This window comes from Brassica napus, chromosome C8 (genome assembly GCF_020379485.1).
Source record: "Brassica napus cultivar Da-Ae chromosome C8, Da-Ae, whole genome shotgun sequence".
NCBI lineage: Eukaryota > Viridiplantae > Streptophyta > Magnoliopsida > Brassicales > Brassicaceae > Brassica > Brassica napus.
Genome location: NC_063451.1, coordinates 48,956,809 through 49,092,413, shown reverse-complemented (window position 1 = coordinate 49,092,413; position 135,605 = coordinate 48,956,809). Strand labels below are relative to the sequence as shown.

General features: G+C 33.1%; 23 protein-coding genes, 2 long non-coding RNA genes and 3 pseudogenes across 35 annotated transcripts in view; 16 read left to right on the top strand and 12 right to left on the bottom strand.

Moving 5' to 3' along the window:
- The window catches only part of LOC106414118 (histone-lysine N-methyltransferase MEDEA), a 7,193-nt gene extending 1,991 nt beyond the window's left edge, over positions 1–5,202 (bottom strand). The window contains exons 1-15 of the mRNA XM_013854826.3: positions 3,561–5,202; positions 3,118–3,371; positions 2,856–3,014; positions 2,406–2,493; positions 2,204–2,326; positions 2,079–2,126; positions 1,913–1,984; positions 1,760–1,841; positions 1,581–1,662; positions 1,219–1,345; positions 918–1,126; positions 654–785; positions 480–567; positions 343–390; positions 28–156 (exon numbers count right to left, since the gene is read on the bottom strand). Of these exons, the coding sequence (XP_013710280.2) occupies positions 28–156; positions 343–390; positions 480–567; positions 654–785; positions 918–1,126; positions 1,219–1,345; positions 1,581–1,662; positions 1,760–1,841; positions 1,913–1,984; positions 2,079–2,126; positions 2,204–2,326; positions 2,406–2,493; positions 2,856–3,014; positions 3,118–3,371; positions 3,561–3,668 (1,749 nt within the window). The 5' untranslated portion in view covers positions 3,669–5,202. The remainder of the gene's footprint in view (positions 1–27; positions 157–342; positions 391–479; positions 568–653; positions 786–917; positions 1,127–1,218; positions 1,346–1,580; positions 1,663–1,759; positions 1,842–1,912; positions 1,985–2,078; positions 2,127–2,203; positions 2,327–2,405; positions 2,494–2,855; positions 3,015–3,117; positions 3,372–3,560) is intronic.
- An 8,318-nt stretch (positions 5,203–13,520) lies between these two features.
- Positions 13,521–14,866, bottom strand: LOC111204192 (annotated as a pseudogene).
- Positions 14,867–16,293: 1,427 nt separating this feature from the next.
- LOC106377339 lies at positions 16,294–17,887 on the top strand. Its single transcript, XM_013817558.3, has 8 exons — positions 16,294–16,586; positions 16,714–16,819; positions 16,897–16,992; positions 17,088–17,140; positions 17,216–17,264; positions 17,380–17,427; positions 17,509–17,587; positions 17,660–17,887. Exons 1-7 carry the CDS (start codon positions 16,366–16,368, stop codon positions 17,581–17,583), a joined length of 648 nt encoding a protein of 215 aa, XP_013673012.2. The 5' UTR covers positions 16,294–16,365; the 3' UTR covers positions 17,584–17,587; positions 17,660–17,887.
- Positions 17,673–19,324, top strand: LOC106377338. Of its 2 annotated transcripts, XM_048765858.1 has the most exons (7): positions 17,676–18,172; positions 18,257–18,356; positions 18,436–18,531; positions 18,627–18,679; positions 18,773–18,821; positions 18,910–18,957; positions 19,075–19,324. In XM_048765858.1, the coding sequence occupies exons 1-7, from the start codon at positions 17,889–17,891 to the stop codon at positions 19,147–19,149; spliced, it is 705 nt and encodes a 234-aa protein (XP_048621815.1). In that variant the 5' UTR covers positions 17,676–17,888; the 3' UTR covers positions 19,150–19,324. The 2 variants fall into 2 exon arrangements, with proteins under 2 accessions (XP_048621816.1, XP_048621815.1); XM_048765859.1 differs by lacking the exon at positions 18,910–18,957 and having other exon boundaries at positions 17,673–18,172.
- A 6,346-nt stretch (positions 19,325–25,670) lies between these two features.
- LOC106352669 (polygalacturonase At1g48100-like) lies at positions 25,671–28,592 on the top strand. Its single transcript, XM_013792299.3, has 6 exons — positions 25,671–26,336; positions 26,433–26,600; positions 26,830–26,877; positions 26,963–27,170; positions 27,640–27,724; positions 27,835–28,592. The coding sequence occupies exons 1-6, from the start codon at positions 25,875–25,877 to the stop codon at positions 28,343–28,345; spliced, it is 1,482 nt and encodes a 493-aa protein (XP_013647753.2). The 5' UTR covers positions 25,671–25,874; the 3' UTR covers positions 28,346–28,592.
- Positions 28,593–35,118: 6,526 nt separating this feature from the next.
- Positions 35,119–35,657, top strand: LOC106375026 (protein NIM1-INTERACTING 1). Its single transcript, XM_013814926.3, has one exon. It carries the CDS (start codon positions 35,119–35,121, stop codon positions 35,560–35,562), a length of 444 nt encoding a protein of 147 aa, XP_013670380.2. The 3' UTR covers positions 35,563–35,657.
- A 209-nt stretch (positions 35,658–35,866) lies between these two features.
- LOC106377344 (ADP-ribosylation factor 1) lies at positions 35,867–37,433 on the top strand. Its single transcript, XM_048765856.1, has 6 exons — positions 35,867–36,292; positions 36,404–36,580; positions 36,673–36,749; positions 36,831–36,950; positions 37,024–37,163; positions 37,249–37,433. Exons 2-6 carry the CDS (start codon positions 36,430–36,432, stop codon positions 37,331–37,333), a joined length of 573 nt encoding a protein of 190 aa, XP_048621813.1. The 5' UTR covers positions 35,867–36,292; positions 36,404–36,429; the 3' UTR covers positions 37,334–37,433.
- Positions 37,329–39,197, bottom strand: LOC106377343 (cytochrome c oxidase assembly protein COX11, mitochondrial). The gene is made up of 8 exons (XM_013817561.3): positions 39,077–39,197; positions 38,853–38,977; positions 38,440–38,749; positions 38,286–38,338; positions 38,113–38,185; positions 37,916–38,020; positions 37,750–37,830; positions 37,329–37,670 (listed from the first exon to the last, which is right to left on the bottom strand). The coding sequence occupies exons 2-8, from the start codon at positions 38,933–38,935 to the stop codon at positions 37,515–37,517; spliced, it is 861 nt and encodes a 286-aa protein (XP_013673015.1). The 5' UTR covers positions 38,936–38,977; positions 39,077–39,197; the 3' UTR covers positions 37,329–37,514.
- Positions 39,198–39,379: 182 nt separating this feature from the next.
- On the top strand, positions 39,380–41,239 carry LOC106374059 (leucine-rich repeat extensin-like protein 6). The gene has a single exon (XM_048765857.1). It carries the CDS (start codon positions 39,516–39,518, stop codon positions 39,948–39,950), a length of 435 nt encoding a protein of 144 aa, XP_048621814.1. The 5' UTR covers positions 39,380–39,515; the 3' UTR covers positions 39,951–41,239.
- A 2,027-nt stretch (positions 41,240–43,266) lies between these two features.
- Positions 43,267–45,736, bottom strand: BNAC08G49660D. 2 transcript variants are annotated; one of them, XM_013814929.3, is made up of 4 exons: positions 44,655–45,736; positions 43,805–44,335; positions 43,592–43,712; positions 43,267–43,491 (listed from the first exon to the last, which is right to left on the bottom strand). In XM_013814929.3, the coding sequence occupies exons 2-4, from the start codon at positions 44,262–44,264 to the stop codon at positions 43,428–43,430; spliced, it is 645 nt and encodes a 214-aa protein (XP_013670383.1). In that variant the 5' UTR covers positions 44,265–44,335; positions 44,655–45,736; the 3' UTR covers positions 43,267–43,427. The 2 variants fall into 2 exon arrangements, with proteins under 2 accessions (XP_013670383.1, XP_013670381.1); XM_013814927.3 differs by having other exon boundaries at positions 43,267–43,497; positions 44,655–45,725.
- Positions 45,737–52,420: 6,684 nt separating this feature from the next.
- LOC106375028 lies at positions 52,421–54,475 on the top strand (annotated as a pseudogene).
- Positions 54,476–54,660: 185 nt separating this feature from the next.
- LOC111204191 lies at positions 54,661–57,646 on the top strand (annotated as a pseudogene).
- Positions 57,647–57,955: 309 nt separating this feature from the next.
- On the top strand, positions 57,956–59,095 carry LOC106375029 (F-box/kelch-repeat protein SKIP6-like). Its single transcript, XM_013814930.3, has one exon. It carries the CDS (start codon positions 57,956–57,958, stop codon positions 59,093–59,095), a length of 1,140 nt encoding a protein of 379 aa, XP_013670384.2.
- A 37-nt stretch (positions 59,096–59,132) lies between these two features.
- LOC125591497 lies at positions 59,133–61,219 on the bottom strand. 2 transcript variants are annotated; one of them, XM_048765855.1, is made up of 3 exons: positions 60,950–61,219; positions 60,705–60,889; positions 59,133–60,636 (listed from the first exon to the last, which is right to left on the bottom strand). In XM_048765855.1, the coding sequence occupies exons 1-3, from the start codon at positions 60,978–60,980 to the stop codon at positions 60,373–60,375; spliced, it is 480 nt and encodes a 159-aa protein (XP_048621812.1). In that variant the 5' UTR covers positions 60,981–61,219; the 3' UTR covers positions 59,133–60,372. The 2 variants fall into 2 exon arrangements, with proteins under 2 accessions (XP_048621812.1, XP_048621811.1); XM_048765854.1 differs by having other exon boundaries at positions 60,705–61,088.
- Positions 61,218–63,175, top strand: LOC106377345 (translocase of chloroplast 33, chloroplastic-like). Of its 2 annotated transcripts, XM_013817565.3 has the most exons (8): positions 61,218–61,321; positions 61,428–61,525; positions 61,597–61,704; positions 61,786–61,910; positions 62,121–62,385; positions 62,458–62,526; positions 62,606–62,767; positions 62,867–63,175. In XM_013817565.3, exons 2-8 carry the CDS (start codon positions 61,430–61,432, stop codon positions 62,933–62,935), a joined length of 894 nt encoding a protein of 297 aa, XP_013673019.2. In that variant the 5' UTR covers positions 61,218–61,321; positions 61,428–61,429; the 3' UTR covers positions 62,936–63,175.
- Positions 63,176–65,128: 1,953 nt separating this feature from the next.
- Positions 65,129–67,990, top strand: LOC106375030 (uncharacterized calcium-binding protein At1g02270). The gene is made up of 10 exons (XM_048765853.1): positions 65,129–65,283; positions 65,360–65,449; positions 65,547–65,651; positions 65,737–65,842; positions 66,510–66,730; positions 66,798–66,874; positions 66,954–67,038; positions 67,128–67,259; positions 67,348–67,569; positions 67,644–67,990. Exons 1-10 carry the CDS (start codon positions 65,281–65,283, stop codon positions 67,869–67,871), a joined length of 1,269 nt encoding a protein of 422 aa, XP_048621810.1. The 5' UTR covers positions 65,129–65,280; the 3' UTR covers positions 67,872–67,990.
- Positions 67,991–68,420: 430 nt separating this feature from the next.
- On the top strand, positions 68,421–70,482 carry LOC106374062 (silicon efflux transporter LSI2-like). Of its 2 annotated transcripts, XM_013814164.3 has the most exons (3): positions 68,421–68,568; positions 68,700–69,983; positions 70,070–70,482. In XM_013814164.3, the coding sequence occupies exons 2-3, from the start codon at positions 68,735–68,737 to the stop codon at positions 70,324–70,326; spliced, it is 1,506 nt and encodes a 501-aa protein (XP_013669618.2). In that variant the 5' UTR covers positions 68,421–68,568; positions 68,700–68,734; the 3' UTR covers positions 70,327–70,482. The 2 variants fall into 2 exon arrangements, with proteins under 2 accessions (XP_013669618.2, XP_048621809.1); XM_048765852.1 differs by having other exon boundaries at positions 68,474–69,983.
- A 305-nt stretch (positions 70,483–70,787) lies between these two features.
- Positions 70,788–73,584, top strand: LOC106377346 (NAC domain-containing protein 4). Its single transcript, XM_013817566.3, has 4 exons — positions 70,788–72,430; positions 72,533–72,792; positions 72,946–73,077; positions 73,167–73,584. The coding sequence occupies exons 1-4, from the start codon at positions 72,265–72,267 to the stop codon at positions 73,371–73,373; spliced, it is 765 nt and encodes a 254-aa protein (XP_013673020.1). The 5' UTR covers positions 70,788–72,264; the 3' UTR covers positions 73,374–73,584.
- Positions 73,585–77,821: 4,237 nt separating this feature from the next.
- Positions 77,822–81,705, top strand: LOC106374063 (NAC domain-containing protein 4). The gene is made up of 3 exons (XM_048765851.1): positions 77,822–80,340; positions 80,440–80,699; positions 80,796–81,705. Exons 1-3 carry the CDS (start codon positions 80,184–80,186, stop codon positions 80,967–80,969), a joined length of 591 nt encoding a protein of 196 aa, XP_048621808.1. The 5' UTR covers positions 77,822–80,183; the 3' UTR covers positions 80,970–81,705.
- Positions 81,706–82,030: 325 nt separating this feature from the next.
- LOC106377347 (soluble inorganic pyrophosphatase 1-like) lies at positions 82,031–83,852 on the bottom strand. The gene is made up of 9 exons (XM_013817567.3): positions 83,698–83,852; positions 83,321–83,426; positions 83,219–83,247; positions 83,056–83,121; positions 82,851–82,958; positions 82,692–82,757; positions 82,494–82,614; positions 82,340–82,421; positions 82,031–82,246 (listed from the first exon to the last, which is right to left on the bottom strand). Exons 2-9 carry the CDS (start codon positions 83,424–83,426, stop codon positions 82,204–82,206), a joined length of 621 nt encoding a protein of 206 aa, XP_013673021.2. The 5' UTR covers positions 83,698–83,852; the 3' UTR covers positions 82,031–82,203.
- A 5,592-nt stretch (positions 83,853–89,444) lies between these two features.
- Positions 89,445–92,344, bottom strand: LOC106375031 (WAT1-related protein At1g01070). The gene is made up of 6 exons (XM_013814932.3): positions 92,052–92,344; positions 91,657–91,719; positions 91,347–91,463; positions 90,403–90,805; positions 89,827–89,978; positions 89,445–89,733 (listed from the first exon to the last, which is right to left on the bottom strand). Exons 1-6 carry the CDS (start codon positions 92,252–92,254, stop codon positions 89,586–89,588), a joined length of 1,086 nt encoding a protein of 361 aa, XP_013670386.2. The 5' UTR covers positions 92,255–92,344; the 3' UTR covers positions 89,445–89,585.
- Positions 92,345–97,516: 5,172 nt separating this feature from the next.
- On the bottom strand, positions 97,517–101,484 carry LOC106377349 (WAT1-related protein At1g11460). Its single transcript, XM_048765850.1, has 6 exons — positions 101,174–101,484; positions 101,024–101,086; positions 100,531–100,647; positions 98,907–99,309; positions 97,897–98,048; positions 97,517–97,793 (listed from the first exon to the last, which is right to left on the bottom strand). The coding sequence occupies exons 1-6, from the start codon at positions 101,467–101,469 to the stop codon at positions 97,628–97,630; spliced, it is 1,197 nt and encodes a 398-aa protein (XP_048621807.1). The 5' UTR covers positions 101,470–101,484; the 3' UTR covers positions 97,517–97,627.
- Positions 101,485–102,906: 1,422 nt separating this feature from the next.
- LOC106401961 lies at positions 102,907–104,905 on the top strand. Of its 5 annotated transcripts, XR_007327580.1 has the most exons (7): positions 102,910–103,279; positions 103,378–103,446; positions 103,584–103,818; positions 103,926–104,002; positions 104,083–104,388; positions 104,476–104,532; positions 104,628–104,905. It is a non-coding gene; the product is annotated as an uncharacterized LOC106401961 (long non-coding RNA). The 5 variants fall into 5 exon arrangements; XR_007327582.1 differs by having other exon boundaries at positions 102,907–103,279; positions 103,655–103,818; positions 104,476–104,905; XR_007327581.1 differs by having other exon boundaries at positions 102,912–103,279; positions 104,083–104,317; positions 104,476–104,905.
- Positions 104,906–112,434: 7,529 nt separating this feature from the next.
- On the bottom strand, positions 112,435–114,194 carry LOC106377350 (pyruvate dehydrogenase E1 component subunit alpha-3, chloroplastic). Its single transcript, XM_048765847.1, has 3 exons — positions 113,834–114,194; positions 112,900–113,677; positions 112,435–112,818 (listed from the first exon to the last, which is right to left on the bottom strand). Exons 1-3 carry the CDS (start codon positions 114,044–114,046, stop codon positions 112,541–112,543), a joined length of 1,269 nt encoding a protein of 422 aa, XP_048621804.1. The 5' UTR covers positions 114,047–114,194; the 3' UTR covers positions 112,435–112,540.
- A 437-nt stretch (positions 114,195–114,631) lies between these two features.
- Positions 114,632–115,885, bottom strand: LOC106377351 (60S acidic ribosomal protein P1-3). Of its 2 annotated transcripts, none has more exons than XM_013817573.3 (4): positions 115,699–115,885; positions 115,375–115,459; positions 114,903–115,118; positions 114,632–114,818 (listed from the first exon to the last, which is right to left on the bottom strand). In XM_013817573.3, the coding sequence occupies exons 2-4, from the start codon at positions 115,444–115,446 to the stop codon at positions 114,765–114,767; spliced, it is 342 nt and encodes a 113-aa protein (XP_013673027.2). In that variant the 5' UTR covers positions 115,447–115,459; positions 115,699–115,885; the 3' UTR covers positions 114,632–114,764. The 2 variants fall into 2 exon arrangements, with proteins under 2 accessions (XP_013673027.2, XP_048621805.1); XM_048765848.1 differs by having other exon boundaries at positions 115,544–115,701.
- A 743-nt stretch (positions 115,886–116,628) lies between these two features.
- LOC106377352 (3-ketoacyl-CoA synthase 1-like) lies at positions 116,629–118,533 on the bottom strand. Its single transcript, XM_048765846.1, has one exon. The coding sequence runs from the start codon at positions 118,336–118,338 to the stop codon at positions 116,752–116,754; it is 1,587 nt and encodes a 528-aa protein (XP_048621803.1). The 5' UTR covers positions 118,339–118,533; the 3' UTR covers positions 116,629–116,751.
- Positions 118,534–122,075: 3,542 nt separating this feature from the next.
- Positions 122,076–128,880, top strand: LOC106375032. Its single transcript, XR_002656598.2, has 2 exons — positions 122,076–127,837; positions 127,958–128,880. It is a non-coding gene; the product is annotated as an uncharacterized LOC106375032 (long non-coding RNA).
- An 884-nt stretch (positions 128,881–129,764) lies between these two features.
- LOC106377353 (CBL-interacting serine/threonine-protein kinase 9) lies at positions 129,765–133,302 on the bottom strand. Its single transcript, XM_013817576.3, has 14 exons — positions 132,768–133,302; positions 132,296–132,358; positions 132,124–132,195; positions 131,724–131,831; positions 131,560–131,640; positions 131,397–131,450; positions 131,086–131,211; positions 130,916–131,005; positions 130,702–130,827; positions 130,523–130,624; positions 130,314–130,430; positions 130,174–130,230; positions 130,003–130,077; positions 129,765–129,918 (listed from the first exon to the last, which is right to left on the bottom strand). The coding sequence occupies exons 1-14, from the start codon at positions 132,954–132,956 to the stop codon at positions 129,841–129,843; spliced, it is 1,338 nt and encodes a 445-aa protein (XP_013673030.1). The 5' UTR covers positions 132,957–133,302; the 3' UTR covers positions 129,765–129,840.
- Between the last annotated feature and the right edge of the window lie 2,303 nt (positions 133,303–135,605).

Genomic DNA, 135,605 nt, shown 5'->3' with positions numbered 1-135,605 from the left:
GAAGAGAAGGCAGGAGATCAAAATTACCTTATCATTCAAGTTAAAGAGGTAGGAATAACCAAGCTTGTGATCTGCTCTCTCACGTTCCTCTGCTTCATCGACGGAGACCAATTCTCCAGTATATTCTCCGAGAAACTCATTTTGTTTAAGAGAGTGCTGATAGATCAACTCAGTTTATATCATTAATGGTCTAAAGTTTGAAAAAAAAATTAAAACAAAAGAGAAAGGAGAACATGTTCACATATATAGGGGGATGGTTCTAACCAAGCTGGTTTGAATCTAAACACAACTCTAGTATTCTCCAAGATACATATGTTATATGATATTATTATGTTTTCTTACCCGTGTAAATGCACCCCATCCATGAACATTAGACATTCCAAGGAGAATCTAGTTAATAATAGAAAGAAAAATAGATGATTTAATTATTTGGTATATTCGAAATAAAAATTCGATGCTGATTTGACGTCGATGGCAACCTTTTTATGTTTCTTAAGGAGGAATTGCATGTTCTTGCATTCGCTTGTCTTGGATGTCTCACCAAGAGAGCCATGGCCATCTCCACAACTATATTTAAAACAAAGTTTTCTTAGATTTTTTTATTTTATTTTGAAATTTAATCACCGATTTTTATATTAAAATGAAAATGTTACCTAAGCGAACAACTCCGACATTGATCTGGATTGCATTCGCGAAAATTGGAAAAGCAAGGACATTTTCGGTTTATACATTGACCCTTTGTACAGTTACATCCTCCAAAGCGATTGTTGCATGTCTTTGGACACCTGAATCAAAAATATAAACTTTGTTTTTTGGTGCTGACCTCCATTGCGAATATGAAAGAACTTGATGAGTTTACGATATTAAGACTTCAAGAATGTTTTCGATTGCGAATGTGAAGAGTTAATGGTACATACCCGCAATATATCTCACAGCAATTTCCATTACGGAAACAAGGGCATTGATCTCCACATACCGGCTCGCAAGTGCATGGTGTGTACTGCTTATATGACTTCTCTATTTCGTTCATTGTATTTTTTATAGCAGCCGGATAACAAATATGCTTTTGATGTTTGACTTTTTTCCGGACCAACCTAGGTTTTTTTCGCGATGTCTCTTTATTAACCTGCAATAAATTAAAATCATATCTATATGAAACTCAAAAAGTTAAAAAAAAAAAAACATAAATGTCACGACGATTGAATATTTTAATTTTACCTGATTGTCTGTTTCTGAAGTTTCTTCATGTTCTAGTAACATTTTACATTGATCTTGCTCATGCATGTAATTGTAAACCTCTAAACACGTCTTAAGTCCGGGAAGTACGTTTCTTGTAATAAGACAACTGCGGCCAGTGCATGGACAAGGAACCCAATCACGTTGTAAGTATATATATTGCGAAAGTAACACCAGTAAGATACTTCAATTAGCTAGTTACGTGATAAACCGGATGTATGTGTGACCAAATGTTTTAGTTTTGATAAAGATTATTTCAATGATAATCGCGATAGCATTTAGGGAGAATTCTCAATTAGATTATTCGTATATTAATAGCATTTCTTTGTTTAACAATTTTATACCTGTTTCTACCAAAGAGTTTAGCTCCTTTGAGGTAAAGATCCATCTCTACAGACGTCCACTCATTGTATGCTTGAGACATCTCTGTAATTTCATTTATTTCTTGATTAGTATCAGTTAATACACAGTGTCCAGTTGATCAAAAAAAAATATACACAGTATCCAGTTTCTGTGTTTGTACCTGAGACCACATTCTTCCCTTTCTTGTTTGATACATAGTTATCATTATCCACCATATGATCAGCTTCTGTGACACCCTTTAGCTAAACCAGTAATAAACAAAATTAAGAAATGAACAAATATTGTGTGGGAGAGAGAGAGAGTGAGAAAGTACCTTAAGGTAGCAATGGTTACTGCACTGTTTTCTAACATCCTCCTTCTCAAACAAATTAGATTGGTTTTCTTTCTGACAAGCCAAAGTCATCTAATTAAGTTGATCTCTTAAGCTTCTGAGGCTTAAGCAATAAAAATAATAATTAGATAAATTAACTAAAGCTTACAGTATAAATCTCAGGCTGATATTCTTCATGCACACGACAATCGAATCTCTGTAAAATAACAATATTATGCTTTTTTTTTGAGGGGGGGGAAGGGGTGACAAAAAATAAAAGTTTCAAGAATTCACCAAGCAACGACGGCAAAAACGCCTTTCAGTAGTCTCCGGAGAAGAAGTAAATATGCGTACATCAGAAACTTCACCAGTATCTCCTTCATTGATCTTAAGCTTCTTGAGATCATTGTATCTCTCCTACAAACAAGAAAATAATATATTCATCGATCATTAAGCACAAACAAAATTATTGATGAAGGTTCGATTTCACTATTACCAAGATATCTGAAACATCTAATTCAAAGAACTTGGAGAGAGCACTTTGCACCACCAGGTCATCTAAATTATGTTTTTGCCCAACCTCCCTACAAAATTATAGTTAACGAACTATTGTTAAAGAATAGTAGAGGCCTCAATTCATATGTTCATATATACAAAATTTATAATCGGAAGTTGTATCAAGGGGAGGACACAGGTGTGTATGGGTACGGGGTCCTGTGCCCCTACTCTTTTTTTTCGTAAATAATTTAAGTCTATTTTGTTAAATATTTTTAGTTTAGAGAAGATTATGAAAAGGTGCCCCAATCTTATTTTCTTTTTGATATCGGGTGCCCCCGACTACAAATGTGTCTAGATCCGCCACTTATAATATGAATTCCTTTCTTGCATGCACATATAAATGATCGCTTAGTAATCAGTAACATATGCAAATTAAGCACAAACTAACCATATAAACCAATCTGCATCTTTGGAGAATTCCAGTTTTTCTTTCTCGGTTTCTTCTTCATCTTCTTCGTCGTCGCTGCTCAATTCCTCTGCCTGGCCATTGACATAAATTATTTGTTTCTTACCGATCACAGAATCACTTTCAGCCATTAGCTTATTACTGCAATGTTAACAAAAAATATAAATATATATATATATATTTACGTGTGGTATATATTGTATATGATTGATTACTGAAACTAACATGAAGTACAAAAACATACCTATCCGTGAAGACCCAGGTAATGGCTCGAGGTAGCTGTTTAACAATTGGAAGCTTGATAACTTGTTTCTTGGGAATTGGAGATGTAAATTCTTCCGGAGGATTATATTTGAAAACATGAAGAGGTTTTTTTATTCTCAAAGAAAGCATATTGTTGTCCCCTCCATCATTATTTACTCCAGCACCCCGGGTTGAGGCAAGAGAATGATGATATGCAACATGAGTAACCACATTTGGTCTATCCGCAAATGATTTCTGTCAATTCAATAATTCACTTTTTGGGGTAGAAATTTTTGTCAGATTATCATCTATTGGCAATACCTAGCGTATAACCATAACCTTTATAAGCCTTTGTTTAGTTCTCTCATCGGCTCATCGCTCATCGCTCTTCAACATAATTAAGATACCTAGAAAAAATCGTAGAAGCAACGAAAGTGTTATTACCTGAATGTGCAGAAACCTTTCTCTTTCAATTTGTTCCTTGATTTGATTCAGTTCCGGAGGCAAATTCTCACCTTCATGACTTTCCTGAACAAAACCGCGAAAAAGCATTAACACAAAGACCAAGTAAAATCCACAACATTCTTTTGGTGCTGGCTTCTCAGAAATTTAGTGAATCATGAGACGAACAACATGAAATCTATCAGAAAAAAAAATTAACATAAAATCTTATTTAGATGGACTTATCAAATGATCTTCGATTCCTCGTCAAAAAAGTTAGATAATGAAAAGAAAGAACATGTAACTAGTAAATTTACCCTCTCCATTAGTATCCCCTCGCCTCTTGTTTTCAATTGTTTTTGTTATATGTTGTTGGAAGGTATCACATCTCATTTAAATAGTAAGAACTAAGAAGAGTCAAAAAGAAAAAATTAACAGGAATATTATATGGATATATGAAAGTCAATGAATAAAAAGGAAGGAAATATTAAAATATTAAGAAATTTTTATTTAGACATATAATACTTAATATATGTATGGTTGTTGAATTGACTCTCAAATTAATGGGGTCTTATCATTTCAAGTTTAAAAACATTGTACGTGATATTGTGATAGGATCAAACGCTTGACAGCGTAAATTATTATTAGCCTGTCAAACATTATATTTTACTGAGTATTGGTTTCGCCTTTTGTATCATTTAGAGTCCATATCTCTTGAACCAATAAAAAAAGAAAAGAAATTGTGAATATATCGTTGTTTATGTAAATATTGTTTTCATGCATGAATCTACGTACTGATTCATTATGTATTTGTATTTTATGAAAATGCATGCACGAAACGCAATTTTTCTCACTCCATTACGTTTCCCGATTAAACAACTTATATATACAACAATATTGCAGGCTATTGATCCGTAGTTAGTAGTTACCCATTAATCAGCAACGAGGTATATTCTCGTTAATATCATAACACTCACTAATTTCAATATGTTTTCAAATGAATGTAAAATTTATAATAAACTGTTTATTTCAAGTGTTTAAAGAACTAAGGAATAAAGAATCACCCTTCCACTTTTCTATTACATCATTGTACTATATTAACCGGAATATAAGAATTAATGTCCTCAAAAATTTAATGTTGGTATAGACATGATTCTGCTTCTTACCGTTTTGCCCTTGATAATATACCCGATAATATCCGGATCCGACAAACACCAAACCAAACCCGATCTAATATTTATAATACCCAAATGATACCAATTTTCCTATATCCAAAATATCTGAAATCCGAATCTGATTCGGTATCCGAATGTCCATGCCTAGAGTTAACTAAGGGTTCAAGAAAAAAAAAGATTTAACCAAATCATTACAAAAATCGTATATGCTGGCTTCAAGAAAGTAATTCTCTGTAACCATTATTTTCAGTCTGGTCCTAATTCAGGGCCTGACTGGTGTAACCGCAATGATTGCGGTTGCGGTTGCGATTGCAGAAATTTGCGGATACGGGTGGTTTCGGTTTTAAGTGATTTTAAGATATTTGTACGATTGGTACTGCAGTTAGAAATTGGTGCGTTTGCGTGATATTTATGACTGGTTAACCACTAAATACAACAGCGTTAAATAATAAATTAATAATATTTACATTTATATAATTATAAAAATATTAACATCATAATATTATAATAAATATTTAAAAACTATAGAAAAATATTTTTGTTTTAAAAATTTATAATATAAATTAAAATATAATAGATATATTTTAGTATTTCTATTATTTCAATTTAAAATTTTTATTTTTATTTTTGTATTTATATTGTTTTTAGAAAAAAAAGATTATTCTTCTGCAGCCGCCCGCAACGGCAAACGCTAGCTGAAACCAGCTTTTGAATTTAAGAGGTTTAGAGCAGTTTGAAGCGGTTTGAGTGATTGTTGCAAAACGCCAGCAACCGCTACCAACTGCAAAAGCTGCGTTTGCAGGTGAGAGTGAGAAATCCAGTCATCCCTTTGGTAATTAGCTTTACGGATTACTTTTGGTGTTTTCCCCATGAATTACGTTGAAATAAATATTTGATAGAATCCTTTAAGGCCTGATAAAAAAACATTTTTTAGGGTAATGCTACCATGTTTTAGGATTGCTAATGTCAGCAATTTTGCTAGAAAAAACAAAAGTTAAATCCAAGGGTTGAAAGTACTTTCTTATAATCCAATGGATGGTCAAAAAGAAAAATCTAAAACCCTGTCTATGGTTTCAGACTTCCAGGTAGGGTTTGCGTCAGCATTTTTTTTTATTATATGACAAAAAGTGAAGAAATCCCAACCGGTTAAAGTAAATAGAGTTCAATACAACGGACGGCCTAGATCGATCATATAAAAAATTCATTTGGTTTTGTCACATGTTCTTTATACAATCAATTTCACAAAATAAATATGACATGGCTACTAAGATTGATGACATGGCTTCCGGAAAAATATGACATGGATAATTTCACTTAATATTGATTTATATTTTTGGCAAATTTATTAAAATATGGTAATAATTCATATATTACATTTAATATTGATATTTCTTTTTTGGTAATTTTTTTTAAATATGGTAATAGCTCATACATCATCTATAAATAAATATATTCATATATAACATTTCAAATTTTGAAATATTATTATTTTGGTATAATTATACAATTTGTATTACTAAAGGTTTCAAAAAATTTTACAATTTTTAAAAAATTTAAATATATAATCGTAATATCATTAGTTTCGTATATATCCACAAATTTTATAAATATTGTTTAGGCTAATTTTTTGATAATTATACAATTTTATAACCCTAGCGTTTAATGTTTAGGTATGAATATATGTATATATACATATGCATATGAGTAATAAATATGTATATGCGTAAGTATATATGTATGTATATGCGTAAGTATATAGGGTTTAGGTTTTAACCCTAGGGTTTAGGATCTAGGTTTTAACCCTAGGGTTTAGGGTTTAGATTTAAGGGTTTAAGGTTTAATATATGTATACGTATATATGTATATATATGCGTAAGTATATAGGGTTTAGGGTATAACCCTAGGGTTAGGGTTTAGGGTTTAACCCTAGAGTTACGGTTTAGGGTTTAAACCTGGGGTTTAGGGTTATATAAATATTGGGTTAGGGTTTAAACTATGAATTATATAAATATATGCATATGAGTAATAAATATGTATGAATATGCATAAGTATATTGGGTTTAGGGTTTAGGGTTTAACCCTAGGGTTTAGAGTTTAGGTAAATTGGGTTTAACTCTAGGGTTAGGGTTTAGGGTTTAACCCCAGGGTCAGGGTTTAGGGTTTAACCCTAGGGTCAGGGTTTAGGGTTTAACCCTAGGGTTAGGGTTTAGAGTTTAACCCTAGGGTTAGGGTTTAGAGTTTAACGAGTGTAAATATCTTCCCCAAGCCGTTCCGGGATGATGTGTAAGGTAAACCAAGTGATGGCTATGGGGACAAGGAAAGAAACAAAATGTTCCTGCATGAAAATATTGAAGTTTGATGCAAACCCACAAATTTGGTATTTCAAAGTTATTGGTTCGTGTTCAAACGGGTATATGCTAACAACCTAATATGCACTCGTGGTGATCTATATGCATATGTCATGTTATGTTTGGTACAATGCCACTCGACAAAAAATTTAGTCTAAATAAGTATTGAAGATTATACTTGCATCTGTCTGATTCAAACAATTGTTAGAAAACAGTACTATGTATCTTTTAATGGTGGTCAGCTTTTAAATTTATTATAATTGTTTTTAATTGAGTAGTATCATATTTCTTATAATTTTCTAAGGAAACGCATACGTAGACAATTTGTATATATTGTTTTTTTTATAAAATCATGCTTTATATATGGTAATGTGTAATAAAAAGTGAGTATACTGTATATGCATCTTAATAAAGTAAACCGCATATCTTGCTTAGCTAAGACTATCTCTAACTCACCTTTATTTTCTATCTTTATAATTTCTTCTAAAACAAATAATCTACTTTATTTTCATCTTTATAATTTATTCTAAAACAAATAATCTATATTATAGAGATAGATTTGTTCCAATGTATACTTTCTCTATAATAAAATTCTTCTGTTTACAGAAGATAATATAGAGATGTGCTATTTTTACCTCTAAATGTAGAGATGTGTTATTTTTACCTCTAGAGGTTAAAGTAACATTCTTCTATACTTTCTTTTAGAATAGATAAACTCTATTACGTTAATATCTATTACGTTAATATCTATACCATAATTACTATAATTTTCAAAGATGCCATTTTTCTGATGAGACTCCTCCTTACAAGTTGGGAACTGTATGACTTTCCGCCAGCAAATTGCTCTGACCTTTCCTTTGAATCTATCTCTTTTATGTACAGTTTCCAACACTGCAGCTCAGATATGCTAATATATTATTTAGAATAGATTGTTAATTTACCAAAACCATAATATAGCAACTAGTTTATATATATTAAGGTCAACTCCGGATTTTAATGGGTTTGATTCAATAAATACGTACAGTCATAACTTGAAGTAGTATTGTAGTAATTTACTTTTCTATTAGTAATTTATGTGGGTTGTAGGTGGAGGATGGGATCTAGCTCACATTGCTCCTCTTGTAACTGTTGAGACACGATTAGAGCTTGCGGCCGTAGTGGTGGATACGGTTAATGATAGTGAGGATCGGTTAGCTTGGAGCCAGACTAAAGATGGACAGTTCACTGTGAAGTCTGCTTATGCTCTGATCACGCGAGATGATACTCCAAGACCAAATATGGAGTACCTCTTTCGACGCATGTGGCATGTCCTGGCTCCTGAGAGAGTGAGAATGTTTCTCTGGTTAGTTGGAAACCAAGCGATCATGACAAATGCTGAACGCTACAGACGGCATTTAAGTGGAATTGATGTGTGTCAAGTGTGCAAAGGAGGAATTGAGACGATCCTACATGTTCTTAGAGACTGTCCTGCGATGAGAGGAATATGGGATCGGTTTGTTCCAGCTGCGAAGAGGCAAACTTTCTTCTCTATGCCGTTATTTGAATGGCTCTACAAAAACTTGAGTGACAATGGAACAGGGAGCGAGATTCCGTGGCCTACGACTTTTGCGTTGGCGGTGTGGTGGGGTTGGAAGTGGAGATGTGGAAATATCTTTGGTAAGAATAGCCTCTGGAGAGATAGAGTTGGATTCTTAAGAAATTTGGCTAAGGAAGTAATGTCAGCAAATGAGGCTGCGAAAGGCAACTCGAATGTTGATCATAGAACTGAAATAATGGTGGGATGGGCACCCCCTCGGAGTGGGTGGATGAAGCTTAATACAGATGGGTCGTCTCATGGAAATCCAGGGGCTGCAACTGCGGGTGGGGTGTTGCGGAATAGTGAAGGGGAGTGGTGTGGTGGTTTTGTTCTAAATATAGGGAGATGTGGAGCTCTGTTGGCAGAACTTTGGGGAGTTTATTATGGGCTTGTAGCTGCTTGGGAGAAAGGGATTAGGAGGTTGGAGTTAGAAGTTGATTCTCAGGTGGTGGTAGAGTTTCTTAAGACAGGAATTGGAGACACTCACTCTCTGTCTTTCCTGGTACGAATGTGCCATGGCTTACTGAAAAAGGACTGGTTGGTCCATATTGTTCACGTGTATAGGGAAGCAAACCGCTTAGCTGATGGTTTAGCTAACCTAGCATTTTCTCTTCCGTTTGGCTTTCATAGATTAGATGAGACACCGATAGAGGTGGTTGTTTTATTGCAGGAGGATGTTGTTGGACCCCATCGGCCACGACTAACTCACTTGTAATCTGAAGTTTGTTTTTGAATAAAGTTTGGGAATTTCTCCCAGTTTCCTACCAAAAAAAAAAATAAACATTAACTAAGTAGTAACTTTACACGTATTACAGAGGTATCAGCGTGGAAATATCGACGTGTGTGGATGAATGCATGAGGAGGAATCATATAAACAAGTTATGATTATATAATCAATGCATTAAACAAATTTTAAAAGAAAAGTAACTGAGAAAAAACTTTTTTTTTTAGAGAGAAAAAACTTTGTAAACCCACAATGTTCATTTCTGACAAATAAAAACATTACAACGTTCGCTTTTATGATAATTAGTTGTTTTGGATATATAGTTTTCTCTAGACATGTAATAAGAATTTTTTTTTATAACATATAATATAGCTAAGAGCATTTCACTATAGTGTTACGTCTTTCGTCTCTAATCCCCTAAACTATATTTGCGAAATGATTTATACACTTGTCGTCACTACAATCATTCTCGCTGAAAAAAATGACATGACATTTAAAATAGATGACATGGTTTTAGAAAATAGTGACATGCCATCATATTAATTGTGAGATGTAAAATTTTCTTATAAACATTTAAACTTTTTTGCAGGGATTTTAAATATGGTAATAAAAATAACTCATATATCATCATTAATATCAATTTTCCATATAAATATTTATTTATGGTAAACTATTAAATATATTAATAATTCATATATCACAATTAAAATAATAATATATATATGTATATATGTATCTCACATTAATAAAAATAAACTAAATAAAGTAACACTAATCCAAAAAAAAATTGATAGTTAAATATTTAAACATTATTTAAATTTATCCGTTCATCTTCATCATTTAAATTAACAAAAAGATTTTTCAGTTTAACTAAAAACAAACAAAGTCTCAAATTTATTAGAATTTATATTTATATGTATATATTTAAAATTAGATGGGAAGATATATATATATATATATATATATATATATATATTTAAAATAAATAATCATTAAACACAATAATATAATTAAAACTATTTTTATAAAATCTAATTTAAATAATTATACCAAATAAAAAAAATAAGATTACAAAAATACGTTTATGATTTTTTATAACTATTGAAGTTAAAATATAAATTAATAATATTGAAATATAAATCAAATTTTTTTTTTGAAATAAAAAATGTTATGTTAAAAATTACTATTTTTGCGCATGGCGCATGAAAACTCCTAGTCGTATATTAACTAGCTAAATATATTCGTTGGATTCATTTTTTCTGGCACAAGTTGGACTTATAAAGCCAATAACAAATGGGCTCAAACAAAAATTCAACGAGTTGTAGCGAGTGTACAATTGAATCAACTTAAATGTTATAACATAAACCTTTTCTCTTAAATAAAATATTAATATTAAGTTTGATTAAGACATTAAACTGACACCAAAAAGACCAACTACCAAGTTTGATTAAAAGAAAACAACTTAAATAATCTTAAACTAGTGTTTGCCCGTGCTTGCGAACGGATGTTATTTTATTTTCTTAAAATCAAATCAAGATCCATTATGGTTTTTAGTTGTGTTAGCATATTGTTCTTAGATATTTAATCAAACAAATTGATATTGATTATTTTTTAAAACTGGCCAACCAATTAGACCAATTCAATCGTAACTCCTTTACTTAGCTGAATCCGCGTTGTTACTAAAACGGATTTGTGTTGACCCAATAAAATTACCAAAACTGCTAGAACTGTTACAATAGATGTCCTGATTTTGTTGAAAACCCCGATTTACAAATTCAATTATATTTGAACGATTGTTCTTCTAGTGGTTGTACGTCAAATATTGTTTCTTTACTTTCAATGCATATTTGATTTAGCTGAGTTTATTATAAGAATATATATAATTATAGATAAAACGGCGAAGAAAAACTTGTTATGTATAAAAATAAAATGTTAGAAAAATTACATGATGTAAGATAAAAATGAGAAGAAGAGAAAACATGAATCGGTAGATAGATGGTCCTTACGGAAAGAAAATATAAAATTAATATTATTTTATTTTTAATATTCTAATACTATAAATTGTAGAAATGGTAAATAGATCTATAAATGTATATATACATATATCAAGTTATTATTATAAAAACCTAGTTTTTTGACGAAAAATTAAAACCTAGTCGAACTTGAAATATTGACGTTTTAATAAAATTATTATTAGAATATTCCAATGAAATTGATATTAATGAAACAAATCTTACTTAATTTAATATAAAATAATGTTTTAGGAAAATTATTATTTGGATATTTCTATGAAAATGATACTAATGAAACAATGCTTATTTAGTTTAATAGAAAATAACAAATTTATTTGGAAGATAATTACATAGAAATAACAAACATCGTACTAGTATCAGCCAAAAATTGCTGAGTATCTTACACAAACTAAACAATTTAAAATTGTTTAACACATATTAAATAAATTTGGATAAAAGTTGCATTAAACTTTAAAATAAAAAATAAAAATAAAAATTGCAGAATATACTAACATATATATATTATAGTAACACTATATTCACATGGATAGTTAATAGTTAATACTTAATAGTCAATTTAGGAAATGTATTAATAAAATTTAAAAAATTGCACGTTTGATAAAGATTTAGGAAATTCATTAGTTAATAGTCAATTTAGGAAATTAATTAATAAAATAAGAAAAGACAAAGAATAATTAAATGTAAGTTTATTAATTATTCCAGTGGCATGAGGTTGTAATTATTGAGGAAAACTCAGAAGTATTTCAAATTTGTACTATTGTTTTAATAGTTTAGATAAAACTCAGCAACAATCGCAACACTTTGCGATACCAAGAGCAACCAAAAGCAGGACCATAAAAATTGAAACACTCACATGAGCTTCGTATCCTACGTAGAAGAAAGCCTCGCCGCAAGCTGCTCCTCCAAGAATGATCCCAATTACTTGAAACGTAGTCTTAATCTATGTGGACTTGAACAGCTTCGATCCCAAGATGCACGCAATGTAGCAGAACACGGTGGGTAGGAAAAAGGCCGGTAGCTGCAACTGGAACGATGAAAGGGTAGGAGGAAACACTCCGTTATCACCCATTTGATAAAGTCATTTCCCTTTCATCTCTCAATACATCAAGTAATCTTGGCTTGCTAGCAATCTTCAGGAAATCAATAAATAAATAAATAAATCCATCATTTAGTTTAGATTGATGATCTTGTGTTAGTAATTGGTTATTTTTTGTTGTTGCAGCATGTTCCTAATCAGAAAATAAATTAATACGTAAAATATATATTACAGCGACTGGACTTTAAATTAAGTTTTCCTAATTCTTTCTCTTAAATATAAAATAAATTTAATGACATGAAAATAACTTAAAAATAAAGCAAAAACAAAGGAAAAAATAGAAGAAAATAAAAATAAAAATAAAAATAAATAATAAATATATATATATATATATATATATATATATATATATATATATATATATAACTCAGTAGAGAAGCTAGTTATAAATCCTTGTGTTAAAAATGACAAAATCAGGATTAAGATTTGGAGTTGTTAACTTTCAGTTTGAAAATATAAAAGTCAAATAAAAATATTTGAGTTGGATTCTAATAAAACAGCTACCTTGTTTTTCATGTATGCATCAGCTGATCCCAAGCAAAGCTATTTTTCACGTATGCATCAGCTACTGATCTTCGTCGCCGGCGTTGGTGAGTGCTTGGACGCCGGAAAAATCCACTAAGAAGGTGACAAAGCTAGTGAAAATTAGCTGAAAGACGCTAGGAACATGACAAGGGTGTCTTCTTTGTCCTCGAAAATCAAGTTCAAACCTTATCTTTTGCTGTAGGAACCTCCATATCTCTCACAAATTTGTATTGCAATATTTACTGAGTATAACATATATATAGAAGGTGATTAGTGGCGAACGGTTGTAGGGCTGATTAATGTCCTCGGATAACTCACGAGTATAACACGTATTTATGTTTAAGCACACCGTTTAACAATTCTACAACAAACTTTTCATTTTTGAAAAAAAAATATTGTAGGACCAAATATCTAAAATTAACAAGAAAATTGGTTCAGTTTGAATATTTGAGTGGAGAATTAGTAGGCACTTAATAGATTTTGATGTTTGAGTTTTTTTTTTTTTTTTTGCTTTTTTTTTTTGGTTCAAACCAACTTTCATAAACTAAGCTTAGACTCCATCAAAAGAGTAATCGTTCAACAAATAATATAACAGAGCTAGACTAGCTAAAGAAACTGCTGCATCACATGCAAAGCAGGTAACATAAACATAGATATAAGCAAACATAACACACAAGCAACTTAAGAGTGAACCCCTAGTGCTAATCGGTGAGATGACGCCACGGGAATCAGAAGCCACACTCGGTGAGCTGCTACCCGAACATGCTGCCGCAACAAATGCATAGAAAGCAGCAAGAAGCTTGGCTACAAAGGTGATCATGCACCTTTTTGATGAGCCTTGGAATTGTGAGGAGATCCTCAACCATAAAAGGGTGTGGAGTTGCAAGAACCACCACGGACAGACAAACAAGTCTGAAAGTAAAGAGCCAAGGTTGGCTTTTTTGAATCAATCTCCTATCTTTCTGAGTAGTAGTATACCTGAAACGTCAGAGAACACTACCAACATACAAAAATATTGTATTGAGGGCAAAGAGAGATTCTGAACAACAACCTCATACTGAGGTAAAAGAACCTCATACTGAGGTAAGGTAAGGCAAACCAAGTGCCTAAACTCTTCATACTGAGTTAAACAATGACTAACAGGAAGCTTAAAATCCTCATACTGAGGTAATTGTTGTGACTGGTTCTTTAAACTGAGGGCAAGCAATCCGAATCTAAGGTAGGTTCCATCCCAATTAGAATCATTTAAACGGATCGCAAAAATCATACCTTTCGAAAATAAGCTCAAGAACATGGAGAAATCGTTTCCCCAGACAAAATCATAGATCCAAGATCTGCAACCGGCAGTAGGGAGAAGCAGATGCCTAACAAGATTCACTCTAAGAGGTACGAGCAACAAACAGACTGAGCAAGCTGTTATCGTACAATTAAACAGATGAGACCTTGCAACTGTTAGTGTGAAACAGAGACAAGGGAGAGACGACAGATCTGATTCACCGAACATGTCGGGAGGGTCAGGAGGATCAGGAGGGTCGGGGCAGGGATCCCACCAAGCAGGTCTAGAGGAAGAGCAGACGGCGGCGGTTCAGGAGGTGGAGGAAGGAGCAACAATGACTCTGAGACTGGAGAAGTCACCGTTAACCCCATGGAAGAAAGAAAGAGGAGGGAGAAAGAAGAGTTTCTCACCGGAAGGCGAGAGGCCAGACCGGCGGCGGCAAATGAATGTTCAAAACCCTAATCGCCTTGGAGTCTCATGGAGAGAGAACCGACAAAGGATACATTTTTTTTTTTGCTATTTTCAAATATTTACACTTGATTAGTTTGAATGTTTTTAGATATTTTTTTATGTTAAATCTAAATATAACTAATATATTAAGTTATATAATTATAATTCAAATACTTTTGGATACCTGAAATATTTGGTTTGGATCGGGTTCGGTTCTGGTTCTTTAGGTATAAAAATTTTGGATACATTCGGATATTTGACAAGTTTCAGTTCATGGTTGATATCACCTTTTAGAATCCGGTTCGGTTCGATTTTTCGGACCCGCATATTTTCCCCAGCCTTATCTTCGCCATACCAATCACGACACAGATGTAATACATCCACCAGTTCACAAAATCAGAACCTCCAAACGAAGAAGAAGGTTACGTTTAAACTCTCCAACCACCACCAAATTTTCTAACTTTTCTCTTACCTTCCACCACCATATTAGACCAAAAGTCACCACCACGACCGCTCTCTCAAACCATCTCTCCTTCTCGACGTAAAACGCCTTTGAAATTAGGGGAGGGTAGGATAAAAAACAAAGTGGAAGCTGTGTTTTGCGATTCTCGCTGTAGTCTTTTGCGTCATATTGGTGACACTGTTTCTTTACTACTGCGAGAAGTTGGATTTAGTGGATTCAGTATACTTATCTGTAATCTCTGTTGCGACTATTGGATATGGAGGCAAAGCGCTTGAGACGCTTGTTGGGAGGGTTTTTGCTGTGGGTTGGATTCTTGTATCAAGTGTTGCAGTGTCGAGTTTCTCTTACTACTTTGCAGAGATGAGAATATGTGGTTCAGTTATGCAGTTGCATGCGAACATGAGGTATAATGCATTTCAGTTATAAAATCATAAAATATTTTAGCTTTTAAATTATGTGTTTTAGAAAGATATACAAGAAGATATACAAGCAATAATGTCATTCTTTGTTGATTTAAATATGTATACAAATCCTTGTATTTTTGTTGCATGGAATCAAATTGATTTAAATATTATACTAAGTTTGATTAAGACCAACTACATGATTACTATACACTACTAAGTTTGAATAACTTTTCTCCCAACATACATGTGACGTACATGAAGATAAGATGAAGAAAACTACTACGAGGTGTAGTTGTAATGCTGAAAGTGTAAGAACACTTTGTTCTTCTGTAGAAAACATTTCATATGAACAAATAGAAAACACTACGTGATTATCCACTTGATATAGTCATTTGACTCGTAGGTGAATTTCAACTCTATCTTCCACAACAAATGAGCCCAAAAATAAATAACAAAAAAATATTTGCATTAGCATTTATAAGCACACTAATAATCTTACAACTATGAAGAAAATGCTAGATAAATACGAATATCATAAGGTTGGGTATATGCAATTGGCTTCTTCTGATATTCGTTGTGATGAACATATCAAATCTTATCAAAGTTAGAATCAGACGTGATAGAGTACTAAGATTCTCTCATCTCTGAATTCATAATAGATTGTGTGGTTGTGAAGGTGTTACTTTTTCCAGTACTTTAGAAACATAGAAAAAAAAGGCAAAACAGAGAAACGTTTCAATGTCTGTAACAGTAACTCACATGAACACGATCAATCATGTGTCAAAAACTTGTAAAATTCCCAAACTCCAGTTACCTATTTGCTTCAATCGCAGATTAGCTTTCTCTTCTCCTCGTAAACTCTATCCGTATCCTCAGTTGCATCCCAAAACCCTAAATGGCTCGTCAAGATTCAATACTCGCAAACGTACCTCTGTTTCCATGGAGTGGCAAGACTGCATGTAACTCTCTCTCTCTCTCTCTCTCTTTTCTCTGCTTCAGTTCCACGTTCCTCCTGATCATTTCGATCCTTTAACGGATCATCTCCATAAAACTCACAATAGTGCTTTGTTTGCTTTGGAGATTTAGAGTGAAGATGAAAGTAGATGTTCCAGCGTCAGTAGCGTATAACTTCTATTTGTACTTGGATCCTGAATCTTTCCCTAAATTGATGCCTTTCATTTCATCTGTAGAGGTACTTTTTATGTCCCATCAACTCGCAGTTTCAACTTTCAGAGCTTTAATGCTTTAGAGATTTTACTTTGTGGTTAGGTGTTAAAGGACAAGCCTGATATATCACGTTGGTCACTTAACTACTCTGCTTTTGGCCAAGACATCAAGTATTCTTGGCTTGCTCGCAATCTTCAGGCAAATCAATAAATAATAAATCCATCACTCAGTTTATATTGATGATGCTTTTGGGTTTCTTGTAAGTAATTGTTTTTGTTTTTTTGTTGTTGCAGCCTGTTCCTAATCAGAAAATCCATTGGAGATCTGTTGAAGGTCTTCCTAATAAGTAATATCAAGTTTCTTCTCTTCTCTCTTTATACATGAGACTCTGAGACTAACATTTTGAATTTAACCAATGCAGAGGCAGCGTTAGGTTCTTCCCTAAAGGTCCTTCATCTTGCATTGTACAAGTAAACCACACTCCATTTCGGCTTTTACAACATCTCTAGATATCTACTTCTTGAATAGTTATCTCATGCGTATCCTTTGTTTTTTTTTTTTTTTGCATGTTGGTCATCTTCTTAGCTGACCGTATCATATGAAGTCTCTGCGCTTTTAACCCCTGTTGCATCTGTGAGTAACCGACTGTTTTCACCTTCAAATCTCTATGTGAGCAGACTGTTTTTCTTATTCATCTTTTTGCCTCAATGTCAGGGGCTCCGGCCTTATTTTGAAAGCTTGCTTAGAGGTGGACTTGAAAGATTTGCAACCTTGGCTAAAACCACTTAAGAAGGTCAGCTTTATATTTTAAAATATTATTAAAATTTTTTTATACTAATTAACAATCTTTCTTCTCTCATAACAGAATATCCAAGAAAACAAACAAAACAAGAAACTTAGTCACACAAACAGAGTTTTTCTTTTCTTTTTAATTTTAGCTTATTTGTCTAAACACGCCAACACACTTTGCGTGGAGTGTAATAACATTTAAACTAAGAGACAGCGAGATTGGTCTTGAAAAGTCTCTTCATAAAATGTATGAGTACCCATTTGATTAAGGTTCCAAATCTCTTTCTCTCTTAAGATCAACAAAGATGTCATCAATAGCTTCTGGTACAGTTCCAACCACCAAATCCGTTGCATGTTTCAGAAAGTCTGCAAGTTCTTCATCTTTGCTTCATCGATCTTCTTCTTCTCGGTTCATGCCAACTTCCTTATCACCTATTTATGCAAAACTCATAAACTCTAACAATAGTTCCTCAGTTTCTTCATCATCTTCCTCCTCACCTCCTGAACCCTTAAGACCCGTTATGCGCAGCAGAGAAGCTGATCGACTTGAAGAAGAAAGACTCCGCCAAGTACACTGGCAAGACGTCGCGTAAGTTTATTAAGGGAGCAAAAACTTGATACTTAGTGTCTAGAGAGATTCGGTTGTAAAAATTATTTGGTCTGGATGAAACAGGGTAAAGATGGTAGTGGACGCACCAGCTTCCGTGGCTTACAAGTTATACGCAGATCGTGACTTATTCCCTAAGTGGATGCCATTTTTGTCATCAGTTGAGGTAAACCTTACTCTGAAACGGAGTCTATAAGCTTTAATTCTTGCTCACCTGACTTAAATATTTTATTTGCGTCTCTTAGGCAGTGGAGGGTAGTCCTGATTTATCCCGGTATTTGGTAAAATTCAATTCTTTTGGACAAAATGTTGAATATCATTTTCTCGCCAAAAATTTGCAGGTATTAAATTAATATCCACCAATCCGATTATATTCTTTTTGTTCATTAGAAATTCGAACTAAATATTATTTATTCTTGCAATCTTCTCTCTACAGCCAATTCCAGACAGAAAGCTGCACTGGAGATCTATAGAAGGCTTTGCAAATAGGTGAACTCAAATTTGGTTTATACAAAAATAACCATCTTTTCAATTTTTCTTATTGATTTTGAAAAAAATGTATGTTCTGTATTTATAAAACAGAGGCAGTGTTCGATTTTTCCCTAGAGGCCCTTCCTTGTGCTTAGTAGAGGTTAGTAGTATCTCGTCACCATTTTTCTCACTTTCAATACATATGTGATCAATTTTAGTTTCATTTATTCATTACTTTTCTTTGTCAGATTAATTTTTCATTCGAAGTTCCACATGCTTTAGCTCCAGTTGCATTTGTAAGGCTATTTCTCCATATAGTGGATGATTATAGTTTTTTCGTAAATAATTTACGTGTGTATTTCTTGTTAACATTTTGTCTCATTATCTTTTTTTTTATGTTTCAAAAATTACAGTTAATGAAACCGTTTATGGAGAAGCTTATTCGTGGAGGATTGGAACGTTTTGCTGCCTTCGTGAAGACCTCTTAAGGCAGAAATGAAGAATACTTCATTTGCCTTCGTCCAAATAAATTATTCTTCATGCAGTTATTTTTTCTTGTTTCGTAAGATGTCCAAACATGGAATGTTGTTACTTGTTAATTTACTGATGAAAAGTAAATATTCTAAAGTAATTAAGACATGTTTCTTTCAAGATTATACGCTTGCTGTGTGACAAAGCTATTTATTATTTAAAGCAATTATTCGCTGCATTATAATTGACTACTAGATTAAGATCCGCGCCTTACGCGGGATAAACATTATATATATAAATTATTTTATGTATTATATGTTCTTACATATTATGAAATAATAAATATATATTGAATAATTAAAAGTGAGCAACTATTACATATATAATTAAATTGGTGCGAACGTATAAATCAATTTTATTAATCCAAACAATTTTTAAAAAAAAATTTGATAGGATATGTAATTAAATTTAAATGATATTAACATACATAGTATATTTTTAATATTAATGTCTATTAAATGATGATTTCTACTCATATATTTTTTTGATCATGTGTATCTTTAACAGCAAAAACATTAAATTATTGATAACAAAATTTTCATTGTACGGTTAATAATTTTAGTAATTTATAATTTAAAAAAATTAATCAATGTTAGTTCAAAAATTTTATTAAAAAAATTTATTCAAAGTAAATTTTTAAATTAAAATGTTTATTTATTCAATATGGTTTATAGTTTAATTTAGAATGATATATATACATATATATATTTAAATCTTAATGATTAATTAAATTATACTTTTATTTATATAATTTTGTAATCATTTGTATTTTGTCATAACAAAAATTTTAAACCATGGATCGCAAAATTTGAATGTGAGACTTTTAACAGTTTTAGTAATTTATAGTCGTTTTTTAAAATTTAAAATATGACATATACAGAAAAATCTATATTTTTATAATATGGTTATTGTGAACTTTTTAAATTATTTAAATAGTTTAAAATTAAACAAATTTGATAGAAGATACATTTTTTTTATCAGATCTTTATTATTCAAAATCATTAATTGTCATATATACTTTAGCCACATTAGGCAATTCCGTAATCTTTATTTAAGGAAATAATAAATGACATTAATAATAAATTTATGGTTAGTTTAATAAAAAGCTTATTATATAATTAGATGGACTAACATATTTCTCTAATAATTCTAAGAATCATCCTAGTGATGACACGTGTATACAAAAAGAAGTTGTAATGTTTCACAAATAATATATAGGGGATTTGGTTTCGTAATTTTAGAAAATAATAATGGTGATGTTCAATAGATGTAATAAGTCTTTTTTAAAACACAGTTTGTTCTCAAGTAATATGTTTTTCTTTTTAGAACAAGTAATATGTTTTTTTTTGAACTGAACAAGTAATATGTTTCTTAGTTTTTTTTTTTAGTGTTAGTTGCGGTAAATAAGATAGCCATGTGTATGCATTGTTATCAACTTTTTATCATGTTCCCATATCATTCCCAATAGAATGCCGCTCAAATTTAACCACACCTTTGTTATCTTTTTGCTAAAGACCGTCCTAAACAACAACAACAAAAAACTGAATAGTTCTTGATAGAAGAAGAAGAGTCTCAACTCTCGGAGCATCTGAGAAGTGGAAGAAACAGTACTTGGGTGGGGTAAACTCATGCGGACAAGTCTCCTTTAATTAGGCCTGGGAAGAGAAATTCTTGGGTTCACCCCCTAGGTGAACCTCTAGATTCACCAACCAATAGTATTTGAGTATTTGATATTTGATATCTTTTAAAAAAAGGAAACAAAATTGAATTTCCAAATAATATTATATTTTTGAAATAAAATAATAAAAATACATAAAAATAGTTACAAAAAATAAATAAATAAATATTGATAAACTTTTAGCAAAATACTAAATCCTATACCCTAAATCATAAACTCCAAACTCTAAATTATAAACCTTAAATCTTGGATAAACCGTAACCATTAGAAAATTTTAAATCCTAAATCATACATTAAAAACTAAATCTTAATAACACTAAACCCTAAACCCTAATCACTAAACCCTAAACCCTTGGATAAACCCTGAACCCTTGGATAAATCATAAACTCTAAATCAAAAATATTTAAAATTAAACCCTAGAGTTTATGATTTATCCAAGGGTTCAGAGTTTACCCAAGGGTTTAGGGTTTACCCAAGAGTTTATGGTTTACCCAAGGGTTTAGGGTTTAGTGATTAGGATTTAGGGTTTAGTGTTAGTAAAATTTAGTTTTTAATGTATGATTTAGGGTTTAAGATTTTCCAACGGTTTAGAGTTTATCCAAAGTTTAAGGTTTAACGTTTAGGGTTTAGGGTTTAGGATTTACGGTATAGGGTTTAGTATTTTGCTGAAAATTTAACAATATTAATTTATTTATTTTTGTAACTATTTTTATGTATTTTTATTATTTTATTTTAAAAATATAATCTAATTTGGATATTCAATTTTATTTCCTTTTTTAAAAGATATCAAATATCAAATACTCAAATACTATTGGTTGGTGAATCTAGAGGTTCACCCTAGGGGGTGAACCCAAGAATTTCTCGCCTGGGAATATGAGTTTTTACCCGCAAGGTCCGGCCCGTTTGACCCGCCGTGGAGCGGATGCAGGTCGAACAATTTAGAAAAATCTATTCGTGGGTGCGGGTGCGGGTTATGAGCATTTTATGCGGGGCGGGTGCGGATAGGTAGATTTTGAAACGCGGGTACCCGTCAACCCGCATTTTTAAATTTTTTTTTTAAAATATATATATTTTTTTTGTAAAAATGTACTTTTTTTGTAAAAATACATATTTTTAAAGAAAATATGGGAATTTTAAAAAATAATAATAAAAATATTTTAAAATATTTAAAATTTTAATTATAAATATATTATTTATATTATATTTTACAAAAATTTAATTAAATAAATATTTTTTAAAATAAAAATATAATCCGCGGGTTCCGTGGGTTACCCGCAAAATTAAGCGGGGCGAGTGCGGATACAAATTTATTTGTTCGCGGGTTGTGCGGGTCTGATTTTTTGACAAAAAAAAAATTTTGTAACCCAGGGGTTGGCGGGTCAGCGGGGCGGGTTTGACCCGCAACCCAACCCGACCTTTAATCATTTCGAATTTAGCCGACATCTCTACTCTTGTGTATACATATTTTCCCGTTCGTTTATACCGTTGGAATGTTTCATATGGATATATTATTCGTTTAACTAAGTTTTTTTTTGACAAATTATTTGTTTAACTAAGTTGGTAGTTCTTTGTGTATCTTTTGTTGGATGCAAGACTCATTGCATTTTTTAACAAAAAACCTACGTGTATTAATGTATTATTAGTTCTCTTTCTAGAAACATATTGCTAGCTATAAAGATGAAAATTAGTGGATAAATATTAAAAGATGGAGCAAAGTATGGACTATGGAGACGTGCACTGGAAATGAAGCAAAGTGTACATCTACCAAATCCTCTAGATTGAGGGCAGAAGTTTGAAGAGCCAGTCTCCTATTCACAATCACACTATATACACACATGTGTATATATTGTATCTTTATATTATTCTATTTTACACACGCACAATGTTATACATATACATATTTGTGTATCTTTGTAATGAAGAAGCAGGCAACATCTTTCATACTCTTAAAGTAGACGTGGACATGTTAATGTCTCATTGCCTATAGGTATTTTTAAGCACCTAACAGCCTCTTGCCTTATATTGACCAACTTGTTCATATCAGTCTCCATCCTTTATCTTCCATTTTCAGCATGCTATTTCACAAATGTGACAAAAAGAAAAGAAAAGAAAATGCAATATTCCGAAAATATATATTAACATATGTATATGCTTATTTTGCTAAAAATCAATTTCAATATTAACAGGGTTAGAAATTTTAAAATATATAATATTTTGTTGAAAGTAAATGTATTTTATAAAATTTTGGATCACCTCTAGTCTAAGTAAAAATAAAAGGTATTAGCCTATCATGTTTGATTTATTGTTATTATAAAAATACTCATAATTATATATAACTATAAGTAAATTAACTAAACATAATCTTACATTTTCTTATTTAATATTAGAGAAACTTTAAATTACATATACAGATAACATATATTTTTGTATTTTAATTTTATTATTTTTAAAAAAAAAAATTAAAATACAAAAATATATATGACTGATAATTGGAAAATTGTTCTGTCTTCTAACTTCTCTTTTTGTATACACTACCTATTTTTTTGTTATTTATATTCGAGATATATATATACACACACAATTAAATTATTATATATTATACAGTGTATATACACATGCAGTTTGATTATTATATAACATACACACATTCACACAATTTAATTATGATGCTTAACCTTATGTTTATAAAGTACCCGTCCTTAACCTACACAATTGTTTTTGCAAGTTCATTAGCTTTAGTATGTCGTATTATAGCCGCCATTTTTGCGTGGAGGATGATGAGGTCACAAGATGCATGTATAATTATAATTTAAAAAAAAAACAAACTTATAATTTATAAAAAAATAATTTTTTTTATAAAATTTGTTTTATAAGAAGTTATAGCACATAAAATATTTATAAAATATATAAACTAGAGCACATAGTTATTAACACTGAATGCAATGGATTAAAAATGCATAAATATTAGTGTTACTATAATCCATTGCATTCAGTGTTACTATAATTATGTGCTAAAAAGCATAAATATTAGAATTTTGTTCCTAAGAAAAGTGGAAGAAGATGAGATGAGACCAAACATAATTGAGTTCCACCGAAAAGTGTAAAGAGGGGCGGTGAAATTCTCAAATATGATCAAACAATTGTGTTTCTGAGTATGCAATCAATGATGGTTGGTCGGTCATACAAATATATATTTATATTCTTGGTAATTCAGTAAATTATTCACATATTAAAAAGAATCATTTGTACCTCACCTTTTCTATAATATTAAATACATGAAAAAGAATTGGGCCACTGAAGAAGCCGAAAGAGGTTAGATATAACCCACTCGCGGCCATTCTCTTCTTGTTTTCTCTTTAATAAAAAACTGAAACTATGTATATAACTATATTTTATCATAACAAATGTATTTAACCTTTTCTCAATTATCTTCAGTGGAGAATAATTCTTTTTACATGTTATATGTTTCGTCGTGTATTGAATAAACTGTCCCAAACTATAATTTATATACATATCCTCCAGAAAAGTTTTTCAAAGTGGGTATAAACTAAAATAAAGAGGATGAGAGATATTGTAAGACCTCCTAGGGTGAAGAAAAAACCATTTAAGAAATGGCATTTTAAGACAAACATTTTAAGACAAACTTTAGGTGTGCATAAGAACTTTATTACTGGGAGCTTTTCATCCAGTTTTTTTCTTTTTGAGAAATTTCAAATTTTGCATAATAAGACACTCCAAAAATTATAATCAAATCTATATATTAAAACCAAAAATTGGATTCAGTCCAATTTGACAGCTGGTTTGATTCAGAACCGCAAGCTTACATGCCCACATTCACCTTGGCTGCAACTAAAATGTTATTTTGTGGAATAAAATTATTTAAAATACATTCCATAAAATTTCATAAAATATTTACCAATTACAATAAAATATTTTTAAAAACAATTCTACACGTTCCATTTTGGAAATAAAACAGAAAAGAAATATTTTGTAAAACCTATTTTCTTACTCAGGATTTTAAATCCTCGTGAATAAATAGAATGTATATAATTTACTAATATCATTTTTACATTTAATCCATCATTCCATTTTTCTATTTCACAAATAATCATCCTTATTATTCGGTATTCCTTATTGGAAAAACATGTTACAGCTATTGCCTTAAACTGTACCATAAGTATACGTAAGAATATATTATTTAAAAATTATTAAGATTAATTTTTTTTGGTCTAAATGTTAAAATATACAAATATTAAGATTTAATTGATTTCTAATATCTAATGTAGTCAATCATTTTCATATTATGAAGATATGTATTATGTAATTTTGATTTTAGAAACTAGTATTAATGTAGATACTCCCATGCATGCCGCATCCATAATAATATTCGTTCCCGAATACGTGGCCATAAATTTTCCCAAGGATTAAACTCAATTCAAAATTACACCAAACGATTAGTCTCATACTAGAGATAAACACCAGCAACCAAAAAGAATATTAGGAAAAAAAAAAGAAATGGAAACCAAACAAAAAGCCGCGGTAAACTTTACCTACACTACACTTGTTTTTTTTTTTTTGATCAAAACACTACACTTGTAACCGGGTCTCGTGGTCTGGTGGTAAAGGAACCTCGGCTGAGGTGCCCGCCGTCACGAGTTCGAGATCCGGCCACGGAATGACTTAGGCCCTCTGGTGGGTACAGACGCAAGCTGGTTCCGGGTTCAGGGGGATTAGTCGGTTGGTCACGACCACCGGATCACCTCCTCCTGATTAAAAAAAAAAAAAAAAACACTACACTTGTTTAAATTAAAATAACATTAGGTTTCCACTTCCTATAGCCCACGACGTTGCAGTATATATATAAAGGAACCAGGCTTGTCTGCTTTTGATGCATTAACATTTCCAAGAAGCATTCTAAACTTAGTGAGTGCGACTCTCTTCTTACACACTTTTTGTCCAACATTCACCTCAAAATCACCAAAAATAAAAACATTTTCAATCCAATGAAAATGTTAATTTCTTCTTATACTCGCAACCAAATCCTTTGTTTCATCGCACTAATTATCACACTAACCTCTTTAACTGAATCTCGATACCATCACCACAAAGAGAAACACAAACACAATAGCCATAACCATCACTCTTCAAAACCAGAACCACCTTCTTCCTCAATCTCTCAGCCTCCTACTCCTCCTCCGGGCCCTGATGACTCGCCGTCACCGTCACTACCACCGTCACCTTCCGACGACCCTGAAGAAGACAACAATGGAGTCTACGACGTGAGAAAGTTCGGTGCGGTCGGAGATGGTGCCGCAGACGACACGGAAGCATTCAAAACGGCGTGGGACTCATCATGTAGCAACGGGAACGACACCGTTTCTGTTTTGCTTGTTCCTTACGGCTACACATTTATGATCCAGTCTACTATTTTTACCGGTCCTTGCCATTCTTACCAATTATTCCAAGTATTATTTCTCTTCCTAAAAAATCTAAACGTTTTGATATACTATAGACAATTATATCAAATGGGATTGGTTTTAATAACATTTTTATTGATATAGGTGGACGGGACCATTGTAACACCAGATGGACCTGAATCGTGGCCGAGCAATATAAGTAAAAGACAATGGCTTGTTTTCTATAGAGTCAACGGAATGGCTTTGAAAGGCGCCGGAGTTATAGATGGCCGGGGACAGAAATGGTGGGATCTTCCCTGCAAACCTCACCGGGTAATTGACTAAAATAATTAGGACATCTTAAAACCATGTGGTCTTAAATATTGTACTATTCATTCATACTGTTTTAGGAAATTTTTCCAAGCATTTACACCAATTTACAGTTTATTTTAATTTTATTTATAAATGAATGTAAAACTCTACAATCATGGAAAGCTGACTCTATAAGTGAAATGGCATATATACAATATTTATAACTAATTATTTTGTTATTTTTCTACAGACTGTCAACAAATCTGCAATTGTTGCTGGCCCTTGCGACAGCCCCATTGTAAGTTCAACATAAAAATTTACGTACTAATTTACGACCCGATTTTTTAAATTGCTCTGGTAACTAATGAATTAAATGCATGCAGGCTTTGAGGTTCTTTATGAGTTCGAATCTAACGGTGGAAGGTCTACAAATAAAAAACAGCCCGCAGTTTCATTTCAGATTCGACGGTTGTCAAGGAGTTCACGTCGAGTCCCTTCACATCACTGCTCCGCCGTTAAGTCCCAACACTGACGGCATCCACATCGAAAACTCTAACTCCGTTACCATCTACAACTCGGTCATCTCCAACGGTAAAAAGACTTACATGTTATATATAGAGTGATTTACGCTTGGCAGTTTTAGACAATTTATTACACTTTATAAATGTAACTTTGTCAAAAAGAAAACTTTAGTTAGAAAAACAAACCGATAACCGGTTTATAAATGAAACTTTAAAAATACTAAAAAAACAAGCAAACCAAAAAGGTTCGAAAATGCGGTAGCGATCGAATAAATAAAATTTATTGTATTTGACATCGGCCAATAAAATATTTGGTTGATTAACGGATCAAATTGGCTGTGCAATATGTTTATGCGTCCTTTAGATCAAACTTTATCAAAAAAGAAAAAAACATATATAATATTTGGACAAATCCTTTCAAACTAAATATAAATTTACATAATACAACAAAATAAGTTAAGAAGAATAAATAGATTTCAACAAAAGTAAAGCGAAATGATTCTTGTCTGAACAATTAAAGTCATGCTTCCAATTTGCAGGAGATGATTGCGTGTCTATTGGTTCGGGATCCTACGATGTTGATATACGGAATCTTACCTGTGGACCCGGTGGCCATGGAATTAGGTTTGTTATCTCTCTTTAATTTGATTAATCTGATTAAAACACTTGTTATGGCATAATAGATCCCAACCAATAACTATTTACTAAAACGTCATTATATACTAAATTTTTAGTATTGGAAGTTTGGGCAATCACAACTCACATGCATGCGTCTCAAACATAACCGTCAGAGACTCGGTCATAAAGTACTCCAACAATGGAGTTCGGATCAAAACATGGCAAGGTGGGTTCGGTTCGGTCTCAGGCGTGACGTTCAACAACATCCACGTGGAGTCAGTCCGTAACCCAATAATCATTGACCAATACTATTGCATGACCAAAGACTGTGCCAATAAAACATCTGCCGTTTTCGTATCTGATATTACATACCAAGGCATCAAAGGAACTTATGATATTCGAAGTCCTCCAATGCATTTTGGATGCAGCGATGCAGTTCCATGCACGAATCTAACTCTTTCGGGTATCGAGTTGCTTCCAGCAAAAGGCGAAATCGTTGTGGATCCATTTTGTTGGAATGCTTATGGAATTGTGGAAGAGCTTTCGATTCCTCCGGTTTGGTGTCTCATGTCCGATCCTCCCACGGCGTTGCAAGGTGCTCTTGTTAACAAGTGTGGTTCACCGTGATTTGCATAATCGGATCAATAATTGATCAGTTAGGCTATATTCTAAACTCTTACGTGATTTTAGAGGGAAATGTATATAAGTGTGAGGAGAATCATTTTCTTGATTCTTCGTTGAGGAGTGGCACATTTTATTTGCCTCTCCAAGTATTTTTAAATCGTGTTTAATTTTCATTTGATGATTTTTGTAATGTGTGTTTAACTATTGATGGCGTGATATGATTTATATAAAAATAAGATTGTGTTTTATCTACGATGTTATACATCCCTATACGGACAGTTCTTTTTTTCCGTGAGTGAGTATATATATAATTTTTTGGTGTGCAATTTAATTATGTGAGACAATTTTCAAAAAAAAAAATTTAATTATGTGAGAGGATATATAAAGTAGTGGATTTAACTGAGTAGAAAGTCGAAAGAATATTCCAACTTTTTGATGTTGTCTTGGTCTCTTCTCTTGGTAGGTCGAACTAATAATATCGTATATATTTCTCAAAAAGTAATACTGAAAATGCACTATGTTCATCGATCTCTCGACGTGTAGCTTTCGTAGTCAAGAATGTGTATCTAGTTAATCGTTAATCAATTAATCACATAATGAATGATAAAGGAAAATCAAACGGTTTAAAATTTTGTTTTTGATCGATGACGCATATATTTATTAATCATTATTATTTGACATACATTGTTAAATTTGACGAATTCCGCATTTTGCAAACTAAAATAGAATAATCTCATATACAAAACGATAGCTATCTAGTTTCAGTGGGCAAAACCTTTTTTTAAAACACTTTAAACCCGAACAGTCTTTATTTATGTGTTTTGGTCCACGCGACTTCCAGAACTTTAATATCTCCCTTCTAGCCAAGACCAGCTGGAGACTCTTGCAGAACCCGAACGGTCTTTCGGGGAGAGTTCTGTTTGGGAAGTACTGTCCTGATACCAACATCCTCCTAGCTTCGAGCTCTAACGCTATGTCTCATGGATGGAGAAGCATTCTTTTGGGAAGGGACCTTCTCTTGAAGAATTTGGGATGGATCGTTGGGGACGGAAGCTCGATCAATATCTGGAACGACCCTTGGCTGAGCCTGAATGTACAAATGAGACCAATGGGACCATCAGGAGAAGAGCACATGCTCCTCACGGTTGCAGATCTTTTGATCCCTGAGACACGAGAATGGGACATACAGAGAATCAACCTGATCTTACCAGACTACAAAGACTTGATCACGAACCTCAAACCAAGCCGCACCGGGGCTCCGGACAAACTTATTTGGCTGGGAACAAAATCCGGCGATTACACCACTAAGTCAGGGTACTATACTACGGTTAATGGAGAGGAGTTGTTTGCTAGAAACCAGGGTGGTGCGAACTTCAAATGGAGCACTAATGTATGGAACTTGCCATGTGCACCAAAAGTGAAACTGTTCTCATGGAAACTACTCAAAGGAGCACTGCCGGTTGGCGAACAACTACTAGAGAGACACATTGTTGTTGACCCCCTTTGTAAGAGGTGCGGCTGCTCAGAATCTATTACTCATCTCTTCTTCCAGTGTAGGTTTGCACAGCAAGTCTGGCAACTAGCCCCTTTCACGTCCGAACTGGATTTCAGAGGAATGATAGATATAACGTCGGGCTCTCTGTTTCCTTGGATCCTATGGATGCTGTTGAAAGCTCGAAACAACTTTGTCTTTGATGGCCACTCTGCCTCCCCAGAAACTACATTGTCCTCTGCCATTGCACTAGCACGTGAATGGTCAAGGGAAGTGAAGAAGGAACCAGCGCGTCACCTCCACAAGCCCACACAAGGCAAGGCTCCTCCAGCGGGCGCAGTGGTTGTTCGATCTGATGCGGCATGGTCCAGCGCAAACAATTCAGCCGGCTTGGGATGGGTTATCCTCTCTAGCTCTGGTAACCAATCCTTCAAAGCAAAGACAAGGTGTGTGGGATCTCCGCTCTTAGCTGAGAGTCTTGCTCTCCGCGAAGCAATCATCACCTGTCAAAATCTGCAAATCAAGACGGTTCTCTTTGAATCTGATGCCTCTCAACTTGTTAAATCTATCACCGACGGCCACTGCCCTACCGAGCTCTATGGGGTGGTCTCAGATATCTTGTTTTATGCTTCTGCATTTGAGTTTGTCAATTTTTCTTGGATTCCCCGAGAAAGAAATGTAATAGCTGATAGGTTGGCAAAGGATGCCCTGCTTGTATCCGAAACATTGTTTGTTGGGGATGCTTTTACTGCCCCCAACTAACCACCTAATCAATTAAATTCGTGTTCAAAAAAAAAATTAAACACTTTAAACCAGTGGGCAGTGAGCAAAACCTTTATTTATGTGTTTTGGTCCACCAAAGGGGAAGCTCGCGCGCTTTCCCGCCTACTTCCCACGACCTCTCTCCTTTGTCTGCTAGTCTGTTTGCTTGTACATCCTCTGACTGTTTTGTTGTAACCTAGCTTATCATGTTTCACTGGCACACCGGAGTTGTAAGTTCCGTTTATCCCCTTTTCGGGTTGAAGATAATGAATATTTTTAATTTTTTAAAAAAAAATTAAAGTAGAGAACATAGGTTTGCTTCAAATAACAAGAAGGTACAGAACGAATTATCAAGACAAAGTGTGAAACAAAATTCCAGGAATATTTGTAGGTTAATAGTACAACGTGCCATTTTCCCCTTTTAACCAGAAATTTTCCTTTTTTAACCAGAAAACATTTTTTCTTTTTCTTTTCCAACAAAATTTCCTTTGACGATTAATAATTCTGTGTCGAGATCCTTTTTACTTTTGGACTTCTAAAGGTTTTTGTTTGTTTGTTAAGACTTCTAAAGTTGATAACTTATGATCAACTTGTTTAAAGTTTAACTGGTTCACCTCCGCACGCGCAGCCACTTGATCACATATATCTTCATTTATACACAAATATAAACGTATGCATGCAACATTGCGATATCAGATTATTTTTAATTTGATCTGAATTTTACGAGACAGCTTAAATTTGAATACGAGCAACATTGCGATATGTAAATCAACGCATACATCATAATTTTGTTTGAAGTAGAAATTAATGTTAACGTGTGTTTTAACTTATGTATGTATGTTTTTTGGTATAAATGTTACGATTGTATGTTCTTTGCTACTTTTGCATAAAGAGGTAAATTCTAATTATGGAATCAATCACGCGTATGTGTGTATATGCAATTATACAACAGAAGAAATATAGTACTTTCTTTTTGAGGTTAAAGAAAACTGAAAAAGCTTACAATGCCACCCGAAGATTCTAGGTTCCGACTCTCGTTTCTGAAAATATGAATATATTATCGTACGTTAAAAGATTAATAGTTTTATAACAAATTGAGAAGTTTGGTGGGTCGCAATTGGAATGTTAGACACACCCCACCTCCGATTCTCCCCTTTTTCGGTGTGACCACGTAATCACAGTTTAACGTATATTAACATTAAATATAACTATATGTTTGGTAAAGTAATCGGTAAATCTATGTGTAATACTATTTTTTTTTTTGATAACCCCAGTATCCTGGCTCCACCGAAGTGGTCTAGACTAGAGACCGAAGTGAGCATGGACGCTGCCAGGGCGTCACCATGTGGCTCACCGTGTAACGGTCTTCGGTCTCGGATGCTGCAGCCCACATGTAAATTCTGCAGTGGCCAAGGCTCGAACCGGACGTGTAATACTATTTTACTTGATACCCGGTAACTTGAAAGCGTACGTAAAGAAAAAAGTGATTGCCCAAAAAAAATGGTAAAAAGAAACTGAGGTATATTTTAACTGAAAATGTTTGGACTAAATTAATCATGTTAATGTTAGACTAATCCTTAGTTAGTATGCTAATGATCTAGTCGCAAATTGAACCTTAGCATTTTAATGTAATAGAAACATAATCGTCAAATAAACAAACAAATAGATTATGTATATTTCTCTACCTAGCCATGGTTTTTTTTGTAAAATGTGATAATCATATGTTTTAATATTATATTTAATAATCAAAATTTATTTAATCTAGCCCAGATATATATTTTTAATTAATCTCATATGCTATACATACATAAATATATATATATATATATATATATATATATATATATATATATATATATATATATATCGACGCATTTCTTTGCATCGATATTTTACAAAATGAGATTAACCTTAAGAGTTGGTTATATGAATCATCAGAAGTTTACAAAAATGACCAATCATGGAGGAATAAGTTAATAGAAACGAGTGGAGATATCATAATTTTTTTTTTTTGTAAACTGGCTTTCTGAGGTTAACTCATAATTCATAAATGATAGTTTAAGATTCTTCTTCTCGCTTTTCTGCATTATCTCCTCTACCTTATCACTATGCCCATCACATTCATATCCTCTCCATAGGCCATTCCCAATTCTAATAAGACGAGGCGTATCAAAAATGTCTTCTTAAATTGTCAATGAATCCTCCTAAATTTATTTGTTTCCCCCCACTTTCTAGTCTACTAGTCTAGACTCTTATCTTTGAACGATTAAAAACAAGAGTTTGTAGTATTTGTTTGTCACTGCTGCAGAGAGTGTATTATCACATATTGACATGCCAATAAAAAATGATGTCAAAACTTTTTTTATCATAGTTTTTATTTGTTTCTTTATGTTGTAACTGAATGAATTACTCATTGATCGATCTGAGGCGTTAGCTAACAAACTATTTTTGTTTATTACATCAACATTCTGTATTATTATTATTATTATTATTATTATTATTATTATTATTATTATTATTATTATTATTATTATTATTATTATTATTATTATTAACAATAGAATGATTATAAAACCACGTATTGCATGGTTGCATTTTTTAGTTTCTACTATTGTCGGACCATAATAATTACTTTTTGTTTGCTCAAAAAAAAATTACTTTTTTTTTTGTTGTCAAACAACCATAATAATTACTAACCTCAATAAATCCAATGTTAATGGTTATGCCTCTAATAGTAATACATATGTTGTGTTGTGTATTTTTTATGAATATGAAAGAGAATATTTACGAACTAAAGATTCAAAAAGAAAAAGAAAGAATAAAGGCTTTAACAAAAAAAAGAATAATAGTTGCCTTCGACCCTAACAGTAACAGCCTTATGAATAACAGTCACTCTTACAATGTCGCAGTGAATAAAAAGTGATTATTATTCTCAATTTATTATGCATGTGTCTGGATTCGAATCAGGAAAATGGGGGTTGAAAAGACAAATCTAGAGGGAGAGATTAGCTTTGATAGAATATTAGACTATTAGTATAACATTAAGTGTTTAGAAGAAAAATAAGAGAATATGGCGCAAATATGAAGCTTTTAAGAAGTTTAATTTAAATACGTCCTAGTACTAATAGATTACGTTTTCTCCTTTTCCCATAAGATGTAGAGATTTATGAGTGAGCCTTTGTGGATCGTCGTGTGCCAAAAGTTTATACATATTAATATCTAATACATGTTTTATGAGTGAGCCTTTGTGGATCGTCGTGTGCCAAATATTAATATCTAGTGATTTTTTTCTAAATCCAATGTTATGATAGTCATGAGTTTACTACAGGCAATGTTTTGCAAAGGAATGTTGTTTCTCCCAATAAAGAGAAATTGTTTAACAAATCCCAACCTACAACAATCAAATTTTGAGATGTTTTCATACCTTTAGGCCCATTAGACTACTGATCCATGTTCTATGACAGCAATCTTAACGAACCCATTGGGCCATGGATTTCTCGAATCTCGCCTTTGATAAATGTGCGATTACGGAAGACGAGAACAAACTTGCTACTTTAGTCTTTTTCATACGTCTACCGAACATCGAATCATTTTAATTATGCGTTAGTTGTTGTCTTTGTTTCTTTCTTCGTGTCGGGACAGTTCCGTGTTAGTAAATTCAATTAAACATTTTTTTGTGGAAAACCAGAGATATAGTTAGGTTCATTATTAAAGAACAAAACAAGAAGATTTATTTTTATTTATATGGATTAATAACTTGTTTATATATGCAACTAGCCGACAACTTATAATTTGATTCGAAAAATCTTTATACAATCTCATCATTTCGAACAGATGTTAGTATGACGAGTATTTTTATGAGTTTTTTAATTATACAATACTACTCACTCATTCAAAAAAAGTTTCCAGGAAAATTGATCTAACGGTTCAGAAAAGAGAACAATGTAGGATCGATCCACTGGATCTTTCTTTCTGTCGCGACCTACCATGAGTAAAGTAAACGCAAGTTTCAAGTCAAGGTGTTGATGATGAATACCAATTATAATGTGTCAAGAATACGTCACCACGATGACGTAATCTCATAACTGCTTCATGTCGTTTTATCCACAAAGATCATCATCTGACGCAATCGAAACGTTGGTATCTCCGCATTCTTTTACCTTTGTACCCCTCTTTGTCGATTTTTTCTTCCAAAAACGTTTTCAAAGTGTTTGAATTGTTTTTCTTTTGGGAAATTAAACATACAAATATCAAAGTCTTTTTTTTTTGACTAAAAGTACCAAACTCCATAGTTTATTACATACAAATTAATTTTTGGAGTATTTCTGGTTTAAAATATAGTATTGTTAAAGAATAAAGCTAGAATAAAAGTTAAGAAAGACTAAAAGGAGCTGAGGACAGGTTGTTTTTGTCATTTTGCTAAGAAGTTTCGTGACGTCTAATTCTTCCTTTAAACAGACAAATATAGGAATATTAACCCATCTCACTCACTCAAGTTTCCAAACTCATTTTCACTTGGTAAATGTATCCCAAACAACTTAATCTACACGATTGCCCCTCTAGTGCCCTGAAGACCATGAAGAACGAGAAGGACCAAAATGTGGAGATCAAGGAGGTCAACATGATCGACAAGAGAGAAAGAGAAGAGGAAGAGGAAGAAGAGAGGAAGATTGATACGTTCTTTAAGCTTATCAAAACGTATCAAGAAGCACGAAAACGAAGACGTGAAGAGTTCACTGGGAACTCTGGCGAGGCGAGGAAGAAATGGAACGGGGGAGAGAGATCCTGCGTTGTGGTCCCGGCGTTTCTTCCGGAAGATTTCTCTGAGTGTCGTATGGATTTGAAGCCAGTGATGGTTGTTGCTGATCGCAAGGAAGATGATATCAAGTTGAAAGAAGAGGAAGATGAAGAAGCAAAGAAGGAGGGACAAGAAGAGACGGGTTTAGATCTTAATCTTGCATTGTAGTATATTAATCTATTTTTTCTGTTCTTTTCTTTTAATTTCTCACTTTCACTTAGGATTTGGGACTTGACTTATAAATATTTCAGTTTAACTCGAAAGTGTGTCGGATCAAACTAAGCTGGAACATTGGTCTCAATAAATCGCTAGACGGTATTTACTTTATAAGGAATTAGTGATTATGTGGCCGTCTAAACCGATTTAACAACACGCTTTACCAAATTATTGATATAGTTCCATGTTCAAACAAAGCTCAAGGCAGAAATCACCCCATAGATATACCCAAATAGATCAAAATCATCTGATACCATGAGAGGGTGAAAACGTTTTACCTGGTAGTGTGCGGTAAGATCCATGTATCGACGAATGGGAGATGTGAACTGAACGTAACCAGGAATTCCGAGCACTCCATGTCGAACGGGACATCTGAAATTCATTTCTGCAGCACGCATTACTTTGACAATGGATGCAGAACGAACAGGTCCTTCTGGAAGATGCGCAAATGCAGACACGTCAATGTTTGACTGTGGCTGTCCTCTATATGCGCAAATGCAGACACATTCTTTGTCTATTGGCAACTTTATTGATAAACAAAGGAGAAAGTCTTGAAACTGATTGCACCAAGTCAACTGGTTGACTTTAGTTGTGATCTCTCAGATCCTGAAACGGACCACACACAACTCCTAAATCTTAATGCCTAAGCTTTGAACTAGTTGACTTTGAAACTCACAACAAGGTTGGTTCTCTCTCTCACAATCTCAAAGCTATTTTTTCTCTAAAGCCCAATCCTCAGATTCATCTCCTTTTGTTGTTGTTTTCCGGGTCTCTAAAGTCAACTTAGTTGCAGAATTTGATCGTTGCTGATTCAAGAAGATGGGGACAACACTGGGGAAGCCCTTTGTCGGTTTATTCCAAGAAACCGAACCGAGAATAGTGTTATTCGGCCTCCCCGGTACCGGAAAATCATCGATACTCCACAAACTCAAAACAGGTGAAGTGCTTTCCACAAACATGCCCACCGTTGGTAAGTAAAAGCAAAGCACATCATACTTTTTCTTATTCACATCATTGTTTTCATATAAACTATTCAAACAAAGAAGGGATCAATGCTTCTAGGATTAGACATGGAAAGCTTTAAATACAAGAACTCGAGCTTCTATTTCGTTGAAATGGGCGGGCAATATCGGTATAGGGTATGTTAAGTCGTTTTCTTTTCACACCAGCTTAAAAACAAAAACATTTAATATCCATACCTCATGATGGCTTTGGTGCAGATGATACCGTTATGGACACATTACTTTCAACAAGTATCAGGGTTTGTGTACGTGGTCGATACCAAAGACAGAGAGCGAATGGAAGAGACAAAGAGTTTCCTTCACATGGTGATGGATGAGGTAACAAACCATGTCTCTTTTAAACATCTAGCAAGTTGTGTATAATGCCAAACATTTGATTCCCTAGATTCAGATACAGGGGAATGTACCGGACAATGTTGCTGTTCTTGTTTATGCAAACAAGCATGAGGTTCCCGGTGCTATGACTGCATATGAGATCAGTAACGAACTTGATCTCGCTTCTCTTCGTCAAAAAAACTGGCAAAGAAACTGGTAAAATGAGATATAAACTACCTTGTCAAGCCTATAATCCAGCAATTAAGATTGATTTTTTCTGATAATTTGTGCTGCTTGTTAGGCATGTTCAGAGCTCATGTGCACTAAGTGGTGACGGTTTACATGAAGGACTCGACTGGCTCCTGAAAAATGCTGAGAGAATGTAACAAAGTTCTGATATTATTTAACGAATCTTCTGTTTCAAGTTATTAAGCTCTTCGCGCTTATAATATTTCCATGTTTCTTAGACATAACTGAAGCACAAAACTAACAGCATAACAAAGATGCCTTCATAAAATTCTACAAAGATTTGAGAGTTTCTCTTTAGAAAAAATAGACAGACACTTTTTACTTGGTTTCTTGAACTGGAACAGAGCTTTTATTGTCGACCGAATCTGAAGTATTTTCCTCGGACACTTTGAAGAAAGTGTAAGACAATATCAGATTGTTGATTCCGTCCATTCTTGGATCAGTCTCAAACTCCGGATCAATATAGAAGAAGACCTGCAAACCAAAGTTAAACGAATGGGACTTAATTAAGGAGTACTAAACTGAAACAAGAAGGAAAGGGTAAGCCACCAACCGGCATGTCGATCTGTTCTCCGGGAAGAAGTCGCTGCTCCTCAAAGCAAAAACATTGTATCTTGTTGAAATAAACTCCCGCCTGGAAAAACCAACAAGAGTTGGAGAATCAATGGAAAGATGTCATAAGAGAAGTTAGATAGTCATTCACCGAGGCTAATACATACCTTCATGGGAGTGACATTGTATGTGGAGACTCCGGTTATTGGAGCTGAGCTTTTGTTTTCAGCAGTGTAAAAGGCCAGCGCGCTTTCTCCTGGCTTTACTCTCACCTTTAACAACATACCAAAACCAAAAGACATATATCAGTAAAAAGCCACACACACATTAACACTCTTCTTGACTTGTGAAGTCTAAAACAAACCTCTCTTTGAGTTGGAGTGAACTTCCACTGCATCCCATCTGCAACATCAGCATTGAACTGCACCACAATCTCCCTGTTTCCGAGACAAAACATGATAAAGAGTATAGTAAGCTACTAATTTCGTCATCAACAAAATTATTATAAAAATAATAAGATGAGAGAGGTAATAACACCTTTCGGTGACGGTGCCAGATTCTGAATGCCTAGCAATCTTCTCCTCAACAGTCTGTACTAGCATAAGTCCCAAAGATTAGGAAAGAGACTACGAATAACTAGGTGATAAGTGAAGGGAATAAACATAAAACAAATGGTGTTATATGTACGTACCTCTTTGCGTTGAACAGTACCTCCATAACCAGTAGCTTGGCAGAACGTTCTATACAATGGCACAGCGGCGTAAGTTAGCCCCACCATGCCAAAGACAACACCAGTTAGGTAGTAGAGCATTTTCTTTGATTTGGTTTCTGTTATCGACTGAGTAGAATACTGTCGATGAGCACCACCGAGCAACATCGATTTAGCAGCAGCGGAATGAGAATTCAAAGGGAAAAACGAAGATGAGCTTCCCCAAAGCGCTCTCTTGCTTCGGAGATTATACTGATTGCCATAACGAGACCAAGGAACAAGAGGCACGGTCCTACAATAAGAAGATTAATTCTTAATTCAAAATCAGAATCTTACATTGAGGAATATTAACGAACAGTTAATCTGCAATCTCAGGAGGGGAGGATCCATTTTACCTCGTTGAATGCAACGATGTTCGATGAAGATTCTCTAAATATGACGAAATTCGAGTCCCTCTACATGCCTTCGACCACGACATGGCCGAAGATTAATGATCTCAATCGATCGATGCAGTGAGACACTACACGAATAACGATGTAAGATTAGATTAAAGAGTGTAACGCATCAAAATAAGAAGAATGCTCTAAGGAGAAAAGAGAGAGGATCATCGAAGGCTTACCGGTAAACGAACGGCGTTTCTGGTGTAGATATCAAAGACGTCACTTGAAACGACAACCAAAGAGACAGAACAATAACTAAAAACTCAACAAGTCAAAACAACTTGTTTTGTCTGGGTAAGTGGTAAGATTAGTCGGCTCTTTAGAATTTTTTGCTGTTCACCTGTAATTCTAAGCCCATTGTATGAAATTGCCCAATTAGGCCCAAATGAAAATATTACGGAATTAATTGTAACCCCATGCAGTGAACTGTCATTGAATTACAAATATTTTCAAGATCTTCAACGTCATTAGGACAATATATTCATTTATTAGTTAGACCCGTATTAAGAATGTTCATATTATGTTATGGTATTAATACACACGTAGAGTCAATAAATACATTCCATAATTTGATCATTTTTATTTTCACACGTCCAAGTCCAAAAACTCTCTTACGACATGCCGGAGATATTGCGTTTGATGGATCTCACGGCCTCATTCCTCATGGCCGTTGTGTTTCTTGCATCTCCGGTTATGATTGATGCCGCACGTTCTCCAGTTGAAAAGCTCAGCGAGGATCCCATTAAGTGCACACTTTGTATCCAAAATCCACCGCCTCCACCGTCTCCTCCTCCTCCTTCTTGTCCCTCGCCGCCTCCACCATCTCCGCCACCTCCTTCTTCACCACCGCCTCCAAAAATGTCCTACTGCCCACCGCCACCAAAGCAGGAGGTCTACTTTTCGCCGCCGCCACCTCCCCCTTCTTACGTATACGCGTCTCCACCGGGAGACTTGTACCCCGTTGACCATGACTTCGGAGGAGCGGCTGCTGGAGAGATGTTCACCACCGTTATGCTGATTGCGCTTCTAGTTATCGGTTTCATGGTTCTTTGAAAATCAAGGATTGTGGAATGTCTCAATTTTATTGTTTTCATGTAATTTTAATTTTGGAACTTTAGTCAATTTTTTAAAATGAATATTTGTTTCGGTTTAGCGTAAGGGTAATGTTATAGCTAGCTGCTTATAATCAACTCTTTAGTTACTCTCATGATAATTGATGGTTGAATTGATTTAAATTTACAGTTAGGATCCAATCATGTTCCCATCGTTGTTATTTGCATACAAGTGTTAATAGTATAATGAATTGTAGTTAAGTATTGTGACAATTAAATTTTACTGCCACACAAACGACTTATATAGTGTCTCCATAACTGGAAACATCATTGGAGTGCATATGGTGCCTGTGCAGGATCTCAACTAATATTTTCATGATACAGTATAACAAACTAATAGAAAGTGAGTTTGGATTCCGCAAGTTTTAGTTATAAGCTTATGTAGACGGCGTCGCAGATTATAAAGTTGAATAGTGTAATCCCACTGCCTCTATTCACCATCATCTGAGATATTGTTCTATATTTTGCGTTTCTTGTTATGGGGTCCAAGTAAATATTTTACACCTGAATTAACATAATATCTCAATATTTGCCTAGTTAGATACAATATAACAAGCTAGCACACTTGGACTTGCCTAGTACATTGGACCACACAAGATTCAAGAAACTTGGATTGGTGATTTTGATTATGAAATTTGATAAATAACAAAGTCATTATGTTATCTTGTTCGTATGTTTAACATTGGACCACACCTGAATTAACATTATGTTTAATCTGTTTTCGACAGTGCAGTTTTTATCTTGTTCGTATGTTCTAAATCGTCGACTACATCACTTCTCTCTTTGTCAATGGTAACATAATAACATTACCGCAAGTCCGAGGGAGTTCTAATGCAATTCTTGAAGAATTGATGAGATTCAGGAAGACTTTCAAGAATTGTCTTTGCAGTTGGGTTGTATCTCTCATCTTGTTCAAAGACCTCTAGCTCCTTAAGCTCCTTAGTGATAAAAAAAAAAAGCAAAAACCAATCCAAGAAAGTATATGTCATTGGGAATAACTTGTGGGTCATTGGTAACATAAAAAAAAGAAAGGATAATACTGCACAAAACTTGTGAAAATTGTTATAAACTTAATCATGTCAAATCAATGCTACATTTTTTTCTACTGAAAATTTGGTCACTTCGCAGATTAATCCTATTACATTTGTCATCCGCAGAACATCACAAACCAAACGTGTAAACAAGATTAAAATAATCAAATTGTTTTACAAGAGATCAATCAATAGTGATTGCTATTGAGCAGATGTGATGCTGCATCATGTTCAAACACATCTAGACCCTTGGTGATGGAAAAACCAACGACCAATCCAAGTAAATATATGTCGTTGGTTAAACCGACAAAAATGAAAAAAATATAAAAATTATTATCAAATTTTTATTATTCATAATCATTAATTGTTATATATATATTATTCATATTAAGTACCATAATTTCTATTTAAGAAAAAATACATGATTCTTATATTTTGTATTAATATAATAGTTTTTGGCAATTGAATTTTAGACCTGTAAATTATTGAATTGACTATTATGCTGACACGTAAACCAAATTTACATCATAATTAAGTGACACATCATCAAATTCTCTTTTGTAATTATTACAAAATATATGATATATAGAGGATTTTTTTTTCAACTAAGTTTTTAGAGAAATTGATTTTGTAAAATCTATGGAAACTATTATTTACTATAGTAAATAGTAGCAATAAGAAAATTAACGCTTTCAAGGATCTATGGAAACTACTACTCCCACTGTTTTGATATGTAAGTGGATGAGGCAGTATCAAGAGTGGAAGGGAAAGGATCCTGGAGAAAGAATATGGGTTCGAAGGTCTTCAAGGAAAAGGAAAATTAACATTTATTGATTTGCAACTGTATTAAAACAAGGAAAAAAACGTCAAAAAGAAAACCTAATGGTTATATTTTTAAATCTGTCTACGAAACACCGGTGGATTGGATCAACAAACTTCCAACTGATGAACACTGGAAGTTCGTAAGGTGGGCACTTGATCGACTTCTCACTGATTGGGCAGCACATGCCAAAGGTGAAGAACAACCTATTACCAAATATCAGGTAATTTTGTGTGATTCGTGTATTCAGTTAGTGAGTTAACTACCTTTGTTTGTCCTTACTCCCATTATCTTGGTAACCATTTACCCAATATCAGGTAATTTTTGTGTGATTGGTGTATTCAGTTACCTTTGTTGGTCCTTACTCCATTATCTTGGTAACCATTAGGTGGTGACATTGGTTGAATAGCCATGGTGTTGCGTGGTAAACCTGATTCTTTTACTTGCCTTTTGCCGATGCTGAGGGGGAGACCTAAGTATCAAGGCGAGGACAAGCTTCCGCTTATCGTTTGGATGATGGCTCAGGTTACTGTGATATTTTATTTTATTTTTGTGTACCCAAAGAGTGTCTTTTCTTAAAGCTTTTCAACTGACAGGCCTTCCAAGATGATTTACCTACTGGCTTGTATTCATGGGCGCGTAACTTGTTACCGCTAGTAGGTAATAACAAGTGCTACAGCCCTGAGTTAGTGGATCTCATCTTGCAATTTGTTGAGAAGTGAGTCCGGTTTTAGTTTTCCCCCTCCCTCTTCTTCTGCTGTATGTAACAACAATCTGATATCTTGTTTTTTCTTTTAGTCAGGAGGATTTTGTCGAATCCAGAGGCTAGGACCATACTTGTACTTGTAAATGGAGCTGTTAAGGATGGAGAGCGGCTGATTCCACCTTGTTCATTTGAGATCTTGGTGCGGCATACATTCCCTGCTAGAGTAGAGGAGGCATGTATAACAATCGAAAGTTTCAGAATGTTACATCATACTAACTACAAACGAGAACGCATGTCCTCCGTGATTTTGTAGGGGAAAATATGTTGTTTCAACATGACTGAATTCAAATTTTCATTTTGGAGATATGTATAACAATCGAAAGTTTCAGAATGTTACATCATATAGTGTTGGTTCCACTAGCATCAATGCATCATATACGACGACAAAAACATAATTAACTTTTTAACATATAGTTATTACGGGTGTGAGATATAATGTGGATATTGGACCATAAACGTTGTAGAATCCAATTGGCATGAAAGTCATTCTCATTGTTTTGGGCGTTTTGTAGTATGAACACTAACATAAAATATGTTTTTCATCAATTTTCCTTTGATAATACCCCAACCACGTAATTTTCACGTAGCCGACAATCACTAATATATCCCACACAATTCAAAAACAGGCCCGGGCTAGTCATGGTTCAATTTCAGATCATCATTTATTATAAAACGCGGTCGTTTACACCTCGAGTCACCAAAACAACAGAAAATATACAAAGAGACAAGACAGAGAACAAAACTTGAACCAAAAAGAGTTAACAGATTGAGTTGATATCAAAGACCAAAACACATATCAACTCATCTGGTAACATCTCTTGAGTCTTCTCCTTCTTCGGCACCCGAAATTCGCTTCCTCGTGTATCTGAAACTACACAGATTAATCGAGAAACGTTAGAAAATGTGTTCACATTTGTCCTTGATTTAGAAAGGAAAAAAAAGGCTTTCTTCAAGCTCATTCTCACCTGTATGAGGTGGTAGGGCTAGGATCATTGTATAACTGAGCTGAAACCAATTGGTTGTCAGGTGAAACAATTGGTGCAGGCGAGATGTCTGAACTCAGATTCGAATTGCCAGCAAAGAAGCCTGCAACGTGGGGAGAAAAAAAAACAGACTAGCCTTGAGGAAACACATTTCGGAACCAAACAAGATTCATTACGAGTTAAAAAGATGGGTACCTTGAGAGACAAGAATACCGAGGAACAGAACCGTTACTATCATCGAGAAGATACTAATGTATGAAAACGATGATGATGATGATGATGACTTGGCTGCTTTGATTCTTCTTAGAGATTTTTTCATCCTTTCAATCCTTTCACGCTTTCTCATAGCGAGCTCTGCTATTTCCCTCATCACCTTGTGGTCACTCGCAGTCAAAGAAGGGCGTTTTGGAGGTCTAGGTGGCTTTGAAGCCTTTCTTGGTTTCTTGAACTTTACAACATCGCGTTTTCTCTCAGAGACATCTAAACTCTGACTGTTTGTTTCTGTCGGGTTCTCCTCGTCTCCCATTAATGGATAGTTTACGTCATCATCAATCGTTTCGGACGCATTGTCTGAAGTGGATTCTTGCGTAACATGAGCTAGACCAGCTTCAATGTCTACTTCAAAATCTTGTTCCCCCGAAACCAATCGGTCCATTCTACTGTCTTTTAAAAAAAAGCTACTTAAACTCCCACAAAAGCAAAGCTGATTCAGCCCTTTACTTCCCCCTGAGGAACAAGTCATAAAGATAGATTATTAGCAACTTAATCAGTCTCAAAACAAAAACAGAGCAATGCTAATTCTGGATTAGCTAAAACTCTAACTTAGACCATTCTCCAAGTAAAAGCCTGAAGCTAATCAAAGAATACATACTTAAGAGAGTAAACTCTACGATACGCCAAAATGTAAAAAACCACAGAAACTAATAACAAAGTAACAAAAATCAAATCTTTCGTTGAGAATGTGAAAACCGTTAATTACCTGGGACGAGGAAGACCAAAAAATAAACTTTGAATCAAAATACAGGGGAAAAAACAGAGTACCCACCTTGAATTATGGTTCTTAGAGGATGAATGAATAGATTGCGTATCCCAAATTAAATTTCCCAAAGATATCAGTTTGCCTTTGTTGTTTATATAAACAGAAAAAAACTAAAGAATGTTTTTTTTTTTTAGTTTTGGATTGTTTATGTCGCCGAACGAATTGAAAAGTGACTGTTATGACCAGGTACAGAACGTGCCAGCTTGTACGCGGTTTTTTTCTTTCATTTCTTTTGTTTCTTTTTAGTGATTTGCTCTAATTGTCTCTTGTTTTTTTCACCAGTCACGTTTTGATATTGTCTGATTCTCAATTATGTATTAGTGATCTGGTTTGTATAATAATAGATTTCAGACGGATATGCAGTTTTAAAAGAAACTTAAAAATTACTAAAATTGTAAATACACAAACTGTAACCTTTCCTTCTAATGAACTTTTTCAAGTTATCTCTTGTGGATAATTAACAGGTTTATTTGTTTGAATTGTTTAGGAGATAAATCTAAAAATATATATTTTCCTGACTTTGTTGGATGCACTAACTATAACATGGATCATGGTTCATGGGGTTGATGTTCAAGAATTAACAAATTTATTATTTTCTTTTTGGCAGTAGTCGGTTATTGGATTTGGATAAACAACAATTTATTGGTTGACATTCGAAAATTTGTTAAACTAAAAAAAAAATAAGTCAAAAGCTGAATTTTTGAGCCAAGTTCTCTGCCTTGAAATAATAAAACTTGAGCTCATAAACGAGAAACATGTCTAATACACAATGTTCATTCAGCGATTATTAACAAAATGCAGGTTAGCATAAGGCCTTTTGAGATCTTCTCTTATGTTAACCCACAACTTTGTCAAAAGCTCAACTTAGTAGAACCAATAAGCTTAAGTTCATTTAACAGACATAATACTAAACCAAATTAATGCAGATTATATGAAGGACAAACCGTTTCAAGCAAGGCTTGGACCTCCTCGCTTACTTCGACGGCATTAGTGAATAATGATGGTAGTAGTAGGGGTTTAAGGACAAACTTTAAGCTTGTTTAAACGGCAAGTAGTATTGAAGACATAAGACATCAGCTTACATGTCATTTAGGATCCGTATGGGTTTCATGAGAGATATTGGGCTGTTAAATGTAGCAACTGGGCATATATGGATTATGAAAAGCAGAGGCCCTTTGAATAAACGAGTAACTATTGACCCAAGTTATTGACTTTGAATAAGCAAAAGTCAACGTATGTGCATGCATTGACCCCAGGCATGTGAGGGATTTGATTCAAATCTTTTTTTTCTATGGGTTGTCTTTGTATTTAATGTGGTCTGGTTTTGGTATTCCCATGGTATTTATTCTACTTTTCTTGATGCTAAGCTAAAAGCCTAAAACTAAAATTATCTGAAACCTCCTAACAGACATCCACTATTTGTATTTATTATATTCATGTTTTTATTTATATGTATATGATATTTTGTTACTACATAAAAATTATATGTAACTTTTTGGTATTCAAGAAATTCGTTTTCTTTGTCAGCATTCAAGAAATTCTTGATGTAATTTAATGTACTATTTTGCTAGGTGGAACAGCTAGTTTATGTGGGCGAGAAATAAATGGGAGCTAAAAGTCAAAGCCCAGAAACCACTTGCTACACAAAGTTTTTAAGAACCTACCGGATTCTCTCGTCCGTTAGATTTCAAACACACAAAACCACGGTCGTTAGATTTATTACAGGAGGCTCCCACTGTTTCTCTCTCTATATATAACAGACCAGAATCACTTGGGAAAATTTAAAAACATACCAAAAAAATCCCAAAACACGCAGATAAGCTTCGTCAAAGTTCATCAACATCATCAATGGCGTCAATTGTGCTTCTGCTCACACAAATCCTCCACCCTACAAACCCCGAGTTCCCTTCTTCCTCCATGCTTCTCACAACATCATCATCATCATCATCATCTTCTCCCCATTACACGCAACATGAAGCTCTAAGACCAACATCACTCGACACGATCAAGATCTCACCACTTCATGAAGATCCTCAAGATTCAAGAGTTATGATCGATTTGTTCTAGATTCAACCATCTCTCATGCTTTTGTGTTGTATTTTTGCTGCTATTTTGGCCACAATTTATTGTAATATATATATAAATTAAAAACGGAGGTTTCTTAAAGTCAAAACTGCAATCTACAGCTTCACTTCCTATCAAAGTGTTGCTATGTTATATTACTTGTAAGCGTACCTCGAAAATGAAAATAGTTAACAGTTTCATAAGCACCTTTTACACAACCGACCAAATGCTAATTTCCACCCAAGAATATGCCTTCATGACCAGAGAAAAGCTTTCGCTGCTTCGTCTACCAAATCAAATGACTATCAGGAATGGCTTGAGGCCATACCTTCACTTCAAGTACAACTGAATCCATCGAGCCTGGATCTATATTCTATAAGCATCTTCCTTAAGTCTCGTCTATCCATTGCTTCCACTAATTCACCTTCTGACAGGAAAAGAGACCAAAATATCTGTACGATTTACGCATAAGATAGAACCTTTGTTTCCAACCAGAGGTTCTAAATGCTAGAAACCTTTGCTTAGATTTTCACTAAGTGGGCCCATATAGTCGCTATTTGGGTTGGTTCATCATGGTTGCATCTTACATTATGTAGCCCAAAATAAACGCTCAAGCGCTTTTCATGATGCCTCTTTTTGGGTCTTTGAGGTACAAATTTCGGGGAAAATAACACATTTTTAAACTTTTCTTAATTACGTAATTTGTTTACTGATGAGCTAGTCTCATTTTTAATAAAATTTTAGGTCAAAAAATCACTTACCGTATAAGAACCTAACGTTTAGGTCGAAAAATCTCGGATCTATTTGATTACAATGAAACTATGTCACCTCGGTTTTATATCATGATTTAGTAATTTAAAAATTAATTATGGTTATGAAAAGTTTACGTTCATGTGTCAATCCTATCTATTTTCAATATTTTTCTTTTTTTTCATTTTGGTTATTGTTCGATATAAATATTGATTTTGAAGTTTATTCTCATTTCGTTTGTTTGTTTTGACCTGAGATTTAAAAAATGCTTATGATTTAAAATAATTAAAGAGATACATACTTAGGTTAAGATCTACACCTTTTGCAGAATAAATATTATATATTTATTATTTTTTTATGTTTTTCTGCATATTATGAAATAATAAAATAATAAGTATATATATTAAATAACTAAGAAGTCAGTTACTATTATGTAATAAATTGGAGTGTGCATATAAATCAAACTATAATTCTTGTTTATTCGCAATCATTTTATGGTAAATAAATAAAAATAATCAATATTATCTATTGTATATGATATATAATTAAATTTAAATGATATCAACATATATATATAGTACACTTTTAATATGGATATTTATTAAATGAAGTTTCTACTCATATGATTTTATGATTATTTGCATATTTATGTAACAAAAATTTACACCAACGACTTTTTTAATGTGGAATAATTTCAATAATTTATAATCATTTAAAAAACAATGAAGGTTTCAAAATTAAAATATTAACTTTTCAATATATGTTCAATGCAAATATCAAAATATAAGTAACATTTTCATACGATGTATAGTTTAATTTAAACGATATGATATATATATATATATATAAACATAAAAACCTATTTAAATAAGATTATTTATTCATATGGTCTTATAATCATTGTATCTTAATATAGAAAAAATTTAAACCTTGATCATAAAAGTTTATCTGAGACTTTTAATAATTTTAGTAATTTATACTCGTTTTGAAAAATTCAAAATACAATATATACAAAAAAAATCTAGATTTTTATTATATGATTAATCTAATTATGTAATTTATTTTAATAATAAATAAATAAATAAAATGATAAAAAGTATAGAGATTGTTATCAAAAATTTATTATTTGAAATCATTAATTGCTATATATATATTTTAATCACATTAGGTAATTCCGTAGGTTTTATTTAAGGAAAACATGCGAAACAATAAATATTTGATATATGCGACCAACTATAGCCTGCGAAATATTATTTTGCTAGAGAGTATAATTTTTTAGACTATAGTTTATCTAAGGTGCTCTAGAATTCTTTGAAATAAGATTTAGAAGACATACCAAGTACCACATAGGATAGGGTTTTTTTTTAATTTTTACAAAATTTAGGTTATAACTTTTTAAAAAATCCTCAATTAATATATAGAGGATTATACAAAGCCATTTTTATATAATATACTCATATACATACTGCTTACAATTACATATTTAACAAAAAAAATACGATGAGAATTAGTTACACTTACACGATGTATGTCTTCATGTTCATATGTACTTAAACCATGATCAATGGGTCTCTTAGGGAAGGTATCTTAGTGTAATTAGAAATTAAAAAATAGTTTTTAACTAAGAAACACTAAAAAATGTATCATAAATAAGAGATATAAAATACGTCTATTAAAAAAAAAGTCAAATCATGGTCTAAAAATTCCCTTAGAGTCTATCCTATTAATCATGCTCTTGTATAATGATTTCATCTGGTTTTTGTGTTAAAAGGACTTAGATTTTTAGCTATGGTATTGTGTTTTTAAAAAAGAAAAGGATGGTGTGCTGGTGTTGAAATATCGATCATTAGGTCGATTACATACAAAACTAAAAGAATTTCATGTTTCGGTCCCAAGATAAATGACGGGAGAAAATATATTTTAGAATATTGATAAGGATAATGCAAACCTTTTCCAATTTTCAATTATTTGAACTGTGTACTGTAGATTAGAACTTATACTCCGAAAGGTCGTTGTCTTTTTTAGGAGATGGAAGCGATGGAGTGGCTGAGGTTTTGCTTCGTCGTTCGCTAAGACACCAACAAAACTGAAAGCACCGAGTGTCAGACATACAAGCATGTCCATCACGAGGTTTCACGTGAACGACACGCATTTTCTTCCTCTCCTTTAGGGTTTTCAGGCCCATTTGATTCAAAGCGAGGTACATAAATACTTATCTAACATTCTTTAAACATAACAATAGTATTTTGCTTCAATAATTCATTCACTCACTTACCCCCATACAAAAAAAATCTTGTTGGTTTGATATAGAGTAGTTTTATTATGATTTCTGTTGGAGAAAATATTTTCTAAGTACTGGACTTTTTATCGTTTTTCAGCAACAAATTTCACTAAAAACTTATCCCATAGAGAGCGATGGTTTTGAAGTACATATTTTACTAGGCATCAATAATAACCTGGACCATCGCACCTGCTCGGTGTATGGGTGATGGTGACGTGACAATAAAATTCCAATAAATGTGTCGTGGGGTTACTGAAGACAAGAAACACACTATTCGTTATAGTAGTATATAGATCTAGGGCCACAACCCACGTGGGTTTCTGGATAAAACCCTAAAACTATTGTTTATTTTTGCTTTTCCTCTATCATAGTTATGAAATCTATTCAGTGCCGTGAGAATAGTTTTAGGGGCCTAAAACAAATTTTAAAAATAAATTTATATACAATTATAATGGAAATATTTTTTTAATACGATATATCATTTTCGGCAAATACACAAATTTAACACTTACAAAAATAAATTTATTACGTAAATATGTTATATTATGTCATATAAAAAAATACATAGATTCAGAAAGTGAATTAATCGATTCTCGTGGAAAATTTTTTTTAGAAAATAAGTTTAAGCAACTAAACTAGAAATTATTTTAAATTTTGAGACCCTAAAAAAAGTAATATTATTCGGGGACCTAAGGCGAATGTCTTTTTCAATAACTGTAAGCACGCCTCTGAATCTATTATTAGCTGAAATAATCGAACATTAGTGTTTGGGAGAATAAGCGTCCTAGTATCATAACTTTGCAATGTCCGATGATATTGAATTATTTTTATTTTATTTTTTTTGGGACACCAGCATCGTTAATGGGGGTTCTTATGGTAGGGTTCTTATGGTAGAGTTTTTACCGGAATATAAGAATCCGTCTCTTAACTTTTAACTAAAAAAACTAAGAATCGGTTCTTAAATATTTTGTTTAAGAGCCGGTTCTTATTTTTTTAGTTAAAAGTTAAGAAACGGGTTTTTATAACAAAAAATTTCTTATTATATTGAAATATCATAAACACTTATACCACAAATACATACATAGAATAATATAGATCCATCAGTTAATTAATTTATACAAGTATTTTAGTTAATTATTCTCTCGTCATCTTTTATGACGAATAGTTTTGGTTCGAACTTTTTCCAGGGACCGTTTAGCACCTAAATAATCAGCGAATTTTCATTTGATAAAATGACTTATGATTTACTCCTTATGTTTCATAATAATTGTCACTTTAGATTTTTTATTTTGTTTCAAAATAAGTGTTATTCTACAATTCTAATGTAAATTTATATATTAAATATACTTTTTACTCTTTTGAATAACCAATAGATTTTTATTTAAATCATTATTATTTAATTAATCATATATTAAATAAGAATATATTAATCTATTATACAATTTTTTTTAATTTATGAAAAATATCAAAGTGACACTTATAATGAAACATAAAAAGTATTACGTCTATCCTTGCGCGGAAACAACAAAAAAATCGATTATGTGATACTTGTGGTTGTAGTTGGTCCACTGTTTTACATATCCAGAGACCATCAATTATTTTCGCTATACTTTTTTTTTTGAACTCATTTTATTTTTCGCTATACTTTGAGCCGATTGAATATCTGATATTTGATTTTTTTTTTTTAACGCAAAGATAAAGTATAACGACGACAAGCAACGAGAAGTATAAAATGGTCCTGCACGTTTGTGCATTACAGTTCTAGGTGTGTCTTATATTCATCAATGCATGCATATATACATCGAGATTGAGTTGTGTGCATGTAGACCTTTAGATTTTTTTTTAAAAATAATTTAGTTAATCAACACTAGTTGCACACAAAATAAAAGAAGTTAATCAACACTTTAATATCAACTATATCTTGATCCGCGCGATTGCGCGAATGCATATTTTACAGTATATACAAACTTTAAAAAATGAAAAGTTAACGGTTCTAGTTTGACTACTTTTGTTAATATGTTTAAACTATGTATTTTTTTACTGTATTGTGTAACAGGAATTCCATAGAATGGTACTGTTAAAAAATATTATTGTTAAGAAATATTTCAGTTTTGGTTTCTATGATTTGGTTTGATACGGAATAAAACGCTTTGTATGTATGTCAAAGAGCATTATTTGATTATCATTGGTGGACCAACACAAAAACGGGTCAAAGATATAAGAGAATTAAAAGTCCATTTAGTGTAAACTAAAAGTTTTAAGCATGAAATAATAAATTTATCTTATTAAGCTATCCATGTTTCCAAATAGTATTAGTTTTTTTTTTACTACTATCAAAGTTACCAAACAAAATTTTTAGGTACTTCTATTTCAATAAGATAGAGAAAGATGTGTTCATCGTTTGAGTTTAATGTTTAAAAGACCGAGTTTAATGTTTAAAAGCAATTCATATTAGGCAAATTAAATGTCATAACTTTAACCTCCTGCTTTTTCAAAAAAAAAAAAAACTTTAACCTCCTGTCCTCACTCCTTTAGGTATTAAAGAATCTAGTCGGATTGTTGTATTATTGTCAGTGTACGTCAAAAATCATTTTCTATAGAAAACCAAAAGAACCATTCATAGTAAGAAACGTGGCGTAATACTAGTGGGCCACTAAATTTGCTGACACCGAATGTTCTTATATAAAATGAAATGGGATTCCATTTTCTCGGACAAATCTTGAGCCCCCTCCGCCAAAGAATAATTTTCTCAAATCCTCTTATCTCCGATATCTCTTTGGTTTGTTAACATGTACGTATACTTAAAAAGGCAGAGTTCATAGTTTAGGTTTCTTGTCTTACAGTTCAGTAGTGATCCTTTTTCTTTTTCATTAATTAATCTCGTAAACCCTAATAATTTACTATTATTTCAGGTTGAATAATCAAGATTTCATGGGACTGGAATGGACAAACGATGTCGAATCGCTTGCTTTGAAAGATCAAGATATATCAGTAAGAGCAAGAAGTGATGAAGATCGTATAACCAACGGTTTAAAATGGAGCGACGACTACTTTTATTATCATCAAGCAAATTTTCATCTTCAAATTGTTCCAGAGAATCGTAAAGAAGAAGAAAACTCCGAGAAAGATTTGACGTTGGTTGTCCCTGATGAACATTCTGAAACCGGTGATCATCATCTTCATATCAAAGATTATTCAGAATATAATCGACGTTTTTTGAGAAACAAGCATGCAAAGCCGAAACGGCGTCGTGTTCAGATTTTAAGTGATGTAAGTCGACATATATTTGATATATGTAATTGTAACCTGAGACCTTGATGTCTTTGTATATTCTTCATTTTGACCTTTTTTGTTTTAACTTCTTTTGCCTCCGCGGATTTCTGTGTAGGATGAATCAGAGGATTTTTCAAGAAAGGTTCCTTTAGTGACAAGAAAAAGTTCCAAGAGAAGAATAAGAGATGATATGATGAGTAACAAGATGCGTACTCTGCAGCAGCTTGTTCCTAACTGTCACAAGGTTGGTATATTTTAATATATTATTCCCTCGCTATCTCTTACTCTCTCTATAATAATACACTTTGTAATACATGTATAGTTCCATATATTAAGCAATCTTGCCTTAAAGTTCCGGTTTCTAATGACCGGCAGTGTTTTTTTTTCGATTTTCAGACGGATAAGGTTTCGGTTCTCGATAAGACCATTGAGTATATGAAAAATCTTCAACTTCAACTCCAGGTCCATATTATAATTTTATTTAGTATATGTATGTTTATATATAGTACCTATATCTCTACATATAGTTGCTGGTTGTTCTAAACATAGTTGGGTGTCAAAAAGAATAAGACGGTCAATTAATTACACATTTTAGATGGTCGATTAGATGATATAACGTTTTAATGATCTACAGTCTACACGATTATTTTTAAATTAGTATATTGTAGTTTTCTTATATCACATATATTGTGTTTGTTTCAAGTTAAAACATATTTTATGTTCATTGTTCAAAATACAAATAATTTTGAAGAGTGTATAATTAACATATAGATTTTTTATTTATATAAATTGAGAGCATTTTCTGATATCAACAAAATTCAATAGAGAAATAGGGAATAATATATAGTTATGATTAATTGTTGAATTTCTTTGTTTTGTATGTATAAACATAAGATTATCATATATATAGAGCTGCTCATTGCTGCTAATATATGTATTTTATATAGACATCAGAAAATAATTTATAAAATAAAACCCTTTCTAAAAAAAACTAATTTGTAAAATAATGTTGTAATTGCAGGTGATGTCAATAATGGGAACAAATCCATATATTCCTCAGGCGACATTAGACTTTGGAATGCACAACCAACTTTTGACGGCGATGGGTATTGCTCACGGCCTAAACCCGGCCAAACAAACAACCCTTTCACCGTTAATCGCGGCGTCAAATTGGCCGTCACCACCGTTTAGTAATCTTTCATTCCCACACTCATCTAACCAATCTCTATTTCCTCCACCAGCTTCTTCTCCTCAATGTCTTTGTGGTTTGGTTCGTTGTTTCCCAACTTTCTTTGATTTCTCTTCTAATACGATGGGAGGTAGACTATAATATATGTAAACTGTTAGAGAAAAGTTTATGAAATGTCGTTGATTAGAGGAAAAACAGAGATTGTAAAATAGGACAATATGCCAATGTGGGATTTATTCTAAAATGTAAAATATAAAATTTTATTTTTTACTTCTATTAGTTAAAAAATAAATATACGTAAATAAATTTCGTGTCGTTTAAAATTAGAATTGGTTGTAGTGAAAGACATGTCAGAAAGCTATAGTTTTTTTTTTTTTAGAAAGCTATAGTTTTTTACCTACTTAGCTTTGATGTACATTTCATATTTTGGTAAAGACAAATGAATTGTTTTGTTTTTCTCAAGCAATGACTTGTCAATCAACAGGACTGGTCTAATTAAGTTCTATAAATACCAAAAAGATGATCCAGTTATCCCTTATTATCAAGAACCTGGAGCTTCTTTTCTCAAACTAAACAGTAGTAATTTCGTCACATTTTTAGCCTTGATGAATTCAAGAATATTCATTACCATCGTGTTATCTTATATTATCGGTTCGATTCATGCATACGATCCCGATGCTCTTCAAGATCTCTGCGTTGCTGATAAACTAACATAATTTAAAACTCTTATATTACATTATATTAACATTATACGATCCCTGTGGTTTATGTTATCTTATATTACTAACTTCTATTAAGATATTTAATTTATCATACTGTTTTAAATACTTTGTCCAACTTTGAAATCTCTCGATATATTTCTGTGACATTTCTATGGTATATCGAAAATAAACTAACATAATTTAAAACTCGTATCGTTTAGGAAGAACAAGTAATTCATAAATAGGGACCCGAGTAGATTTCATATCAAAATACAGTTGAGTTCGTAAGGATGACTGAATCAACAAGGTTCTAAGTCAATTACATATTTAATGACAATATATTAAAATCAGGGATTTAGTGAATGATGAATAATTACATCATAAACAAATATGCCTTGTGATACATGATAAATGGCACAATGTGCGCATCACAGGAACAAATTGAATGGATCTCCATGCAAAGAAACGTCAAACATCACGTCGTCCGACTTCTTCTTTGCCGGAATTTCAAAACCCGCAGTCATAAATTAAACTCCACCACCGCCGTTACTGGAGCCAACGTGGAGAAGATCCCAGGGCTAAACACTCTTTCCGTCTCTTTAGCACGTATAGACTATACGCCGGGTGGTTGGAACACCTCATACTCACCCACGCGCCACTGAAGTCGTTTACGTCCTCGAAGTTGGATTTATTTTTTATTTTTTATTTTTAGTTGAAGTTGGGTTTATCACGACGGCAAACAAGCTTTTCTCAAAAACCATTAAGATTGGTGAAGTTTTTGTTTTGCCAAGAGGGCTTGTGCATTTTCAGAAAAAATAATGGCAGATCTCCAGCATCGATTTTGTCGGTGTTTAATAGTCAGCTACCAGGAGCGGTTTCTGTTGCAGCGACGCTTTTTACGGCGGAACCTGCTTTGTCGGAAGATGTGTTGACAAAGACTTTTCAGGTGAAGTCTAAGATGGTTGATAAGATTAAGGAAAGGCTTGCTACGAAGAAATAATTTAAATGATAATATCGTCACGTTTATGATGAGAAACCTATCAAGATTTTTCATTAATGCTATGGTAACTAAAAATAATCTATTACTGTAATTATCTGATTTATATTGGTTTGCGAAAGATAATTTATCTTTTTATACATCAAAATTAAATAAATAAATCATCCGATAGATAAATCATGATTTATGAGTACTTTTAATGATTAAGTTTGTGATTCATAATATTAATATTTACCCTTCACTCCCTTAATAATTATAAGGTTTAGTTTAGCTATGATTGTACGAGGTTTAGGTTTGGGATTGGACCATTAAAACCTAAGATGGGCCTGAAAATGTATAAAGGGCTAACTACTAAGGCCCATGACAACAATTCCTTTCGTTTTATTGACAGCCAAGTATATTGAATAAGAACTGGTGAAGAAAACAGAAAAGAGTCTTGTGGAAGTTGAAACGAATTGAAACGAGTGGAAGATGAGTTAAATAAGATACCTGATCATCTTAAAGTTCATTTGCTTCTAGGAATTTAATGTAAAAATGTAGAAAGAATTAGATTCGGTCTCCAAAAACTTTCTCAGGTTAAGAAGCGTAGCTCAGAAAAGAGCTCAACACAGTGGAGTAGTGTACTACCGGAATAGCACAAATGCAACTCCCATCGAATATGAATACCTTTCTCATAGATTGATCATTGAAGACAAGTGTTTTCAGTATTGTAATGATTAATGGTTTCTTCGGATGGATGATGTAGATACAAGCTGAAGAACATTGAAGCTGCCAAGAAGCTTCTGCAAGAGAACAGGCTTATGGGTCGGCCGAAATCAGAGTTTAACATTCTTTCTAGTTATAGTGCGGATTATTTCCAACGTGGAAAAGATAATGCTGAAAAGCTTAGAAAAGGTTTTGTTCATAAATCCGTCTTCTCTTTTCTATTTGTAGGCGTGTGGATTCTTGTATTGATTCAGTATAAACTTTTTAAAACATGCAAAATACCGATTTATACAAAGATAGAGGACCTCAAGCTGATAGGGAAGGACCTAAACGGTCTAGTACTAATACTGATACTGCTGATTCAGGGAAATGCAGACAAGGGTGGTCCCGAAGTGAAATATTGTACTAGAATCCCCAATTTTTGTTAAAAAAATTTACATTGAAAAAACCTCCAAATTTATAAAAAAAAGTTTTTGTTAAAATCTTACTAAAATGTTTATGGCACACAACATTTCAGGGACGCCCCTGAATGCAGACAAGCTGCAACTGATCAAATCATGTTTGAATGATTCCGCAAAAGATAGCGTAACCGTGTGATGAGGAGATAAGAGAGACTTGATGATACTTGACCGGGTAAAAGTTTGACTGCGGCTGATATGGCGTCTAAAGGAAGAGCCACCGTCACGACGGCATTCCGGCAAGCCTCCGCCATGGTAATGAACGTCTCCAGGATGTGGGGTTTCGACGAAGGTGATTACATTCCTCTAATCAGATATCTCCAGCTGGCTCCTATTAATGAAGACGTTTTTAAAGGTAACACTCATGCAAGTATATACACATACACAAAGACACTAATATGTATATCTTAATATGTTCGACACTAAATTCAATTTTGATTATTTATGAATAATTCTAAAATATCAAAAAATGTATTTATGAATAACATTATGAAAATGATATTGAATCAAACAACCAAATTTAAAATTTCTTAAAAGAAAAGAAAAAGTAAATGCGGAAACGCACATAAATACTACTCCTATATAGGAGGGTTTCAATTATGAAATATATCATGAACTTATTTTCATGTAACATTTAAATAATGAAACGCATATCTATTGTGAATAAGAATAGTTAATTTTGGTTTTGAAATTAGATTTTGTAACTGAACCGTCCTAAACCGCTTGGTTCATCCATTCATTCCAATGATTCAATGTTCTTTCCTTTTTTCTCAGACGACAATGGTATATATAAATATAAAAATAAATTGAAGACACAATCAGGCGTGGTTCTAATCAGGTTTGTGTCTGGATCCTCTCTCATAGAAAGCCTAGCGCGGTAATCAAATCAATGAAAGGAAGATGTGGATGTAGTCAATTGGCATTGAAGACGAGGAAGAATGAGACGAAGGTGTGTGGGCTGTGGTCGCTGCCAGATGATGTGTTTGTGGACTGCCTGGCCCAGGTGTCGAGATTGGACCTCGTGGCCTTAGCTATGGTCTCTAGGAGACACCGGTTTTACGCAGTGTCGAGTAGATTCTGGGCCGTGAGGTATCGGATGGGTAACGTGGACCCATACTTGTACGTATTTATGCACATGTATCCCGATCCAAGCCCATGTTGGTTCGTCCTCCACCCCATGCAACGTCGGCTGAAACGAGTCAATTTGAACTTGTATCCGGTAACAGGATCATGTTTTGTGAAGACGGATTTGGGGATCTATACTATCGGTGGACTCATCAACGGCAAACCAACATCGGAAGTCACGTTTCTGAATTGTATCGAGCACACAGTGTACCGCATCACGCCTATGAAGATGGCTCGAAGCGGAGCATCGGCAAGTTTGATAGAGGACGGGGAGAATAAGAAGATATACGTGTTTGGAGGGTGCTGGGATGTGGCTGATTCCTCGAACTGGGTTGAGGTATATGATATCGAAACCGGAACGTGGGAGTTGTTGTCTGTGTCTACCCCCAAGATGCCCCTCAAAATCAAAGAAAGTATGGTGATGGACGAGAAGCATGTCTACGCGGTGGATGAGGATGGTGAAATCTTTGTTTTCTCGACAAGCGAAAGTACGTTTTGCGCAGAGGGAGAAAGAGAGACTAACCCGGATGATAGAAACGACTGGCGTTTGTTTGATCAGACGTTTTTCTGCCGTGGTATCGGCGGGAGAATACTGTGGCGTTTGCCGCGTGAGTTTGGTTGGAAGGAAGTCAAGGGTTTGGAAGAGCTGCAGCAGCAACACATTATCAAACTATGCGCCTTCTCTGTCCAGAGGATGGCCATCTTCTGGGAAGCCCAAGGTCCTGATCAGATTTTGGAGCTTTGGTATGCCGAGATTACCCTCAAAATGACAAGACGCAAGGAAGGCGAGGAGGAGGAGGAGGTATGGGAGGTTTGGGGGAACATTGAGTGGTCCGGTGCTGTCCTCTCAGACTCATCATATACTGGCCTTAACTTGTTATTTGCGGATTCTCTCTATGTCTGAATATATTTTCAAGCCTTTTTTTTTTTTTTTTTTTTTTTCAAAACTTTATTTTCAAGGTATCTTATGTTTGTGTGATTTTATAGAATTTGGAATTCAGTCAGAAAGCTTTTAATCTTTGAGTCAAAGTGTATGAAGATAACATAGAATAATAATATTTGCAACATGTTGCTGACTTCTGTTTCTGTGATTAGTTACACTATTTGTCCGAACATTGAGCGATGCCTCTGTGCGCTTTGCCTGGAGATAGCTTCACAACTTTGACTCAGTGGACATCATCTTCCGGTAAGTAAGTTGGAACACAAGCCCTGCCATAACACTAGACATTGATGATGCAAGACATTGGGGAAACTGTCATTCTGTTTTCATCTAAACTCAATTTTTGTTTTCGTTTTTGTTTTTGTCTTCTACTCTTGTGTTCCATAAAGTTTTGATCTTTCTTAAACTCCAATTGCTGCAGTTAAAATCACAATCTTGATCTGAACAAGGACAAGTGGTGAAAAGATTTTGATATTTCTTTCATCAATAATCACTTGAGAGTTCCATATGAGGTAAAAGTTGTATTCATTAAACATCCTGGACTTAGGATTTTGTTGATGATATACAAAAGAGGTTCATGACTCAGATATGTTATTAAAGTTTTGGAGCAACACGGCAGGCAGGCAGAAGAACAGCAACTTAACCAGATAGTGTCATGTTGTATAAGCAATCAACAGAAGAATGGCTAAACAACTTCACAGGAAGATGGAAGACGATAATCTCAACAGATCCCAGGTTGTTTATACAGGAACAAGCTCTTGCAATCTGTGGCTAAGAGGCACAAAACGAAGTGATAGAGCATGCACTTTACTAATACGTTTTTAGAGGAACGGAACAAGTTTTTTCAAGAGAGTCTATGATGTGATCTAAAGTTTTATAGAGAAGCACTTTACTTCTACGTTTCGTTTCTGTTACCATGAAGGACTTGCTTACATGGCCTCAGTTCACCTCCGGTGCTGTGCAAGACTAAGAAGCAAAGCATGTCTCTTTGTATTGGTTAATTCCACCTTAATGCTAAAAGTTTATCAACTCTTTCCCTTCATCTCTAACTCGCATACAAATGCTAAATAAAGACTGACGAAAGATCCAAATCATGGTTTCATAAAAAAATACTCAACCTCTCACGAACCAAATCACCACTCGTTCCTTAGTTTTCCTATTGAGAGATATGTACATGTACCACGTACCTAGCTAAAAAGGATTAAAAAAAATGGGCACCTGAAACTTCTCGCAAACGCATCCTAATCATCACTCTCATCATCGTCGCTGTATGGCACTAACGTTACTGGAACCTTCTTTCTCTTAGCTTTAACGATCAAGTTGACGGGAGTAGCAGCTTTTCTCTTCTTCCGGGCAGTCACTTTAGTCGTGTTGGTTCGAGCTGCTGGTGGTGGTGGCAGTGCTGCAACCTCGTCCTTGAATCTTCGAACTTGTTCTTCCACGTCATCATCAGCTTCCTTCTTGTCGGGTTCAGCGTCGTTGTTTTTATCTTTCTGTTTCAGAGTCTGATCAACACAGCACAAATCTCAGAGAATAATCTTACAAGAAACTAAACCAAGATCAAGAAACTTACAACAACGTTCGGTTTAGGTGAAGACGTCGAACCATAACCCAAACCTAGATACTTTGGACGCAAGGAAACTTCCAAGGGCTCGCTAATGCCCTGTTCTTCTCTGCCCAGACCCTTATCCTTGTCAAAGTTCATCGTATCCATCATGCTTCTAGAGTTTTGAGAATACTTCCACCACGGATAGTTGCCTAAATAAAAAAGAAAAAATATTTTAGAGAAATTCTTGAGACAAAAGCGAATCAATCTACCTGAATTTGAATTCCCTTTATCTTTATCCATCGATGTGTTGTTGAAGAAGATGTCCAAGAAACTAGTGTAGTGAGACGAGAGAGAGAAACTTTTATACTATTAAACTGGATGTAAAAGTCGCGAGAGACGAGATTGTTTAATATTTAAACTTAAAATTCGTTATAACGGTTTGTTTTCGTTTTGGAGTGATGGGGTCCATTTGTTTATTTTATAAAGTTATGCGGCCGTTAAATAAATAATGGAAGAATAGAGGAGTAAAGTTAAATAAAATCCACTAAGTAAATTCTGATAAGGTCACATGGACATTGTTTGTTTTCTCTCCAGAACGCTTTCCTGAGAAGAGGCTTCTTTCTCCTAAACCTCACACAACGGTACCTTCCTTCGAGTCTTTCAAAGATTGTCTCTTTCAACGTTTATTCGATTTCGTAAGCGCTATATATAAAAGCTTTAACCTTTTGTTTTGTTTTGGTTCTGGAGTGATGGGGTCCAATGTTCGCGAATGGGTTGGGTTTCAGCAATTTCCAGCAGCTACCCAGGAAAAGTTAATTGAATTCTTCGCCAAATTGAAGCAAAAGGTTTCTTCTTTTCTTTTTCCTGTTTTCTTTGCACTGTTTGTGATACTCTTAAGGGATGTGTAATTTTGCAGGATATGAACTCATTGACAGTTGTTGTAATGGGGAAAGGCGGTGTGGGAAAATCATCCACTGTCAACTCTCTTATTGGTGAACAAGTCGTCCGTGTCAGTCCTTTCCAGGTAAGCAAGCCTCAATTGAATTTGAATTTGCAATAATTGAAGCTGGGATTAAGAAAGTGTAGTCATTTTTCAAATCTTCAGGCAGAGGGTTTGAGGCCAGTGATGGTTTCAAGAACAATGGGAGGCTTCACTATTAACATTATTGACACCCCTGGCCTTGTCGAAGCTGGTTATGTCAATCACCAAGCCCTCGAGTTAATCAAAGGGTCAGTCACTACTAGTACTCTTTTTAATTCCATTATGTTTGTCATTTATTGGCTTTTTTTTTGGTTAACTCCATGTTTATGTGATTATAACTCCATGTTTCATATGAGCTTATGTCATTCCTTTGTGATTAAATTGTGAATTTGCTCAACTGAAGTATTCAAGTTGGATTTTGTGTGTTGGGGCTTACCTTGTCGCAATTTTGGGGCCAGGTTTCTTGTGAACAGAACCATAGATGTGTTGCTCTATGTTGATCGTCTGGATGTGTATCGAGTGGATGAGCTAGATAAGCAAGTTGTTCAAGCTATCACCCAAACCTTTGGAAAAGAGATTTGGTGCAAAACCTTGCTTGTTTTGACTCATGCTCAATTCTCACCACCCGATGATCTTTCCTACGAAACTTTTTCCTCCAAGAGATCAGATTCTCTCCTCAAAACCATCCGCGCTGGTTCTAAGATGGGAAAACAACAGTTTGAGGTATTATGGCTTTACAATAGTATTACCATGTTTCGGAAAAGAATCAGTTATAATGCTTCTACTGGCTTGTAGGACTCTGCAATTGAGGTTGTGTATGCGGAGAACAGTGGGAGATGCATCAAGAATGACAAGGAAGAAAAGGTTTGTTTAATCTCTCGACTTGAACTGATTTAAAGAGTGTTAAAAAATCACTTAATCTGATCTCTTTCTCTCGGTTTAGGCATTACCGAATGGTGAAGCGTGGATCCCAAACCTGGTTAAGGCGATAACGGATGTAGCAACGAATCAGAAGAAAGCGATTCATGTAGACAAGAAGATGGTGGATGGATCTTACTCTGATGATAAAGGAAAGAAACTCATCCCTCTTATCATCGCCGCTCAGGTAAAAAGAACACACTTCATCCACTTTATAGACACCACTTCGATGTTACTGTCTTGTCCAACTTTGCTAAATAAACTTTTCTTTTCTTTCTTTTTGTAGTACTTTGTCGTTAAGATGATCCAAGGAGCAATCAGAAGTGACATCAAGATAAGTGGAAAGCCACTTTAAGAGCTCTGTTTTATTGTTGATCCAACTAAACAGAGAAGACTTTTTTTTTTTTTTTTTTCTTGTTTCCGGCTTTATGTTCGAATCATTTACATCCTCTTTGTCTCTGAGTTTTTGCTTTAAATTGTCAAGTTATCTGTTGTCTTCTTCCTCTGTATCCGACTAAACCAAACAGCATGCTTGTCAAGACCGGCTCTTCAGTAGGAGTGCTGGGCTATAGCCCAATGAAATTTAACTGCTAAATGGGTTTTTTTGCACTATGATTGGTCATGAGCTTTACTATTATATTTTTTCAAATATAAATCGTTTAACTATCAACAACAATAATTCGTGTGTAACAGAAACAACTATTTTAGAAAGAATAATAATGATTCTAACCCAACGTTAATATTTATTTATGCGTAGACAAAAGAAAAAAGATACATAAATTTTATACGACGTGATTAAGCAACTTGACCCATGGCAGTTTTGTTTAAAGAATAAAAAGTTGCTTTGGTAGGAACCGGGTCAAGGTCACCGACATGAGACAAGAAGCATGACTCTCATTTCTCATCATTAATATCTTACTCCTCTCCAAAGATATTTGGGTTTTTCATTAGTTAGTAATGACTGATTGTTTTATTAGATATTTTCTAAGTAAAGTAGAGTAGATATGTCAATTAGGATTGAAGCCTGCAGCTCGAATCCGCCCAGTCCTAAAAATTACCGGACATGGACTTAGTTTTAAAATTATTTGCTATATTAATTACATAGAGAATTTTAAATATATAATATCTAGTTAGTTTAGTTATTATTTAGGTGTATTAGACTGCATATAATTATTTGTATTCAACTATAATTGTTTTTTGATCTAAACACATAAAATTTTGAGTAGTTTCTTATTTGCATTCAGGTTAATTTGTTACCTTAGATAATAAAATTATGTATAACTTAATATATTAAATATATATATATATATATATATATATATATATATATATATATATATATATATATATTGAAAATTAAATATAAAATAACTAAATAAATATACCAATAATATTTTCAAATTTATTTTAAATAATACTAAACATATGAATTTGATTTGCTTGTATGTTTTTTTTTGTAAATATTGAATTTAAAGTATAAAGAATAGTTAATTAAAACCAAAAGTAAATATTAAGCAAAAACAAATATTTTTTTTGATATGGTTAAGTATAATACTTTTAGTTTATTAAAAGTATTTGATAAAAATAGGCTTATGATAAATAAGTATTTTAAAATATTTGTTTTAATATTTTTTAAGAAATAAAATAATACCAATTTTTTAAGATTTGTTTTTGAAAATTATGTTATATTAGTAAAAAAAATTTAAGTTTTATAGTTTATTTATTTTTTATCCTAATAAACATGTAAAGAAAGTGTGGGTAATAGTTTTAACGAAAAACTAATATGCAAAAAATTGATGATCATCTCATTAATAGTAATCATAAAATATTTTTTAGTCAACAAAAGGTAACTGGTTTTATATTATTTTTGTAACCATCTAAAAAATGTATAGATATAAGGAAAACATGTTTTAATCTTGAAAATATATAACATTATATTGCTTAACATAATGTTTTGAAAGGAAGAATTTTTTCAATATCAAGGTTTTATGCGAAATTTTCGTTTTTTTATGAAATCACATTATATATTAAAATATATACATGTTAATAATCTAAATTAAAATTGAATTGACATGAATCAGTAAATAAAAATTAATAATATCAATTAGATATATTATTTTTAATTCACTAAAATTAACAATTTTATCGACAACACGACACATAAGAAACTAGTTTATTAAAAAAAAATATTGAGAAGTCACAAACATTGTAATCTATATATATTTCCACAAGTCGACAATAGACACAGATTTATAAGAGATTGCTACTATCATTGAATTTTTTTTGAAGAATTTGCTTAGTCAGTCATGAATGAAATTACATGGAAAATTTTAATGGTAATTGTCTAATTGACGAACGAAATTACATGGAAAATTTAGTAGCAATTGTGAATGAAACTTCATGGACCTTACAAAAGCGTGTTATATGTGGTATACATTAAGAACGTATTTAATAAATAAAAAATAAACGGTTCACATAAAGTCATGAATTTAAATAAATTTGATAAAAAAATCAGTCGTGCCAAAAAGAGAAATATATAAATCTGAAACCATCCATCCGCTTGTAAATTCGAAAAGAAAGGCATCACAGGAGGAGGAGGAGGAGGGAGGCTCATCATCAATCAACGGTCCATATTCATCATCATCCCTTCACGACTCTCATATATTTTTTACCGGCAGACACAACAAAGCGCTTTCAGTTATGGTCAGTAGTCGTGACTCAAGTTTTTGATAGTTTTTATATTGTTCCGACTTGTGAGAGATCAGATGTGATTGTGCAGAGACTGAACTCGAGCTTAGCTTCTTCAACGAGTATATCGTGTACCACTTTCAATATCTTGGCTCCCATTTATAAACGCATTGATCAACTGGTTTGTTTGTTTGTTTGTTCCCTTCTTCTTCCTCCTCATGTCTTTTGATTTTCCGAAATTTTCTCACTAGACGACATGGGTTTTGTTGTGTGTACAGAATCAGAGCAATCGAGAGAGCCATTCTCGCGACCTTTGGTATACTCGGAACCAGGATATATTAGAGTTGTTACTCCATCAACGCTCTTCCGTGATCTGTCTACAGGTAATAAGATTATAATATAATTCTTTAAAAAGTCAACGTTGACTCTTTTGTATGTGGTTAAAAGAGAATTGTGACTGTTCATTAGGAAGTTTGGGTTGCAAATGAAGAATTGGTGAACATGTACCATGATCGCCTTGCCACTGCAGGCTACACTATTTTCCAGTTGCCTAGAACAAACCGTCGTGGCGATGGTAAGTAAAGGTTCTCCATTTTTTTTTTTTTTTTTTTTTTTGAATAAATGTTAAATTTTATTCAGAAAAACTGTATTACATCAAGAGTGTTACTCTGTTTTGCTTACAACTCTATGAAACACAAAATAACTGTCTATACAATTCATGAGTTTGGTTGTGCACCAAACCATGTTATCAGACCATCTTCATAATAATCTCCCCTACCCTTTAGTGATAAAAGCTTCAACCTCATATACTTGTCCACAAGCTTTGTCAAGCAATCAATATCTCTTGGCTTCTCCCCATGTCTACGTGCGTTTCTCTCCCACCAAATTGTGTAAACTGTGGCCTGCATTACATACCGGAGTATGAAAGTCTTTATAGGTGTTACCCATGACTTCGAGACTATAGATTTTATCATGCTGTTAATTTAAACAATTTTCCCGCAACTTGTTAGGACTTAGGAGTACAAGGATACTGTTCTTGCTAAATTGTTCTAGGTATAACATTTCTTTCCAAAGTCATTAAGAATCTTAAGAGGCTTGACATGCGTCAGTTAACAGTAGATTAGAGAGAACGTAGATGGGACTATCCAAAGATACATTTGTGATCTATCTGATTTGCTTGCGATCAAAGTTAGGTCTCTTTCTTGTCTCATTTGTGATTGATTGAATTTATTTCTTAACAGGTCTTTTAACAGCCATACATAAGGACTACTTTGAACTTGTAAATTACCGGGAGCTGCTCTTTAACGATTTTGGAGACCGTGTTGCTCAGCTCTTACATGTCAGATCGCTTGTTCCCTTCCCACTTAATGGGAAACAAGATGTTCAGCAAGAAGTTCTTATAGTCAACACTCATCTCTTGTTCCCACATGATTCTACTTTATCTATTGCAAGATTGCATCAGGTTTGCCATCCTTCTTCTTTTGGGGACCGTTGATCTTGATTTGATCACCTCTGTGTTCTCCTGACAGGTTTACAAAATTCTCGAATATCTTGAAGCTTGCCAAAAGGAAAATAAACTTACTCACATGCCCATTATTCTCCGCGGGTGAGCTTCTTTGTCGTAAAGAGTATTTCAAAATGTCTCCCTCCATAAATACAATCTGATCATAGAGTTTGAATTTTAGTGACTGGAATGGAAGCAAGCGTGGGCATGTGTACAAATTCTTGAGATCTCAAGGGTTCATATCATCATATGATGATGCTCATAAGGTTAGAAATCTCCTACCAACTTTCCTCCATCCTCACTGTTATTAAAGCCTGGTTCATCCTTAACCGTTTTTCTTCTTATATATCTTCAGTGGGTTAGCCATAGAAACCACAGGGGTAACATATGCGGAGTTGATTTCATATGGCTCTGTAACCCTACTAGGAGCAATTCAAGAAAACCATCGAGAACAAGTTGGGTGGAAGCTGTTTTCAGCATTATCAAGGTGAGTGAGATTGATTGCAAATATTCACAAACAAAGATTGTTAATCACTTTTTGTATAATTCTTGATATATCTTGATGGTGTTTCCAGTATCAACTACAGAAAGCTTCCATAGCTGAAGACAATAAGGCATTTGCCTTTCTTGGGGGAAATAAGCAAAGTGATTCACTAACTTACTCTGGATTCTGCCAAGCACTTCAAAAGGCAAATCTAACGGGTATACCACATGGACTTAGCTTCCAAGAGACAAAAGAGCTATGGGTTCGAGCTGATCTTGCTCGAAATGGTGTCTTCGACTATGAAAAACTTAGGGTAAAACGAAAGCCACAAACCAATAAAAATGTTAAGTTCGAAGACTCTGATGTATGTGGTTAATGTATTGTCAGAAAACTTGGAACATGAGGACGGTGGATCAGTCTAAAAAGTGCAAAGAGAGGGTGATGGAGAGTAAGAAGGAAGAAGAAGCAGTTGGATTGAAAGTGAAGAAAGCGGTTTTGTTTCCGCAAGAAACAGAGAAAGGATTGTGGCCGGAAGATTACAGTCTCTCCGACCACGCTTGTCTCACAGTACAATTCTCACTGGTCAAAATAATCTCTAGTAAAAGTTTTGTATAGTTGTTGAGATAAATCATTTTGAACTTTGGTAATAGCATAACTCTGTTTCAGACAACTATGCTTTTGATCGAATCGACATTGAGTTAAATAATAATTAAAAAAAGAACTTTATATTAGGGGGTTGATACGTTCTCTTTAAATATTCAACTAATTACAGTAATCGCGATAATTGACTCGTTAACACGATGATTTGGTTGTCATGTTATGTAGATTGAATAGAAAAACACTTCATTACTTATTGTTTTCCAATGTACAGTTCTTGAGATCAATGATAAATCAATTTGAACTTCTGTAATAGCATCACTTTGTTTTCAGACAAATGAAAAGAGATTTTGTCTTTTGATTGAATCAACATCGAGTTAAATTAATTAAAAAAAAAATTGGGCAAAAACTATTTTTTTTTTAAGAAGTAGTAACTTTTATATTAGGGGGTTGATACGTTCTCTTTAAATATTCAATTAATTACAGGGTCGTTATAGTTGACTCGTTAACACGACGATTTGGTTGTCATCATGTGGATTGAATAAAATTAAAAAAAAGAGTTAATGCAAAGACGAGTCAAATCATAGTTAACTTCTTGAAAACTGGTGAACAAGAAGATCTGGTGGAACAGAGAACCCAAGAGAGAAAAAGCTTTTGGGTTTCAAAAGCAAACTGAAAAGAGCTGACTTTCTTTTATGTCTCTTAACTATAAAAGGTAACTCCTGTTCTTCTCTGTTTATCTCTCTCTCTCTCTCTCAAAGCTTCTCTACTTGTCTGTAAACTATTCCAACGGAAGAAGTTGTTTCATTACCCAAAAATCAATTTGACTCGTAAAATTGATTGCAGAGACGGTTGTTTCCTAATCGCAATTGTTTTAGCATATGGCAATGGCGCCTGTAGTGAAGCTGGTCCTAGGCTCAATAGCCTTCGCAACCTTCTGGATACTAGCAGTCTTCCCGTCCGTACCGTTCCTCCCAATCGGTCGAACCGCCGGCTCCCTCTTCGGCGCCATGCTAATGGTCATCTTCCAAGTCATCACCCCCGACCAAGCCTACGCCGCCATCGACCTCCCCATCCTCGGCCTCCTCTTCGGAACCATGGTCGTTAGCATCTACCTCGAGAGAGCCGACATGTTCAAGTACTTGGGCACGCTGCTCTCTTGGAGAAGCAGAGGAGCCAAGGACTTGCTCTGCCGCGTGTGCCTCGTCTCCGCTGTTTCCAGCGCTCTTTTCACTAACGACACTTGTTGTGTGGTCTTGACTGAGTTCGTGTTGAAGATCGCTAGGCAGAAGAATCTTCCTCCTCACCCGTTTCTCCTCGCTTTGGCCACGAGTGCTAATATTGGTTCTTCAGCGACTCCTATTGGGAACCCTCAGAATCTTGTTATCGCGGTTCAGAGTAAGATCTCGTTCTGGGAGTTTCTTCGTGGAGTGTTTCCCGCGATGATTGTTGGGATTACTGTTAATGCTGTGATGCTTCTCGCTATGTACTGGCGCTTGTTGTCTGATCATAAAGAAGAGGAAGAAATTGAAGTTTCTGAAGGTGTTGTTGCTGTTGAAGAAGAAGATGTTATGTCCCATCGATTCTCTCCAGCTACGTTACCTCATCTAAGCTCTTTCAGATCGGAAGAAACTAGCGTGAGAACGGATCCTGAGACGCTCAGGAACAGAGGAGCTTCCTCTGGTGAGAGCAGTGCGTCTAGAGACCACCAAGCTGATGCTGAGTCACAAGGAGAGAGCTATCCTACCGTCAACAGCAATGCGTTGTTGTTTCAAACCAAGAGGTGGAGACGGGTTTTGTGGAAGTCAAGTGTTTATTTAATCACGCTTGGGATGTTAATTTCTCTGCTTATGGGTTTGAACATGTCTTGGACTGCGATCACCGCGGCTTTAGCTCTTGTTGTTCTTGATTTTAAAGACGCGAGGCCTTCTCTTGAGAAAGTGTCGTATTCGCTTTTGATCTTCTTCTGTGGGATGTTTATAACCGTGGATGGATTCAACAAAACTGGTATCCCTACGGCTCTGTGGGATCTCATGGAGCCGTATGCGAATATTGGTGAAGCTAAAGGAACCGCGGTGCTAGCAGTGGTGATTCTTGTCCTCTCCAATGTAGCATCCAATGTACCAACAGGTGTGTCATCAAACATGTTTTTTTTTGTGTGTTTATTATATCTCTAGATAGAAAAATTCATTTTAGTTGTTAAATTGTGTGTGCAGTGCTATTGTTGGGAGCAAGAGTAGCTGCATCAGCGGCGGCAGGGGAGGAGGAGAAGAAGGCGTGGTTGTTGCTGGCGTGGGTGAGCACAGTGGCTGGAAACTTGACGTTGCTTGGTTCAGCAGCTAACTTGATAGTGTGTGAGCAAGCTCGTAGAGCAGTGAGCCATGGATACACTCTCACTTTCACTAAACACCTGAAGTTTGGTTTACCTTCGACACTCATCGTTACTGCCATTGGTCTCTACCTTATCAAGTAATCCACAATTCACACTGTACATGCTTTATTTTTTCTTTACACACTTATTGTAACTCAATTATGCATAGAATCTATATTTGTATCTTTAAAAATAAAATAAACAAATGGTTATCGTAATTATGAGTGATGAATGAATGGTACACTACATACTTATTTTCACGTTTTGAAAATGAGCTTCTAATAATTTCAATATTCATATCAAATTCTCATGTTTTTTTTACTTTTTGGATAGTGAGTTAACTGTAGAATATTAACATAATAATAAATATAACTAGCTCTAGAAAAATATAACTAGCTAGCAAAAGTCACTAACCGAAAAAAGACAGATGATTATATGATCATTAGGGCATCTGCATTAGTGAAATTTAGGAGGAGTTCACAAATTTAATTTTTTATTATTATTTTCTTTTTTACGTTTGATTTCTTAAAAAAAAAAAAAGTAAAAAGCCCAACCAATCGCGGGTCGCCACGCGTCACGGGGCCCACGAAATAGTTATGAACCCGTCTCTTACGCGTAAACCTGCAAGACCCTGAGTTCACTTTTATTGTTTTGGGAAGCGTGTGAACCTGAGTTTAAAACCCTTAATCCGGATGGCCTTAGTAAACTAAAAGGTTCTACCACGTAAAAGCTTTGGTAGAATCTCTGTTGAGGTCTAAAAGTTTTGTACCAATACATTGGTGTGAAATGAAATTTGATGTTGAGCCCAAAAAAAAGTAAACTAAAAGGCGATTCCTCACTTATTTTTGTAGTTTTTTAAGTTTTGGAGATTTGTTTCAACTAATTTTCAGATTTACAATATTTATTTAGTTTTTTTAAAGGTAATTCCTCACTTACTCAAGGTATGGGCCAATTAAGAAAAAAAGATCGGATTAAAAGTTTTTGAGAAAAAAAAGTCATATTACATTCTCGAGTTAAAATATGTCTTTAGGGGCATAAAAGCTTATGTTTGTGAGGCAAACAGGATAATCTGATTTGTCTTATAAAACGTGTGCAACGTATACTCAGTGACGTACATCTTTTTTTGGGTTGGATTAACGCAACCTCAGTTTTCATTTAAATTAAATAGTTAATTTATCTAGATAAAGACATATGGCAAAAAATATATTAAGATAGCAACGTGTGGAGAAAAATTCTTAGAGCCATGATTAAATCCGATTTTTTAATTGAAATTTTAACCTTTGTTTAAGAAACTGTTATTAGTTTTTAACTAAGAAAAACTTAAGAATCGTCTGTTAAATAAAAGATATAAAAAATGTTTTTTTAGTTAAAAAATGCAAAAAAAATGTCAAATTTTGAGTCAAGAATTTCAGATAAGAGACCGGATTTAAGTAATGTTCTAAGAATTTTTCCTCGGATTGGTTCACTCTCTTTCTTTATTTTCTTTTTCTTTAATCCGTAGAAAGTGCTTAAAACTTTGCGTTAGCGACGTTTACGATCAAGTATATTCGTTTGGGCTAGTGGATGGAAACATATATTAACGACGTTTACGATCAAAACGTTGTTCGCCATCATCCATGTGACCCCGTTGTGTCAAAGGTCAACGTTAAAATCTCTTTGATTGTTTATTAATTCTACTGAAATTTTGATATTTCCTCGCAAGTATCGCCAAGCGTGGGTGGGGACCACACTGCCCTTCTTCTATTCTATTTCCATATGTGTTTTGGTTTGTGAGAGAATGTTTCTAGTTAACGTGGGAGTCACAGATTAAAATATACTAACAAATACTACTGTACGTTTCCAAAACTCACCAACCACTTTATAATCCAACGAACCGAGATTTTTTTGTTTAAAGAGAAAGGCGTTGTTTAAACTCTCTATGTCTTTCGAATTTTAATATTGCCCCGCAAGAATTGGCACGTGTGGGACCGGAACTCCCCCGTTGTCCTATAAATACAGACTTGAGCTTCTTCCTTTCTCCAACGATTCAAAGCGCTCCAAATGGGGAATAATATGGTGGGGTTCAGGTTTCGTCCGACGGACGTGGAGCTCGTGGAACATTACCTCCGTCCGAAAAATAACGGCGGCGGTTCCACCACGAGCAGCCAAGTCGATCAAGTCATTAACACTGTCGATATCTGCAACCTTGATCCTTGGGAATTGCCTCGTAAGTCCTGTCTCTATCAGGTTTGGATCTCATCGTCTAGCTAAGTTCTAGTTTTCTCATATCTCAGTTTGTTTGTTTGTTGTTAACACTGTTATATCTCAGCGCTGTCGAGGATCGCGTCGAGTGATCAGGTTTGGTATTTCTTCGGACGCAAGGAAAGCAGATACAACAGAGGTGAGCGACAGAAGAGGAAAACCAAGTCTGGTTACTGGAAGAAAACCGGTAATACCTTGCCCATCACGCGAAAGAGAGGTAACCACGAAACAATCGGTGAGAAAAGGGTTTTGATGTTTTACATGAGCGGTTCCAGATCCAACTGGGTTATGCACGAGTATCACGCTTCTTGCCTCTCTCCTAATGACGTACATGTTCTACTCCCCTTTTTCTTTTTGTTATCACTCTGTTTTTGCTATCACTCTGTTTTCGTCATTCCTCTGCTTTCGTCATTGCTCTGTTTTCGTTACTGCTCTGTTTTTATTAATATAAATCGATTATGCTGAATTGGGGTTTGACAGAGCGGTGCATATACAATCTGCAAAGTACAGTTTAAGGGTGAAGCGAGTGAGATCTCTTCTTCTTCCGGTGTCGACCATGTTGTGCACAGTCACTCTTTACCCACTCCTATGAACAATCCTGGAGGATCTGAGGTTGGCCAATCTCTCTTTCACATCATCATAACCATATTCTTTATACGCACTCATTTGTGTTGTTTTTTGACTTCCCTGTTTTTTTGTAGGGATTAGAGAATTCAAGTAGTGTTCTTGATAATCAGCAAGCAATGCAGTTTGAAGCTGAAACTCAGATGGCTTTCGACATTCTGCCAAGCTATGATTGGAAAAGCTTGCTTGATGATGATGATGCTGATGAACAGAATAAGACTGCTTCTATGCCAAGTCAACGACCAGTGTCTTCATTGGTCACATATAGCAGTGATGATGATTAGTGATTCTGACTATCTCCCTTGATCAAGAAGAAATGAGCTGTTTTTGTATTATATGATAGATTAAGTTAAGAAAATTCACCAATGTTCAGTTACATGATTTTGTATAAGTTATGTCTAGGCTTGTTCTGTTACATGTTTGTACTAATATATATATATATATATATATATATATATATATATATATATATATGAAAAGAAAAGGAGAGTTTGTGATAAGAATTGGTTAGAGAAGACAGTTGTATCAATTCAACACAAGAAACAAAAAAAATGTCAAAACTCCCTTTGATGTTTGAAAATGACAGGTTCTACAAAAGCAAACAAGATTAATATCAAATTAAAAAAGGTACGTAGAACATCTACTTTTCAAGAGTCTCAAAGTCCACATCATATATATGTGGTTGTTCATGTCTATGCCTAATTCCAAATCCCATTGGACTATATTGTTAACTATTATTTTACTACCTCTTTTTAGATTTTAGCTTGTTTTCAATATGTACAAAAGTAATTGAACAATAAAAGAAGGTACATATATTTACTACTTTTCAAGAGTCTTTTAAAGTCCACATCATATATGTGTTGTTCATGTTGATGCCTAATTCCAAATCCCATTGGACTAATGTTAACTATTTTTTACTACCTTTTTTTAGATTTGAGCTTGTTTTCAGTATGTACAAAACTAATTGAACAATAAAAACTGTTTAATCTTACCAGAGAGAGGGTATTGAGTCTATTGACTATTGAATGAAAAATGACTTAGCCATCCGGCCCATTATCAATAGCCATGTTCGTTTCATGATAGCTGCATCCAGCGCAAACTTATTTTGCATAAGTTATGTGTAGGCCTGTTTTGTTACATGTATGTACTGAGACGTTAACACATAAATTTTGAAAAAAATTCAAAAAATATGATAATAATGTTTTAATACATAGTTGAATCCTGCAATAACATATGACGATGGTCAAAGAGGTCTGAAAGCTTTGTTGTCTCTTTTTCTCAAAAAAATAGCGATTTTATATTGGTTAATCAACTAATTTAGAAAATATATGCAGTTTTACTAAATTAATTGATTAAAAATTAGAACGATGTCCATGTACCATGAAAAGGAGTTTAGCATACATTGATATAAATGTGTAATGTGGTTATCAACTTTAAAACAAATCTAAATATTATAGGCTTCAATATATAGAGCATTTACCGAAAAACTCACTATTTTCGTAGATGTTACACATAGATTTTGAGAAAAATTCAAAAAATCTAATAATAATATTTTAATACATAGTTGAATCCTGCAATAACATATGATGATGGTCAAAGAGGTTTGGAAGCTTTGTTGTCTCCGTTTCTCAAGAAAATAGCGATTTTATAGTGGTTAGTCAACTAATTTAGAAAATATATGCAGTTTTACTAAATTAATTGATTAAAAATTAGAACGATGCCCATATACCACAAAAGGGAGTTTAGCATACATTAGTAAAAATGAAGAATATGACAAAAAATTTAAAACATCACTAATAATAATAGGCTTCAGTATATTTAGCATTTACCGAAAAATTCAATATCTTCACATAGATTTTGAGAAAATTTAAAAAATATGAGACGATTGTTTTAATACATAGTTTCATCCTACACAAACATATAATAATGGTCAACTAGGTTTGGAACCTTTGTTGTCTCCGTTTCTCAAGATAAAAATGATTTTATTGTGGTTATTTCATTGATTTAAGGAGTATATGAAGTTTTACTAAATTAATTGATATAAAATAAGGACGATGCCCATGTACCGTGAAATAGAGTTTATCACACATTAACAAAAATTTATAATGTGGTTAGAAATTTTAAAATAACACTAAAGATTACAGGCTTCAGTATATAAAGCATTTATCAAAAAATTCAATATTTTCGTATGGGTTGTTAACATATAGATTTTGAGAAAAATTCAAAAAATTTGACAAAATTATTTTAATACATAGTTGTATCCTTCAATAATATATGATGATGTTTAAAGAAGTTTGAAACCTTTGTTATCTCCGTTTCTCTAAGGAATATCAATTTTATAGTGGTTAGCCCATTGATTTAGGGAGTGTATATACAGTTTTCCTAAATTATGATAAAAAATTAGAACGATGTCAATGTACCATGAAAAGAAGTTTAGTATACATTGATACAAATGTGTAATGTAGTTATAAATTTTTAAACAAATCTAAAGATTATAGGCTTCAATATATAGAGCATTTACCGAAAAATTTAATATTTTTGTAGGGGGTTGTTAACACATAGATTTTGAGAAAAATTCAAAAAATATGACAATAATGTTTTAATACATAGTTGAATCCTGCAATAATATATGATGATGGTCAAAGAGGTTTGGAAGCTTGTTTTCTCTATTTCTCAAGAAAATAACGATTTTATAGTGGTTAGTCAACTAATTTAGAAAGTATATGCAGTTTTATTAAATTAATTGATTAAAAATTAGAACGATGTCCATGTACCATAAAAGGGAGTTTAGAATACATTATTAAAAATGAAGAATATGGCTAGAAATTTTAAACTAACACCAAAAATAATAGGCTTCAGTATATATAACATTTTCCGAAAAACTCAATATTTCCGTATGGGGTTAACAAATAGATTTTGAGAAAAATTCAAAAATATGACAATAATGTTTTATTGCATAGTTGCATCCTACACAAACATATTATGATGGTCACATAGGTTTGGAACCTTTGTTGTCTCCGTTCTCAAGATAATAACGATTTTACTGTGGTTAGTCCACTAATTTAGGGAGTATATGCAGTTTTACTAAATTAATTAATAAAAAATAGAACGATGTCCTTATAACATGAAAAGACTTTAGCATACATTAACACAAATGTAGAATGTAGTTAGAAATTTTAAAACAACATTAAAGATTATAGGCTTCAGTATATATAGCATTTACCGAAAAACTCAATATAACACATAGAATTTGAGAAAAATTCAACAAATATGAAAATATTGTTCTAATACATAGTTGAATCATTCAATAACATATGATGATGTTTAAAGAAGTTTGGAATCTTTGTTGTCTCCGGTTCTCTAGGGAATATCAATTTTATAGTGGTTAGTCCATTGGTTTAGGGAGTATATGTTGTTTTACTAAATTAATTGATAAAAAATTAGAACGATGTCTATGTACCATGAAAAAGAGTTTAGCATACATTAATAAAAGTGTATAATGTGGTTATAAATTTTAAAACAAATCTAAAGATTATAGGCTTCAATATATAGAGCATTTACCGAAAAACTCAATATTTTCGTAGGGGAACACATAGATTTTGAGAAAAATTCTAAAAATATAACAATATTGTTTTAATACATAATTGAATCACACAATAACATATGACGATGGTCAAAGAGGTTTTGAACCTTTGTTGTCTCCATTTCTCAAGAGAATAGCGATTTTATAGTGGTTAATCCACTAATTTGGAAAGTATATGCAGTTTTACTAAATTAATTGATTAAAAATTAGAACGATGCACATGTACTATAAAAAGGAGTTTAGCATACATTAGTCAAAATGAAGAATATGGCTATAAATTTTAAAACATCACTAAAAATAATAGGCTTCAGTATATATAGCAATTACCGAAAAATTTAATATTTTCGTAGGGGTTAACACATAGATTTTGAAAAAATTTCAAAAATATGACAAAACTGTTTTAATGCATAGTTGCATCCTAAAAAAATATATAATAATGTTCAAATAGGTTTGCAACTTTTGTTGTCTCCATTTTTCAAGATAATAACGATTTTACTGTGGTTATTCCATTGATTTAAGGAGTATAAGCAGTTTTACTAAATTATTTGATAAAAAATAAGAACAATGTCCATGTAGCATGAAAGAAAATTTAACATACATTAAAATAACTGTAGAGTGTGGTTAGAAATTTTAAAACAACACTAAAGATTATAGGCTTCATTATATAGAGGATTTACCGAAAAACTCAATATTTCCATAGGGTAACACATAGATTTTGAGAAAAATTCAAAAATTTGACAATACTGTTTTAATACATAGTTGCATCCTTGAATAACATATGATGATGTTTAAATAAGTTTGGAACATTTGTTGTCTCCGTTTCTCTAGGAAATATCAATTTATAGTGGTTATTCCACTGATTTAGTGAGTATAGGTAGTTTACTAAATTAATTGATAAAAATTAGAACGATGTTCATGTACTATGAAAAAGAGTTTAACATACATTAATACAAATGTATAATGTGGTTATAAATTTTAAATAAATCTAATTATAGGCTTTAATATATAGAGCATTTACACATAGATTTTAAGAAAAAATCAAAAAATATGACAATATTGTTTTAATACATAATTGAATCCTGCAATGACATATGATGATGGTCAAAGAGGTTTGGAACCTTTATTGTCTCTATTTCTCAAGAAAATAACGATTTTATCTACTAATTTAGAAAGTATATGCAGTTTTACTAAATTAATTGATTAAAAATTAAGACGATGTCAATGTATCATAAAAGGGAGTTTAACATACATTAGTCAAAATGAATACTAAAAATAATAGGCTTCAGTATACATAGAAATTACCAAAAATTTCAATATTTTTGTAGGGGTTAACACATAGATTTTGAGAAAAATTCAAAAATATGACAATACTATTTTAATGCATAGTTGCATCCTATACAAACATATAATAATGGTCAAATAGGTTTGGAACTTATGTTTTGTCCGTTTCTCAAGATAATAATGATTTTATTGTGGTTATTCCATTAATTTAAGGAGTATATGCAGTTTTACTAAATTATTTGATAAAGAATAAGAACAATGCTCATGTAGCATAAAAGAAAGTTTATCATACATTAACATAAATGTAGAGTGTAGTTAGAAATTTTAAAACAACACTAAAGATTATAGACTTTAGTTTATAGAACATTTACTGAAAAGTTCAATATTTTCGTATATATATATGAAAAGAAAAGGAGAGTTTGTGATGATAAGAATTGGTTAGAGAAGACAGTTGTATCAATTCAACACAAGAAACAAAAAAATGTCAAAACTCCCTTTCACGTTCGAAAATGACATGTTCTACAAAAGCAAACAAGATTAATATCAAATAAAAAAAAGGTACATGAGTAATTGAAATAAAAAGAATAAAAAAGGTACATATATTTACTACTTTTCAAGAGCCTCTTAAAGTCCACATCATATATGTGGCTGTTCATGTTGATACCTAATTCCAAATCCCATTGGACTAATGTTAATTATTATTTTACTACCTCTTTAGATTTTGATTTTTGTATATGTACACAAATAATTGAACAACAAAAAAACTGTTTAATCTTACCAGAGAGTATTGACTGTTGAATGAACAATGACTTGCATCCTCGGGCCCATTATCAATGACCAATAATGTACCACTGATTTTGTAATACTGGGTTATGTTTAACATTAAGATGGACCGTTAATGAAAGACCCAACTAACAAGTGGATGATTATTTATGAAAAAGTGGATGTTTATTTTCTCCATATCCATGAATGAAAATGCTTAACGAGGGTATTGGGAGCAAGAGTAGCGGCATCAGCAGCGGCAGGGGGGGAAGAAGAAGGCGTCGTTGTTGCCAGTGGTGGAGCCACCTTTATGGGAGGTGGGTCAATTGACCCAGGTGGAAAAGAATTTTTTGCTTATATTTACAAAACAAAAATGGGAAAATACTGTAAAAATTAGCCTATTGACCTTTATGATGTATGCAAGCTCGTAGAGCAGTAAGTCATGGCTACACTCTCACATTCACTAAACATATCAAGTTTGGTTTACCTTCAACTCTAATTTTTTAATTATTTTTTTTTTTTTTAATCTGGGGTAGCCCAAATCCATGGAGAAGCCCAGACTAATACTTCAACTCTAATTGTTACCGCCATTGGTCTCTTCCTTATCAAGTAATCCATAACTCACTCTGTACATGCTTTCTTTATTTTCTCTAGTTGATGAAAAACATTTTTCATTTCAAGAACCAATCACTATGTTCATTTCATCCTTTGTACACGCTTTTGTAATTCAATATTTACACCTTAGAAAAGAAACAAGTAGCTATAGCAACTATATGTGATTTATGTTGAATGAATGGTACACACTTTTTTCTCTAAAGGTGATTCCTCACGTATTCATGGACAATTAAGAAAATAAAACAGATTTCTTTTTTCTTTAACTAAATGCCACGTGGACATAATACATGCAACGTGTTTAATTTTCCGAAGTTCAACGACTTCCGTCCCTTTGTTTTGGTTGGTCGAACGACGTCTATAAACCCAATATATTTTTTGCCAACTGACAAGCTGTACGAAGAACTAATAAGACGATCTATAACGCAGCTAGCAATCGTGGCTGTACCACGGTGACCTGATCCGAATCAGAGGTCAACGTTAAATCTCTATGATAGTTTATTAATTTTAAATATTTATTTTAATTTTTGATATTTCGACGCAGGTATCGTAGGCACCGGGGCTTCTTCTATTTCTTCAACTACAAGCCCCAAATTTAAATACTATACTATATATATTGAATACCACTACTGTACGTTATCAAAAACGACCGTGGACCTTCGTCTTTGTCTTCATTTTTTCCTTCTTGAATTTTTAATATTGTCCCGCACCATTTGGCACGTGTGAGACCGGACCTTTATGGTTGATAGTTGTCTCCCTATAAATATATACTTCACCGTCTTTTCTTTCTCCCACGATTGATAGCTCTCTCTGTTTCTCAGTTTGGTTATCGGACAACATTTGTGGCGGAAGCAAAATGGAGAATCTGGTGGGGCTAAGGTTTATTCCGACAGACGAGGAGATCGTCGACCATTATCTCCGTCTTAAAAATATAGGTGGTTCCAACACGAGCCATGTCGATGAAGTCATTAGCACAGTCAACATCTGTAACTTCGATCCTTGGGATCTGCCTCGTACGTCTCCTTCCGACTGATTCTATCAAGTTTAAATCATTGGCTAACAATATTCTGATTCCTATCGTTCTTTTTTCGGGGGGTTTTGTTATTTCTCAGCGCAGTCGAGGATCGCGTCGAGTGATCAGGTTTGGCATTTCTTCGGACGCAAGGAAAGCAAATATAACAAAGGTGAGCGACAGAAGAGGAAAACCAAGTCTGGTTTTTGGAAGAAAACCGGTAATACCTTGCCTATCAAGCGAAAGAGAGGTAACCGCCAAAAAATCGGTGAGAAACAGGTTTTGGTGTTTTACAAGAACGGATCCAAATCCAACTGGGTTATGCACGAGTATCACGCTTCTTGCCTCTCTCCTCCTCAGGTACATTTTCAGTCTTGCTCGGCTTTCACTACCGCTATGCTTTGTTTGTTTGTATAAGTACAGTAATCAATCGATTATGCTGAATTGGTTTGACAGAGCGGCGCATATACTATCTGCAAAGTACAGTTTAAGGGTGAAGCAAGTGAGATCTCTTCTTCTTCCGGTGTCGACAATGTTGAGCACAGTCCCACTCCTATGACCAATCCTGGAGGATCTGAGGTGGGTCAATATCTCTTTTACTTCCTCAGAAGTCAGAACCATATCTCATAGACACTCATTTGTATTCTTCTTCCCCCTTTTTTTTTCTGGATTACAGAGTCCAAGTCAGTTTAGTGGTTTTCGTGACCATCAGCAAGAAATGCAGTTCGAATCTGAAACTCAGACAGATTTCGAAGAGCTATTAAGCTATGATTTGAATAGCCTGCTTGATTATGATGGTGATGAACAGATTGAGATTGCTTCTATGCAAAAGTCAATGACCAGTATCTTCATCGGTCATATATAGTAGTGATGATTAGTGATTCTGATTACATGATTTTACTTTGTCGGTTTGTCCCTTGATCGAGAAGAAGGGAGCTGTTTTTGTATTACAATATAGGTTTTTAGTTAACAAAATTCACCATTGTTCAGTGATATGATTTTGTAGTTTCCACATATGTATAAGTTATATCTAGCTTGTTTCGTTACATGTAAGATATATGAAAAGAAAAAGAGAGTTTGTGGTAAGAATTGGTTCGAGAAGACAAATTTGTATCAATTCAATACAAAGAATCAAAAAAAAAAATGTCAAAACTCTCTTCTTTGGCGTTCCAAAATGACAGGTTCTACAAAAGTAAACAAGATTAATATCAAATAAAATTTTTTACTTATATTCACTACTTTTCAAGAGTCCTTCAAGTCCACATCATAAATGTGCTTGTTCAAATTGATGTCCAAGTCCAAATCTCCATTGGACTAATGTTAACTATTATTTACTACCTCCTTTTAGATTTTAGATTTTATATTTTTAATATGTAAACAAATAATTGAACACTAATTCTTCAAGTAAAATACTCTCGCAATCGAAATAAATCTATATTCATTTTTTTTTTAAACAATGTTTAATGTTGTTACCAAAGAGTACTGACTATTGAATGAACAATGACTTAAACCTGGATGGGTGGATTATTTCTTAGGCATCAGGCCAAGCTTGATCACTAATGTACCACGCGTATGTTGTTCATGTTGACGTCTAAGTCCAAATCCCATTGGACTAATGCTAACTTTCATTTTACTACCCTTTTTTTTAGATTTTATATTATATTTATTTTACAGCCATAAATGTAAACAGATACTTGAACAATAATTCTAATCATTCCAAGAAATAGATTCAATCGTAATGAGTTGACAAGGACAAATGAAAGATCCAAAGTCTTACAAGAAAATGCAGAGGAAGTATCAATTAAAGATAAAAAGGTAAACAGAAACCAAGATGTTGCAAGAGATGTTCTGAGGAGAAGAAGCTTCAACGTCTCAGGGTATGGAGAATGTACTCAGCATAGAGGTCCCTGTAAATGAAAAATCAAAATCCAAGAGTAGTTGATTTAAAACTTGAAAAGCTGTAAGAAAGTTTGGTTCTTAGTGGAGAAACAGAGACTTACATAGAGTACTGGATAGCGTCAATAGCATTCTCAGATGGCAGAAAATCATTAACCGCAACTTCCTTGTTCTCGTTCTTCTTGTCTATATACGTTAAATGGAAAACCTAACACTTACTGAGAAATCGAATAAAAAGTGAACAATAAAAGAGGATACAGTCTTCAAAGAAACGACGGATCTCAGAGAGACGGTGAGGAGGAAGTTCTTTGATGTCAATGTAATGCTTGTACTCAGGATCATCAACACAGACTGCTATGATCTTGTCATCTTTCTCACCCTGAATACAAGAAACAAACAAGAATCATTTATAAAGCAAAGCTCAATGATTAGCCAATGACCCTATTGGATTATTACCTGGTCAATCATAGGCATTAATCCAATAGCACGAGCACGTAGAAAACAACCAGGAAGCACAGGTTCCTACACAGATTTTGTTAAATTGAGTGAGTGATGTAAAAAAAACAGTTTGGTGGCAAATATGAAAAAAAAAAAAAAAAAGAGTGAGAGAGATACCTGCATGATGACTAAAACATCAATAGGGTCATTGTCTTCACACAATGTGCGAGGAACGAAACCATAGTTGTGTGGGTAAACAACTGATGAGTAGAGAATACGATCAACCTGGAATTAAAAATCAAAATTTTGTAATTTATGAAGAAACCATTTACTAAGACAAAAACATCAAATTGGAGCTTTATATAATAATAGATAACAACACCTTGATGAGTCCAGTCTTTTTGTCAAGTTCATATTTGACTTTGCTTCCCTTTGTGATCTCAACGACCTAAATTAATATTTCATCCAAAAGATAAGAACGATTCTAATAAAGTGATTATTATTCAATAATAATAATAATAATAAAAAAAGGTGTAGAAACTTACAACATTGAAAATCTGGGGAGCTCCAGGTCCTACCAAGAGATTCATGATTATAGTTGGAAAATACAAAACCAAAAAGGAAAGGAAAGAGCTTTTATAATGTACCAATCTCAAGATCATGCCAAGGATGAGCAGCAGCGGATCGTCGGGACAAGGAAGAGAGGATCCTCTCGTTAAGACGAGGCGCAGGTCGCTGCTGCTCTTCACTCATCTGTCAACAAAATAGTCACATTTCTATATCAAAACTCAGTCGAAATTGATCGAATCGTACATCATCATCATCATCATCATAATCCCTAACTAGTGCAGAGAGCTGGAATCAATTGAAACCACCACATATCTGGTCTGGGGGCCGAATCTGTTGGTTTCTCTATAAAACCCAATAGATGATTTGAGATTTGAAGCAAAACCCATATGATCAAACATCGAAAGCATCCAACTTTGAGATCTAAAGAATTAAAAGGAGAAAAAAAAAAACAAACCTTCTGGAATCGAAAAGGGTGAAACTTTGGGAAAGAAGAACATACGAGAGTGAAGCGCGTTGTTGGTGTGTAAAATGCAAAAGGCAAGGTCTATAAATCGAAACACACGATAAAGAAATTGTATATTATAATGTCTCTTTATATTTTTACGACGTGGGTTGGCGTAGACATGCAAGTTGCAACAATAATAATGTGAGAATTTTATTAACGTGGGTTGTTATGCCTGAATTATCACAAATTCATGGACACATGATTAGTCCACTATGAATAAATTAAGGGATAACTATGTAGTGTTGTTATTCATATCAATGAAAGTATATTAGTTCATGAGCTCGTCTGAATGACATTAGTGTTTCATTAGAATGAACCAGATGGATGCATTCGCGAAGTCTTCTATATTCATCTTCTGTGAAACGTTTGAATCTTCTTGCATAGCAGCAACAGCTTCCTCCTTGTCACCATTTGTTTTTTGAATCAGCGTTTAGCTTGGTTACTCCACTCTCTTCTAAATCATCTCATCTGATGATGAAACCAGGTTTTGATCTTGAAGGGATATGTTTTGTTTCTCAAGCGGTACGTAGTTCATAATCATTTTTATCCATCGGTGGAGTTGGAACTGCAACGGTTGCACTACAAGAAAAAAGGCTTTTCTTAGCGGTTGAATAACGCTATCTAACGATACGATAGCGGTTTTTGAAGCGATGTATCATCGCCCGTCATAATAGATCTGACACATTAGATAGCGGTTTTTTGCGCTGCTATCTTATTGTCATATACTATAGCGTTTTTTTTGTGTGCAATTAAATATTTTTTAATCGCGTATTATTTTCGTTATTATTTACAGTATTAAAAATTTTTAAAAAAATTACCAAAATAAAAAATTATAAAAATTTTATATATCGATATTATTTACATATTTAAGGATTGGTATATTAAACTAAACCAAACTAAACCAAGTTAAACCAATTTTTGAAAAAATAGAAACTAAACCTAAATTTCTAAACCTAAAATCCATTTTCAATCATCTACTGCCGCCACCTCTATCTTCTTCGTGCTTGGCTCCACCTCCACACCACGACCCTAACTTCTGCCACCACAGCTTCTTCAGATCTGACGATTCATTGTCTCCGCCCCATCCATCACCTCAAGCTCGTCCCATTCACCTCGCCGTATTTCTTCTTCCTCTTTCATCTCCGCACCACCTCTGTCGCATCTTCTTCCTCCTCTTCATGACGTTGTCTCATTCTGTTAACAAAAAAAAATCAAAATCAAACAATGAGAGAGAGATGATGTCGAAACTGTTTACCATACAAGCAAATTGACAAGGAACATTTTGTAGAAACTATATGTTGTTTATAGAGTTCATCGAAGTAACATACCTTCAATCCACCGTCCTCAGATCCAGCTCAAAGAACCGTCTGATTTGACTTTGCTTAAGAGGATGGGGTCTGGCCTCGAAACTGGGAGGTCGATTTGGATGAACTGCAGACCTAATCGGAACCTCGAAGATCCCGGTCCCACCGCACTTCCCAACGAAATTCCAGCAGAGAATCGGAGCCGTCAGCGTGGGGGGGGGGGGGGGAGTAGCCGTGGGGAGGAGAAATCAGGATCATTGGGACTGGTAAAGAAGGATAAAACGTAGAGACTGGATATGTTTCTCTGCAATATCGATGGGTTTTTTTGGTTAACTAGAGAGACGTCGTATAGGAGAAGATAAATGAGAAAGAGAGAGATTTAATTGTGACCATTGGATTAAAGTTCATCAATGGCTAAAAATTGTGGTCTGTGAGAAAGAAAAATTAACCAATAGGAGAAAAGGTTGATGGTGCACAAAAAAAAAGGAGAAAAGGTTGAAGATTGACAAAAAAAATAGTTTTAACCCTTGGATTAGAATTAATCAATGGCCCGTAAAATAGAGGAAACAAAAATTGGTTTTCCATTTTTTTTTTTTGAATTTTCCTAAATTTAAAGATTAGATACTATAATTTAACATTTGAGATATAAATTTTGATTTGAATTTTGTGAATTTATGACTTTTAAAAATTTCATAATAGGGTTCGAATAATTAGAGTTATGTTAAGTATTTTTTTAAAATACAAATTTAAGAGTTATGTTTATGATTCAGGGGTTTGCTTGGAATTTTAAGAGTATAAATATTTGTGAATAAGATTTAGATTTGAAATTTGTTAAATTATTGAAACTTAGATTTATAGTTTATATTTAGTGGATGTATGACTTGTGTTTGAAGTTAGAGTTTAGGGTATAGAGTTTGATTGAGAAATTAAAGTTTGTGTATTTGGAATTATATATTAAAGCCAAAAAGAATAAATTTTGAGTTTAAGTTTAAGATTTGAACTTATAGTACAAGAATATTAGAGTTTTAAAGTTTATTTTCTGAGTTTAGAGTTTTAAAACTTGTTTAGGGTTTAGAGATTTAAAAAGCCAAACATAACATTTTAAAATGTTTTGCTATTAAACATACGCTATTATAGCGTTTTCAAATATGCCCCTCTATCATAACGTTTCCAAATATACAAACGATATCTAAAAGTAATAGTTATGTCAACCATAACACAATCGAAAAAAACGCTATCCCGGTCTGCTATTAAAACCCATTTTTCTTGTAGTGTTGGTAAGGCAAGGCATGTGACCGGAGTAGGAAGAAGTCCACTGAAGAGTTGAACCATAACTGTGTCCATATTGGAGAATGTAAATGCAACCCTGAGACTCTTGAGGTTAAAAAGAGTCTTATACTGACCCAGGGTAGAGGTCCTAGAGGTTTTTTCTTTTTTGACTTGAATGGCTAAAAGAGGTCATGCAGTCCCATTATTTCATCTGACTTAAAGTGAAATACGGTACATTTGTGTCATACAGTGCTAGTTTGTTACTATAGAGTATAGACTTCTCATGGTTATAGAGAATGAAGCTCTCTCTAATCTAACTCTAGACAGTTTTATGATCTCGATTCGTTTCAGAGCAAATGAAAAAGTTAAAGTTAAAACAGTTATGTGCTATCCTTGTAACCAACCAACTCTACTTAGCAAGACTCCAAATCTCTAGTTGAAGCACTGAGTAAGAAACAGAACCCATAAAAGAACCTTTGTTCCACACAGAACATGGTCATCATTATCAACTAAATTCATTGATCGTCGTTATCTCACTACTACCAACCAGTTGTATCTTTACTTAAGATTCGAAAGGAACAGCTTACCTTTGTGCATGACTTCTGATCTGAACAGCAGTCTTTGTCCCAATATGTTCTGCATATTAAAGAATGAAAAAGGAATCTCACAATCAAGAGGAGATAAAGAAAAAAGAACAGCACAGAAGACAGATGTTAATTTTGTAAGACCTTGTATACGTTGCCAAGCTCTTCCATAAAGCCTCAAGGCTTCTAGGAACCTATCATGTTCATCCTTTGTCCATCGTTTCCGCTGCTAATAGTACATGGCTTTCTTGCCTATTCATCAAAACCAAATCTTCACTCACACAACAACAAAAAATCCAAAAATCTCAAACGAAAAACCTCAAAGCATCCCTTATAGTTAATAATACCTCATCTCCAGATGTATTTGTATCCATCATAACCGCATCTTTACAGCTTCCCACTGCTTCAAACACTATCTACTATAATAAAGAAACCATCTTTGATCCCTCCAAACATCAAAGTATCAAAAATTTAAAGCCGTTGTGATTCTAAATGACCAGGACCGTGCGGGTTCGGTTTCTTCGGGTATTTTGGGTCGGCTAGTTTGGAATTCGGGTAGTTCAGGTTGGTCGAAATATGTGACCCGAAAAAGTTTGGTTCGGTTTTTGGTTTCAAAAAATTTTACTAAAATTTTCGGTTTTGCAGTTAGTTTGGTTAAATTTTTGGTTTAAATTGAATAAAATTTGATTTTTTTTGTAATTTCAGTTTGGATTTTGGTTAGTTCGGTTATTTCGATTCAGATTTTGGTTAGTTCGGTTCGAAATTTTGGTTAAGATTGGTATTGTTTCAATTTTTTTTAGAAAACAGAACTAAACAATTACCGAACTGAAAACCGATTTTTTTTTGTTATCGAACTAACTTTTTTGTTTAGTTCGGTTAAAATTCTCATCCCTAATCATCCTTTATATATTACTCCCTCTGTATCAATATAAGTGGTTTTTAAAGTTTTTGGACATGGATTAAGAAAATACAAACTTTTATACAATTTACATTGGTTACATAAAAATATAACTAAATGAAACTAGTTTAACCAATAAGAAAAAAAACAGTATTTTGTAATTGATCACAAAATTCAAATGCTATTAAATTCTATATAGAATAGTGAGAACATCCGTTATTTTGAAAACAATTTTTTTTTAAAACACCACTTAAAGTGATACGGAGAGAGTAATTGAGAAGCATTACAACATTTTTTTGTAGCCACGTGTCATCACTATGATGATTTTTAGAATTCCTATAAAAATAGGTTGGTCCATCTAACATATATTATAATTTTTACTAAACTAACTATCAAATTGATTAGTAGTGTACAAAAGCACATTATCAATTCTTTACTTAAATAAAAGTTACGAAATTACCTAATATGATTACCATATATATGACAATTAATGATTATGAATAATAAAAATTTGATTAAAAAAATTGTATCCTCCCTCCTTTTTGTTTAATTTTATATTACTTAAAAATTAAATAATCACATTAACTATTTAATAAAAAATTAGATTTTTTTATATGTTATATTTTAAATTTTTAAAACGACTATAACCTATTAAAAATGTTAAAAGCCTCACACTGAAAATTTTGTGATAAATGGTTTAACTTTTTTTGTTATAGCAAGATACAAGATCATAAAATCGTATGAATATGAAGTCTCATTTAATGGATATTCATATTAAATATATATATATATCTATTTTTTTCGTTTAAATTAAATAATATACTATATAAAATATATAAATATATTAATTTCAAAATTTGCATTGAAAAAGTATTGAGACCTTAATATTTTAATTTTGAAATTTGCATGAAAAAAATTTCACATTGAAAATTTTGTGATTAATGGTTTAAACTTTTTGTTACAACAAATTTACAAATGTTAATAAAATTATATGAGTACAAAGTTTCAATAAAAAAATATTTATATTAAAATATACTATATGTATATTTCAGTATCATTGAAATTTAGTTATATAACACAAAATAAATGAAATGCTTTTTTGGTTTATTCACCAAAGAAAATTATTGTAAATAAACAAAATGTATTTTTTTGATTTATGTGTTTACTTTATTTATTTATATATATAATACGTAAATAAAGTAAAAATAATTTCTATGCATAATCTCATTCTGTGCATGGCGTGGATTTTAACCTAGTGATGATGTATTAATAAGTCGGTAGCTTTGATCCTCGGACTATACTATTAAAGCAAACCCAATAATCTATATTCCTACTTTCGATTTTATAGTTCCATTTATTACTGAGATACTTTTGAAGTTTTTTTCTAGGGCAGCAATACCTTTTGTGTTTTAAACAAGATGTGCCTGCTATTAATGCATTCCACCGGCTCATGCAGTGGTAAAGCATAAACTTTTTCATTGTTTTTAGTAAGCAGAGGATTTATGCAGAAACATTAGCTACTTTTTTTTAAAAAAATGAAGTAATCGTGTCACTTAAAAATGTGTCAAAATACCACATTATATCAAACGATATTTGAATCATACGGAAATTTAACCCCAAAAGAATTAATAACGAAGAAAATAGATAAGCTGTCACATGATATTATTAAATAATGATGAATATATATTTGACAACTCTTTACGTTGATGTCTGGAGTTTTAGACTTCAGATAAGGGTATTCTCTCATTATCTCTCCTTAAACATTTTTTGACAATCCTCTCCTTAAACATTAGAACTATTATTTGAAATATTAGTATTTTGTTCTTCGTTATCCATCTGAGGAGGCAATGTAGTTGATGTTTCCGTTTCGTTGTTCTTACCCCACAAGAACACATAGAGACCCATTACTGCCACTACTGATCCAATTACACTGTAATATCAAAACTCCAAAAACTTTAGTTAGTGTTATGAGCATGTACCTAGCTACTTTACGCATATATGAATACAAAACAAGTAAAAGTACCTGCCGAGGTATAAAGGAGTGTGTAAGATGAGGAAATCGAATAGAGTAGCTGAGATAAGACCGATTGGAGTAAACGTTGATGCGAAAACAGCTCCCAATTTCTTTATCCCCCATATTGTTGCTACCGTCGACATGGCTTGCCCTACTACTCCCTGTAATTAGTACGTGTATATGTGATATACGAGTTGTAAAAGTAGAGAGGAAGCGGAACCAAAATACGAACAACTCAAAGAAAAAGAAAGTTTCTAGACAAACTTTTGCAAACATTTTGACAAACATGTTATTATAAAACATATTTGTAAAATCAGTTGTTGTTAATGTATTATAACAGATGGGTACTATCTTTAGAAAATGACATTTACCCAATATGAGTAAATAAACGTAGAATGCAACAAATTTTAGTAGGTGTGGTTCGTTAAATTTAATTGATATTTAGAAACCTCATGGTTTTATATAAATGGCAAAGTAATATTAGATAAACCTCAAAATTTCCCATGCGTTTGCATAGTTACCTTGTAATTTATTAATTTATCTTTAAGTCCATTTTAGATTTATCTAAATATTATAATAACTTACAGCGTATACGACGACAATAATCACGAATCGATCATCGATAACCCAGTCTTTAACGTTTCTGCCCTTGTAAAGGCTCAATAGAGCACATTGGAACGCCGCAAAAACTGACATGAGACAGGTGCTCGAGTATTTACAAGGGTACTTAATGCTTAAAGTCCCTTGAAACAACATCCATAGAGACAGCAACGTGGTTCCTATGGTTAAGTAAAGACATCCAAGAAGCCAGTTATTGGTTTTGTCTTGATCATTGTTGTTGTGGTGAAGAGCCTCTCGGTGAGAGTGAGGGTTTGATATTTGAGGGCCTTTGTAGAATGTTAAGAACAAAGCCCCACTTATGCATATTAGAGTTCCCAGCATCTTCAATTTTCCTCCTTTGGTCTTTAGATTCTTTACTTTTTCAATCCTAAAAACGTGTTTATGTAAGTTTATATGATAGATGCCACATAACTTGTTAAGAATATGTCTCATATTATTTTATTTTTTACTTTACAAAAAAACGAACATAAACCTATGCAAAAGGATCGGGATAGTGTACTTGAGTTGTAGACAACAACAAAAAATTATATAAAAATAGTTATTTACTTTTTAAAAGCTAATGATAGATATTATATATATTACATTTGATTCAATGAATCGTGTTATTACTAGGTTCCGCATCCCTTTATCAAAGATTATAAAAATGCGACGTCTAGCCAAAAAGACCTTTTACCAGGAAAAGCTATATAAAGGAGCTCAAATGGATATAGTTACGTATAAGTTTAGGTGATATAAGAAAGCTCTTTCTCAAAAAAAGAAGTTTAGGTAATATCAAAGAAATCATAATCAAATTGCACAAAATCAATTTAGCTAGAAGAATTTTTTTCAAATAAAATATTTTAATATAGAGTTCAATAAATATGTTGCGTCAATACATACATAAAGAAGCCGGGTGGTTCAGTCAGTACCTGAAAACAAGGGCCAAAGCGAAAGTGACTGCAGGCAACATGCTTACCAAAGCACACGAAACAGTTGCTGACGTATACGATAGACCAAGCAAAAAGAAAAATTGCATCAAACTTGCCCTGCAATTTATAAACCCAAAAATAAAACTTAAATAACAATAACTGGGGCGCGTGATTAATATATTTTACTTGAAAGAAAACATTCGAAACCGAAAATAATAATTAACGTATTATAATAAAAATAAAAATAATTTGAAAATAGACGACACAAAATGTCAAGAATTAATTGAAATATAGATTTGAGAGGACAAACCCGAGCAGACCACTGAAGAAATGATCGATGAATAGCCTAAACGTTAGCTTCGGTCTTGTCTTCCTGTTTAACAATTAAACATAATTTTTAGAGAAAAAAAACTTCACTTAAGTGCACATAACATAACTAATTGGCTTTGCTTGAATGTTAAAAAAAAGAAGCGAATTAAAAGAAAAGCGAATTCAAACAATCTTCAAATGTATCTGTCTCAAGAAAATGCTTTTTTCTCATAATAGAGATTTCATTATTGACTTACATTTGAAAAAATGTCTTTTGTTATCATAGAACAGTCTTTTTAGTGAGCTAATATCGTTTACAGCTCTATTTTTTAGGGGGGGAGGGTGTGACCAGAATATCACATATACATAAATCGTTGTTTCATAAAAGTTTCGAACCTGTCCAAGATATAGGCGAATGGAGCTAGAATGAAAGCGGAAATAGCCATTCGATAAGCACCAATGACCATATGGTTCACACCAACATCAAGAGCTTTCTTCACAAGTGCATTCACTGAACCCATCGCTATGTTAGTTATCACCATTACTATAATCGGTGAACATTGCCCGATTACTTTCACGCTTTGCGTCTCTTCATTCATCTCTTTCTCTCTCTATATATATGTCTATATATGTGTGAGCTTGTGTGTGAGAGAGAGAGATAAGAGCCAATGTGCTTTTAGTTTGGTTAATCACAAACCTTCCCATATATATAAGGAAATGTTTATGCGTTGTCATTTTTCACATTGGACTTATTCTGGCGTTAACTTGAAAAGAAAAACAAAACAATTCCTAGCATATCTAAAATCTATAAAGCATTTTTTTAGTGAAAAACTGTCTAAGCATGCATGTGTAGTTACTAGTTACACTATGTTCATCCACTCGCAACCAAAAACTTAAAGTTGTTACGTATATCGTTATCGGTATTCCCTGCGGAATTTCAAACGCTTTAATTCTTTTGATTACTATATTATTTAAGGAACTTGCATAGGCACGTTAGCAAAAGCTCACGCATATGATTTTATATAGAGATTATAAAATTATGAATATTCGTTAATTTGGCGAACAATTTATTTACACGATATACGTTATCGGAGAAACATGTAATTTGGTTTTGTCACGTCTTGTTCGTGTCATCTACTGCACATTTTGTACATTACTCTGAAACATTTCTCTTATCGGCATACAGATTCAACATTATATTTTAGGAAAAAAACGTAGGTCGCGACCTGTAATTGGCTTGGATTTAGCGATGTGGGAAATAAACGAATCTCTACAATAGTATATCAAGGCAGAGAATGAGTTTTACGCAGATTTTAATGCAAAAAATGAAATACAAATTATACATTGTAAATCCACAGACTATATTCTAAATTTTAAACCTACAAACTATAATGGTCAAAGAGAACAAAATATGTCATATCTGGATATTGGTCATGGATTTTTTTTTTCTCTTGTGTTCACCGGTCATGGATTTATAGTCACCGATCTATAGACCTTTAACTCCTTTTTGTTGTTAAATAAATAGACTTTAACTTTCTCTCGCGTCTTTTACTTATTTGTGTTTCAATTTGTTTTAGGTCTAAACAATTATTCGTTTCAATTTAGCATCATCGTTTATTAGGTGACTCACCCTTGTGTCTTCGGAGGTTGCCCCCGTCAAGTTTCTTTGTAGTTCTTTGTTTCGATCTTTTAGCGATTCTTCATTGGGTTGGAATGTTGGAAGCTGTAAGAACCATTATTTTAAAGTTTAAAGACGCCTATTTACTAATAGGTTGTGGTACCAGACTCTTTTTCTATGCTTTTGGTTTCAGATTTTTGCCACCATAAATTTTGTTGTTTAGCTTCAATTTCTTCATCCCGTTACTTGTTTTCACTATAATCTAAATAACAAATTCGAAAATCTAATATTAATCTTAACATTTTACACAAAAAAAAGAAGAATTGTTGAACTATATAGCGCACTTTGTCCAACAACTTCACTATCTTTCATAAAAATAAAGGGAATAATTAGTTAAAGTTGTCTCTATTTATAGTACTCCTCCTTTTTCTGTTAAAATGAGTCAGGATATGATATGTACTTAGTGTATTACCATAATAAGTTCATCATTTATGTATCATAATATAAGGTCGGGTGGAAATTTATCATATTGTGAATCAGTTCTTGTTGCACAGTGCACACCGAGAATTTTGATGTACATTAACATATAATCTCTCCGCTTCATAAATATTGTTATTAGCTTTTATTTTGTTTCAAGAATGCTAAAAAGACTAGTAACTATTGTATACCCTAAACACACAAAATGAAAATTTTATGGTCACTAATCTTTAATATTTAATAAACACAAATGTCATAATCCTTTTTTTTTGTAACACGACTTTCATTAATGATTAAACATTCGGACTACATTTTGAAGAAGAGATGATCCTAGCTCTACACATTACAATAAAGCAATACATCATAAAAGATAGATGTAGAGCAACCTCTAAGATAAAATGACAGCGAATTCAGAGTAAAACTCGAATGCGTCGAAATAAAATTTACGGCGAAGCCGGAAAGTTGGAACTTAATCACTTTGGAATGTGACGTTAGAGCATGTTTATCAGTTTGTCTCTTAATCTAGGTTTCTTAAAAATTGGCCGAAAAAAAAAAAAAAAAAGAGAACTAATCGCGGGCCGCCACGTGTCGTGGGGCCCGCAAAACAGTCTAAGCAACGAAACGAAAACGTCTCTTCTTTTGCATACACAAGCAACGTCTTTTGTATCTTCTGTGGGGCCCACAAATTTTTAATTAATTTTTTGGTTATGAAACCATGGATAAGCAACCCTATAAACATGCTCTTAATAGCCGCCAATCCACACCTTGGGATATCGTTGACACGAGAGCCTAAATTATTACATTTCTACCATATTTTTGAAACCTTTATATAAAATATGTTTACAATTTTCAGAACATTAAAGCACAACATATTAAAAAAAAACTATTTTGTTTGGCAACAACCAATACTCTTTCACTTATTTGATAAGAAAATATCTTAAAGTATCATTACACGTCAATTTGATGAGTTTCAGTATTATTTGCAGCTTTCCACACTATTTTCAAAATGTAAAATGCATTTCGGTTATATAGATATCCAAAGAAATTATTTTATGTTTCTTTACATGCACAACACTTTTATTTAAACGAGAAATCTAATTCAAGACCAGTTGAAAAAGAAAGGACCGCTTACTCCGAAATTTAAACAAAATAGAATTATTACGCCTCTCTGAATTAAGTCGGACGTAGTTCCTAACCCACGCAAGAAGTAAGCCAATTAAGCAGCTTTTTGCTCAAACCAGGATGCTGTGCCCACTAGATTGCTATAATACAACGAAATCCGTCTGTCCTTGATAAATATCGGAAGAAGATGATTGCCGGTAAATTAAATATGTATTCTCGTAAGTCGTCCCAAATGTTCATCTACCTCGGTGGTCCAGTGGGCTTTTTTGCGGCTTACTTTATGGACTTTCGTTTTATTTCGAATGTCTCAGCGACTCTAAACAAAACGTGCAAAGAAAAAAATACACAATGATAGCTGATGATCAGTTGCCCAAAAAATTAAAGCTGGGAAAGTTGTGGACTAAAAAAACTGTCAATGCTTTATTACAAGGGATGATGCAATTTCTATCTTATTAATAGAAAAGGTGGCCTACTAAAGAATAATGGAATCATGTGATCCCAATAAAATTGATATATTGTTCTCTTTTAGTGTATATTATAGTATATGATTGGATTTGGGGGAATAGTTGTGGAAAGTCACTCTTGACTCCATCAGATATGGTTTGCTCTTCCATATTCCCACTAGTTCATTTATATAAAATAGAATATCATACAAATATTATTTTAATTAGAACTAGATTTTGATCCGCGCAACCACGCAGGTGTTTGTTTTCATTTTTCTATACATAAATTATTATTTTAAAACATAAGTGGTATATATTTTTAACGTTAATCATATACTTAAATGTTTATATAACTATTTCAAATACAACAATTTTATAATTTATATGTTATAATTAATAAATTGTTTTTTTGAATGACAATTAATCAATTTTTTAAAACCGTGTAATTTGTCAGTTCTTATTATAGATTTATCTTATTGTATTTGCATTTAGTTATTAAGAAAAATAATATTTTCATGAGAAAACATATTTGAAAATTATTTTGTATTTAATTTATGCTAAATTCTGACCCGTTTTTCAGAGCTGGATTTCTTTTTACTAATATTTTTTATGCTTATTCATTTTAAATAATATATTATTCTATATACAAAATTCTAACATATGTCAATTTTTAGACATATATTATATAGTTTGTTAATTTTAAACCGTTCTATCATCATATTATATTTTAAAAATAAATAGTTTATATTTATGAAAATAAAATTTATAAATTTATCAGTTGAATATACTTTTATCATATTTATTTAAGTATAATAATTGTATTTTAACATGATCATGACTATAAAATAGATAAAATAGGTTATAATTTATTTATTTTTTATTTTATAAATGATAACTTAAAATACATTAAGTTACTATTAAAATATTTTTACACAGATTCATTAGATCTTTTAAAATATAATATATAAATATATATTATATTATATTTAAAATGAAAATATATGATTAAAGTAGTTACAAAGATTTTATATTATTAACTTTAAAGAAATACATGTTAATTTTTATACATGTATTATATTGTTTGCTAATGTTAACTCATCTTACCAACGTATTAGATTTTATTTTTGAACATATTACGAAACTAAAACTCATAAATTTATAAATTTAATACAATTTTACTATATTTAGCTCAATATAATAATTTATTTTAATATGATTGATTAAGATTATATAATAGATAAAATACTATAGATTTTTTTATTTTTCATTTTATAAACGATAACTGAATATATTAATTTATAATAATATTTCAAACAAAATTCAAAATTAGTGAAAATATTTAAATATAATTTCGAAAATGAAGATCTTGTAAAAATCTTTGAAAACAGATTTGTTAGAATTTTAAAATAAATATATCTATACTATTAAAATGAAAAGTTATCAAAAGATATTATGATTAAATTATTTTAAAGATTCTATGTATTATTAGTCTTAATAAAATACATTTAGTAAGATTTCTAAGTGATGTCCAAATTAAAAAATCACACATTCAAGAAATCATGAATTCTATTTTAATATATAAGATTATATAATGGCCCCAACAAAAAATTGTTTCCGAGTGATGCGAAAAAGAATCAATACACAATCAACTTATACAAAGAAACAATGTAATTACCATTAGACGCGCATGTTTGATATACTCCCTCTGTTCTCGAAAGTAAGATTTTTTAATGTGTTTACGTTTATTAAGAATTCAATAAATGTTAATAATTTAATTTTTCTTTTACTTTATTATACAGTTTCCAATAACTTTTCACCAATGAAATTTAATAAATTCAAATATTTTCATTTAATGTTTCTTAAAAGTATAAAAAGTACCTTAAACATATAGAAAATCTATCTTTGTGGAACAAGTAAAAAATTTAAAACATCTTACTTTCGGGGAACAGAGGGAGTATATGTTAGGTACCTCATATCTAAATTAATATGTGGCCTGTAGTGATACACAGAAAAGGATCAATATACATTAATTGCTAAATGATTTTAAGCTAGAGATTTATGAAACTTAATATTATATATATATTGAATCAAATAGCAAAGATACATTAACTCTCAACAATCCAAATATTTAGTTAGTGGATATACAAAAGTAATAATTTGCATTGGACAAAATTTAGAACTACTGAGATGCTCATAACGTATAAATTTATAATACAATTTTGTCACATTAATCTGAAACAATACAAACATAGTATAAAGAGAGTAAACGGAGGTACTTTGTTATATCTCAAATCCTCTTCATTCAAACCATATTAAACGGATAACCTAGAGCCGTTATTGTTGGTGTTATTATCATTAGTATTGTATTTATCTTCGTTTTGGATCGGAGGACACATTGTTGCTGCTGCTTTCATTTCTTTGTTCTTACCCCACAAGTACACGTAGAGACCCGTTACTACCACCACGGATCCAATTATACTGTAATCGAAGTAAGAAAGGCAAAATGTAACAATTAGAGTTTTATATATTATATAGCATGGACCTACATTCACATATATAAAACGAGGTAAAATGAAATTACCTGCCGAGGCACAAAGGAGTGTGTAAGATGAGGAAATCGAATAGAGTAGCTGAGATGAGCATAATGGGACTAAACGTTGATGCGAAAACGGCTCCCAGTTTCTTAATCGACCATGTTGTTGCTACTGTCGACATCGCTTGCCCCACTATTCCCTATATTTATACATTTTAAATAATCAGGACCAAGAAAATAAAATAATAAATAAATAAAAAAATCAGGACCGTATCTATATATTTAAATCCAAATCCAGTCAATTTTTCAAAAATATCAGTATTCCTTCTTTTTCATAAATTTGCATATATATTTTTTTTCTACATTCTAGACAAGTTTCAGATAAAGCGGCATTACTTCTTTTATGTAAGTTAACACTTTATTCTCATCATAATTAAACCCCCAAAATATAAGAAGTAACCAATCAACGAAACGAAATGATACCAAAGAACATAGCCTTTATTAAAAATAGAGTGGTTCAAAACATAATTGTAAAAATTGACTGCTAAATGACTTGGCTTAGCTTTTGGCATTTATTCCAAAAATGCAAAAAAAAAAAAAAACACAGAGCTCATAATATTGTAACAGAACGTTTCATCCTCTAGAATCAAAAATAATATATATAACAAGTTTCCAATATATTTATTAGTTGTTACCTGGATAGTAAGAATCAAAAATAATATCACCAACTTAATGGTGTCTCGTTCAATTAAGAAAATATTTCGTGTTTTGATGATCGGCTGAGCAAATCGAAGATACATAGATTTCCAGGGAATGGATTACGTGCACCAGCTTAGTTGGGATTAAAATAATATACACGTCATTACAAAAATTCGAGGATTATATAGTAGAAGATGATAGTGTAAGACAAAAGGAAGTATCTACAAAATTCCATAATTTTAAAGCCTTGCAGACTAACACCATGGTTTATTATAAGTTCAAAAAAAAAAAAACACCATGGTTTATAAAAAATAATTTTAAATCCCAATTCAGGATATGGTAGGTATGAACTGACTTACCGCGTATGCAATGACGAAAATGACGAATCTATCATCAATGACCCAATCATTGACAGTTCTCCTTTTGTAGAGACTCAAGAGAGCACATTGGAATGAGCCGAACACGGACATGAGACAAATGCTCGTGTATTTGCAAGGGTACTTAATGTTTAAAGTCCCTTGGAAAAGCATCCACATAGAAAAAAACGAGGCTCCTATAGCAGCATAGAGACATCCAAGAAGCCAATTATTTGTCTTGCTTTGATGGTTGTTGTTGTCCTGAAGAGCCTCTGGGTGAGAGTGAAAGTGTGATATCTGAGGACCTTTGTAAAATGTTAATAACAACGCTCCACCGACGCATATCAATGTTCCCATCACTTTTAGCATTCCTGTTTCGCTCTTTAGATCTCTTACACTTTCCATTCTGAAATTTACACAAATTTAAAACAAAACATTTTACTGTATTTGATATGTCCCCATGCATTCTGATACGTTAGGTGTTTAATATATATCCTTAAAATTCATGCGCTGTTTTCTTGTTTTTTTTATAAACAACGCTGTTTTCTTGTTTATGCGTATTATATAACATTAGATATTACAACATTCTCTTGGTGATTGTTTTCCGAAAAGGAATTATATAATCAGTGGCGGATGTAGCATAATGTTATAACACATATAAAATATAAAACTAAAATTAAAATGTAATTTTTAGTAGGAGGGAATAGCTAAAATTTGGGTATATTACAAAGAATTTGAAATTTTCAAGGGAGCAAGTATCATCCTCTTGGTATATGTACGGAGCTAGCGTATGATCATGCCGGTCAGATGACCCATGTGATTTTTAAAAATAAAAAAATTTGCATGTATTTCCTATAGAAACATTTGATGAACCTTGATTACCGACTCTTGTATCGTCAATTTGACCCCTGTAAAAAATATTTCCTCCTCTGCCACTGTATGTACATCCACCACAATTTGCATGAATAAAATAATTCTATGTGTATTAAATTTATTTAAATTTAACTGCATATAATATCTGTTTCAGAAAATCATGTGTTTTGTCTAATATTACGTGATCATGAAAAATAATTATTTGTCAACAGATAATGGAAAACTATTTAAAACAATCAATTCTCAATTTTGTAAGAATAATTAATAAAAAATCAACTTTACGTATATATAAGTCTATTTCTTGTCTTATTAGATCTACTATTCTCAATTATAGAATTTCATGAAATAAAATAATAGTAAAAATACTTTTTCTTAATATCGAAATGTTTATGTCAAACATGTCAATCTTTAAAATTCTGCATAAAGATATTTTAGTAAGTATTTCTGTATGATGAAATGAATATTTATCTAGTTTACACGATTATATTATATTATTATGGACTTCGTTAATGATATTTTATGATTATTTAACCTGACTTAGAATGAATGACGGTTTATTAGGGCAACATTATTGGTGGGATGAAGAAAGAGAGGGAGAAAGTCCCTTCTTCTGTTTTTTTTTTGTTTTTTTTGTCATTAGAGAGTAAGGGACAGCCCTTAATTAAGGGTTTTTCCCTTCTCTTTTTTCCTCGGTCTCCACCCCATTCCCCTAAGAGATGCCTTGAGGGACTCCCTGTAATGTTGCTCTTAGTACCTTAAAATAAGGGACAAAGCGAAGGTAATTGCAGGCATCATGCTCAGAAAAGCACCCGAAACAGTTGCTGATGTGTACGACAGACCAAGCATAAAGAAAAATTGTACCAAACTCGCCCTGTGGATTATCAAAAATATGTCAAAACAAAACAAAAATTAGAGCTTAGCTATATAACTGTTATTGCAAAAGTTGACAAAAAAAAACTGCTATTGCAAAAATAAATACCAAGAAAATCTAAGAGCATTCACAACGGTAAAAAAACTCAAACGAGTCCCTCAAAAATAAATAGAAAATGTGAGTTATTTACAAAATGATATGCGTATATTAGTTAAGTGGCAATCATTTATATGAAGAATTCTCTCTCTTTATCTTATTTTTTTCTTTTAGTTATTATTTTAGTTGTGAAAAAATCTATTGAAAGACTACAGTTATGGATGCTTTGACGATGAGAATCATATACTATAAGAACAAATAATTAAAAAGAGGGGCAAACCCAATCAAACCGCTGATGAAATGATCGATCAATAGCCTTAACGTTATCTTCGGTCTTGTTTTCCTTTAAATAGTAAAACATAAGATTCAGAAGAAAAAGTATTTAGTTAAATCACATATAAGTAAGTTGTTGGATCATCAAATATCGAACCTTTCCAAGAAATAAGCGAGAGGAGCCAAAATGAAAGCAGAAATAGCCAGACGATAAGCACCAATGACCATATGGTTAACACCACCATCAAGAGCCTTCTTCACAAGGGCATTTACTGAACCCGTCACTGTATTTGCTACCACAACTGCCATAGCCGGTGCCCATTTGTCTACTATTGATGATCTCTCTCCTTCAACGACATTCATTTCTCTTGCTGATCGCTTTCTCTCTATATGTATGTATGTTAGAGAGTGATAAGACCCGATGTGCTTTGAGTTCACCACAAGGCTTCCCATATTTATAAGCAAAGTTTTTTAAACAATATTAAAGCTTTCACTTTGGACGACCAACTTTAAATTATTCACTTTTTGGATACGTTATTGGTATTTCACCCGGCTTTTCAACGTCTTATTTTGAAGTATTTTAACGTATCATCAACTCGTAGTGTCCTGCAAGATTGTAAGGGAATAATGTTTAATAAAAAAAAGATTTTAAGGGAATTTATACCATAGATTTTGCAAGTACTAAGCAGGCATTTAACTGGACAATTTAAAAATAATAATCAATATTCCCATTCACATAACTAGCTTAAGAGCATAAATGGAAAAAATAACGCATCGATAACACCAATCATGTACAGGCTGATCATGTATTTGTTTCTTTAATTTCTTTTGCGTAAACCGCACATACATACAAATAGGTGTGTTTTCTTAAATAACGCACACATTTATATAATTTTCATTTTAACCATAAAAACAAAATGGATGGCAAAATAATCAATCAGACATTTTGGACTTTTAAACGAACACAAGACACGTATACCATACATGTATCTCAATATTATTGTAAAAATAATTATTTTCTATAGAACTATTTTACAGACAAATTATTTCAGTAATAATTAGTAAACAGTACTATTATTATACGTGGTTGATCCCGTGTAAATCATATATGTTGACATTGCTGTTGTTGCATTGCTGTTGTTGCATTACATTAGAAAATATATATTTTGTAATCATATATAATTACATGTTTGTATGGAAGGCATATAATAATTTTTTTTGTTTTTTTTCTTAAAACAATAGTTTTATGCTATTTTAAAATATGTAAAAAATGTCTTTTAATTAAAAACTATTCAGTTATTATGTCAAAATTATTTAATATGTTGTATTTTATGATTGGGATAAAAACACACATACGTATACTGATATACATTACAAACTAAAAAATTAAATATTTACAATATATACAATAAAATATACTTTCACTAGTCAACATGATTCAGTACTTTTTTTTAATAAAAATTGGACTTGTTCAGAAAATGTATACATCTAAAAATATTAGTTACATTTTTTTTTTATCTCAAATGCATTTGATAATTAAATTTTAAAATAATAAAATATTACATATTTAAGACAAAACAAACAATTTAAATTTAAAACTATATTAATTATATACTAATTTTATATTATTTACTCTGCTTTTTATCATTAAATTTTATCAAAATTTTACTCATTCTGTAAATCACATAAACCGTAGTTGCATCTTACAATATTTAGTTCCTTCTGATTATATTACCAAATCCGCAATTACCATTCGGATCGTAAATGCTTATGCGGGTGTGGTGTAAAATATTATTGTTATTTTGTTTTTGTCCAAGTATGATATCTAACACTACTAAAAGCCGAATATGCAGAGCATACAGCGTGCCACGTCAGATTTTTTATTCAGGCCAATGAAAAAGCTTTTATTTGCCACATATACGTTCCTTTACGCAGCATAAAATTTACACGGGCTGAGTATGGCCTGTTAATATTTTGTTGTAGCCATAAGCCCAACTCTCTTTCTTCACCCAATGACCGTCGATATCGTTTTGCCTCTTCCACTTCTCCATGGTGTTGCCGATTGATTTCTGCAACTCTCTGTTTCGTTGAAGTTATAACTATTAAGTATTTACTCTCAATCATCCAATCCTTTATTTATTCATATCTTAATTTCAGCTTAACCCACCTTCTTCATCCCTTATTCAAGTTCGTACAGCCTCTAGAATACCTCTTCAAATTCCTATTGCTATCTTCGTCTTTAAAAATTCGTGCAAATACTATTGTAAAGCCCTACTTATAAAACTTATTCGTTAGGTAGTTCAGATCTTTAATTAACCGAATACAAACTAAATTTGTCTCTTTTATGTTTTAAATTAACAGGGATCGACTGTGATATCAAAAGTAAGCCAAAAGACATGGCAAGTTGCATACAGTCTCAATCAATCTGTGGTATGCATTTTTATTTGTTTCCATTACTCTTAGTACAAAATATTGCTTCACTTCTTCTAACATTCTCTTAGTAAAGATTAAAGCTGACTTTTTTTTGATGAATTTGCTGCCTCCGTGACGCGTACGTGGTTCGTCAGCTGAAACGCTCTGTGGATGTCTTTTACAACATGGTTTGCGTAACACTGAGAATGTACTTGATGTGTTCCAGCTTGCGCTGCTATGTGGTTTCCCTCGGCTTAGCGTCATATCTCACCATATGATCATGAAACACTTCAAGCAACTTTGTGCTACAGAAGCATGGATATTTATGCAGAGCCGTCCCTTTCTCGAGAAAAAAAAAACTTAAAAGGCTCTGTCATCATCGAAGAAAGTGTAAGTAGTACATTCACAAACACTTTCTTGCTCTTTATGCAACTCTTTTTCTCTGACTTTTGTTTGGATTGGTTGGCTCAATAGCTTTTCTCAATACAAATTAACAGGGTGCTCGCGGGGTTCTTCAAAAGTGGAACAAGATTGAGGCAAGGCTAAAAGCCACATCTCATTTTTGAGAACGAAGGTTTTAGCTTCCTGTCCAAAACAAGTTTTGCTTATTCTATCAAAATTGTAGAAAAAATGACTCTCAATTTGTTTGTGTAGTATTATAATCCTGATAATGAGAAGGTGGAACCCACTGTTGCTACGATTCTCAAAGGAAGTGATAATTTTTTTTGTTTATGTTCATTAGTAAGTATCTGATAGTATATATTATATCCATAAGATGTAAAATGATTAGCCCACTGATCGACCTAGACTGTTTTGTTTCTTATATTCTTAAGGGTCTTCCATTTGAGCTATAATAACATGCTTCTACATCAGTTGTGGAGTGAAAATGGTAATATTAAGAATATTCTCAGCAATTCTTTCTTTCAGCTTCAAGCTAATCATGCTATTACTGATATACAGGTGCAGTTGCATGAGTAAATATCATTTTTAATAATTATGTAATAATCACTATATGTATATGATATGACTGTGGTCTGGTCTCTGCAGAATCAAGTAAAACCCTTGAAAGAAGTGAGAGAAGTTATGGTCAAAGCTTACCAGAAGGTTAGCTCCTGAGAGTTTCTAAAATATATTGTCAGAAATCTACTCTAAACAGCCTTTCTTCCATCATATACGTGAACAATTCTTCCTGATAGTAGAAGACAAGAGGATGCAAACTTCAACGTAGATTTACCGACTGATGTTAATGGTGCTGATAAAAAAAATTAAGGCATGTGCCACTTAAGGAACTTGGTGAGCCCGTTGTCGTCTATGTTACTTTATCTCAGGTCACATGGGTGCTGTGTTTATAAGGTCTACACAATCTTATGCTGCTTATACTCCTTCGATTCTACTCTTGATGATCTTATTCTTATATATACTATCATGTGCAAATTAAGAGTTTAAGTACAATTGGAAGCTCGAGAGTTTAATGTTAGCTACTCTGCTCGATAATAATCCCAATATAGAAAAGGGATTGAGCTATAGCATCTAGAGTGTCCACGTCCACATCTTTGGAACTCTCAAAAGTTTAGGACACTAAACCAAATTTGGAACTCTCAAAAGTTTAGGACACTAAACCAAATTTGTTATAACCAATGGATCAAGAATTTTGCAATTTGAAATCAAAAGCATAGTCCTTAACATCAGTAGCAGCAGTCATATATTAAGATTATGGAACTGTAAACAATATGCTAATAATAATATCCTGTAACAAAAACAATTAGTGTTCAAATTATTCAATATTTATAGAACATATTTTATTTAAACAGTAATTTTTTTGGGGAAAAAGATGCAATTTAATTTTATTCAATAATTAGTATATGTTACTCATATTAAATGTGATTATAAAATATTATATCATAAGATTACATATACAAAAAAAATATTTACATAATGTGTATTACATGTGAAAAGTACATTTAAAACACAATTTATGTGTATATATATCCAAAAATAGAAAATGGTAGTTAATTAAAAGGTTACAATTTTAAAAACGATCTTCTATTTTGATAATTTTAAAATTATTATAAACAAATTATTAATATAAACATGTGTAGCCTGGATAATAACTTAGAATGTGTATAACTAAAGTAAAATTTAATATTGAGTTTGTACACAATACTATCAAAGCATCATAGACAAAGGTCATGGAACCTAAAAAAAAGGTCATGAAACACAAAAGAAGAAGTGAGGCAAATACGAGAATAATAATAATGCAGTTTGTAGGTTTGCAACTCAGATTGTAGGGCATGATCAAACCGTAGGAGTTAGAATTCTTAAACCGTTTTTGTTTTATTTTCAGAAACACACAAAATGTCTTGCAATGTGTTAAATCAAATTTAAGTTAAGAGTTCTTTAGAATTTTTGATTTAAAACCTAATTCCAGACCTCAGACAGTGATAATTTTTGTATATATCTACCATTTATAAATTTCAGAAAGCTTTTAAGTTAGGTTTGAAGTCCTCACTCATACCTGTTTTCGAAAGGTCATTCAAGACCATGTTTGAGCAAGTATCTCAGCCTTGCATAAAGGGATGACCGAGCACACAAACACTACCCAACAAACAGAAAAATAATAGTATTAATATTCAAAATTATTTCCAAAAAATCTGATTAATTAAATAATTAAAACAAGAAACTGTTAAATTAATATTACTTCAACAACGGTAAGAAAGTAAACCTTCTATAAATTTACAACTAAAAATATTTCAAATCATGAAGCAAAATTTTCTTTCTATCACAAACAAACTTTAAAAAAAAACAAAGAAATTAAATAGCAACAATAAATGTTAATTTAAATTTTGGTTAAGAAGGTTGACAAAATTGTTTTGGTTAAAACGATAAATTGAAGACAACAAATAAAGAAACGGTATACAAATCGGTGGTACTTTCTTTTAAAGACAAGTACAAAAATGAAACTTAATAATTTTAAAACCAATAAAAATTTATACAGTACTAATTATAAGCTGTACAATTGTTTTACATAAAAAGAAATAACCAAGATAAAGAATATATATATATATATATAGATCTTAACTTATAATTTAGTTAAACTTTTTAATAATCTTACTAATATCCAACATAAAACACCAATAAAACACAATAAATTATTTCAAATAGTTTTAAATTTGCATTTATGTTTATAATTCTATAACAAGTTTCAGTGTATATCATATTTGTTCGTTTTTAAATATAAATACAAAAATTAAACTGATATTATAGGAAAAAATCCGGGCGTAGCCCGGAAAACCCCCTAGTTGGAATTAGAAAAGCATAATAAACGTTTGTTGATGGCCTCTGGCTAGAGAAAGAGGTGCCACAATATTGTATGATTTTCTTCACTGATCCAGAGGCTAGGAGAGTATATATGAGGGAAGTGGTGGATAAGAGATAAGGAAATGTTTTTCTTGTTTTTTTCTTTCTTTTTTTTGAACAGCAAGACATTCACAGACTCATATTGACTCTATAAACCAAATCGGCAACTCCGCATCCATATGAACGACGAAAGACGCTTGACAAATAAGTTTAGGGAGATGTGGTAGCTGAGTTTAGTGAATGTTGGGATGTTTATCTAAACTGAAATCCATTTGATCATGTTCTGAACTGGCTAATCTTTCTATGTGAACTCTTTCTCTTTCCTTTCTTTTTTGGAAAATTGTTTTTTAGAACAAAAAAATGATAACTATGTCCTTTTAGACTAATATCTATTTTGTGTCCCTTTTGCCTATAATACCCTTTAATATTTTTGAAAATAAATTTAATAAATAGTTTTAAAAACAAAAAAAATTGAAAAAATAGTAACTATTGATAAAATACCTATATGAACTTAATGGCATTTTTTCAGTTCTAAAAATGCTTAAATCATAATTTTCAGATTTTGTTCTAAATAAAGTAGAAATGACATTCTACGAAGTAGAAAACGAAATCCACTTTTTTTATTGAATCTACAATGTTTAGAATACGTGATCTATGTAAATAAGAGTATTCTAAAAATATTTAGAATACACATTCCGCGCTTAACCTGCCGATCTAAAATCTTTAGAAATCAAAATCAACACATTACTATAAATCTAAAACACGTAGAAACCGACTTCTATAGATTTACTGTAAATCTAAAACATGTAGAAATCAAAATCTACACATTATTATAATTCTAAAAACCTGTAGAAACCGATTTCTACATATTAGTTGTATTCTACGGATAAGAAATCAGTTCCTAAAAATATGGAAACAAAATATTTGGGAATATTCACTTTCGTATTTTGAAAAAATCGATTTAAAAAAAAAACAAAAAAAAACGTGGTAACCTTCTTCTCACGCCGTCTTCTATATTCCATTGATTGTTCACAAATTTTTCACAAAAAATTTCACATTATTTCTACCAAATCAGTGTGAAATTGAGTGAGTTAGGGTTTATGAACATGAGACTTTGATTTTTTTCTCCCTTTGTTCGTGAAGGAGATGAGAAATTATGGGTTTCATCCCAAAGAAATCGAGTTTAAAGAGTTGAAATCGTGTTTGGTCGGTTCAAATCAAGTGAAAATCAAACCGGATATAACCGAAAAAACCAGGAAATCGATTTGGAATACTTACATGGGCACGGGATCGATCGGTCTATAATTCGAGATCGGTCGATCTGTATGAAATCGACCTTTGCCGATCGAGTAAAATGGACCAGGTCGATCAGTATATGCTCCGCGTTTTTTTTATTCTACATAATGAGCAGTATCGATCGATCCGTTCGACCTTATAATTTCGGATCGATCGATCCCGCTTGATTGAACCCATTATTTATTATATTTAAAAATTACAATTTTAAGGGCATTATGTCATTTTAAAAATAATTAGCCTTATGAGACATAAAGTATATGAGATTAGTCCAAATGGACATTGTTATCATTTTTTGCTCTAGAAAAACAATTTTTCCTTATTTTTTTTGGTCAAACTCTTTTTCTTTCCTTTAACTTGTGAGACTCGAGCGTAAATATATCGTCTTTCGTGATGAATCAATCGTAACTGGCGTTTTACAAAAGTGAAAAAATACGTCATGCAAATGAAGCAAAAGTGTTGGCTACTTAATTTTATACCCAACTAAACACATGCAAACTAACTAGATAATTAATGACATTTAACATTTAAGTGGCTTAAACAAAATCTTTGAATCTAAAGTAATCTCAGTTCCAGTTACTTAAACTAACTAATACTTTTAATTTTCTAAAGTTCAATTTAAACCCAATAGTAGGTGACTTACAAAAAAAAAGGAGAAAATCCTAATTTTTGGCAAAGCAATCTGAAACGTTTTTTTGAGAAAAAAAAATACCATCCTCGTTGGCCTATCCAAAGCTAAAAATCACTAATGGAGCCCCATGAGTATTTTTTATTAATTTATTTTCGTTCTAATATAAAGTTATTGAGGAATACATTGCTTTTTTTTTTGCAACAAACTGAATTATGAATTCAAAGGGAGAGTTTACTACAAGAGTGAGATAGAGCTATGGAGAGCAGCCTTCGCAAGAAAATCTGCAACTCCATTGAGCGTACCACTAACATAGGACACAACAATAAAATCAAAGGAAGAAGATAACAACTCGATATCCATGAGAACTCTGAAAAGCTCCAACGAATATGTCTTCGAGTCAATAGCTCTAGCGAGTTCTTGAGAGACGGTTATGAACCAGACGTTGGAAAAGGATTTGTGCTGTGCCTCCTGCGTAGCGTTCCTCATGGCAAGTGCTATTTTGAAAATCCATAAACCCACTGAGAAGCACTATCCTATTTGATTTTTATGCGTCATTTTAGGGGGTGGTATTGAATTCAAGAATTTGAAAGAATTCACATGTAATAACTTTTGCAGTATTTTAAATGATTTTATGAGATTTTAATGCAATTGTCTAATTCTTATGTTTACTTTTTGCCATAGAATTTAAGTGAATGTAAATTAATTTGATGGAATTCAAATGGTAATACTAACGCTATGAATGATAACGAAAAAATACACAACTAGTAGTTAACTCTTAGATATTTTTTTACCAAAATAAAACACTTGGGAAAATTTTACTTTTTGTAGATAGATTTTTTTTACTAAAGGAATCTTTTTGGGTGAACTAGCCATGAGCATTCGGATTGAGTGAAACTGATGACATTTTATTTTATATCAAAGTGTTGAAACTTATTTTTTCGGATATTCGGGTACCGTTCGGTTCTCGGTTCGGTTCCGTTTCCGATTCGGTTATTCAGATATAGAAATATAGAAACCATTCAGGTATTTGAGGCGGTCCGGTTTTGGTTTCGAATAATTTGGTTTGGTTCTAGTTCAGTTTTTCGGTTCCGGTTTTGGAAGAGGAGAGACATGGAATTGGGCTGGTGTAGGTGATATGTCTTCTAAAGACGTAGTGGGTTACCGTGGGGTCAAATTGGTTCTAAAAATAACAAATCCCTTCATAAAAGCAAGGAATTGATCCTTTGCATTTTACATTACATTTTCCATTAAATTCCTTTCAAATAACATTCCTATTAAATCTAGCAAATATTGAATAACACTAGAATTTAAATGAATTGGTAAAATACGCAATTGAATAACACAAGAATTTAAAAGAATTGATAAAATACACAATTGAATAACACTAGAATTTAATGGAAACCATAATTCCTTCAAATTCTACCAAATTTCTAAATCCAATACCCCACCTTAATATTACTTCTGTTTAACTTATTGAAAAGGTGAATTTTAATGTCATGTGAATGATAAAGAGTAAATACGGAAAACATCCACGTGCAGGGGAAAACGAAAAGCTCTGGTTCTATACGATCGTATTACTCTTTAGCTTTTGCATTGAAAATGAAAAAAAGAAACGTTATTAAATGATCAAAGGTTGTGAATTCTATCACGGCAAGTCATTAGTCATATATAGTTGATAGTGTGACACATATATCTTTTTCCTTATTATACACACCTTTACGGAGCAAAGCGAAATCCAGTAATAACTTGTACTCATTCATGCTACAAGATACGTATGTATTTTTTCTGAAACGATTTGTTTTGTTTATAGTTGTCATTTTCAACACCATTATAATGTATACCTAATGAAACGCTATTTTCTATAATATTACTTCATTCAATTAAAAGTCATGGGATCACTTATCCAAAGTTTAACCATCACACTGGTTTTGCTAATGAAGTCCCCCTATATATCTAGCAATATGATTATTATTTTAAAACACGCGGGTTGTAAAAAATAGAAGTACCATAAATATTTTCATTGATAAGATTGATCGTAATCCTCTAAGACTGAGCCTAATAAAACTCATCTGACAAACACACAAGTTGGTGAATACGAAAAATAGTTCATATTGCTATCCGAGTTTGAATGCATGATCTGTCAACGTGGAACCCAGCCTAATATCATATAAAAAAAAAAGCCACTGAAAGGAGCAGAAAATCAGCTGAATTAACAAGACAAGATATTTGTTTATTTTGAAATTTGTAATATAGTGGGACGACATGTACCTCACTAAGTTAAAGTTTATACTTCTAACCTATAAGCATAGTCTGCAATTTAATGGCCACGAATCACCTTGATGAAAATACAATATAGTATTGTGTATGATGTGACGCCTAAATATTCCAAAACATTGATAAATTATAAACAAGATAACCATAATTAATAACTAACAATTTCTTGGAAAAAAAAGAACTACTCCCCTAAATTCCAGAGAGGAGCTTCCCATCCAAAAAGGCAATCGACTAAAATCCCCAGTCATCCTCTTCCTTCATGACTTTCAGTTCGTTACACCCAAATTTGTTTTCTTTAACTGAAATCAGAAATAGACCTGCACCATCATACTCCGATGTTTACTACATACAATTCTTTATAATTTCTTTTTCTTTTTTGAAAAAGTATTACATACGTTCTTCACATCATGTTTTTTCAATGAGATAAACTAGTCGCAATTTGGGGAGATAATTCTCCATGTTAATTGATCGCATTTCGAAATGATCCTTTATACTCTCTTTTTAAACTTTCATTGGATCCATCTGGTTTGCACTATCTCATATATATTTTTTGTTAATTCCTTAAGATATGTATATTGTGATACATTTTTGTTTTAAAAGTTCATGATAAAATTTAGACTATATTTTATTGGAGGGCATCGCACTGTCTCGAACCAATGATTAAAAAAAATATAAACAGGACAATAGATTTGAGCATAAGCTATTGAAACCAGAAGATGGAATAAACAGGAAACTAGGTGATGTAAAAGAACAATAATAATGGTATTTTTGTGTAAGTGGCAAACGAATCATTCAGATAAATGGTGTCGGGCCTGCTCAGTTAGGTTTGGTTTGGCAGTTACTTAATGTGGAAATGTATGGTTCACTTTGACTCCGTTTATTTCAGTCTAGAGTTCTGTTCAGGTGGTCAACAAGTTGCTGTTATGTTGCACCATCATAATTTACTACTACATCTTCATACGTCACTAACTCATCTTCTGACATGGGCCCTCTTTAAATTGTCTTATTATGTCGCTTTCCTTTTAATGGGCGTAAAACAAATCTCTAGTCCATTTATCATTTATAGCCAATCTATGGGGCTTAAACAAAGCTAAGAGCCCAGATTTTAAAACCCTAACAAAACCAAATGCGGACTCATAATCTTAAATGTATATGTTCTAAAGTAAAGGTATTCTTATTTTATAAATATTTTGTATTATTCATAAATAAATTTATTATTTATATTTTAACTAAAATATGTTATTTGTCAAAAATATGATAAATTTTGAAACATTTTAACTGTAAAACTATAAATTTTTACATATTTCAGTAATTATTATTTTTGAGTTTTTTTTCAACGCCCATTTTCCATGATTTAATAAATAACAAATTGTGAAATTGACTGAGTTAGGCTTTATGAACTTGAGACTTTGATTTTTTTTTCCCTTTTGTTCGTGAAGGAGACGAGAAAATAGAAAAAGTTCAAACGATTCAAACTGTTTCCTTGTGGCATTTTAACTTAACATCAAACAGAAGCCAAAGACACTATGATATAACCCTGTCTCTCTCTCTCTCTTTTCAGACTTGAGCGGTGCCTTCAGTAAACTTGGGATCCTCGCATCTGTAACGTCCATCAGGTCCTATCCCAAACCCTTTGGGATCAGCAAACACATTCTCTAGCAACTGACTCCGACCAGGCTGTGGGCTCGCGTCTGCAAACTCAACCGCTTCCTCCACCAAATCGTCTATCTTCTTCTCTATCGTCTTAAGTTCCCCTTCATTCGCCAGCTTGTTCTCTATCAGATACTTCTTCAATGCTGTGATCGGGTCTCTTGCCGCGTACTTGGCTTTCTCAGCTGCCATAATCTAAAGGTTTAGTTTCAATCCTAAGATGATAAAACAATACAAGCAGTAAAAGAGAGAGAGAGAGAGTTTACCAGCATCACGGAGCTCATCAGGATCAGCCAAGGAGTGTCCTCTGAACCTATAAGTCTCACATTCCACCAATGTCGGACCTTCACCTCTCCTAGCTCTTGAGACCGCCTCTTTAGCCACTTCTCTCACCTTCAACACATCCATACCATCAACATGGACACCTGGCATCCCAAACGCAGGACCTTTCTTCCATATCTCAGGATCAGAAGTCGATCTCAAATGAGACATCCCAATCGCCCACAAGTTATTCTCAACGACAAAGATAATCGGCAACTTATAAAGCGCAGCCATGTTCAGACACTCGTAGAACTGCCCGTTGTTACAAGTCCCGTCTCCGAAGAACGCAACAGTGACGTCATCGCAGTCCTGCTTCAAGACTTCCCTCTTGTACTTCGAAGTGAAAGCAGCGCCAGTGGCGACAGGGATGCCTTCGCCTATAAAGGCAAACCCACCGAGCATGTTGTGTTCTTTTGAGAACATGTGCATGGACCCACCTTGGCCTCTGCAGCAGCCGGTGACCTTCCCGAAGAGCTCGCTCATAACGGCACGAGCGGAGACGCCTTTGCTGAGGGCGTGGACGTGGTCACGGTACGTGCTGACGACTGAATCGGATTTGGTGAGAAGCTTGATGAAGCCGGTGGAGACGGCTTCTTGGCCGTTGTACAAGTGGACAAAACCGAACATCTTGCCACGGTAGTACATTTGAGCACACATGTCCTCGAAAGAACGACCGAGAATCATGTCTTCGTACAAGACCAATCCTTCCTCTTTGGTTATCAACTATTTTTCGTGATTATTAAAATTATTAAAATCAATTCTAAAAAAAAAAGATTTTTCAAACTACTTCAGGAGCATTGCATTGGACATCAATTGGCAAATTACGACAGTTTAAATACTTTGTCGGAATAGTAAAGGAGGTTTAAGGAGAGAGCATACCAGGGGATTGGTGGGTTTCTTCTCCTTGACAATTTCCTGGACAGCGACGACGGGAGATCGACGAGCGGCGTGAGCGTGATTGAGTCTGCGAATGGGGAGAGAACGGGTGGATCCGAGGAAAGAAGGAGGAGGCAATCGGGTGGGGGGAAGCAAGAGACGATTCTCTTGAGATGATCCATGGAGAGGAAGCGTGGCAGAGAAAGCCGTCGCCATTTGCAATGTGAGATTCAAGAGAAATTGCGGAGAGAACGAGGAGGATGATGAGTTGGAAGTGTTGTTGTAATAAGAGGCGGAGGCTCAACTCCCCCTTCTACCTATTTGTTTCCTTCAATTTTTAATTATTTTGTTACAAAATTATATATGTGTTTTAGATTTTGGGACCCACCAAACTAGTGATACTTTCGTTAACATCAATGTTTGCTTTTTCTAAATTATTTTCTTAAAAATTTCAAGATCCAATCTACGAAGTCCAATTGGCAAATTGATGTACAAATGTACACAGCTGCAGAAAGTAAGAAAGGAACCACAAGTAGGTGAACGACATGAAAATCCCCACACGCCATATACTGCGCCTTTGATCCGCTCTCTTCTTCCGTATGTATCGCATTAATGGGCCAGGCTTAACGATAGAAGAAACACCTCATATTCGAGCCCAGTGATTTTGTTTGTCGCTAAGCTAAGAATTCTCTCTACGTTTTAAAACAGTCTCTGTTATAATTTATCTCTAACCATATAAGTTGTGTATAAGGTTCCACATTTATAAATCTTCTAGATCTAAATATCTTGAATCGAGTCAAAGAAGGAAGAACAAAATCCATTTTAACAAAAGACAGAGCCGACTGGATAGACATAAGTTAATACAGCAGAATACAAACTCGGATGATGCAACAAAATAATGGTCTCAAATTGATGAAAAACCAAACTACGCTGCTTAGTCGAACAAGCCGAAACCCAAATCACCATCACTCTCTTCCGCCACTTCCTCCTGCAACAACCATAAAATCCCCAAGAATGTTTAGTAACATGCTGTTCAAGAAAAAGAGTAAATATTTATTCTTGTTTCCCCTACCTTCTTCTTCTCCTCAGCGGCAGGTGCAGCAGCCGCGGCACCACCACCGGCAGCTGGAGCAGCAGCGGCAACAGGGGCACCGCCTCCACCACCAGCACCAACGTTCATGATGAGGTCAGTGACGTTACGTTTCTCAGCCATATTGGCGAATAGCATTGGCCAGTATGACTCAATCTCAACGCCAGCGGCTTTGACCAAAGTAGCGATCTTGTCGGACTACAAACACCAAGTTAAATAGCAAAGTCACTAAAACAAATTCCAAACGTCAGAATAAGTCTCCCAAACAACAAAATTCCTATTATCCTATAGATGTCGAACAACATATTAAGGTTTGTAGAGATAAACATAAATATTAAGCAAGTAATCAAATTCCTAATCCTCTACCTCTATGTCTTATCTATACTAACTACTAAACACGTTGATCAAAGAAATGGATCATCTGAAAAATCACAAATAAATAAAGAAAACTAACCGTGATAGAAATACCCTCGTCCTCGAGGATCATAACTGCGTAGCTGCAAGCAAGCTCTCCCACTGTCGACATTTTTTTTTATAATCTGAAACCATGTCAAAAAAAATAACAGCTGATTATTAGTCACCAAATTACCAAAAAAAAATATATATATATATATCATACATACTTGGAATCCATTAATCCGGAGTCTAATCTGAGATTCTAACTAACCAAACATCACAAAAGGTCTACAAAAGTAAATCACAAAGGAAAGCAGCTGCTAGAAACAGTGAAAAAAATCAATGAAAGATTGTTCAGAAAGAACATAGAAGCATCAAGTACCTGTGACTAGGTTCGATTATGCTTTCGGAGAGCGGCTCGGTTGATAACTCGCTAGGGTTTGCCACAAAGATGGAGACGCGCATATTATAAAGCTTGTAACCCTGCCATATATGGGCCGATTAAATATACGGTGGGCTCCTTTACAAACTTATAAAAGTTTCAGTTTATTCGGCCTTTATTTTATAGTGGGCCTTTTATTCGATTTACTCTTTGACCAGATGTGTCGAAGCTATAGCCAATGCCATTGATCCATCCGTATGCTCCTAAATTCATAATTCCCAATGGTGTGCATGTTTTTGACTTGTAATTCAACAAACAAATTTAATTGTATGTTTTCCCAAAGACATGAAAAGTCTGACGTGTTTTCTTGCTTTAAATTAGAAGTTTCTTTGCCTTTTTATTGTTGGTAAATGTAGGCAGCAACCAATTATGCAGATGATGGTTCAACCACCTCCATCTAGGAGAGTTGTTGACCCGACTAACTGTTCGATCCGAAAAGTACACATAATTTAGTTACTATTATAGATGAAGACTTTGAAGAACCAAGAAATTTTTAGTAATGGATCTGGCTTTTATATGTTTCTCTTAGGTTTCCCTTATTGACTCCCTCCGTTACTTTTACTAAACTAGCACAAGGAGTGAACGGGTTAGTAAATATTAATATTTTTGGATTCTTCTTCTTTTTTTTAACAAGGTTAGTGAGTAATACTTTTGCCAGTTAGCTAGTGAATGAATCAAAACCCACAACTTCACCAACCAAAAAGTGTGTTCAATTAAAATCACTGTAATTTGTGCGATTCTGCAAGTTATCTGTATAGGTGTGAACTCGGGTACCGTGGATTACAAAGACTTCTGTTTGTCTTTTGACAATTTGTAGATTTTCTGGTTTACCAAAGTATCAAAAATCAACTAACTTATAGCAATCACACATCCATAAAATTAATTAAATTATAATAATCCAATCGACAACTTACAACAAAATATTTGATATCAATAAGTACACAATTACATAATCAAACCAATGAATACACTCCACATATCCGGTCCAACCAATCACTGCGTAATCTTAACCGGATAATCTTCAATCGAACCAGCCCATGCATTACCCGTCATCTCCTCCGTCGAAACCACTCGTAACGCTTTCCAAACCGCACTATTACACTTGAAACCAGATCCAAACGCAATCTGCCAAAGCCTATCACCAGCTTTAACCCGACCCTTAGCTTCGGTATAAGCCATCTCGTACCAAAGCGAGCTACTCGAAGTGTTACCAAACCGGTGCAAAGTCATTCTCGAAGGCTCCATATGCCAATCTTTAAGATCGAGATTCTTCTGCACCTCGTCGAGAACCGCTCTACCTCCTGCGTGTATACAGAAATGCTCGAAAGCGAGCTTGAAATCCGGAATATACGGCTTCACTTTGAGTTTCAACAACTTCCTTTTGACCAATGAAACCAAGAACATTAACTGTTCCGACAAAGGAAGAACCATCGGTCCTAACGTCGTTATGTTTGTTTTCAGAGCGTCTCCGGCCACGGACATTAGCTCCCGAGCTAAAGAGACACCGATCGTTCCTCTCTCGTCTTCCTTCTGATACACGCAATTATAGTTCTTGTCGTCTGATCCTTTGTGTGTCCGTACGACGTTGACTAGCTCGTACTTTGACTTGGACCGGTCTTGTCGCCGGTTAGAGAGGAGAATCGCTGCACCGCCCATTCGGAAGATGCAGTTACAGAGGAGCATTGACCGGTCGTTGCCGAAGTACCAGTTTAGGGTTATGTTCTCCGTGCTGACCACGACAGCGTAAGAGTTAGGGTTTGCTTTGAGGAGGTTATTGGCGAGATCGATAGATATTAATCCGGCGGAGCAGCCCATTCCTCCGAGGTTGTAGCTTTTGATGTCTTCTCTCATCTTGTAATGGTTCACGATCATTGCCGATAGAGACGGCGTCGGATTGAATAAGCTGCAGTTTACGATCAAGATTCCGACTTCAGCCGGTTTAATTCCGGTTTTCTCGAAGAGTGAATCCAAAGCACCGAACATAACGGCTTCAGCTTCGGCACGTGCCTCGGACATATTTAGCTTCGGGGGTGTTGAAGTTATGCCACGTGGAAAATAAGTCTCGTCTCCTAAACCGGCCCGGTTCGAGATTCTTTGCTGGAACTGGACGGTGTCGTCGGTGAAAGCTCCGTTTTGCTCCGTCATCTTTAAGAACGAATCTACGGACATTTTCCGCTCGTCTTCCGGTTTGTAGCAGGAGAAATCCACTAAGTAAACCGGTTTAGACCGGTTAGTCACGTAGATGATCAAAACGAAGCAGAGGGAAACCAAGCAGGCGAGTCTTGTCACCCCGTCGAGTTGGACCGCATGGTTATACCAAAGCTCGGAGAAGGTCTCGAACGTCAGACCGGTTAGCTGAACCAGCACGGTCCCCGTTAAGGGAAGAATGATGAGTAAGAAGAGAAAGGTGGTGAAGTTGAAAGAGTTATGAAGTCCAAGCTTCACGTACTTAAGCTTGACGGACGTTAAGAAATCTGGCAAACGTCGCCGGATTCGTATAACGGCCGATGAAGAATCTTTAAACGCCATCTCCGCTGTTAATCTCTCTTGATCCATCTCTATGCTGTTTGTTCTCTCCATCAGTATTAACTTTCGGTCGAAATATTTCAAGCTGGATAGACAATTTGTATAACTATTAAATCGTTAGGCAGATTCGGAGAAGGAGAAAATGAGAAATACAAATTCCTGAAGGATTTTGGTGAAAGGAGGGCAAGTGGAGGTGGATATATATATAGAGTTGCTATTAAGTGCAAGAAAGAGAGAAAAAAATTAACAAGATTAAATAATAACGAAAAGAAGATGTGAATAATATTCGAAATTAATGGTGGGTGGTTCCGAGATACTATTATTAGCTCAACTACTTCTTATATGGGACCTTGATATTAAATTAACTATTTGTCACTTTTTGTTTACACGAAATGTAAATGTGTAATAGTACATCTAACCTATACTAAAAGAGAGATATACTCCACTCTAAAGCTGTCCACGTCGGATAAATAAATTAGCCAATGAGGAAGAAGTTATTTAACACGTCATTATCAACTACGTTGGGCTTCTTCCCATGGCCCAAAACGAGTCCACTTGAGTAACCTAACGTCTGGCAATTTCTATCGATTTCTCCGTACTTCGTCTTCTCCGTACTTCGTCTTCTCCGCTTCGACTTCTTGCAACCTCAATTACCGCGATCCCACTTCTTATCAATCAATAGGTTTTACCGTTTCAATCACTCATTCAATTCTTATCTCTCTTCCAAGACGGTGTATCTCTATCTATAAAAAGGTGAGGATTCATCCCTTCAGAATCATCCTTTTGAACACCTCTCAGTTTCTGCCATTGTAGTAGGTGGATCTTCAGCCATTCCGTTTAGTTTGATCTGTACGATCGAGCTAGCATCAACAATCGGAGCCATAACTACCCTCGATTGTATCACCGGAACCGTTCTCATCCCCTCCTTGGATCCACAAGTGTCCTCCGTCTTCCGTTGGGTCTGGCGATTGCTCCGGGAATGAAGCAAACGAATGAGACGGCGAAAAGAATAAGCTGAGGAAAAACTCAGGCTTTTGGAGAAGGATAGAGGACAAACCGCGATTGAAAGGATTTCGGATACGGGAATTAAGATGTGCACGATAACGGCGAAGACGGTGGGATGTGAAAGCCGTAGGGGGTTTGTTGGATAGAGAGTGTGCGAGGCCTGATGTGATATTAGCTGAGGGAGAAGAAGACAATGATGATGAGGATGATGATACTGTGTTATTGCAATGGGATAAGAACGAGGACGTTTGATATCAGCCAAAGTTATCAGCATTTTCTATAATGTATGAAAATGATTTTTTATTTTGTGATCACATGAAATCCCAACTAAAATAATTTTCACTAATAAGACTAACTCTGTTGCTTCTTAAAAATCTAGCGATTTTGCTGTTGAAGCATAAGGCCAAGAGCTGGAGCTGGATCTCTCAAGCTTAGGAGCTGTGAATACTGTCTTTGCAGCTTTGTTTAGGTTGGTTTTATCTTTTATATGTGGACTTTTGTTTATTCTCTGTAGCCGTTCTTTATATAAATGAGTATGTCTTGTGAATTTGCAAACTTGGTGTGCCGATGAAAACATTTGTATCTGCAACTATTTTGGAGGAGGCTCTTAATGGCAGAGTTTCTGTTGATCCTCTTCTACTTGGACAAACTGTAACTAAAAAGGTGAAGCTTTTGTAACTGGCCTGATGCCTGGCTATGATCACACTTGTGTGTCTTTGACTCCATATAAGTCTTATGTTCTTACAGGTTGCAAAACAATGTGCACACTTTTATGCTGTCACAATAACAGAAGTGGAAATAATTTCAGGGTTGGTCTGCAGAGTAGAATCATGTAGCAAAAGTAAATTCAATGTCAGCTCGCCAGAGTCTCTTCCCATCGCCTAAGTATTAACAACTAACGTGTGTGTGCGTCTGCTTGTGCAGTTACTGTACTTTGATCAAAAAGCTAATGGCGGATTGAGCTTAGCCATGCAGGTATTGTTTTCTTTCATATAACAATGGAAAACCAATGTGGTATTACATGTAACAATAAATTCTGAATCACTGGTGGATAAAAAATATTGTTATTTTAACACAAAATTTTGACACAAATTATTAAAATAAACTTATTTTTATTAACAATTAAACCAAATATTTTAAACAATTACATCATATATATTTCATAAATATGTTTTTAACCATGAGTACATTTTGAACCAAAACTATTTGTCAATTTTAAAATCATAAATTAAAATTTCAAGGAATTTTCTAACGATAGAAAAAAAAACAATGGTAAAGTAGAAGCTAACTTGAATCCCTGAACGGAGCTAATGAGGCTGAAACAGATGTTTGAGACATGAAAGAAGAATCATGGAAGGAGAAAAAGGGAAACGAAAACGATATTGATTATTGAGCAAAGTGAAGAAACTTTTGGAGAGGGTGTAGCGTAAGTGGTGGGGGAGGTTAAGGAGCACCAGATATTGATGGTCTGTTTCTTTTTTTGAGACGCACGTCTCTTTTTAACACGTTTGGTGTTAATAAGGTTTTGGTTCTGGTTTACAAATGAGTCATATTTCTCATGTCCATCCAAATCTATTGGCAAATTCTGTTAATATTTTATATTAAACATGTATTTTAATATTGATTTGTCAAAGGTTCAAAAGTCATGTCGACAGACCAGTGTTGCGTACTGTTCTTTTTTTCATTATTTAGAAAAAAGGTAATGGATCCTGAAATCAGAAAGCATAACTTAAGACTTTTCAAACATCATATTTAGAAATTCAATTTCATATTGTTTTTTAGAAAAAAACTTTAGAATATAAGCTTACATAAATTTATAGAATTAAACATTTATAACACTGCATGCAATGTTCTTAACATAAATTCTTTGACATACAAATAAAATAATAGACAAACAAAATAAATGAATATATAAATATAGATTTGTAATAAATAAATATATATCAACACATTTTTGTTTTGAATTGTTATGATTTGTCAGTTACCAAAATTGTAAAACCTTCCAAATTCTATTTAAAATAACTATTTTCAAAATTTGCTCAAATAAAATGATCTGTGTTCGTATATTATATTTTTTACCTTTAACATATAGTCTCTTTGTTTAATATTAGATGATGTTTTACATCGGTGAACATATATTAAAAAATCTACTATTTTAGAAAGTAATATTAAAATATAATTTAGATATAGTTTCACCAATTAAAAATGTAAATATTAAAATTATAATTAGTTACACCATTTTTAGTAATGTAAAGTTATTTAGATACATGAAAGCATCGTCTGATGTTAAATAACAAAAACATATATAAAACATCATGATTAGTAAATCACCTGAAACGGAGGGAACACTAAAGTTGTGTCAAAATAATTTTTAACTCAACTGAAAATGATTTATAGCCATTGTGTTAGAAGTCTCCATTATGAGTGGCTGATGAGATATATTCCAAACCTTACGGTATTCAAGAAAGAAGGAAAATGAAGCAGTCGTAAGTACTTACAAAAGTCAACCCAAAACAATCACACCTTTTTAATTTATAAAATAGTTAAGTTGTAAATATTATTTGTTCGTAACAAAACATATATAAAGGATGTGATTGGTTAATCAATAGAGTAAAAAGGTGGAAAAGAAAAGTGAAAATAGGATGAAACAAAACAATACCGTTGGCGTTAATTTTTCCACTTCATCCAAGGTGAGATAAATTTTACTCTATTTTATTCTTATTTTTAGAGTAAACAGGAATAATGAGAGTAAACCAGCTGAAGCTGAAAAGATTTTTCACCTTTTTCACTTTACTCTAATTATACCATACAGTCAGACTCAAAATCTCATAATAATAAGTTTAAAATTTACAGAAAATTATTCATACATAAACAACTAATTTGGTTAGTTGTACAAAAAACCTTCTAAATGCCTGATTAAATCTACTTGTGTTTCAAAAAAAAAAAGATTAAATCTACCTTCATCTTTAATATTTCAACATTAATCTAAGATAGCTAATAGCACTACTAATTTTTGTGAACATTATTTATAACAAAACTAAATTGAGGTTTCTGTTTATGCGTCTATGGAAAAACTTAAAACTGAAAAATACAAAGGAATAGTTATAAATAATGAATTGTTAGGAAATATTTACATGCATTATAATTTTCTAAATATATTTTTTCATTTTATTATACACCTATTTCATTTTAAATCATTAAGAGTATAACTATCTTACACTGTCAAGTAATTAAATTTTATTTAGAATTAGCATGAACGAAACACTCTAATAACATGATCTTGCTGGATTCTCAACCCAATTTTAATTCTTATGTTAAAAACAAACAACAATTTCACTTTTAAAAAAAACAAACAACAATTTCATCTAAAACAGTTTTTTTGCATTTCCACTATCATATAGCTATTTATATGGGACGAAGAAGTGAAAGTTTTAGATAATTATAAAGCATACAAATTTAAATACAAAAATATTAAATTATCATGTATGATATTTTAAATTATTGAAAAATAGATATATTGTTTGCTTTAATACCAACAACACGATTATACTTCAACAATTCCAATTACATTATAGAGAAATTGCTTATAATACAACAAATTAGATATAATTTTCCAAAAATGCATTTAATCAAAACTATCCTAACATTTGAGTTTAAGATTTAATGACAAATATTTGGGGTTTATTATTTAAAGGATGGAATTGGGTAAACGTCCATAAATAATTCTTACATATTTAAAAATGATTATGAGGGTTAGTTTAGGTTTCTATTACAAATTTAAGGTATTTATGGAAAATTATTCTTTAATGATATTTTAAAATAGTATCAATTCTATGGTAAAATTAGAATTTCCCCTTAACATTATTAGAAGAACCAGGAAAAGTATGCAAAACTAAACTAATGTACGAAACACAGAGCTCACCATGTTAAATAAATCGCAATTAAAAAAATACTCCAAGCTACTTTATTATTATGTTAGAGATACTATAGTATTTCTGATCAAATATTATGTAAAACTACTTTCAAATATAATATAAATTAAAATGGTGAAAATTATTGTATCTAATCCGCGCGTAGCGCGGAGAAAATATCTAGTTCTCATAAAAGTCTTTCAGAACCCATCTGAAACATATGGTTAGATCATAAATTTAGGTCTCTTTTTCACATAAATTTGAGTTTGACAAACATACTAACTTTCTATTTTTGTTTAGCCTAGTTGTCAAGTAGATCACAATAACACAACAACAAAATATGGCATGCATTCTTACTAATCGAAGAGTTCTAGACAACCATTAGCAAAATATATGGTTTATATATCCAAGATTGATTGAGTAGTATTTGAAAATTAACAATTAAATATTGTAAATATTTTGGTAACTTGTAATTTTAAAGCAAATTTGTTTGACAAACGTTACTTTCGTTCATGAGAAGCGTTCCCTGTCCAATTGCAACAACAAGGGTAGACGAAAGCGTGTCCCCAAATATTCAAATTTGCTATTTTTATGTAATTGTGTATTTCACATGGATGGAAACTCATCATTTTTAGACCATGATAAATTGATAAAGAAGTACACTATATTATTTCTTGATATCAGCACATTTCGTTTTTCCCCATTACATACGCATCCACATTAAATGTTTCGATTATGTTGTCAATTATATATATATATATTTTTAAGTCAATTATAATTTCAAAATTTTGGCTATCTCCGTTAAGACGTTGATTTGTTGATAAAAATATATATATTTAAAATCTTATGGACAGGTAATTGTTTATCAATACTATTAAATTAGAAACGTGACCTATTGATATATGTTAAGTCTAACTATTTTTATAACTCCATCTAAATGATTATTTAAATATACTATGTAACCACTTTTTACTAATATTAACCTTTATTTTAGTTCCATAATTCTAGGGATCCACTTCTCTCAATTGATTTTAGTCGATGGTTTCATTTTAATTCCACAATTTTAGGGAACCACTTTTCTCAGTTAATTATTAGTAGATGGTTATATGTAGGATTAATAACATAGGCAAATAAATGATCTTATCCTGATATTAACACTTGATAATAATATAGGTAAATAGAATACATACGTTAGTGTACGGTTTATGTCAAATTATTTTATTCTACTAAGGTTCTAATGTGTTTTACTAAAACCTATGATTTTTTTCTTCACCTGGTATTTTTTTCTGAAAACTACCTAATAATATTTAACATAGCATTACAATCTACACTTTTTAATAATACATAATTGACTTAATGCTTGAGGTTAGTCGGTTTAATAATTAATTTATTGTATTATTTTGTAAGAATACAATATGTAAACAGTTTATTTAGATAAAAATCACCAATGTGTATTACTTATCGAAAATTCTTCAATATGGAAATAATAGATTTTATGTTTAATAAAAACTATTAGCAACTCTTACAATATATATATATATATATATATATATATATATTCTTTCAGTTATTTATTCAGTTTTTGGTTTAATTCTATTAAGGTTTCAAGTTTTTGGAGGTAGTAATTTAAATCTCATTTGGATATTAATAAATTTTGGTTCGGTTCATATTTTTATGGGTTTAATTAGTTTTGAATACCAGTTTAAATCATATAAAATTTAAAAGTAAAATATATCTTTAAGTTCTACAAATTCAATAATAAAAATAACAAATGACATAATTTTATAATTTTATAATACATGACCGAATACCTAAATTTAACATAAATTACGCCAGTTTAAATATTTGAGTGAAAAACCAATAAATATTTTGAATATCTCTAATATTTTAAGCATTTTAAATTATTATTGCGGTATTTACGGGTTATTCTATAAAACCTACAAAGTATTTGTCGCTGTAAATATATTTTGAATTACGATTATAGTTTTACTGCTTATATCAAAAAATAATTTGAATAGATAATTTAAATAAATATAAACATAAACTATGTATAAATATAACGCATAAAATCATACATAAAATTCTAATTATTATTAAGTACATATGTAAATGATAATATATCCGCTTTATCAAAGGGCAGGTTAGAATCTAGTTTGCTATTAAAGTGATTAGAAATCCAGCAATATTTATCAGCATTTTCGATCTGTATTTCTTTCTGATTTTCAAATACTTCTTCAAACCTAATAAATTAATTGTGCCAAGGTGTCCAAAAAGGACATTGGAGGGGAAAATGGGGAAAACGAACCTCAGAGACAGAAGCGTAGTCTTGTCGTTGTAGTCCGACTGGAACCTGTCTCTATTTTCCTTATTTACCTTTTTAGTGGGATAAGTAATTAAAAAACTGCAATACACGAGATGAGCCATTTACGTACGTTAGAGCGTGATTAACTGGTTTGTTAGGATAGGGTTTTTAGAGCATCCCCATTAGTGAACATACGGAGGAGGGGTTCACACAGATTCCAAAAAAAAAAAATATTAAAATAATGAATAGTGATGAACTTGTCTCTCTCCACCTCTTTCCAGTGAACTGGGTTCATCACTGTAGCGCGGGCCCCACGGCAAGTGGCGGCCCGCGATTGGTCTGATTAATTTTTTTTTATTTTTAAAAACAAAAATCAAACAGAAAAAAAATATAATAAAAAATACTTTGTGAACCCCTTTAATGGGGTTCACTAATGGGGGTGCTCTTATAGCATGATTATTGGAGAGTTCTTAAGGTGGGGTTTTTAGCAGAATATAATAACCCGCCTCTTAACTTTTAACTAAAAAAGCTAAGAACCGGCTTTTAAATAAGAGTTTTAATAACTGGTTCTTAGTTTTTTTAGTTAAAAGTTAAGAGACGGGCTCTTATATTCCGCTAAAAACTCCACCTTAAGAACCCCCCAATAATCATGCTCTTAGTGGAATATAAAAAACTGTCTCTTAACTTTTAACTAAAAAAACTAAGGACCGACTCGTTTTTTATATTCCGCTATCCTCATTAATCATGCTCTAACAATCAAAAAAATTATTTTGCATGCATGTGACTTAAAAGCATGATTAATGCGGGGTTCTTAAGGTGGAGTTCTTAACATAATATAAGAAACCGTCTCTTAATTTTTAACTAAAAAAAGCTAAGAACCGGTTCTCCCCATTAAGCATGCTCTAAATTATGAGTATCTTCTGTTTTGCTTATATATATAATATCTTTTGTACTACGTGTGAAATCATAAGTTACACCATTCGTAGTTTTACCAAAAAAAAAAAGTCTTATTCGTAGCATCTAAGTGCATGATTAACCCATGGTTTTTAGGATAGAGTTCTTAGCAGAAGTTAAGAAACAGTTTCTTAACTTCTACTAAGAACTCCACTCTAAGACCTCCGGGTTAGTCATGGTCTAAGAAACATAATAACCCCTTTAACTAAAAAAAATTCCTGTTGATCGATTTTCACGAATAAAAACAAGACATAAATACTCTCACAGATTGGTAAACAGAAAAGAAAAACTAAAGACAAAAGCCGACTACACCGTTTGGATGAATCGTGATTACCACATGAAACACATGTCGACAGGACGTACCAACTCTCTATCTTCAATACTAGAATGATACATTTCACCAAATGCTTATTAATCTAGGTTTATGTCCATGTATATATCATTAATATAATGATATGCAAACAATGGACAATTGATCAGTGAAGAGCTCAAATAGTTTATCACTATATGAGTAATTCTGTATTCTATAAAAAATTAGTAATCGAGGTCAAACTTGATGAGCGTAATAGGAGCCAAAATGTTGTAGTTATAAAACATATATAGACCTCCTAGTGCAATATCTTATAAAACTACTTAATTTGCGAACTAAAATGAAAAAATGGTAATAATAAATGGTGGACTAGTGCCCATGTGTAGAACATAAACGAACAGTTAATGTTGGGCGGCTTAATACCAACTAACTAGAAACCAGTCCGCCATCAATGTATAAATAAATAATATATATACTCCTATCTACATTGTATGAAAAGGACTAACGTAAATAAATGGTCTCTACATAAATAAACGACATCGAATCCATAAAACAAGCTGAAAAGGGTTTGATGCAGTACCATTGCACACTACTATCAGTAAGACCATGTTTATCCCAGATCCTTAACTGGTTTCTTAAGGAAAATAGGTGATTTAATTAAATCAGAATTAATTATAAAGTAGGTTACTGATCCTTAATTGGGGATTTTGGAAACCGATTTTAATGGGGTTTCACAAGCACGTGTCAGCAAAGGAAAGACACCAGATTTTTTTTTCTTTTCTCTTTTATTTTGTTTCTTTGTCTTCTCTCGGCTTCTCCATCAGAGACGATCGACGACCCACGAGGGACGAAGACTCTCTCCGTGAGAAGAGCGATCGAAACCCACGAGGGACGAAGACTCTCTCGGTCGTCGCGGCGGCTCCTCCGTGCTCTCTCGTCTTCTCCCTCAGAACAACGATCGAAACCGATAAAGGAAGCGACTCTGTCGGCAACTCACGGCGACTCCTCCGATATCTCGTGTTCACCGTCAGAAGAGGACAACATGATTTGGACGCTGATTACCTTAATGAGGTGGGAATAGCTTTTACTTTTTCTGTGTTTATTGGTTATGACTGGATATAGTTTTTTGTTTTGGATGTTGATTACCTTAATGAGGTGATAATAGTTTTTTGGTGGTTTTCAATTCAACAGGACAACAAGGAACATCTTTCTGCATTGGCTTTGTCTCTACCAGACATAATGGTGACATTCTAACTCTTTTGTAGTCATGTTCTTTAAGTTAATTGCGACAGGGAAGTGTGTTTTGAATCTTTTGATCATCTTTTTCTTGTACCATTAACTGATGTTTGTAAACTCAAGAGTTGGTGTCAAGTCCAGGATGTACAACAAGTGATCCAACAGTTAGTGTGTTTGATATTAGCCAACATTTGGAGTTTTGACTTGTTTGTTACTCAACCTTCGTTTTAGAGATTGTTTCCTATCTGGGACTCTTGTCCAGTGTTTGGCTCGTTACAAGATATCAGTTTCTCTGCCTTATCTCAAAAAGCTTGTCTCTTTACGATGATTCACTTACGGGTTTCCACACTCGTGTGGTTTTACGTAATACCCAATCCCAAAGTCCTTACCCTTCTCTTACAATTCTTCTCACTTTGGTCTGAAACTCGACAAAGATTTCACATCGAAGCTCTTTACTTTGTTGACTTCTTTTCTTTCTTCTTCTCTGTTTTATCTTCCACGGAAACAGATCTTTCATCTTTGCAACATCAAATCGTGACTTCTTGTCATTTTCTTCAGTTTTTTTTGTATTAGAGATGGCTATGCAAACTGTGAGAGAAAGCCTTCTCTCTGCTCCAGAGATTCCTTGGTGGAATGGCTTTGGATCGTTTTGAAAGTGTGCAACCACAACTTCAAAGTTGAAACTGTCGGTGAGGTAAGTGTGGAAACCTTGATATCATTTTAATTCATATCGGCTGGATAGTAGTTAGGTAATAAATACTTGTTAGGTTATGGTTAGAGGATGTGCTTGTGATGAATGCTTGTTATAGTTTTACATTAGGACTGTGTCATGTTAAAAACGAGTGTCTTTGGTCTATCATGTTCTGTTTTAACATTCTCTGTTTTTTGTATATGTTTCATTCTCTGTTTAATTTTTTTTTAAGAAACACAAAATTAAGAAATTACCATTGTAATTCAAAAATTAAGTGTTTATTAACTAAGATCCTTAACTACAATTTATTTATTAAATAGTTAATAAAATGTACTTAAGAAACCATGCGGGTTTCTAGGAATAAACATGCTCTAAGTACCCTTCAAACTTCAAAGTACCAAATGATTAATTAACTTATAAAGTTTGACAACTGAAATTAAGAAAAGCAAATCCTTGCATATAACCTTATTTAAGCACCACGGCAAAACGTTACCAATTGTTTTTTTTTAATATTTATATAATTTAATCAGGATTGGTATATCATATATGGATATTAATCCATGTAAATGAGGGTTGATTATTAGGGATAACGTACCATACTTCGGAAATTATAAAAGACATTAAATAATATATAAAAAGTTATTAACAATCCATTTACCACTCGTTGGTTTTAGGTTGAAAATCCATAATAAATTCGAATCTAATTGGCACTGTAATTTCTATCTCTTGTTTTTTTCTTTAGAAAACTTCTATCATTATATATTATTCCATACTTCGATGGATACCGTGTCATTTTAAAGCGTAGCCAATGAAGTGGTTTCAACTGTAATCAAATAGTAGTGAAATTCCCGAGTTTTGACGACGAAAACAATATCTTCATTAAAAAAAAACAATATCTTCATTAAAAAAAAAAAACAATATCTTCATTTTCTGGACTTGACCACTTTTAAGTTGACTCAAAGTGAGCCAAGCCATTTTTTGTGGAAGATTGCATGTGGATATCTCTACGTTTATAGCCCACTACTAGGGGTTTCCTTTATTTTTTGGTTGTCAATCTTTGAAGCTTCATAATACAGTGTCAACCATTCAACTATCTTTCATGATTTATTATATTTTGTTTCGAATAGAACAACTTGCTATTAACTTATTAAGCTTTATGTTCTTCAGGTGCTCCATCAGTATTCCATACTACATCCTTTAATCCAGATGAGAAGTTTTTATAGAACTGCAAACCAGATTTACATAATCCCAATTAAAAAAATAATTAGAGATGCTAACCGGTCCATGAAGATTAAACTGAAAAACATACCTTGTGAAACTCGAGGGTATCACCGCCGGTTTTCCTAAGCTCTACTACATGCAACGATGGCGCCACTTCAAACACCTGTTAAACCGAATAAATCATTGTATACCAGGTACTGATAAATAAACCCCAACTTTACCGGGACGTTATCATTTCTATTTTATATGTTCTGTTTACCTCTGTAGCAACTGAGAGCTGACCTTTACGACCACTTTTGTCTCCTTTCATTTTTATCTGCGAATTTATTTAACAATCTTCAACGAAGCCACAAATAAAATAATTCAATAACACAGACAAAATCAAGAATACGAACAAACCTTGTACTTGTCTTTACGGACGTTGAAGCCTAATGGCTTTGCGGTTTCTTCCATTTTGGACATTATTTCGCTCGCAGGTCGTTGAGAAGTAAACCGTGTCTCTTTCTTCACAAGTTGCTGAAAATTCCATAACCAAAACAATTAGAAAACATATTCATGATTTTATACAAAATAATCCAAAAAATTGCATGTAGTAAAAAGGTTCGTACGGCTTGCTTTTCGAACAAGTTTTCAAGACTGTTTGAGCTAGAGATAAGTTCAAAAGCGTTCATGGATTCCGGTTTCGCCTTCTTCTCTGTTACAAGAGACTCCTATAGTAGCAACATCAAAGAGTTATTATCAGTTGACTAAATACACTGGCTTAACTTAACCGCACTAGAATATGTACCTTGGAGTTACTGAAAGCAGCATCCACATCATCAATGGTTATGTCTTCATCATCTTGGCCAAACGATGGTGGCTTGTACCCTTGCTTGAACCATTCATCTTCTAGTAATTCTGCAATACTTATTCTCTGCATTTCGAGGAAACCGTGTTTGGTAAGCTCTTGAACAGTTTAGACCATTTGATCTTTAGTTTACAGCATCACAACTAAGTCTTACGGTTATAGGACTGGGATCAAGAATACGCTTAATGACTTCCTTGGCACCCGGCGAGAACCATGATGGGCAGCTGAACTCAGCTTTGCATATCTGAAGTAAAACCAAAGATGAGATTAGAATAGTACTTACAAAATAGTACAAAGCAGAGGAAGATAAATCTTTTCACTTACACGTTTGTATAATGTCATGAGATTTGGCTCATCAAAAGGCAAGTAACCAGCCATGAGCACAAATAGAATAATACCACAGGACCAGACGTCTGCTGCTGCACCGTCGTAGCCTTTGTCCGACAGAACCTACTCTCAAACCCCCAAAAATGCGGTAGAAGCTTTAATATATATCCTAATACACTTAGTAAATAATTTTGGTAGATCATTATATATATTCTAAAATACTTCGTATATTATTTTGGTCGATCATTATATATCCTAAAACACTTAGTATGCTTAGATTTTTAAGTGCTGAAACTTTAGGTATCTACCTCAGGAGCAACATAGTTCGGCGTTCCACAAGCAGTGTGAAGCAAACCATCTCCCTGCATTCAAAAGAATGGTGCTTATAAAAAAACAAAGTGATATGTTGTTCATTTCACAAATTAATTTCCAATTGGCCATGGAATCCAATTGATAAATCAAATGATTTACCCGAACTTGTAGTGAAAACGCGCTTAGCCCAAAATCAGAAACTTTTAAAATCCCATTTGCATCAAGGATAAGATTTTCAGGCTGAAACAAGCAACATATATAGGTTGAGAAACTTGAAAAAATGATGAATATCAGATAAAAGAAGAGCGCAGCCAAATAAAGACCTTGAGATCTCTGTGGTAGACCCCTCGACTGTGGCAATAATCCACAGCATTTATGAGCTGATGAAAATAACTCCGAGCTTCATCCTCCTTTAGTTTCCCCTGTTGGGCCTATGTATGGTTCAAATCCAAGAATTGCATTAGTATAGGAACAGAGGAAAACAGATACCATTCGTGGAGAGAAAAATAAAAGAACGATAGAAACTCTAAGTTATGGTTTCAGTTAGCGCCTTACAGGTTGGAGCTCTATATTTTTAATCTTTCGTGACAACAAAATCTAGCACTCTCTCGGTTACGCTTCAAGATTTAATTTAAATGACAAACTTATTCAAAAACGTGAGAAGTCAGAACTTGCAGCGGCAAAAAACAAACAGGGTAGAAGAGTAATGGATCGGTGTCTTACGATTTTATCAAATAGTTCACCTCCGTTGACCAGCTCAAGAACAATATAGATCTTAGTTTTGCTCGCCATAACCTGCCCACACCATCACCACACAGAGAGGGTTTACACGGTAAGGTTATTAACACATATCGAGAGGTCAAATAAGATTTAAAGTTTATTAGCCTTTTCTTACCTCAATGATTTCGACCACATTTGGATGTTTAATCAGTTTCATTGTAGCTATTTCTCTTTTAAGCTGCACCAAGAAAAATAGACGTATATATCTTCAAGATCTTGGTCATAACACTATTTTTTCCTCCGATATAAGAACCAAATTAAAAAGAAAGAAAGCTACTCTACTTCAAAACCATATCCATGCCACCATTGTTTTGATCATTGCGTACTACGATAGATTCAAAGATCTCCAAATCCGTATAACTTATAAGCAGAAAACTCCAATATATTCGAATCTATTTATTTATCTGGAGTGTTTGAAAATATTAGTTAAACTTTAGATAATCATTAACCTTCACCACCAACACACATACCTCGGACATGTCCTAATCACGAACTTAAATATAATTATTCACTCGAATATAGGTTAGAAAACAAATCCAAAACACGTGCATGCTTTCGTATTATTAAACACATATTTACGTGCGAACCTGTTCGACCATTTTGTGGCGGAGAATCTTATCTCGGTCGAGAATTTTGATAGCGGCTAGATCTCCAGTGACGGTGTTCCGTGCGTATTTGACCTTAGCGAAGCTTCCTTCGCCTAGAGTTCGTCCCATCTCGTAGTTCCCCACTCGCGTCCGGCTTGCCGGCGTTGTCTTCTTTCTACTCCCGCTCATTTTCTTCTTTCTTCGCTTATGTTAAGAAACTCACAATATATCCGTAGGAATAGTCGAGGCTTTAACGTTTCAGATCTCAAAAAGACTAAACAAATCTCAACGGGACGATTCTTTCTCCCTCTCTATTTCTAGTGGATAGATGGATGGTGGGAATATAAACGGACGAGCGAGAGAGGTAATAGGGAGAGTGGGATTCACGAGCGGTATCTAGGTCCCACATGCAAAACATTGTTCTCTGTTCCGCGTCCTTCCCGTGTATGGGACCTATGGACACTCTCATTCCTCCCTATGAAACTTCCTTCTTTGTTTTTTTTGGGGTGTGTTTTGTGAGGCTCAGACATTCTGAATTTTGGATTACATATGGAAGTTATTTTATTTTTAATATATGTGGATATGGTGTATTTTGTGAGGCTCAGACACTAATCTTTTCCATGTTCTTTTTTTTTTTTTTTTGCTTCATAGCATTCTGAATTTCAACGTTCAATGTTCTTTTTGTAAGAGTTTTTTTGTCAATTATTTCTATACATTAGATCAAATTTGATTGGTAAAACTGCAATTTCTACAACTTCTTTTTTAAATGCAAACATTTATGTTATGGTCATAGATTTGATTCCTATACAAGAATGTTAATATAAAAATATATAGATGATTGAAGTATGTTGATCTTTCCATGTCAGTAAAGGCAACTGTGAACCTCACATTCACATAAATCCATCCTGATAAAATCAGATGACACAGAATGTGATAATGTTTTATTTCTCTTATTTTTATTTTTCAAAAAGTTTCTTCTTTATCTTTATTTATCTTCTATATTCGTTTGATTTTTTTAATTGTAAATTTAAAATATAGCAAAAAAAACGCAGAAAAGAGTAGGAGGCTGTAGATTAGTATATTGCATATCTAATAATAATACCGATATAATAGTTTTCTAAATTTTTTTACGTCTTAGAAAGATAAATAATTCACAGTACTTAAAAAGAAGAAGAAATAATACAGAGTAAACCCCTCATCCAATAATTGAGTATTTTTAGGTTCTTATGTTTTTTTCTTCTCAAAGTCGGTACAATAATATCACGTCACCATCATCACATGAAAGCCATTGCATTTGGTTATCAAATTGAACTTCTTCAATCCAAGTTTTAGTTTAATTTAAAAACAATATTTGGTTTTTTGCACTAGACCGGTCATATACCCTGTTACTAACTTGTTAAAAAAAGACACCCTGTTAGAGCACCTCCAATGGGTTCTAAAAATAAATATGTGTGTATGTATGTATTGCATATGTGTATGTAGTTGTGGGGTCTACTAATAGTGTATAAACTCTTTCTAAAGGTTCTAAAAGTAAAACTTTTTAGAACTTTTGGGTAGAGGTTCTACACTATTTAGTGGACCTCATAACTACATACACACATACAATATATACATACATATATATTTATTTTTAGAATTCCAATGGATAGAAATACAGTGCTCTTAGTAACTCTTGGCCCATATAAACAGGCCATTAACAGTTTTGTACGTTGAAATTTAGGGCCGAATAAAAAAGATTATACTTGCACTTGCATGTTAACAATTTAGTGCAATATGTTAAGGGGAAAAAACGAAAACTGTGCATGGGTGATTCTAAAAAAACGTTTGTATGAAATTCTTTATTGAAAATATCGATATCCTTAGTTGGAATTTATATTTAGTTGGAATCCTACTCTATGATTTTATTTTCCATTAAAAGTTTTGCATGTTTAGTGTGTTCTTGTATATATATTACAAATAAAAATGTCAGACTAGACAAAACAAAGAGATAATACAAATGGTCGAAGGACCTAACCGTTTACTCACACAGTTTGCTTCCGAGTTTACTACTTACATTTTTAGTAATGAAGTTAGATATTCATACGTATAAATAATAGAACCGGCTCAGATTGTGTTTCTTATTTTGGAAAAAGACCTAACGTGTCAATAAGATTTTATAAAGCGCATATATAATGCCTTCAAATTATATTGTGCATGTACAAATACGTAACTCTACTTGCATCACACGGCACTGTGTTCGCCCTTCCTCTCTCACGTTTCTTTTCGCCTCGTAACAGAAATTATAACTTGGAGCATATAATAAAAATACCTCAAATAATATTAAAATTTTAAAAATGTTTTCCAAAATCCTTAGTTTTCTGTATTCTGTAGAAGCTAAACATAATACGTGTTAGAAGTGCATTTTATTGAATATATACATTGACCAAACTAAACCGGGGTTTTACCTCGATAATATCCAAACGAGTTTTTGGTACCGTTTACTAAATCAAAGAAAGAAGACATAAACTCCTTTTTAAATAGAGCCAATTGCGAAGATAAACTTTGTAAAATATGAAAGATCCACCGGTGCCACACCTCTCTATTACCTGATCGGTCCGCCCCTGGTTGTACCTGCCTCAAAAATAGGTGTAAATATCCAATCGAGTTTTAGGTAACATTTACTAAAACAAAGAAAAGAAGAAATAAAAAATAGAGCCAAAGAAAAATTGACGCAAACCATATGATCATCGGGTCCGATTTTGAAATTATAATTTTCTAAACCAGCATACACGAACTGAAACACGACTGTATATATATACTTATACACTCTATAAAATATTACAGCTATCGTCATCTCAC

What these genes read in the sequence shown, in the direction of transcription:
- LOC106377339 (XM_013817558.3), top strand. Translation starts at nt 16,366, where the DNA reads ATGTCTGTAACAGTAACTCACATGAACACGATCAATCATGTGTCAAAA. An exon ending in CTTTCATTTCATCTGTAGAG is followed by an intron (nt 16,820 to 16,896) that starts GTACTTTTTATG and finishes CTTTGTGGTTAG; the next exon opens with GTGTTAAAGGACAAGCCTGA. An exon ending in GGCTTGCTCGCAATCTTCAG is followed by an intron (nt 16,993 to 17,087) that starts GCAAATCAATAA and finishes TTGTTGTTGCAG; the next exon opens with CCTGTTCCTAATCAGAAAAT.
- LOC106377338 (XM_048765858.1), top strand. Translation starts at nt 17,889, where the DNA reads ATGTCATCAATAGCTTCTGGTACAGTTCCAACCACCAAATCCGTTGCA. An exon ending in TTCTCGCCAAAAATTTGCAG is followed by an intron (nt 18,532 to 18,626) that starts GTATTAAATTAA and finishes TTCTCTCTACAG; the next exon opens with CCAATTCCAGACAGAAAGCT. An exon ending in CTTTAGCTCCAGTTGCATTT is followed by an intron (nt 18,958 to 19,074) that starts GTAAGGCTATTT and finishes CAAAAATTACAG; the next exon opens with TTAATGAAACCGTTTATGGA.
- LOC106352669 (XM_013792299.3), top strand. Translation starts at nt 25,875, where the DNA reads ATGAAAATGTTAATTTCTTCTTATACTCGCAACCAAATCCTTTGTTTC. An exon ending in CAACTCGGTCATCTCCAACG is followed by an intron (nt 27,171 to 27,639) that starts GTAAAAAGACTT and finishes TCCAATTTGCAG; the next exon opens with GAGATGATTGCGTGTCTATT. An exon ending in CCCGGTGGCCATGGAATTAG is followed by an intron (nt 27,725 to 27,834) that starts GTTTGTTATCTC and finishes CTAAATTTTTAG; the next exon opens with TATTGGAAGTTTGGGCAATC.
- LOC106375026 (XM_013814926.3), top strand. Translation starts at nt 35,119, where the DNA reads ATGTATCCCAAACAACTTAATCTACACGATTGCCCCTCTAGTGCCCTG.
- LOC106377344 (XM_048765856.1), top strand. Translation starts at nt 36,430, where the DNA reads ATGGGGACAACACTGGGGAAGCCCTTTGTCGGTTTATTCCAAGAAACC. An exon ending in GCGGGCAATATCGGTATAGG is followed by an intron (nt 36,750 to 36,830) that starts GTATGTTAAGTC and finishes GCTTTGGTGCAG; the next exon opens with ATGATACCGTTATGGACACA. An exon ending in TTCACATGGTGATGGATGAG is followed by an intron (nt 36,951 to 37,023) that starts GTAACAAACCAT and finishes CCCTAGATTCAG; the next exon opens with ATACAGGGGAATGTACCGGA.
- LOC106377343 (XM_013817561.3), bottom strand. Translation starts at nt 38,935, where the DNA reads ATGTCGTGGTCGAAGGCATGTAGAGGGACTCGAATTTCGTCATATTTA. An exon ending in TCACTCCAACTCAAAGAGAG is followed by an intron (nt 38,021 to 38,112) that starts GTTTGTTTTAGA and finishes ATGTTGTTAAAG; the next exon opens with GTGAGAGTAAAGCCAGGAGA. An exon ending in ACAATGTCACTCCCATGAAG is followed by an intron (nt 37,831 to 37,915) that starts GTATGTATTAGC and finishes TGGTTTTTCCAG; the next exon opens with GCGGGAGTTTATTTCAACAA.
- LOC106374059 (XM_048765857.1), top strand. Translation starts at nt 39,516, where the DNA reads ATGCCGGAGATATTGCGTTTGATGGATCTCACGGCCTCATTCCTCATG.
- BNAC08G49660D (XM_013814927.3), bottom strand. Translation starts at nt 44,264, where the DNA reads ATGGACCGATTGGTTTCGGGGGAACAAGATTTTGAAGTAGACATTGAA. An exon ending in CGGTATTCTTGTCTCTCAAG is followed by an intron (nt 43,713 to 43,804) that starts GTACCCATCTTT and finishes CCCACGTTGCAG; the next exon opens with GCTTCTTTGCTGGCAATTCG. An exon ending in AGCCCTACCACCTCATACAG is followed by an intron (nt 43,498 to 43,591) that starts GTGAGAATGAGC and finishes TAATCTGTGTAG; the next exon opens with TTTCAGATACACGAGGAAGC.
- LOC106375029 (XM_013814930.3), top strand. Translation starts at nt 57,956, where the DNA reads ATGAAAGGAAGATGTGGATGTAGTCAATTGGCATTGAAGACGAGGAAG.
- LOC125591497 (XM_048765854.1), bottom strand. Translation starts at nt 60,980, where the DNA reads ATGGATAAAGATAAAGGGAATTCAAATTCAGGTAGATTGATTCGCTTT. An exon ending in CACCTAAACCGAACGTTGTT is followed by an intron (nt 60,637 to 60,704) that starts GTAAGTTTCTTG and finishes TGTGTTGATCAG; the next exon opens with ACTCTGAAACAGAAAGATAA.
- LOC106377345 (XM_013817565.3), top strand. Translation starts at nt 61,430, where the DNA reads ATGGGGTCCAATGTTCGCGAATGGGTTGGGTTTCAGCAATTTCCAGCA. An exon ending in TCGCCAAATTGAAGCAAAAG is followed by an intron (nt 61,526 to 61,596) that starts GTTTCTTCTTTT and finishes GTAATTTTGCAG; the next exon opens with GATATGAACTCATTGACAGT. An exon ending in TGGGAAAACAACAGTTTGAG is followed by an intron (nt 62,386 to 62,457) that starts GTATTATGGCTT and finishes ACTGGCTTGTAG; the next exon opens with GACTCTGCAATTGAGGTTGT.
- LOC106375030 (XM_048765853.1), top strand. An exon ending in AACAAACCGTCGTGGCGATG is followed by an intron (nt 65,843 to 66,509) that starts GTAAGTAAAGGT and finishes ATTTCTTAACAG; the next exon opens with GTCTTTTAACAGCCATACAT. An exon ending in CATATGATGATGCTCATAAG is followed by an intron (nt 67,039 to 67,127) that starts GTTAGAAATCTC and finishes ATATATCTTCAG; the next exon opens with TGGGTTAGCCATAGAAACCA.
- LOC106374062 (XM_013814164.3), top strand. Translation starts at nt 68,735, where the DNA reads ATGGCAATGGCGCCTGTAGTGAAGCTGGTCCTAGGCTCAATAGCCTTC. An exon ending in AGCATCCAATGTACCAACAG is followed by an intron (nt 69,984 to 70,069) that starts GTGTGTCATCAA and finishes TTGTGTGTGCAG; the next exon opens with TGCTATTGTTGGGAGCAAGA.
- LOC106377346 (XM_013817566.3), top strand. Translation starts at nt 72,265, where the DNA reads ATGGGGAATAATATGGTGGGGTTCAGGTTTCGTCCGACGGACGTGGAG. An exon ending in CTTGCCTCTCTCCTAATGAC is followed by an intron (nt 72,793 to 72,945) that starts GTACATGTTCTA and finishes GGGGTTTGACAG; the next exon opens with AGCGGTGCATATACAATCTG. An exon ending in ACAATCCTGGAGGATCTGAG is followed by an intron (nt 73,078 to 73,166) that starts GTTGGCCAATCT and finishes GTTTTTTTGTAG; the next exon opens with GGATTAGAGAATTCAAGTAG.
- LOC106374063 (XM_048765851.1), top strand. Translation starts at nt 80,184, where the DNA reads ATGGAGAATCTGGTGGGGCTAAGGTTTATTCCGACAGACGAGGAGATC. An exon ending in CGATCCTTGGGATCTGCCTC is followed by an intron (nt 80,341 to 80,439) that starts GTACGTCTCCTT and finishes GTTATTTCTCAG; the next exon opens with CGCAGTCGAGGATCGCGTCG. An exon ending in CTTGCCTCTCTCCTCCTCAG is followed by an intron (nt 80,700 to 80,795) that starts GTACATTTTCAG and finishes TTGGTTTGACAG; the next exon opens with AGCGGCGCATATACTATCTG.
- LOC106377347 (XM_013817567.3), bottom strand. Translation starts at nt 83,426, where the DNA reads ATGAGTGAAGAGCAGCAGCGACCTGCGCCTCGTCTTAACGAGAGGATC. An exon ending in AAAAGACTGGACTCATCAAG is followed by an intron (nt 82,959 to 83,055) that starts GTGTTGTTATCT and finishes TTTTAATTCCAG; the next exon opens with GTTGATCGTATTCTCTACTC. An exon ending in ATGTTTTAGTCATCATGCAG is followed by an intron (nt 82,758 to 82,850) that starts GTATCTCTCTCA and finishes AAATCTGTGTAG; the next exon opens with GAACCTGTGCTTCCTGGTTG.
- LOC106375031 (XM_013814932.3), bottom strand. Translation starts at nt 92,254, where the DNA reads ATGAATGAAGAGACGCAAAGCGTGAAAGTAATCGGGCAATGTTCACCG. An exon ending in GCTTTGGCCCTTGTTTTCAG is followed by an intron (nt 90,806 to 91,346) that starts GTACTGACTGAA and finishes ACACGTTTTTAG; the next exon opens with GATTGAAAAAGTAAAGAATC. An exon ending in ACTCCTTTATACCTCGGCAG is followed by an intron (nt 89,734 to 89,826) that starts GTACTTTTACTT and finishes TTGATATTACAG; the next exon opens with TGTAATTGGATCAGTAGTGG.
- LOC106377349 (XM_048765850.1), bottom strand. Translation starts at nt 101,469, where the DNA reads ATGGGAAGCCTTGTGGTGAACTCAAAGCACATCGGGTCTTATCACTCT. An exon ending in CTCGCTTATTTCTTGGAAAG is followed by an intron (nt 101,087 to 101,173) that starts GTTCGATATTTG and finishes TACTATTTAAAG; the next exon opens with GAAAACAAGACCGAAGATAA. An exon ending in TTCATCAGCGGTTTGATTGG is followed by an intron (nt 100,648 to 101,023) that starts GTTTGCCCCTCT and finishes GATAATCCACAG; the next exon opens with GGCGAGTTTGGTACAATTTT.
- LOC106377350 (XM_048765847.1), bottom strand. Translation starts at nt 114,046, where the DNA reads ATGGCGACGGCTTTCTCTGCCACGCTTCCTCTCCATGGATCATCTCAA. An exon ending in AGAAACCCACCAATCCCCTG is followed by an intron (nt 113,678 to 113,833) that starts GTATGCTCTCTC and finishes CACGAAAAATAG; the next exon opens with TTGATAACCAAAGAGGAAGG. An exon ending in TGATGAGCTCCGTGATGCTG is followed by an intron (nt 112,819 to 112,899) that starts GTAAACTCTCTC and finishes AGATTATGGCAG; the next exon opens with CTGAGAAAGCCAAGTACGCG.
- LOC106377351 (XM_013817573.3), bottom strand. Translation starts at nt 115,446, where the DNA reads ATGTCGACAGTGGGAGAGCTTGCTTGCAGCTACGCAGTTATGATCCTC. An exon ending in ACGAGGGTATTTCTATCACG is followed by an intron (nt 115,119 to 115,374) that starts GTTAGTTTTCTT and finishes TGGTGTTTGTAG; the next exon opens with TCCGACAAGATCGCTACTTT. An exon ending in CCGCTGAGGAGAAGAAGAAG is followed by an intron (nt 114,819 to 114,902) that starts GTAGGGGAAACA and finishes TGGTTGTTGCAG; the next exon opens with GAGGAAGTGGCGGAAGAGAG.
- LOC106377352 (XM_048765846.1), bottom strand. Translation starts at nt 118,338, where the DNA reads ATGGAGAGAACAAACAGCATAGAGATGGATCAAGAGAGATTAACAGCG.
- LOC106377353 (XM_013817576.3), bottom strand. Translation starts at nt 132,956, where the DNA reads ATGAGCGGGAGTAGAAAGAAGACAACGCCGGCAAGCCGGACGCGAGTG. An exon ending in GCCACAAAATGGTCGAACAG is followed by an intron (nt 132,359 to 132,767) that starts GTTCGCACGTAA and finishes TTCTTGGTGCAG; the next exon opens with CTTAAAAGAGAAATAGCTAC. An exon ending in TCATGACATTATACAAACGT is followed by an intron (nt 131,006 to 131,085) that starts GTAAGTGAAAAG and finishes GTTTTACTTCAG; the next exon opens with ATATGCAAAGCTGAGTTCAG.